The sequence below is a fragment of the Tauraco erythrolophus genome, chromosome 1 (genome assembly GCF_009769465.1).
Source record: "Tauraco erythrolophus isolate bTauEry1 chromosome 1, bTauEry1.pri, whole genome shotgun sequence".
NCBI lineage: Eukaryota > Metazoa > Chordata > Aves > Musophagiformes > Musophagidae > Tauraco > Tauraco erythrolophus.
This window is the reverse complement of record NC_141465.1, coordinates 104008448-104118374: the sequence shown is the minus strand read 5'-3', so window position 1 is coordinate 104118374 and position 109927 is coordinate 104008448. Positions and strand designations below refer to the sequence as shown.

Sequence of the window (109927 nt, the reverse complement as noted above, 5' to 3'; positions counted from 1 at the left end):
GGGTAGATTTAGATTGGATATAAGGAAGAAATTTTTCACTCTGAGAGTGGTGAGGCACTGGAACAGGTTGCCTAGAGAAGTTGTGGATGCCCCATCCCTGGAAGTGTTCAAGGCCAGGTTGGATGAGGCTTTGAGCAACCTGGTGTAGTGGAGGGTTTCCCTGCCCATGGCAGGGGGGGTTGGAACTAGATGATCTTTGAGGTCCCTTCCAACTCAAGCCATTCTATGATTCTATAATTCTGTGAGTCACTTGGACAACATATTGTTTGGGTAGGAGTTAATAACAGAACTTCAGGAAACAGAGTTCATGAGGAAAGTGTTTAACCAGTACACAAACCTTCTCAGCTCCCCAAAAACAGCACGTACACTACAGCATCTTTCTCTCTGCTGGCCCTGGCAAGCTTAGCAGCAAGAAGAGTAGAACAAAACACGAATGAAGTAGGTTGGCATAACTGAGCACTTGAAAAAGCAAAGTGAATATGTATTTTCAGCCTTTGCTCATACCTATCAGCCACGATTGAAACATACTGCCTGTACAGCACTCACCTGGGGATGAGAGGTCTCCCAGGTTAACCCATCATCTTCTAGCACAGGTAGCATCTGCTTTTTCTATTTGGGAATGACATGAGGGAGAAATGCCAGAACCACAGAACTTTAGACATAGCCCAGATTTTCCCCTCCTGGTGGTTTCGTGGGCTGCAAAATTGTTTCCAGAATGAAATGACAGAGGTTGGTGACATTGGCCATGTATGTATATGATCACAGTGTCCTACAGAGATTAATTGGTTCATGAATAAAGATGAGGTGCTGAGGTGTGCAGAGAGAAATCATTTATCAATTATATGTCTTGGAAAACTGAAAGATGATGTGGCCTTAACGGCTGAATGGGTTTGAAAGGGAGACTTGTAAATTGAGTTCTAATTCCGTTTTGCTGCATTCATAATAAAGAGCTGTTAAACTAATTGCATCCTTGTGTGGTTCATGAGCAGCAGCACTCAACTGCATCGCACAGCAAGCAACAGAGATCAGAGTTTAGTTAGATTTTAGCCATCCTTTGCCTCATGTAGGAAGGATGCTAACCGGTTACCTTTGGCCTCATCAGTAGTGGTAACGAGCAAGGAAAAAGGGCAAGAGCCTGTAGATATTTTTCAAGGGGCTAATTTTGCATTTGAATCTGAATCTAAAAAACCAAGACAGGACAGACTCACTTGTTTTTTGTGTTCTGCTTCAGTAGCCATCCCTGGAGGGACTCGTCGCTGATTAACTGGGAAAAAGAGGATCTTGTAGGATCAAAACAATAGCGGAATATGCTAATCCCAAACAGGGAAAAGGATCTGAGGGATGTGGCTGCTGATAACAGCCGACCTGCCCTCCTCCTGCCCCTTCTGTGTGCTTGTTAACAGCTTTACTGTACCAGCCTAGCATGGGCTCTGGCACATACTGAAACGTAGACTCAGATCTGAGAATCTCAATGCAGAGTGAGGCTTGTTATTTAAAATCTTGCTGCTGGGTACTGTGCAAGCCCCAGGGTCAAAGAGGACAGCCACACTTAGGTCCTGGTTTAGCTTAGAGGAAATATCGTTGACCCTTGGTTGCCGAAAGCTAAAGGTGCCACTAATGGGAGCTACTAGAGATTTCTCGGTGGCACTGCTGGAGACCATCTGGCTGCAGCAGTTCAAGCAGTTCCTCCTTTGACATGTTTTACCTGACCACTTTCTGTGGTCTGCCTCTCCTTCACCAGCAAGAGCAGCTGCAGGAGCCCAGCACAATGGCTGGGCACAGCTGAGCATCACCAGAGTACGCTGATGCAGAGGGTACTTGAGCAATGATACCTTGACTTAGCTTGGACAGGGGTGCCTGGCCTCTTCTGCTGTCACCTTTTTTGGCACTGACATCTTAAACCACCACACAAAGACGTGCCAGAGCTGGTCTGGGTGAGGTACAACACCTAAGCAACACCAGGAGGACATGGGTGTTACTACATGTCAATGTGGAGAGGGAGGGGAGAGACAGCAGGTTCAGATGAAAGAGTGGAAATATCTCTTTAGAATTGCCTTTAAAGTGCTATTATATGCTTTAAAACACAATGTAGTAATGGCTCCAGGAGGCTTTATACGCTGCCAGTTCTAATTCTGGCATGCGTAGTTTTCAACAAAGAGATCAAGAGACTACTATTTATCTGCTGTAAACACTAGGACCTGATCATCCCTTTTTAAATAAAAGCCCATGCATGTCTCAAAGCTACTGTGAAAGATAACAGAAACCAACACAGATCAAACTGTCCCCCATTACTGCAAGGCTTCTGGTCACATCTGCTATGTTAACACTTGCAGGCACCAGTTCAGCACAGGCCATCGTCTACCCAGTGTAGAAGTAATAATTAATCCAGGTGCAGCAAAACCTTTGAACTTAGCCAGAATTTTTGACCACACAGCTCTTTATCAGGGCATGCTGAGTCCTCAGAAGCAAAAAGGGTTGCTGAAAAAGATCAGTTTTGCTGAATTTCCTAAGTAGAGAAAAATAATATTTGTTCAAGAAAGGAAGCTTTCAAACAGCTGACATTTCACTAAGTTCCTAAATTCAATCTTATTTTCTCCAGATCTTCAGAAAAAGAGCAAAGAAATGAGAGTTCATTTTCAATAAAATTATGAAAAAGCCTTGAAACTGAGTAAAAATTCAAACAACAGTTGAAATTATAAAAATGAAATATTTTTATTAACTCAATTGTTTTTATAGTTGCCCTTCACAGTGTTTCCTAAGACTGCATTTTTCTCCCCAGCTTATCTGGGAAATGCGTCCCAGGTTCTCAGAAATTCTCGAAGGTTAATAAACAATTCACTATTGTAAGCAGAGCAAGAATATCATCTTAATTTGTGACTTTGTAGCCCGGAACACTGCATATTGCTTCTGACCATAACAAGGACCTCAAGCTGAGGGTGAGAGATAGAATTCATGGGATTAAAAGGAACAAATGCCACCTCCTACCTCCAAGTGAGTAACCCTTCTCTTGAACAGTGCCCACTTCTCTGCAGTGCCCATGCAAGTGGCACGAGACGGCTTGCTCAGGTCTGCACTGGGAAGGAGATGGTGTTAGAGGAGATGGTTCTCTCTTCCTAAGCAGATGAGACAAACGGATAGGGGGAATGTCAACATAAGTCAAAGGACAAATGACAACCTCTAACAGCTGGGTGGAAGCAGAGAAGTTAATGCTTAAGTTTGATGTCTAAATACATTCTCATTCCTTTCTATTATGTCGGTAGGTTTTTTTACTGATGTTTTTCCTGGGCATGGCTAGAGTGCTCCTCAGCAGCTCACACAGCTTTGAGGGTAACCAATGTATAGCCGGCTGCTCATTAGAACAAACTGCAGCAACACAGTATAAATAGATCATATTAGGAAAGGAAACCTGACCTGGTCAGGGACTGAACTGTCATAGAAATTGTCTTTGTGTGTGACGTGTGTCACAGCACAAATATCTTTGCAATGGCAACCTCCATGGTTTCGAAAATCAGCCCACTTTATGGAGGTGCTTACTGACCAGGAACCTCATTTTAGGCACGAGACTCAAACAGTTTGGCTGCTGCTGGTGAGGTGGTGGTGCTGGGATGGAGCTAGGGGCTGTAATGGGTGTGGAGCTGCCATTGGGAGTCATCCAAGGATAGAGATCAAAGATGGCAAGGAGGATGTTGTCTGCATTGTTCAAATACTAATAAAGGGGAAAAAAAAGCAGAAAGATGACTGATCCAAATAAGCAATGTCCAGCACATGCTTGAGAGGCAAGAGTTTGTGTCCTACCTTGAGTCGCGAGACCTCTCAGGCTTTCAAACAAGAAAGAGGCGTAGGGACATAAATTTTTGCCTCCCAGTCAGTCACATCTTCCATTTTATTTTTTATTTATTTTTTGATCTGTCATCCTACGTTTACTTTTCTATTTATTGTGTTTTAAACTGTGCAATTAGTTTAACTACCACAAGACTCTGGTTTGTCCTTCCCTCAGAGTTTCCTTTAGTGCCTTTAGTTTCCTCAAACACCCATTTTTTCCTTTTTTTCCTCTGTGAAATATTTCCAGTACATACGAGAAACCAAAAAGCAAGTAGGAAAAGAGCAGCTTTCAAGCAGCATGTGAACCATCTCTTTGCAACAAGCCAAAAAAAAAACCCACAGGAAAAGCAATCAACATACAAAAATGTCTAACACCTACCATTTGTCCAAAACTTTCTTCTTAGGTAGACAGCAGAAAGTGTTTCCTTTTTCCACTTAATTAACACTTTAAGACATAGAGAAAGATGATCCTTTTCTTTCCTTTGTTACCAGCAACCTCACTCCATTGGCTTTTCAGTCTTCTCTGTTACACCTATCTTGGTAGATCCAATTTTTCTTTAAATTCATATCTGTGCATCAGACATTTCCAGACAAAAGTGTGCCTGGATGACCAAGTTTCCTCTCCTGTATTTTATCCTCTGTTGGCCACTTCCTTTTGCCCATGTGATGGAAGAGCATCTGAGCCACTGCTTTAAAAACCAATCCCTGTGGCAGGGGGCTACCCACTGCCCACTGCCCTTGCAGGGAATGGCCTCTGTACTTTACCAGAACTTCCTATTTGTTTGAATAATATCTAGAGAAGATAAAATAGGAACTACAAAATCTATGTAAGATGTCAGTGGTTTAGCTTCCCGTGAGCCTTTTTTTTCTTTCCTTCTGGTGTATGATTTGTGCTCAACTCCAGTTTGGGGATGTTCAGTGTTGGTGTATTTTCACAGAGACGCTGATGTCAGGGTACTCACTGGGGAGTGCGACTCAACTCTGCTGACTTCAGCCATCTAAAACTTAGCTGTCTGGCTTCTTAGGGCAGGTGTGCCCTCCTAAATAAAAAAGAGCCAGGACTGAATTTGAGCTCTGAAGTCCCGACTGCCTGCCTAAATGGAGCACTGGCTCTGATCTAGACCACTCCAGAGTGGTTTTAGAGGAGGCTGGTGGATGCAATCTAGTTTATGTTTCCTAACCTTAACTCCAGGGTTTGCTCCCAGGCATCTTTCACCCAGTTGTATAGCTATAACCCTAAGCTATATCTACAGCATCAAATAATTTAGTTCTCCCATTCATGCCCAGGTCTTGGATCCCTGATGTTACCATTGCGCATGTAGGTTGATTCACCCCTCAGTCCTCTTCTGGAATGAATTCCATCTGGAAGAAAACCATGTTGTGTCTCTGGGGACCACTTACCTGAAAAACCTTTTATATCAGACAGTGGGTTTGATTCCCCCATTCTACACCTATACTACATGCTCAGCCAAGATCTAACATGAGAGTGAACCTGGTGCTGGACATCACAGAATCACAGAATGTTAGGGATTGGAAGGAACCTCAAAGGATCATCTAGTCCAATCCCCCTGCCTGAGCAGGACTACCTAGATAGATCACACAAGAACATGTCCAGGCAGGTTTTGAACATCTCCAGAGAAGGAGACTCCACAACCTCACTGGGCAGCCTGTTCCAGTGTTCTGTTACCCTTACTGGGAAGAAGTTCTTCCTCATGTTTAAGCGGAACCTCCTATGTTCCAGCTTACATCCATTTCCCCTTCTCCTATCCTTGGATGCCACTGAGAAGAGCCTGGCTCCATTCTCATGACAGTCACCCTTTACATATTTATAAACATTAATGAGGTCACCCCTCAGTCTCCTCTTCTCCAAGCTAAAGAGACCCAGCTCCCTCAGCCTTTCCTCATAAGGGAGATGCTCCACACCCTTAATCATCTTTGTGGCCCTGCGCTGGACTCTCTCAAGCAGTTCCTTGTCCTCTTGAACTGACAGGCCCAGAACTGGACGCAATATTCCAGATGCAGTCTCACCAGGGCAGAGTGGAGGGGGAGGAGAACCTCTCTCAACCTACTAACCACACCCCCTCTAATACACCCCAGGATGCCATTGGCCTTCGTGGCCACAAGGGCACATTGCTGGCTCATGGTCATCCTGCTGTCCACCAGGACGCCCAGGTCCCTCTCCTCTGTGCTGTTCCTCAACAGTTCAGTCTCCAACTTGTACTGGTACATGGGGTTGTTCTTACCCAGATGCAAGACTCTACGCTTGCCCTTGTATTTCATTAAATTTCTCCCCGCCCAACTCTCCAGCCTGTCCAGGTCTCTCTGAATGGCAGCACAGCCTTCACGTGTGTCAGCCACTCCTCCCAGTTTAGCGTCATCAGCAAACTTGCTGACCACGCACTCTATTCCCTCATCCAAGTCATTGATGAATATGTTGAACAGTACAGGTCCCAGTACCGACCCTTGAGGGACTCCACTGGATACAGGCCTCCAACTGGACTCTGTCCCATTGACCACTACTCTCTGGCTTCTATCCTTCAGCCAGTTCACAATCCACCTCACTACCCGATCATCCAGACCACACTTCCTTAGTTTAGCTGTGAGGATGATGAGATGTAAATGAGCAGTTCTCCTCTGCACAAGGCTGACATTGGGGTGTTCTCTAACTAGTGCCATGCCTGGAACTGTTATGTCGGTTCATGGAAGAAGAGGACTTGGACCATGATAATAAGCTGTGTCCTAGCCAAGCCGGATTTACTGTTCAAGAGGGGAACGTAGATGGAGATCACGTATTCTGGACATGTCAAATTCATTCAGCTTTTCGTCACGTCCTGTCTAGACAACTGTGGATAGAAATATGGGAGGCAAATCTTGGGGCATGCAAAAATTAATAATAATGAGACGAAGAGTCACTGGTACTTTTTCTTGAAAAGCTAACCCAGTATGACATATGGAAAATACATGGATGTCATAACATCACAGAAAAGAGGACATGGAGCAGCACAAGCAATCTGAAATCCTTGGATGGATGGGGTGTTAACCAAAGAGGTAGAGGCCAGCAGCGGAAGATGGAGACCCAGTTGATGTGCTCCATCGTGAACTAAACGAATGGCTCTCAATAGCAAGCAGGTATCATGTCCCATTTGCTCCTTGTTTTCTCTGCTAGTGAATGCCAGCAAAAGAAGCCTTCCTGCCCAGGATTTTTCCATTTGGACTTCATAACCTCACTCCCACTCTTCTCACCCAGCTTCATGCTTGGCTGTGATGTGCCATAGGAGTGCTGAATGCCGAACATGCTGCTGGACCTCTGTAAATATTAGAGAATCACAAAAACTTCACACTTGGTATTCTTTCTTATGTCTATGGCTCATAGCCGCAATGAAATGACACAAAGGCTGAGATGACAAAGTGCCTTGTCAATATGAAAATGTCCAAAATGTATTTTATCCTTTCCCAGATGGGCAACATCAATATGAGCAGGACCTCCCCAGGGAGCTCTGTCATATTGACTTAGCCACCAGAAACTTGGAGTTGACATGAGACACTATTAAAATTTAACCACTGTTTAAATAACATTTTTGGAATCAATAATGTGGGTCCTGAACCCTCGGCTTTCCAATTGCATTTGGTTTCATTGTGGATGCCATGAAGATGAAGTTTTACCTGCTCTTTTTTACCCTATTTATCTGGATTCAAGAGACACATGTCTTCGCTCTTCCAAGGTAAATATCTGATGGTGCTACTGGGCTTTTAGTGTGTGGTGAGTGGGACAGGGAAAGTATTGAGGCGAAATAACTCCATGTTGTATAAGAAAACATTTGGCAAAGGTTGACATTTATTTATTGCTCTTGTGATTGGATATGTGGTTCAATTTAACATATAGATGGTGGAGGAAATGAAATTATTCTAAGTCTTCTTTGCATCCATAAATCCTACGTTTTTAATCATATTAAAACTATTCTTTTCGGTCTAAGTGCAAATCAATTCTGTTCATTCAGTGCTTTTGAATGCCAATAAAGGGCATTCTGAAACTTAATGGGAAAAAATAATTTGCTTCATTTGCCTTAAAACAAGATCTTAAATGAATTACTTCTTGAGGTAGAAAGAGAAACCATTTCAGAAAGTGCTAACAATCTGTTTTCTTTCTAAAGCAGCTTTTATGATTGTTTTTCCAGTCATAAATCATTTTTGAATAACCATTTGGTATTTGTATAATGTTTCAGAAGCAGCTTTATTGTTACCTATCGATAAACTTCAGAAATGCCCTGAAACCAAATGCTTTCTTAAAATATGAGAACATGTGTCAGAGATGAAGACAGGCAGAGTGCTGTTATTTTCTACATGTACAGCTGGCTTAAAAACCTGAAATGTTTTAGTAGGTAGAACTAAAAGGATAAGCTGCTCATGTAGTGATACTAAGCAAGATGAACAACCTAGAGGAAGCACGATTAAACACAACCTACTCCCAGGACAGAAATATCTACACAAATAATAGTCAATTATGTCTCACAGCCCTTCTGTGACTCCGCACCACATGCCAGTGGCAGACCTGTGACAAGAGAACACCATTGAGTTCATGCCTTAAAAAGAGGATCTTCCATCTCTGTGTTGCAATTGTATTTTGTTGACGGAGGTTACAGTAGGAGGAGACTTAAAGAAATTTTTAGGTGAATTCAGTGGAGCAATATCGCTCTGTGCTACTGGAAGGTTTATTTATCTCATGTTTAAACAAAACACTGAATATCTGACCCTTAGAGAAAAATATGGCATTTCCCGTTGGAAAGCACAATTCTAACTCTCCCAGCCCCTGTTATGAGAATGGCTAAAATAATGAGATTTTAAAGGTGATATATTATATCTGACTTTTTATTTTTATTTGAGTGCTAGCATTGGAGGATTTAACGGTCACGTATTAAAGCTTCCCTTTGCAAGGTTACAGTGTGGTTACTGCATTTCGACTTCTAAGAAAAATACTAAACACTGTGAGACTTGTGAAAGAGCTGGTGGCACTAGAAAGACATCGAGCTCACTTGCAGGGAAAGGGCAAGGCTGGAGGCTGTTGGAGAGCCAGCAAGGTGGGAGAAAAGACAGCCCTCAGGCAGACATCTGTGCTCCAGGCAGATGAACAGTTTATGTGGTCCAGGAGGACACGAGAAGATGCTGGCAGCACTCTTCTAGTGACACTATCTATATCTCTCTCTATCTGTGAGGTGGTGGCCAGGGCCCCTGCATGGGATTCATCTGACTATACAGGCTTTCCATACAGTTCTGCATAGGAACAAGTCCCCTTCATCTTCTTGTACAGATAGTGGAGAAAAAGATGTGCATTTAGGCTATAATTTATCCCAGTTTAGCACACACATCTAAATTAGCTCCTGTTAACTGGACCCTGAAAGTGCCTGTTTCTTTATTGAGAGTGACTAGCTCAGATGAAGATATCGAAACCATCTAAAATGAACTGTAACACATCCCACCCACTCTGTCATAGCTACAGGATAAGACCTGAGCATTGTAGTGTGGGGATGGCAGCTGGACTTCCATTTATCCAGAAATAAAAGAGAGAGGAAAAACGGACGGGGAACAGCAACCCCGGCAGCAAATCAGAGGAGGGTAGTGAGAGGGATCCTCTTAAGGACAAACTTAAAGAGCAACCAGGGAAGCAGGGCATGAGGACAGAAAGTGAAAGAGAAGAGGTGTGTTCAAGATGAACATGTCCAGCCATAACAGGGCAGCAGGCAGTGCAAGGAACCTGGGGGTGGAGGTTTGTTTCTGAGATTGATATAAAGGCAATAATTAGAGCTTTCGTCTGGGTATTTTCTAACAGAAGAGGGGCAGAAGATAAATGAAAGAGGGTAAAACGTCAAATTGGAACAGAGGAACTGAGAAGCCCAATGACTACAATTTCAGCTGTTAATACCCATGTTAAACATGGCTGCAAGAGCAAGGGCAGAACTTGGATCAGCCTGTTCAGTGTTTTCAGGTCCTACCAATGAGAGCTATAGAGGAATTGCTGCTAGCTACAACCTGCCCAGTACTTACCACACTCAGCTGAAATATTTGTGCAGCAAATGGTGGGGTACAAGCACATACCAGCTTCCTCATTATGATGCTCTCAGGCTGTGGGAATCATAGGACAAAACCAGATGCAGATGCCCTTTTCTGGTCTCCCCTGTGAAAAGACTCCGTGAGATACAAGAAGATAAATTCCCTTTTGAAGTAGCCCCCAACACAAGCTTTGGAGTGCACTTGCCTAAAGAAATAGGCAAACTGGCAACCTTGCCTATGCCTGATTGCTTTTGGATGCTCTGCCAAATGATGGTGGGGGCAAAAATAGGGCTGGCACATTGTTGGCTCTTTAAGAGAAGCAACAGTGATTGCTTGGAGCTTGGCTAAAAGTGAAAAAGATGAATCACCTTTTTGCCAGATGCTGTCAGGTCTCTACTTGAAATCAGTCACAACAACGAGTTGTGACAATCATGTTAGGCAGCTTGAAAACACTAGTTTTGAGAGCCCTGACTGTTTTCTTTTCAGGACAGCCTTTGCAGACAGGGCTGGCAGGAACTTCCACAGTGCCTGGTTTACGCACTGCCACCAACTCCGCATGATTAGAGGGACAAGAGCCACCTCAGCGCAGAAAATGGAAATAGGGATCTGACATTCCCCTGAGCCTCCTTCTACACACACAAATCATTTTAATTATCTAGTCAATGCAATTTTGAACTACATGGCTTGCAGGGCATTGAAGATCAGGGCTGGATTTACAATGCAAGGTGGTATTTTTTCTTTCCAGAAAGTGAAGGGGCAATGGATTTAAACTGAAAGAGGGTAGATTTAGATTAGAGATAAGGAAGAAATTCTTCTCTATGAGGGTGGTGAAGCACTGGAACAGGTTCTCCAGAGAAGTTGTGGATGCCCCATCTCTGGAAGTCTTCAAGGCCAGGTTGGATGAGGCTTTGCGTAACCTGATCTGGTGGAAGGTGTCCCTGCCCATGGCAGGCAGTTTGGAACCAGATGATCTTTAAGGTCCCTTCCAACTCAAACCATTCTATGATTCTATGAATTTCACTTCGGTCACTGATGGTAGGGTCAGGCATGGAGTAGCTGGGAAGCACCATCTTGTGTACAGTGTGTTCATGTGGGAGACGGAATTCCCCTGAGACCGTGGGACACAAAAATAGTCTCCCATGAGACCGTGGGACACAAAAATAGAAGTGCGTGACAACTGTAAACAATGGATAACAAGAACAGATGTGCAGGACACGGGACTGAGACCAGTGACCTTGGAAAGAAGAACAGAAAAATATTCTTACAGTAAACAAGGACTGGGACCAAATGCAGGAGGGGGATTTGTCACATGTATATAAGATTGCCAGCTTGGCTCAATAAATGATTTCACCCATGCTTTCACCTGAAGCACTCAGCAGGGTCCGTGCCTTAATCCTCCACATGTTCAGACCATGGGTTTCAGGTAGAAGGGGAATATAAGTATCAGGCAAAGAGGAGAAGGACAGTGGTATAGACCAATTGAAACTATACCTGGCAGAGGGATAGAAATGAGGAGATAAAGAAAACTGGACTGGAGTGGGAATGATGATAGTAGTAGCCTCTGCACATCTGCAAAACATCATGTTTGGCTTTTGCAGGAGGCTAGGAGGGCTCATGCCTGTGCTGAACAGTGACTGAGACCAAGAAACTCAGGAGAGCTGTACTCTTGGTCCAGGCTGGTTTTTCAATGGTGCACACTGAATTAGCTGGGGCTGGCAGCTGTTGTGCTGGTGCCAACCCCCAGGAGCAATCTCAGTGTCCAGCAGTAGATATTGGCTGCCCAAGCCCTGCATCACCTCTTTCATGGATTTTACTGATTGGCAGAAGCAGAAGCTGGAACGGAGCTCAGCATCTTCCCTACTGAACCTTTTTTGAGTTCATAGCAGCCAAGCCAGGGAAGATGAGAAACACTGAGCCTGCTTCTCTACTTTTGCATGACTTAGATTAGTTCCAAGTACCTGTGCTTTATCTAAATACCTTTGTTTTTCAGGGATGAAGTTTTGTGGGCTCTCCCACAAACAGACAAACAGGTCGAAGCCCTTCAGGATTTACTGAACACCACTGAGGTAAACGGATCCCTCTGCCTTTCTGGTCTCTGGCCAAATTCTTTCCCCAAGTGCACTAATACTGCTTCTCCCCTTGGAGAAAGATTTAGCCCACTTTCAGTCATTTGGCCTAATACTGCAGCTCAGCAAATGCTTGGTTTTCATTGCTCTGCTACCTTCTGATTTACATGAGGTGACTTCTGCTTCATGATGTTATAGGAGTGCATTATAGCAGAGCTTAGATTTCTGCAACTGATTTTGTGTACCAATTCACTGCAAAATTGGCAAAGCACCAACATACAGTAAGTAAAAACACTTTTGCTGGGGAACCTCAGCACTTCAGAGCACTGCGATCTTGACGTATATATATGACTTGTACAGATTTGAAGATCATAACTGGATTTTCATGGTATTTTTCTTAAAGCAGCGTTTAGAAGATAAATATCTCTTAAGCAATACTTTTTTTTAATTACTTCTATCTGTCATTAAAAAAGAGAGTATTTAATTAAAATGAGGCATCCCTTCCTTTTTAAAAGCATTTGCCCAGTGACACCCTCACAGGGTGAAGCCAACATTCAGCAATAAAGGTGTAAACATTCTCTCAACCAATATAATTTACAGGATGATTGAGGATGTGTCTCAGATGACTGAAAGCTTTTAACAGTGCCTATGCCCAGTTTTTCTCTGTCTTTCTTGGCTCTTATTTATTTTACATCCATCACAAAATCTTACTAGTCTTCTGCTGTCCCTACCAGCATCTTCTTATCTTTCCCTTCAGTTCAAACAAACCTTGATAATCTTCCTTGCTCTTTTCCACCTCCACATGTCAGTTCACATATCCACCTCCTTTGCTGTACCAAAATAAACTTTCCCTCCTCCATCTTTTCTTCACCACTGTCCTTCCTCACTTTCTCGTGAAGCCAGGAGCCCCAGGAAGCCACGAAGAACAACTGCAACACATTCAGAGCAGAGAGAGTATGTGGTGCTTTCTGCCAAGTCACTTATGTGAATATGCAAACTCAATATTTTTCAAGGGTTATAAACTGGCCATTTTTTTTCCCATGGTTACAAATTGGTCAAGTTATAAGAAGAAAAGGGAAAGAGAATGGGAGAAGGAAAGGGAAAGGAAAAAGGAAAGAGAAAGGGAAAGGGAAAGGGAAAGGGAAAGGGAAAGGGAAAGGAAAAAAGGAAAAAAGGAAACGGAAACGGAAACGGAAAAGGAAAAGGAAAAGGAAAAGGAAGACACAAACAGTAGCTCCCAATGAATTTTAATGGTTACAATCTAGCAAAATAGAAGAAAATTAAAATTAGCATCTTACAAGAAGAATTATAGGTGCTACTCCTGCAAAAGTTGGAAAGCGAAAACCTAAACAAAGGAAATGCTTTGTTCTTAGAGCACATACATCGCATGTAGCATTCATCAGAAGACCCAGGTGCGGGAACACCTACAACAGAGTCTTTTGTAGCTGCCCCTGGGGCAGTATTGACCATTGCTGATGATGGGTAAAGAGACCAATAATCATATGCATTATCAAGGTTTCCCGTTCACCTCCATTCACTCCTCCTCTGCCACCTCAGCTGTGTCAATCCAGAGTTCTTTAGATTTCTTTATTCTCAATTCAAAGAATGCCTACACCAAAGAGAAACTAAATCTGAACCAGTGCACGCCAGTGCAGACAGCAGGTTAGCCAGGGCAACAGGGAAATCAGTGCTGTGGAGCCAAGCATCCAGCTTGCTTCTTGGATGGGTTTTCCAAACAATGCTGAGCCGTGTGATGCTGTTGCTACCCTGCTGATAATGTCTGAGATGGCTACACTGAGACTAGCTCAGCCATTTGTATAGCACATTGCAGTAATATATCCAGGGGCCAAATGTTTTACCATTTATTGTTTCAAAGTCTTGATTAAAAGCATGGATGAGTTTTCTGTATGAATTTTCAGGCACGTTCTCTCTGAGAAATGGGTGAGGTAAACAATTGACAGCTGATACATGCCTGGAAACATGATGCCCTAAGTTGAATATAATATTCCTGATGCAACCACACCAGAAAGGAAAAAATAAACCCTATTGTCTGCCGACTCCATGCTGTATCTCTTCAAAAATGCATCCAAGGACTATGTCGACATTTTTCACATTGTAAAACCAGGCCTAATTTTCTTCTTACTGTCACTTCTAGATCTTTTTGTACTATTGCTTCTAAAATTTCAGTCTTTTATGGAATATGTTGGCTTCTGATTTTATTATTGTAAAAGATTCAATTTTACCAAGAAGAATTCCATTTTCTTATTTTCCTTCCATTTCTAATCTCTGTGTTGCTGCTTCAACTTGACTTATATTCAAACCCCTTCTGGCATTTATTTCCTCCCTGATCAAAGTAATCAGCAAATACAATAACTAGAAAAACTGGTCTGATCTTCATTAATTCTCCAAACACCCTCAGGGAAAATAACTCTCAGCAGACTTGAAAACATGTAACATAATAACAGGCTAAACATATCTATTATACTAGAAATACTATCTCAGAAAAGGTTATGTTCCTGTCTTTGTTCTTGATTTATGAATTTATGTGCAGAAGTCATTATAAACATCTCTTAAATGCACACGTTTCAATTCCGGCAGTAGCAGAACGCTATAACACAACACAGGGAACATTAAGCTGCTTGTTACAAGTGGTCTCTTAAATTGAAAACATATGCTTTGATTATTTTCAAAATACTTATTAAATGTTTAGTAAGAATATTTTTTCTTTCCTCAGTAAAAAATTAAAATGTTTTTGGAAACTTTGCAGGTCATTCTCTGGCAACCTATTGTGGTTGAAAACATCCAGAAGGCCAGAGAAGTCCATTTCTATGTCGGGGCATCCAGCATAAATGGCATAAAAGCTCAGTTAAGGCAACTGACCATCCAACACAAGTATGTATTTTTCATTTGTTGTCACAAATGTTTCTGTAAAGTTGTTTGTCATTTATTTAACAAAAGATTATGCTCTTTGTTTTTCAGAGTCTTGATAGGAGATGTTCAAGGACTTATTGAAAAACAGACTATCAATGATACAGTCAACCCACGCAGATCTTCATCATATTATGAAAACTACCATTCGATGAAAGAAGTAAGACATTTTTGTTGCCATTCTCTATAGATTCAAGGGGTGAAAATTTGAGAAAGGAGACAGGAAAAGAAATCATCGACAGATAAATAATTTCCACTGTATTGCTCAACCACTGAAAATAGTATTTACCCATAGAGAAAGAACGAAGCACCAGTCAAAATCTCTCATACATGTATTGCCTCAAACTGCCATTCAAATGCAGCCAACAAAAAAGTGAACTGAAATTGCAAACAACATGCAAATATTTAAAACATTAAATTAACAATAATTTAACCAAATAGAAGTAAAGAGGAATTTCAGGGCTATACTTGGACTGTGTTGTGACTGTATTTTACTGTTTGTTTTAAGATAAATTAGAGTCAGGCAGCTGGTGAGTGGTCTGAATTGCTAGTTTTTCTTTCCCATCAGTTGAAGAGTCAGGATTTAAGGAAGAAGAATTAAATCTAGACAAGTCTAGAAAAAAATAAGGAGAAGATCTATTTACTAATTTCATCCTTGCAGATATATCACTGGATGGAAGAAATAGTGAAAGTCCATTCTGACCTCCTCCAGAAAATATATATTGGATCATCATATGAGAAACGACCACTTTATGTTCTGAAGGTACAACTGTGACTTACTGCAAAATCTTTCCAAGTACTAATTTAAGCAAGTGCTGAGGTTTGGCCAAAACACTTCCTTAAATCTACACTTATATGTATATTTTTGTGTCCTTTAGAAGTTTCCTAAGTTCTTCTAGTAAGGTGCATTACCTTTGCAAAGGCATTTGACCACTCTCGATTCCTTGCTGGGTCGCAAATCACATCTAGGCCATCATCCAAAGGCATGAAGTACTGGCATGGTGGATACCCTCCTCTGTTGGGTATGAAGCCAATCTAGTTTGTTGCCCTGCATAGTTGGGGATCTGCTCTCTTGACTTCAGGTCTTGCTGCAGTCCTGGTGCACCCTGGTACATGTCAGAGGCTTGCTGCAAGCAGACTGAATTCGGCACTCTGATTGTATGTGAACGTAACTGAGAGCAGAATCCTGGCCCAGGATAGAATCACAGAATCATAGAATGGTTTGGGTTGGAAGGGACATCAAAGATCATTTAGTTCCAACCCCCTGCCATGAGCAGGGACACCCTCCACTACACCACGTTGCTTAGACCAGGATCGGTCTAAGCTCTCCCTACAAGACAGATGCTTCTTCTTACATCTTGGTTATCCTTTTCACTTCCACTTTTATGTGGTACACTTTACCATGGTGACATTTTAATACAATTTATCTTTTGTCAGCTTTCTAAGGGCCAGGAAAAATCCAAAAGTGCCATATGGATTGACTGCGGTATCCACGCTAGAGAATGGATTTCTCCTGCTTTTTGCCTGTGGTTCATAGGCTATGTGAGTAGATAATCACATCTGATTACCGTTTTCAAAGCAAAGCAAAAAAAATTTGATGCCATTTACCTTCTTTGTCCAATTGCGCTCTAAGCTCCATAAAGTCTTAATCCATTTACTTCGACAACACCAACCTAAGCTGCATATGTAGCAGTGAGTGTGTGTGCATGTACGTGTGTGTCAGTAGATGAACGGGAGTGTGTGTGAGAGAGACAGAAAGTCATATAGGTTGAATGCAAAAGAGCTCAGATGTATTCTCAAGTATGAAAGAAACTTCAAAGTACGTGCAGCAAATTCATCAGAGATGTGTACAATTATGAATGGTCAAAGATGGAGGGGGCATGCCAGAAGAAGCAAGTATTTGGTAATTTACTAGGTCTATGTCTATACTGCCACATGCATCCAAGGAACGATCTTGGCTCTGAGTCACGGAGCACATGGTGGCTCATGCCCATCTTACTCCAGCTGTCACTGCCAGGAGTAGATCAGAGGACATCCAGAGTGAGCTCAAGCTGTCCTAAAACCCTTGGTTCTTCCCTATGTGTCTTCCTAGAGCAATAGGTACCCCACGCTTGCCTGCTCCAGGCATGGCATAGCTCCACACCAGCAACCTGTACTTAGCGCTTGCTGTGATGTGTCACCTGCTGCTGTGCCTGCTGCTACTGATCCTCCACCTCCTGTCTCTGCATTTTCTATTTGTGCTCCTGCTTTCTTCTGGATCTGCCTCAATCAGGAAATGAGGCCACACAAGCCGCCTTCTTCTGAAGGTACCATCCCTGCTAGAGACACCCTCATTTCAGATCACCAGAACATGATCAACAACTGCCAGCCATGCGCATAGTACCAGTTCATGGAAACTAGTGTATCACTGATGGGATGAGACTGTAGTTGGGCTTATCCTGACCAGCGCTGGTGTGCAGCCACAGACCGATAGTCACATTTGATCTTTAATAATATCTACACTGCTGAGGATAGCGAACAAAGGTATGCCAAAAGATACAACATAGAATCATAGAATAATAGAATTGTTTAGGTTGGAAGAGACCTTGAAGATCATTGAGTTCAACCATTAACCTAGCACTGCCAAGTCTGCCACTAAACCATGTCCTTAAGCACCGTATCTACAGGTCTTTTAATTACTTCCAGGGATGGCGACTCAACCACCACCCTGGGCAGCCTTTTTCAATGCTTGATAACCCTTTAGGTGAAGAAATTTTTCCTAATATCCAATCTAAACCTCCCCTGGTGCAACTTGAGGCCATTTCCTCTTGTCCTATCGCTTGTTACTTGGGAGAAGAGACCCACACCCACAACATCTATGGTTTGCACCTGGACCTTAACATACGTTGCTTTGGTCTTTTTGAATTTAAGGCATCTCTGCTCAACTCATCATGCTGAGCTGCTGGCCCAATTCCTAGTACAGACCAGGAAAAGGCTCCTAAGGCCTTTTTGGCCCAGACGAGGTTGACCAGCTTCCTCAGTTGGTGTCCGGAAGTATTATTTATTGTTATTTTTTCACAAAAGCAAAGTTCACAGTAAAAACAAGCTAGATGAGATTGAGACTTCACAATCACCAGTACTGTGGCCAGAGAAACAACATAGATGAGTCCTTGAAACATGAATGGCCATGATGGAACTAAATTATGATGATGATGATAATAATAATAAGAATAATAAATGTACTTATTTCTGTTCTCAGTCACAACTATAAAACATTAATGACTGTAGCAGTTGAAAGGAGATTGCAGGAGTTAGGGACAAATATAGCTGAATGTACCTTGTGACCCACAGATCATCTCAGTCTTCAAGGTTCCCTTGAGAGAAATGCATTTGCCCTTTTCATGCTGCCCCAAATAATTACCAGCTGTGCTGTCACTTTGCCAGTGACATGTCCCTGCAGCATTTTTCAGAAGTAACAAGTTGAACATTTAGGTTCTCCATCTCCTTGTTCTAATTTATGTGTTTTAAATTCAAATTTTATTTCTATATCACTTCATGAGGTAACATTTTAAAATCTGACATTAATACACATCTGCACAAACACACTAAAATCACTAGCTCTCTCTAGCAAATCCTAAGCATTCTTTATAATGGGTCCACTCTGTATCATTTAATTTTGTTGTTAAGATTGCAGAATGATTGACATTTCTCATTTAGTCAGAGAAAGTCCATTGCCTGAGGAAAACTAGAAAGGATTTAAAATGAAAGAAAGTGGTTTAAGTAAGACATAAAGAAAAAAAAAAAAGATATCATTAAGGTCTTAATCTATTCTAATATTAACAAAACCACTTATCTAGGTTAAAATTTATCTATGTGTTGTGGACACACAACTCGGTTAGGTATCACTAAAGCCTTCAAAACACGCTGTGAGGCAAAATTAGCAATGTAGATCTTACTGACTTGTGGCATAGAAGTGCATTGCACTCACAATGCAACCAGAAGAAATAATGTTATGTACAGCAGCCATTTGAAATGTTACTTGTTATATTTGAGCTTGCTTAATTTTATGCTACTTTTGCAGTGTTTTGTGTGCAAGGGAGGGTTCTTATCATTTATACACGCAGCAAAAGCTCTAATCTTCCTATTAACAGGTTTCAACTCTATCTCATGACCACTCATTAGCATTAAAGGACTGCAGTGTATCTGATTGACTGTATCAGTTTGATTCCTACCCTCTCTCCTGCACTTCTAACCAAAGAGCTACTTTGCTATTTAGCAATTTCTCTGATGTGATGCATCTCTATCAGGAGGTAGACTGGTCTGATAATTGCACAATTACTTTACGTATGCCACCAGGTGCCTTTCTAGGAAGGTAAGAAAAGCTCTAATACGAATGCTTTTAATAAGTTTCCCCTGTGCTTTATAGGCAACTCACATGCGTGAGAGGGATCAGATCATGACAACACTTCTGGAGCACTTTGATTTCTACGTCATGCCTGTGATGAATGTGGATGGCTACGAGTACACGTGGAGCCATACTTCTGTACGTAGAGCTTTTTCGATGGAGCGTGCAACTGATGTGCTGTTTATGGGAACTATCAGTGTGCATGCTTAGTGTGTAATTTCCATCCTGGAACTGCACGCCTCAAACTCTTGATCTCTGCTTGGAATTTCTGCATCTCTGCCCTATTTAAACCACAACAAACACTGCAGCTAATCGGCATTTGACCCACAGTACCCTTGTGTCTTCCAAGTTGCTGGAGATGCATTTGGAAATGACAGAATCTCATCTGGGGATATTAATACTTCCAGATTGTCAGGGAATGCTTGCGCCAGCCTTCAGCAGCAAGGTTACAAATACTGGCACAGTCCAGCACAACCTGAATAGCATGCTACATAGAATCATAGAATCATAGAATGGTTAGGGCTGGAAGGGACCTTCAAAGGTCATCTAGTCCAACCCCCCTGCAAGGAACAGGGATATCTCCAACTAGATCAGGTTGCTCAGGGCCTTGTCCAACCTGGCCTTGAACGTCTCCAGGGATGGAGCATCCACCACCTCTCTGGGCAACCTGTTCCAGTGTTCTACCACTCTCATAGTAAAAAAATTTTTCCTAATATCCAACCTGAACCTACCTCCCTCTATTTTAAAACCATTACCCCTTGTCCTATCATAACTGGCCCTCCTGAACAGCCTCTCCCCATCTTTCCTGTAGGCCCCCTTGAGGTACTGGAAGACCGCTATAAGGTCACCCCGGAGCCTCCTCTTCTCCAGGCTGAACAGCCCCAACTCTTTCAGCCTGTCCTCATAGGAAAGGTGCTCCAGCCCTCTTATCATCTTCGTGGCCCTCCTCTGGACCCTCTCCAACTGGTCCATGTCCTTCTTATGTTGGGGGCTCCAGAACTGGACGCAGTACTCCAAGTGAGGTCTCACAAGGGCAGAGTAGAGGGGGAGAATCACCTCCCTCGACCTGCTGGCCACACTCCTCTTGATGCAGCCCAGGACGCGGTTGGCCTTCTGGGCCGCAAGAGCACATTGCCGGCTCATATTGAGCTTCTCGTCCACCAGTACTCCCAAGTCCTTCTCCTCAGGGCTGCTCTCGATCCAATCACCACCCAGTCTGTATTTATGCCTGGGATTGCCACGACCCAGATGTAGGACCTTGCATTTGGCCTGGTTAAACTTCATGAGGTTGGTACGGGCCCACCTCTCCAGCCTGTCAAGGTCCCTCTGGATGGCATCCCTCCCTTCCAGCGTGTCAACGGCACCACACAGCTTGGTGTCATCGGCGAACTTGCTGAGGGTGCACTCCATGCCACTGTCCACGTCACCGACAAAGATGTTGAAGAGGGTCGGGCCCAACACGGACCCCTGAGGGACACCACTCGTGACCGGTCTCCACTTGGACATTGAGCCGTTTACCACTACTCTCTGAGTACGGCCATTGAGCCAATTCCTTATCCACCGAGTGGTCCATCCATCAAACCCATGACTCTCTAATTTAGAGAGAAGAATGTCGTGCGGGACAGTGTCAAAAGCTTTGCACAAGTCCAGGTAGATGACATCCATTGGTCGACCCTTGTCCACCGATGTTGTCACCCCATCGTAAAAGGCCACCAAGTTGGTCAGGCACGATCTGCCTTTGGTGAAGCCATGTTGGCTGTCACCCACCACCTCCTTGCTCTCCATGTGCCTTAGCATGGTTCCCAGGAGAATCTGCTCCATGACCTTGCCAGGCACAGAGGTGAGGCTGACCGGTCTGTAGTTGCCCGGGTCCTCCTTGTTCCCCTTTTTAAAAATGGGGGTTATGTTCCCTCTCTTCCAGTCATCGGGGACCTCGCCAGACCGCCACGACTTCTCGAATACAATAGCCAGTGGCTTGGCAACTTCATCCGCCAGTTCCTTCAGGACCCGCGGATGGATCTCATCAGGTCCCATGGACTTGTGCACCTTCAAGTTCCTCAGATGTTCTCGAACCTGGTCTTCAAGTACAGTGGGCGGTGGTTCATCCTCACAGTCCCTGCTAGTTCTTTCCACAGCTTGGGTGGTAAGACAAGAGGCTTTACCATTGAAGACTGAGGCAAAAAATTCATTAAGTACCTCAGCCTTCTCTATGTCCCGGGTAACCAGAGCACCAGTATCCTTCCGGAGGGGGCCTACATTCTCTTTGGACTTCCTTTTGTCCCCTACATACCTATAGAAGCATTTCTTGTTGCTTTTTATATCCCTTGCCAAATTCAATTCCTTCAGGGCTTTAGCCTTCCTCACTTGATCCCTGGTCACTCTTACAGCTTCTCTGTATTCCTCCCAGGCTATCTGTCTCCGCTTCCACCCTCTGTAGGCTAACCTCTTCATTTTCAGTTGGTCCAGGAGCTCCTTGCTCATCCACGCTGGCCTCCTGGTCTTTTTGCCCGACTTGTTCTTCGTCGGGATGCACCTCTGCTGAGCTTGGAGAAGGTGCTCCTTGAATGTAGACCAACTTTCCTGGGCCCCTTGTCCCTCCAGGGCCACCTCCCACGGCACTTTGCCCATCAGGTGCTTCAAGAGGCCGAAGTCCGCCTTCTTGAAGTCTAGGGTACAGAGCTTGCTGAATGGTTTCCTTGCTGCCCCATGGATCTTGAACTCCACTGTGTCGTGGTCACTGCAGCCAAGGCTGTCCTTAAGTTTCACCTCACCCACCAGTCCCTCCCTGTTGGTGAGCACAAGGTCGAGCATGGCACCCCTCCTTGTCGGCTCCTCTATCACCTGCAGGAGGAAGTTGTCATCCACGCATTCCAGGAACCTCCTGGACTGCCTGTGCCCTGCTGTATTGTCTCTCCAACAGATGTCAGGGTGGTTGAAGTCCCCCATGAGGACCAGGGCTTGTGACCGCGAGGCTGCTCCTATCTGGCTATAAAGCGCCTCATCTGCTCTGTCCTCCTGGCCAGGTGGCCTGTAACAGACCCCTACCGTAACATCCCCTATCCGTCTCCGTCCTCTAATCTTGACCCATAAGCTCTCTGTCAGCTCCTCCTCCGACCCCAGGCGAAGCTCCACGCATTCCAGCCGGTTGCTGACATAGAGAGCGACACCCCCTCCTCGTCTCCCCTTCCTGTCCTTTCTAAAAAGCTTATACCCCTCCATGTTGACACTCCAGTCATAGGAGTCGTCCCACCACGTCTCCGTGATGCCAGATAGACATCAGATAGAGCACAGTCAGTAACAGACTTCTTCCTCCTGCAAGGTAGCCCCGTTCTCCAAGTACTTTTTGTTTCAGATAAATGAAGGTACAATAGGTATCTTTTATCCAGGATTTTATTTGTTGGATGGAAATTCTGAGTTGTTGAGATAGTTCTTTGATTTTTAGACCCTTCGCTCAAGTTAAAAAAAAAAGTCTTCTCCACTCTTTTTACTCATTTGGTCTTCAATTCAGCTCAGCTCACATTGGGATTGTTACATGTACACATCTCAGCAGCTGCACACCAACTTTCCAACTTTCCACGTGCTGTCAGCAATGCCTACAGAAAGGTTGGACTTAAACTCCTAAAACTCACACACCTGGCCAAACAGCATGTCTTCTTCTCTCCTTCCACAGCCCAAATCTATAGAAATCTAATCATATGTGATGATCTCTTATCCTACCCAACATTTCCTTTTATCATCCAGCCTTGCTGGCAATTAGATTGTGGTTTTATAATCTTTCTTGGTCTTTTACCTCTTCATTAGCACATGATCTGTAGAGGCAAAAGTTGGAAGCCACATTTAACTAACAAGTGAAATGGGGCCATCATTTTTCTCAGCTTTTTCCCTGAACATGGTTTGTGTATCTTTCCATAGAACCGGCTGTGGAGAAAGAGCCGCTCATCACACGGTAACAGCAAATGCATCGGTACTGACATGAACAGGAACTTTGATGCCCGCTGGTGTGGTATGACATCATTTCCTTCCTATTGTACTCCTGCCTCCATTTTAGCCTTTAAAATTCTTAATTTTGAAAACATTTTCGTTTACCATTTCACAAAGTTGATAGAAATGTAGCTGAATAACTTTTATGAACCAGCAAACAGTTCCCCAACTTGAGACACTTTTCATTGGGACCCAGGTTTTTTCCTCCCCAGATGCCACACCAAGGACTAACCTCTTCCCAGCACGATGAGGAGAGGAGGACCAGGACCCTGGATCCTATCCCTTGCATCACACCATGACACACTGGGGCCAGGCTGTGGTGGGGCAAGGAGGAAAGAGGGCAGAGGTGGCACTTGCTATGTCACCCAATGCCTGTTGCACCACCTAGTTGAGCAGATGCTCCACTGTGTTGTATGAACTGATCATCTCAGTCATCCTTCAGTAACACCTGGCTGACCAAGATTTCTTGGCTCTCAGTGTTTGTTGTCAAGGCTATATCACGTTTACTTACCTGCAGGCACTTCAGTACTTGAGAGGTTTTTAATAGTCTGCAGAACAGCTGTCTTAAAATTTACGCTATAGATCAGATCCAGCTTCACTCAGTACTGACACTAACGTCTGGTATGACTTTCAGTCATTTTAGTCCATTGCTAAACTGGGAATAAAGGTGTTTGTTTACCATCCATGGCGATTATATGGAGAAAAACACACATTTTTTCAGGCACAAAATTATGGAGACCAAATACAAAGATTTAAAAGTGATACTCAGTAAAAATATGTCATGAAACCAGAACTTGGAGAAGTCTGAAGAAATAACAGCAAAAAACCTATGTGATACAGATACTAGGTTCAGGGAAATGTTATGTAATGTATCGCATTTAACTTGTCAAGCACTTTTGGCCAGCTTCTTACAGGGCAAAAGCAGAACATCTTTAGTAACTAGGGAAATATTAATGCCATTTTCAGCCATGCTATGCTCCCCTCTTAGACATGGATGAAAACATAGAAGAGAGAAGCCTCAACACCTTGCAGGGTCATTGGAGAGAAAAAACATTCTACAGATAAATTTAAGCACTAAAGTCAGATGCTTACAATAACTTAAGCAGATGATTGTAAGGATGTCCTCAGGTTTCTACTCCTTTTAGTTAAACAGTCAGTAAAATGCCAGAAAACAAAATTCTGTTTTTCTTAATTAGCATAAAAATATTGCTTCTACTGAATCAGATGGATCTTTGCTTAGTAACTGGTACCAATGGTTGAACAGATTTGATCCAGAACATATTAACTGTAGAACCTCGATTATCACTGTAGCTGCGCAAAACACCAGGAGTTCAATAGAAGGCTCAGAAGAACCAACCCAGAGTTTTATCACTTTATAATTACGTTTTAATTATTATTAGCTGTGCCAATGGAATACAATAACACAATTGTGCTAACAGGAAGTGACCATAAATTCACGGGAACCTGCAATTTACCCTTTGCTCACATACTGTCAAACACAGGAGTTCTTGTCAGGCGTGCCAAGTGTTCAAACTTCCATTGCCTTCAGATTTGCTTGTGAATACACTCTGTGCCAACGCAAAATTCCAGAGTTTCTATCTATGCATTTAATCAGAGCTATCCTGCCATGTTTATCTGTTCTTCCTCTTCAGCTGCTCCGATGACAACTTTATGAACAGACAGAAAGCCCTCACGATTTTTCTGAAGGGCAAAATATACTACATACACTGATACATCATGCTTTTCTACACTAAAAGCAAAATTACTCCACTGAAACCTATGCACTCGCTCTGGGGAACTAAATTTGTCTGGAAGCCAGTTTGAGCCATGTTTTCCATATTGTTTCCTTATCTGGCTGTTCTCAGTATGACCAAGGATTTTGGAGAGCAGATAGAACATTAATCCAAGACTGCCAGCAAACAGATCCTTCATTGCCTTTTCGCTCAAACAGTTACTCACTTCTGTGCAAAACAGAACAGTGTAAAACTTAACATTCTTATTTTACCACTTTTTCATGATTTCACATAGATGCTAGGAACTGTTTGTGTTTTCATGCACATGAATTTTCATGGACTGTCTGTGAAACCTCCCTTAAATCAGCAAAATTAAGAATAACACACACATCCCAGAGCATAAAATGTACCACAGCCATCTCTGCCCCAGTACCCTGGTTTCTGACCTCCCAGCCTGCATCTCCCAGACTTAGTGTCTCTGTTGGCACTTCTTCCCCACAGCCTGCTCTCTTCACTGTATTATTTCTGCTTCTGCTATGTCATAAAAGGGTGTAGGTAACCTGAGGATTTATTTTCAGCCATTGATATTACAAAGGGGCTTGGATGCATGAAAATACAGGTTTATTCTTAACATCGACAGCGACATACTGCTGTATCACCCAGTCTTTCTGCCTGTTACATTTCACCTAAATACAACCGTATGGAGCCTTGCAACTTTTAATTAAATAAAACATACATATGTCAAAATTGTTAAGTGTTTTTGGGGTCCAGATACGATCCCTGCTGATTTGTGACATGCTATAGATCTTCCCTATGTGTCACGGGCACCAGAAGACATTTACTTCTCTCCTGTATCACACGATAAGAGCTTATGTTGCTTCTACAGGGCTGCTATTCTGCAGATGTAACTGGCATTATTGATTTTTGGAAGATGGACATCTCTAAAAGTGTCCCAGTGCCCAGGGATGAAGAAAGTCTTCTGGGTGTTCAAGTACTCAGTGAGCTTTATTCCTGCATAAAATTTAAGGATAAAATGACCATTTAAACTACAGATAGTAGCAAAGGGGAAAACTTACAAAATTTATTAATAATGAAGAGCTGACATTTAACACTAAAGATCCTGGCTGCTTCCAGAAAGTTATTTGGTCTTATTCTGAAGACAGCAAAAATGGTGAATCCTAGTTGTCTTCTTGGTAACTTGTTCCATTGCCTAGTTTTCCTCATTCTTAAAAACCCTTATTTTGACTTGTGTTTCTTCAGCTTCCAATTTGCAGTTTGCTTTCCCCCAAGATTAAATAATCACTTAGAACAGCCTTTTTCCTGTAGCACTTCTAGATTTTAAGAAGGGATCTTACAATCTTGTTCTTGATGAGTTTAAATGGAGCATATTCATCCTCTCCTCTAAGATTTTTTATCCAGTCTTCGAATAATTTTTTTTTCATCATCTTCTCCAATTTTTTTCAAGAGTATAGTAGGTGAGAAATGCTAGGAAGCTCACACTGACTTCTGCAAGCATGGGAGTTCTTTCCATAGCACAGCAGAATCCACGATTTCTTGTGTACTAGCATCATGCTCTGCTCTTTCAGGAGACAAAGAAATGCAAAAAGGAAGAAGTTAAGGAGTAACGCTGTGCACTCTTCTGTCACAGGGGAAGGAGCATCTCCCTATGAATGTCACGAGATATACTGTGGACCCTATCCAGAGTCTGAGCCTGAAGTGAAAGCGGTGGCTCGCTTTGTCAGAGATCACAAAGACATCATTAAAGCATACATAACCATGCACTCTTATTCCCAGATGGTATTGTTTCCATATTCTTACACTATGGACAAAAGCAAGGACCATGATGAGCTGGTAAGCCTTCTTGTCTCTTTAAGTTTCACACTTATTTCAGAACTTCTTACCCTGCTTGGTTATGCTTGTAATGAGGGAGTCACAGTGCTCTCAAGCTCAAGAATTAGGAAATGAGATTTCTCCTGATGTTCTTAAGAACTTAGAGTAAGTCTGGGCTGGTCTAGCACAGCGAGCGTCTTCTGAAGACTATGGAAAACTGAAAGTTATTGCAGATTGCTAGCACATCATCAACCTCTGATACTTTGAAGCTGCTGCTAAAAGAGCAGAGTCTTGGTTTTTTGGACACCTTGAAAAGATATTTGTGCAAATTCCTGTTTATGTTGTATGGTTTACACAAACTCTGAAATTACTTGGGTGTGTAACTGAAAAATACCCTCCGCATACCTAAGCAATGAGGTATTCTGGTGGACGCTGGCTATTTTTATTGAAGTGTTTTGCTACAGATACTTATTTAAAAATGGTCCTAATGGTAGGATGGAAAGCATATCCTGCTTATGTAGAATTTTACATTCTTGAACCACTAAATGGCTTTGTAGAAACTCTCCTAGAAGACAGGTAGAGTTCAAACTGGAAAAAGTATCCGCTGCTTTTTCCTGCTAACTGGAAAACTCCAGATTTGCCTGGATCTGTAAAGAATATCCAGGCTACAATGGGATTTGGTAACAAAGAGTAATTAAGCCACAAGAGTAGGTGGGCAGCTTAGTAATATTTTTCTTACACAAAGACATCAAATCCCCTAGAGTAAGGAATTCTCTCTCCTGCACTTCCTAGCCCACTTTTGGTGTTTCCTAAACTCCAAGTGCTGAGGCAAAAAATTCTTTTGTTTGCAGCAAGGGCTCCTGCCTAGCAGTAAGAAAGGAGCAGAAATCATGTAAAGAGGACCAGAAAGCAGGTTTGCAGGCTTTGGGATTTGCCATATGGGAAGGCAGCACATGTCTGAGGTGGCCAGGCTATTTCATATGTTACAAGATATAGGGACAGACAGTAAGAGAATTTATGAAGACACAGGATTGACATTTGCACACACTGCTGTCATTTTTACTGTTTTTCAACCTCACGCATCTCTCCTGTCAATTAACACATATTATTTTTTTAAATGATATTAAAAACAACCACTTTATTTAAAAAAAATAAATGTTCTACAATTAAGACGACTGCAAAGGGTACACAATTAATGCATTGGAAGCATCCTACTTCATTAGACAAAAACCGAAACAGTTTGAGATAACATTTCCATTGGTACCTAGAGCCAATGTGTTCAAAAGAAGAAATGAAAACAATCCAGGGATGTAAATATGGAACAAGCTAACCCCAAACAATGTACATTCTTATGCTGTCTTGGTTACTGTTTAATTTTCTGAAATAAACTGTTTTATATACCGCATTAAAAAAATGCAGTTGTGAGTGAACAGTAGTAATGCATTTGTGACTCCTTCCCTGTAAAGCAGGAAGAGATGCACTAATTCTGGACATTTGAGTTTTCTTCATGGCTTAAGAGCAGAATTCCCTCAATGAAAATATTTTCCTCCTGTTTTTGTCCATATTACATAAATCAACATTGACATAAATACTGTGGTGGAAAAGGTAAAATACGAGACAAGTGGGAACAAATGGTTTGTTGCCTGAAGTGGGTGGTAAGGTCCCATATATATTTTTTTATCTAGCTACAGCAGAAAATGCAATCTCTAACATGGGCATATGCTGAAAATTTTAATCACATCCTGGGGGTTTTCCAGAGCCTTTTCTACATGTATTTAACTAATACAAGATCCAGAGCACAGTGTAAATAGAATCACAGAATGGTTTGGGTTGGAAGGGACCTCAAAGATCATCTAGTTCCAACCCCCCTGCCATGGGCAGGGAAACCCTCCACTACACCAGGTTGCTCAAAGCCTCATCCAACCTGGCCTTGAACACTCCCAGGGATGGGGCATCCACAACTTCTCTTGGTAACCTGTTCCAGTGCCTCATCACCCTCAGAGTGAAGAATTTCTTCCTTTTACGCAATCGAAATCTGCCCTCTTTCAGTTTAAAGCCATTACCCCTTGTCCTATCACTGCATGCCCTTGTAAAAAGTCCCTCTCCAGCTTTCCTGTAGGCCCTCTTTAAGTACTGGAAGGCTGCTAGAAGATCACCCCGGAGCCTTCTCTTCTCCAGGCTGAACAGCCCCAACTCTCTCAGCCTGTCTTCATAGCAGAGGTGCTCCAGCCCTCGGATCATCTTCGTGTCTCTCCTCTGGACTCGCTCCAGTAGCTCCATGTCCTTCTTGTGTTCAGGACTCCAGAGCTGAATGCAGTATTCCAGATGGGGTCTCATGAGAGCAGAGTAGAGGGGCAGAATCACCTCCCTTGACCTGCTGGCCACACTGCTTTTGATGCAGCCCAGGATACGGTTGGATCTCTGGGCTGCCAGCGTACATTGCCGGCTCATGTTGAGCTTCTCATCCACCAGCACTCCCAAGTCCTTTTCCTCAGGGCTGCTCTCAATCCAATCTCCACCCAGCCTGTACTTGTGCTTGGGATTGCCCCGACCCACGTGCAGGACCTTGCACTTGGCCTTGTTGAACTTCATTAGGTTCTCCTAAATAAATCCTAACTGAATACATATTGACTATTATCACAAGGCTATAAAGCTAATAATGTTTTATTTGATTTCAGGAAAGTCTAGCAAAGAAAGCAGCTACAGCTATAAAGAGGACAACAAGGAAAACTTACAGACTTGGTGCTGGTGCACAAACAATTTGTAAGTATGATTTTTGCTACAACAGGCATGATAGCGTATCCTTGCTAGCATCAGAAGACAGCTTTTGAACAGAAAACTGAAGTTCTGGTTTCAGGTAACTTATCTATTTTCCCGTTCTCATATAGATTTAGCTCCCGGAGGGTCAGATGACTGGGCTTACGATCTTGGCATTAAATATTCTTTTACCATTGAGCTTCGGGACACAGGAACTTACGGATTTTTGCTGCCTCCTAAAGAAATTAAACCAACTTGCCTAGAAGCACTTTCTGCTGTCAAAGAGATAGCTCAACATGTTCTTCAAAATTTGTGATGTTGAATATCATTTATTCCAGCATGACTGTATTTACTTGGCTCAAATAATAATAATAAAAAAGCTTGCTGCTTTATTAAAATTATTTATATGTAGGCAAAAAAAAAAAAATGACTGCACCCCCTATACTTCATTTTAGAATACATCAGTTTTTCTCAACCATATTTATATACCTATACCTACAACGGCAGTTCAGTGCACTACAAATTATATATATGGCGCACACTATAAGTGGAAAATAGAGTAGATAATGTTATGTTCCTCTAGATGGCAGGAACTCCAGGTGATGTAGCATCGAATGGGCCTCTGATTGACATGTGGCATGCTGGGCAGACTCCATCTGTAGAAGAGAATCCCTCGTTTTGGTCATACGAGCTACTGTAGGATTTTCTTACAGAACAAATGTATTCTTTGCTTCCACTGTCAAACAGAAAGGATGTTCACATCAGAACTTCTTGCTGTATGTTTAGACAAAAGTGAGGACACACAGGTGGCCAAACGACTGATACCAACTGGGAGCTGCCCACAGGCTCCTCCACTACAAATAGCTGGCTAAGTTTATTTATCCTGCAGCCAAGGGTTTGTGCAGCACACCATAGGTCCGAAGGCCAGGCTACACATATGGCACAGCGCAGGACCAGCCTGGGTCTACTCAGGTTCATCTGGATCACCAACTCCTCCACATACAGTCATCCCTTGGTCAGGGCCAATACAAGTATAAAGACAAGCTGTCATCACGTTGGTGCGCTGGTTAGATGTGAGAATGGTGCTGAAGATGAGACCCAGACAGACACCCTCACTAGAGGGAAAGGATGCCGTCCAGAGGGACCTTCACAGGCTTGAGGAGTGGGCCCTTGAGAAACTCATGAAGTTCAACAAGGCCAAGTGCAAGGTCCTACATGTGGATCGGGGCAACCTTCCGCATCAATACAGGCTGGTGGGTGAACAGATTGAGAGCAGCCCTGAGGAGAAAGACTGGGAGTGTTGGTTGATGAGAAGCTCAACATGAGCCAGCAACGTGCGCTTGCAGCCCAGAAAGCCAACCGTGTCCTGGGCTGCATCCAAAGTAGCATGGCCAGAAGGTCAAGGGAGGTGATTCTGCCCCTCTGCTCTTGTGAGACCCCACCTGGAATAGTGCATTCAGCTCTGGAGTCCTCAGTGCAGGAAAGACACAGACCTGTTGGAGTGGATCCAAAGGAGGGCCATGAAGATGATTCGAGGGTTCGAGCATCTCCTACAAAGACAGGCTGAGAGTGCTGGGGTTGTTCCGCCTGGAGAAGACAGCTTTCTTGTGGCCTGTCACTACTTACAGAGGGCTTGCAAGAAAGCTGAGGAGATACTTTGTACCAAGACATGTAGCGATGGGGCAACGGTTTTTGACTGAAAGAGGGGAGATTTAGGTTGGATAGAAAGAAGAAATTTGTTGCGATGAGAGTAGTGGTACACCGGAACAGGTTGCCCAGAGAGGTGGCAGATGCACCATCACCAGATGTGTCGGACGCGGCTTTGAGCCATCCGATGTAGCGGAAGGTGTCTCTGTCCGTGACAGGGCGGGGGGTTGGACCAGACGACCTTTAGAGGTCCCTTCCCAACTCGAACCGTTCTGTAGCTCTTTCTCGCGCCTCAGCCACACCGTCCATCACCGCCACAATCCCGACCCGCCCAGACTGACCAACTGGACTGGCCGAAGCACGGAGCCCGGGCAAACGCCGGCGGCACGCCCGCAGCTGCCGGGGAACGTCAGCCCAGCTCCCGGCCCGCCTCCGCCGCCCTCCTCCAACATGGCGGCACCGGCATTTCCGCCCGGCCCGCCGCCGCTGCCCCTCCAACGTCATCAGCAGTGGCAGCGCGAGGGCTGCCGGGACGGGTGCGCGCGGCGGTGGCGGCGGCGGTTACCCGGCGGCCCTGGCGCGCTGGGGCAGGGCGGGAGCCGTCGGGCTGCGGGAGCGGGTGTCGCTCCTCGTTTTCCTCTCCGTGTCGCTCCGCGCTCAGGCCCGGGAGGACGGACTCCCCCCTCGCCCCCTCCCACCCTCTCCGCCCCGGGCGGCGGCGGAGGAGGCGGCGGGGAGCGGCGCGGCAGCGGAAGGAGCAGGTGAGTGCGGCGCAGCGGCCGGGGGCGCAGAGGGTGGGGGAAGGGAGGGCTGGGCTGGGGCGGGCCGTGAGGGGAGGAGAAGCGGGAGGCGGCAGGGCAGGCCCCCGCGCCCCTTTTCCCCCGCCTCGCCCGGGCGCGGGGGCGCTCGGCCGCCGGAGCGGAGCCGCGGGGAAGGGCCGCTCTCCCCGCGCGGTGCGCGGCTGGAGGGCTCCTCTCGGAGCGGGGCCAGGGCGGGCCGCAGGTGTGTGCCCCGCGGTGCTGACCGTCCCCCCCCGTTTGCTCGGGTTGCAGTTCCATCAGTCACTGGCCGCTCTGGAGCCTGCCTCCCACATGCTTGGATCTTCCCCGTTCATGGGGTTTTTTCCACTGCAGTGAGGCTCTTCTCGCACTTTCTGGCAGTAAAATAGTTTCAGCTTTATGTACTTAGAGGAACTCCTAATTTCGCTCGTGTAGATTCACTCATCACCATTTCTTTAGATAGCTGCTCCAGCTAACTCGCATCCCTTCCAGAACCTGTAGTCTGGGCATGTCGGGTTAGGTCCTCACCTTTGACTTCTCTGCTGGATTCTCACTCCACCATTGATTTCTTATCGACCTTCTGCAAGACTGTTTGAAGAACAGATTATGAGAGATAGTGGGTTAGCTACCGGGACCTGACGGGATCTTGCTGTGGTGAAACACGGTGTGTCTGTGCAGACACGAGTGGACAGACTCAGCCCATGAACTGCCTGTATCGGAAAACTTAAAGAAGTGTGGCTATATGTGGCCGTGCCCAAGATAACACACCCTGCTTCTCAGCATGTTTGCTCAAGTGTGACAACATGCTAATGTGGTGGTCCAATTTACAGATTGGAGATAACGTGTATCCAACAAACTTGATACGAAGGCTTGGAGTGAGCTTGGATCTGTCCGCACCAGTCTGCACAGACTGCCCTTTAGTCTGGTAAAACACCTTCTTTGAGTATGAGGACTTTGTTAGACAAGATATGGAATACTGCATACTTTCTTTTGCCATACTAGTGCCTGATTTTTGAAATGTATTTATTTACATGTAGAAAGCCAACCATGTGAAAACATAATTAACAGTTGCTTATCACTACTAATGGAGAAATACCGTATGTTAAATTAAAGGGATGGGTTCAGGTTAATATGGTGATGGGTTAACAGCATAGAGTTGTTAAAGTAAACTTGGAATAATTTCTAGTTTTCTGTCAAACAGGCTTCTTTGTGTGAATTGAAGAGTGCTAGACTGGCATTTCATAAACGTGCAACCAGTATTTGACTACTTTTTTGAAAGTTGGTTAACAACGAATTTTACTATTTTTAGTGTTATTTTTAGGTACTAAACCTGTGGAGCTCCTCAGATATGACTTTATTTTATTAGTGTCGTGTCATGGAAAGGTTAACATTGCAATTAGAAACAAAACTGTTTCAGGTAAAAAAACATTTGGAAAAGTAAAAGGGAACACTGACATTTTCCTAGTTCTAAGCTGTTACTTAGTTGTCAACAGGTATTTATTTTGTCTTAGAGTGTTAAAATCACTTTGTATTTGAACTTCTGTAGGATTTTAAAATCAAAATTTTACTTGTTATTTTAAATGGCATATTATTTATTGCTTCACAGGTAGGATTTTCTTAAGTGACGTAATGTTGATCTGTGTGTGGTGTGCTCGTATGCACGCACAGACATTGACATACTTACTAGTGATGTTTTGGACCTTAGAGATTTTTATCTCCTTACAGTTTTTTGTGAACTTTGCTTTTGTTCTGTTACACCTCAGTTTCTACTTTTCCTGTAGAAGCAGGATTAATTTTTGCAGAGAACTGGATTAGATTTTTCTAACAGAAAAGCAGGCGTTTCAGATGTGTTGTTCTTAATTGTGGCTTAAGTAGTGTTGTACTTCTATTGAAGAAAAATGTTAAGCATGCTTGGCACCAAAATGTAGGAGTATTGATCATGAAAATACAGAATTTCACTGAATATTGTGTCAATCGTATCATACTTCATTTATTTCAGTTACTTGGTTAGTGCCCACTAGGTATACTCCTCTCAAGTCTGCCTACATTTTAGATTTATTCATGAAGTAACACTCTGAGGTATATTTTACTTCAAATGGTAGTATAATTAGTATCATTAACAGATTATCTCTCACCTTGCAAAAGTTACTCCATTGAAAGAATAACATAGATGCATCTGAGAGTAATTTATCGTAGTGTTAAATTATTTCTAATTTATTATTCAAGGTTCCCGCGGATCTTATTTATGTATGGAAAAGTGATACTTCACACTTAAAACTTTAGCTGTAGAATTTATTTTAGAAGTGTGAAGTTGATTTCACTTAGTTGTAGTAAGCTGTTTCAGAAGTTGCAGACACTTCAATGCCTTTAAGAAAATTTAGCAATGCGATGTTATGTACCTGAAACAGAGAAGTACATAATTTTCTACTTAGACACTTTAAAAAAAAAAAAATCATTATAGTAATTATTTGAAACATTGAAATATGAATGCTTAAGGGTCAGTCCACACTGATACTCAGTGCTATCTAATCCATGTGAGTGTTTGATAAGGAGATGGTAGTTCAGAGACACAGGAGTTTGGAAAGGAAAATCATTGTACTGGCCATCAGTGTGGGATTGATAGCAGGACTGTGATCATCAAGGGTAAAGCAACGTAAGGTGAAAATGTGGGGGAATTGAGCAAGTTATAGAAATTTTTATGAGATGTTCCATTTAAATAGTGCTTGATTATCTGTTAATTTGCAGTCTGGAGAATTTGGAAATGAAACACTTCACTTAAAGCTTGTCCCCTCACAGTACTTGTTTGTAAGCAAGGAAGCTTACCAGTAGTACAAAACTGCCATTTTGCATCTGATATTTCAACCTCAATATTGTTTTAATAGTCTCTTTATTTTTCCAATTTGCTTGGTCTTTGAAGAATGAAAGTGGGAGTGACTGCACTCTGTATTTTCACATACAGTCTCTCAATTGTAGTGTTTGACATAGTGAAAATTCCTCAGTTTGCCTCTGAATGTTTGTCTCCTCAGTTTGTCTGGACTCAAGTCCTGCAGCCCGTGTAACAGCTATATTCACTTCACAGTGAAATCTCGTGCAGTTCTGGTTGCAGGAGTGAGATCCTCATGTGATAACATATGCATACAGAAAGTCGTATGCTGTGCAGTCACAGCATGCTGGTTTTGTTTGCTTAGATTAGTATCTCATGAAATATTTCTTCTGTTAATAAAGCGTCTTTTCTTTTTTAATTGCAAATCAGTGGGTATGGGCTAGAATGTAAGGATAGAATTGACAGAATGCTATCTGAGATAGTACATTTTTTTCTTTTCACATTCCAAGTTTTCTTTTTTTTTTTTTTTTTTTAAATAGAGGTTTTTACAAATCCTTAGAAGATTCAGAGCTGGGTGGTGTTCTCTTAATTGCCTGGTAGGAAATTGTTGGCCAAAATATAGGGAAGTACGTAGTTGGAATGAAATGACCTATAGAAGTTAATTCCAAGAAGGTACTATTTGCTGGGTAAAAAGCAACATTTAAAAAAAGATGTTTTGCCTCTGTTTCTTTGAAAATAAAAGGATGTTCAAATTAGGAGACAAAATGAATGTAAATTTTTTGTATTTGTGTACTGCTATTGTGTCAGTGTGTGCTGTACTTATGTATTAGATGCACTCATTTTATCTGTCCTTCATGTGTTGAACCCTCTCCCTGTGCCATTGCCAGTGCCGTTCTTCTAACCTTTTTTATTTCAGATATGACTCTTTTTACTGTAAATATTTAAACCAAATTCAGCATTTGGTATATGATCGTCTTATTAAAAATGCTTTTGCATATGTCAGTCGATTTTTTGTATCCTCTATTAAAGGGTGTAGCTGCATGAAACCTTACAAATTCAGTGAGGTTTTTTTTATGAAATACAGTGGGAAACAATCCTGAAATGGAAGGGTGCTCAGCTAGGTGAGATGTGATATTGTTTTGCTTTCTAACTTTAATGGTTTATCCTGTCAGACTTTATAACTACTGCCGCACATTGAGCTGTCCACAATGACTCCTAATTATTTTTCTCAGAAGACTGGACTAATTTGAACTCATCAAGTATTTAGATAAAATCATTTCTCCTTGTGTGCATTACATTATATTTATTTGCATTTCATCTGCTGTTGTATTACTCAATTTTCTAACTCAATTAGATCTTTCTGGAAATCTTTATTCTCCACAGTTTTTACTAACCCAAATAATTTCCTACTACTCGTAAATTCTACTATTTCACTGTCTGCTTCCACTAATTGATGTTAACCATTGTTTTTAATGTCTGGTATACACCACATGGTTAACTTCTACCCTGTCTGAGCATATTGGTTAACGTCTCGGTTACCCGAACTTTACTTGAGAAATAAAATTCTTCAGACTCTCAAAGGCTTAGAGAAGTAGTCACTAGAGCTAAGCTGAGAAAACTCTCAAGTATATAGGGTAAGCTTGCTTTCTACTGTTGTTTTGTAGAGGAGCTAAAGTGCTTAGCAAGAGCTTCAGCACCGTTTCATTTGCAGAAGGTGCTCAGGTGTCAGACTTCTAGGTAGGTCTTGCCATTGAAATAACCATAGGGTTCAGTTAATGGAATTTCGCCAAGGTACAAGAGAGAAAACAAGTATTATGGAGAGGGACTTTTTACAAGGCGTGTAGTGATAGGATAAGGGGCAATGGATTTAAACTGAAAGAGGGCAGATTTAGGTTAGATATAAGAAAGAAATTCTTTACATTGAGGGTGGCGAGGTACTGGAACAGGTTGCCCAGAGAAGTTGTGGATGCCCCATCCCTGGAGGTGTTCAAGGCCAGGTTGGATGAGGCTTTGGGCAACCTGGTGTAGTGGAGGATTTCCCTGCCTATGGCAGGGGGGTTGGAACTAGATGGTCTTTGAGGTCCCTTCCAACCCTAACCATTCTGTGATTCTATGATTATTACAGTGTCAAGTGTAAAATACAGGTTCAGCAGTGTTTTATGTACGTTTGTCCACATTATGATTTTGTTTTTGCTGTAGAATGAAACCTTATAATCTGAATGCTATGAGAATCTGTTGCCTATCAGATCAGTGAAAACTTGTATTAATCCGGTCTGGTGGGGAGTTAGTTTAAATTTGTATTATTCTGACTGTGTGGATGAGCTTTGTCACTTGTAACTTGTTTGTGAATGAGAAATTAGCTTAAGTGTGTGCGTTCTAAACGCATTGACACCTGTATAGGAGCAGAAGAGTAGAAGATTAGCGTTTGGCTAATCATGTTATACTGACTAATGAGCTTTAGAATGATGGCACTTCGCAGTACAATAAAGAGGTATTTTTTGAGTTGTATGTAAACTGTCCATCAACTGGCAGATTTTCCCAAATTGATTTTATTTCTGTGTAGATCAAGAAACATGGAACGGACAATAGATTTTCGAGCCTATTTTTCCCTTTTTCTACAACCTGCCTCTATATATATATGTCCTATATATATATGTCTTCCTTTTTTTTTTTAAATATGTTTTTCTTTTTATATTCAATAACTCCTTCCTTTCTCAGGTAAGATAAGTTGTGGCTTCTTATTTACCAAACTTATGCTGTATTTGCTTCAAAATCTGGTTTTCTTAACGAAAGGGAGTTCTTGAGAAACAGTGTATCACTGTTGTGGGTTTTTTTTTTTTTTTTTTTTCTGAACTCGGGTGGTTCCAAGTAGTTGTCGAATACAAAGCAGTAACAAACACAGATGGTAGATGATATCAACGTGGTTTTCAGGAGGTTGTCACACACAACAAACTGGGGGGAAAAATGGACCTCTCATTCTTGGAGATTTGTTTCTGAAAATGGGAGCCATTTTTAGTGGTCAGAACTTGTTTCTGAGAGGTTGGTGAAGTAACACTAAAAATTCTTTTCACTTGAAGTCACTTGAGTTTATGCACAAAATATACATGACAAAGAAAAGGTTCTGTTCTGTGTGGTGTTTGCTACCTAAATGAATAACGTATCACATGATCTTTCCCAAAGAGAAGCTGAAGAATCCAAAGCAAGTCGTAAAATAAAATGAAAAATTATCATTACTGGTGTTCAACTGACTAGTTAAAATCAGAGACGTTCCTTGTTATTAGATACATTTCACTCATTTATGACTTTTTCTTTCTTCATCACCTCTGCAGCAACTCTTACAAAGTATATCGTACTATTTTATTCATGTGAGTTCAGTGTCAATAGCCCCAAACTGAAGGATTTTACAGTTTTGCTTTTTTTTTTGGTTGAAGTAGTACAAAATGTCAAAAATTAGAAGGAAGGTCACAGTGGAAAATACCAAGACCATATCCGATAGCACATCCCGAAGACCCAGTGTGTTTGAAAGGCTTGGACCCAGCACTGGAAGTACTGCAGAGGTGAGTTGTAAAAGTGTTCTTCTTTTCCTCCCCACCCCAGCATCTTCTTTTCCAGCATTTAGGTGGTGGGAAAGAGTAGCTCACAAGTACCAAATACTCAGATGTTACTGATGTTAGTAAAGGTGAAAAGAACTCTTTAACACTTGGATGTTCAACATACTAATACTAGAATTTCCAAATAACGTGTGTTGTCCCAGCTTCTGGAGAGGAGCAGTAGTACTGTACATATTAATAGTATTTCCACCAACCTAAATTTTTCTCTGCCAGATCTGATGCTAATTGTTGATTATTTTTTTTTTAATTAGTTATATTACTGGTGGACAGAAATTACAGATAAATGGGAGTTAATGTGGAGTCATTTGTTTGTTCTGCCACACTCACACCAATGGTATTTCCAGAAAGGAGTGTGAAATTCACCCAGTAATGTCTGTCTCTTAGACACAGTGCCGTAACTGGCTGAAGACTGGCAACTGCCTCTATGGGAACACATGTAGATTCGTACATGGCCCTTCACCACGAGGTAAAGGCTATAGCAGCAGTTATAGAAGGTAAATCAAGAACTCACTTTGAATTCTTCACATGCTGTAGGAAAAATAGCTCTTGCAACTGTCTTCTGTATTTGTTTTTTTTTTAAAAAAAAAAAATGAAATGCTGTGGTGTGCCTAATGGTATGTTTTATTGATAACCAATTGCATTATGAAGCTGCTCAAAACAATTAATTTGGCAACTTGCAGTGGGTTTTCCCAGGATTTTTGTTGTGTGTAGCTTTAAAAAATGAATGGAGTCCTTTGGATGCAGATTAACTTCTTACATTACTTGGAATGGGAAGTTCAAATACCTTAATATTGTTTTTTGGGGGGTGTGGTGTCACTGCAGCTTCTGATATGCCTTTCTGTCCTTTACTAAAATGCTGTTTTGCAACTACTTACAGCAGTACTCACATACTTTCGATCCTTCTACCTTAGCTATATTGTTTGATGAATAAGGTATCTGTCCTTTCTCTCCTGTTGTGAGAAAACACTTCTCTACAAAACATAGTTTTGTGACTATGTCAGATATAGAACAAATATCCTGTATCATAGCAGTTTTCAGAAGAGAATATTTTTTATTATCTACCTTTTTAAATGTTATTGTGACTTAAAATTTTTTTTTCACTGTCCTTTGTGTGGCATAACACCTTACTGCCACATTTGGCTTCAGTTAAGTTTGTAATATTCTTGCTATAAAGGACAAAAAGAACAGTTTTTGCATAGTTGCTCTTTGTATGATGGTTTCGCGTTTTTGCAAACAAGCGTGCTTTATGATGCTACAGTAATGTCAGTGTTACCTCTATGGTATGGATGGGCGTACTGAAGCATGAAAGTGTAAAGTAACAACAGGAAGATTGGCATAAGGTTAGGGTTCTCTTTCTGGTTCCTTTTCCTATTCCTGTGGCATACTTTCCGGATGATCTCGACTTTGCTTGTTTGATCTTCCATTGCTTCTAAGGTGGTAGCAGCTGGGATACAAAATATGTCATTGAGTTTAGTGTTTCTTTTGGTATGTAAAAGATTTTACTCTGTTCTTTACTGAATATTCCAAATGGGAAAAAGGAGTGATTTACTCGTAGAGATTAAATTTAAAAACTGTTAGAATGTTACTTTCTCCTTGATTTCAGTGTTTGGAACACTCAGTGTGTAGTTCTGCTTGGTCATTTGAAGAAAAGTCACGTTTCTTTTAATGATTAAAGCTTTGTTTCTACCTCACTGTTACCACTGACATTTAAGAATAATGTTGATTTGCTTCTTTTTATTGCTAACTCTTTAATTATAACTATGTGAGTCAAAGGACAGATCTTGCAGCTTTTTTGTCTGATACATTAAACATTTAATAAAGATGTTCTTAAAAATAAAAAGGGACAGGAAGTCCCTACTTACCCTTCCCCCCAAAAACAGACAAGTGAAAAAAGTGTGCTTGTCTTTGGAAGTTTTTACTGGTAGCTCTTGGCCAGGCACAGAAAAAGCTGGTTTATGTAAATAATAAAATGTTAGTGTTTTCATACCATTTAACATTACAGAGATTTTTACAAATGTTATCCAGGTATTTTGAATGCAATTTTATTGGCTTCTTGCAAGCCAAGCTAATGCTGCTTCCACATCAGTTCAGTTCAAGCAGTATTCTTGTTAAAGTGTCTGAGACGACGTTGACGGCAGCGTGTCTACATGTGTTCAGCCAGGCCTGCTGGTGAAGTCATCTGCTTTGCAAGCAGTTTGGTAGGACAGAGCACATATTACTGCCTTTCTGTTTCGCTCTTCCAATTTCATACCTGTCTGAAATCAATCTCACTGTTAATGGTTTCATGTGACCTCCCATAGTTCAGAACTTCACCAGACAGTAGGAAAATTCAACTCTAAAGTGTGAAAAAGACTCTTAAGTCTAGTTTCATTATAACTCCATGTTGGCATTAATGCTGCCTCTCACAGCATGAATTTTAATCTTGCTCTTATAAAAATAAACCCTAGCACATTTTTACCTATAAAGCTTTCCTGATGAGGCTGTTAAGAATTCAGTAATAGACCTGTCAGTCTTCCAAGTATCTGAAGTAAGGAGAAGCCAACAGGAAAGAGCTGTGTGTAAAGATGCCATCCCACAAGGAGTTTTGCTTTCCTGCTCCACTCCCAAGTTGTAGGTTAGTTACTTGGCAGCTTCCTACTGGTTCTCTTATGTTAGAATCTATGCCATTGTAGTATCCCTCTCTTAGCCTGTCTGATCCACTTCATTCTGGATCATTACACTGGATTTAAAAAAACAAACCAAACCAGCAGTAATATTAGGTAAAAATGTATGGATTTTGCAAAGTTCAGATATTGTTGTACGGGAAACTGAAAAACGGGACAATGTTTCATGAGCATTCAATTATAATATGTGCATTATGCACTAATAACTGTTGCCTGCCTATGCACACATGCCTGCACACAGGTATTCTCAGACAGGTGTGTTGTAATGTGTGCCTGTTGCTAGAGAGTTGTTCCTAATGCTGTAAGAGGTACAGAAGCAAATGTAGGTGCTGTTATGAATGTGCATTTTCTAACCAAGCTGCTGAATATGGAGAACTGAACTGTTGCAGGAAGTAATGCTGTTTAAAATCACTGCTTAAAATTTGAAAAAATGAAATTCTGCCTTTTAGACTTCATTTAAAGGATGTTATCATTAAAGAGAAATTTTTCATTGAGTAGTTTTCTTCTTTCGGTGTACAGGGATAATGCAGTGAATGGAGCCTTTTGTGTGAAAGGTCCTACCAGTTGCAATCTAGCCACATCAGCTTAACTACAATTTTACCTCTACAGTTTATCTGCCGAAATTCAACAGTGCATTACCTAGAATGACCAGAGGTCCCTTTTGGTTTGGAGAGATAGACGGGCAAAAACTTATGTAGAAAATAAGCCAGTGTTTAAAAATTAAAATCATGGTACACCTGAAAGAAGAATCAGCTTGTTTTTCTGTGCATTAAGCTAAAGTACCTGAAAACAGTCAACTTCCTGAGTAGTTATTTCTTAAAATTTGACAGATTTTCACTATTATTTTATTAGACTTTTTTCGGGGTTATGTTGTTATGATGCTTTTTGGAGAGGAGTAGGATGGCTGCCATCACTTCACTCCAGTGTTCTCCTAAAGCTGAAAAAAGGCCCAAACCAAACCAAAACCGAGCAAAAAAAACCACTAACAAACCCCAACCCTGATGCAATAGCTCTTTTTATTTCTGTGATTTCTTGATAACTTTCATAATCTTTTAAGTAGATTTAAATAGTGTTTTAACAAAATAAATTTTTTTTTCTTCCCTCTCACACTGAAAAAAATACCAATTGAGGGTGAAATGGTTTGGATGCTTTTTCTCTTGAGCATATTTTCTTTTTTTTTCCTAAAAAAAAAAAGAAAACCAAGAAAACCTCACATATTAAATATGAAATATCTCTCTAGAAAGTACATGGGTGGCATTCAGCGTAAGTTCTCTTGCTCTCTGCTTCAGCTACCAGGATTTTTTCTGAAATTACTCTTCTTGAGGAACAATGTTACTTGGAGGAACAATGTTCCTAGTACATCATCTATAACCTCTTTACTTTTTAAATTAATGTTCAGTTTCACAAATCCAAATCCTTTGTGCCATGGCTGAAATATTATTAAGAATTAAGATGTTTAATTGCCACTTCAATGTTAAAAGACAGTTGATTTGTTGAAGTACCTGGTGGTTGGAATGCTTCAAAATGTTTTGGTAATGTAAAGGAATTATCTTTCTAAGATGGGGAAAGGGGAGAAAAAAAAGATACCTTGAATCATAACCTTTGCAGACACTTTAAAGATGATATAATAACGCATGCAAAGAAGATAACTTGTGTATATTTGTATGCTGGATATTATTTGATCTCTTAGTGCTGAAAGAAGCAACATGCTACTGTTTTGTACCTTTCCTCTGATCTAGTGACCTGTATTTACAACTTTATGAAGAATTAAATGCATTTTAAAATGAGAGCAGTCACTGGTCTTTTTCTTCTTAGATCCTAAGACGTTTAACCTTGTGACACAGCTTAAAAAATTAAATATAGATAACATTGCAAATAAGGCAGTGGAAACCAATTACTGTTTTTTAAGTATGCCCAGGTTGAAAATGAAATCGTATTAATTTAGATTTTTGTATGCATAATTTGTGAATGTCAGACAGTTTACCCTTTGTGTATTATGTGACAGAGGAAAGGTGGGAGAAACAATACTTCCTAAATGGAAACCCTAATTCTGTCTGAAAAACAAAACAAATGCAATTTCATTATTAAAATATTATATATAACTCTTGTAATTAACTAAAGCTGCATGAGTATCTCTTTATGATTCTTTAGTGTAAACTGATAGATACAGATCCAGTACTTTCATACAACCATTTCACAGAAGTATCTGTAATTACAGCTGACAGCCATCACAGAAGTACCAAACTCAATATCAAGCTGGATTTATATGAAGAGAAAATTTGTTTTCTTGAACTGAAAGATAATTTGAAGCAGCTCCTACATCCCCTTTGCTTAAGACGCTGTTTATTTGCAAGGGTTATTCTCTTTTAACCTGTAAGGGATAATGAACTTGTGAGCCCATGCTAAGAGAAGACAAAGTTATACAGATGTCTTGTATAGCGTAGGATGTTCGCCTGCCCTTCTCACATCACAGTACTACCTTTTATAGAAAAATTATTTTAAATTTGCATGACTAGTAAAGTTCATGCAATATTTTTTAATAAAATAATGAAGTAATTATGTTACTGCAAGATGAAAAGTGGAGGAGGCCTCCAAGAGTGAATTTCTGGTGCATGGTCTTGCAACAGTGGGTTTTTGTGTGGCAGTCTCACAGGTCATGGCAGGATGCCAACTAGGTCAAGTTATCTCCACTTGTGGACTTCATCTGTATTCAGAGTTGTGCTTCTGTGTGACTATTGTTGCTAGTCTGCAGTAGTTTGACTCTGCATTATTTTATTTTTATATCTATATATAGAGATTAAAAATATATATTATATATATGTTAAAACTGTTGCAGCTTAGAATATGGAGAAGGCAAAAAATATCTTCAAAGACTTGGTAGTAGTGATTGTGAAGCATGTTTGCATGATGATCAGAAGAAGATTTGTTCTGGATAGGATCACCTGAAGCTGATCCAGAGTAGTAGCTGAGTCATGCCATATATACATGCAAGTAATTTTTCTTCTTAGAGTCAAGTCTTCCTTGATGTTCTGAAAGAGTTTTGTTTTTTTGTTTTTTATTTTTTTTTAGAATGCTTAAAAGCATTAGAACTGAATATATTTTATTCATCCACTTGGCTGCTGGGTGGGAGGCTTAGATATTTCTGTATATACTAACAGAAAAGCCCGCTGTATTCCTTTAAAAATAATCCCATAGAACTGGTTATATTATGTTTCTGTGTTATGCAGGTCACCAGAAAGACCCACTGGAGATCTTCGGGAAAGAATGAAGAATAAACGTCAAGACGTTGAGGCAGAGCCACAGAAACGAAGTACAGAGGAATCATCCTCTCCTGTTAGGGTAAGAATGGAGTTTGCAGAACTCCAGAATCCCTCAGTAGCAATTGGGCAGCGTGTCCTAGAAACCTGATCGTGGCGACTTGTAATATTTAAAATGCTTTAAGGAACTGATCATTTTGTACTTAGCATGTGGCATATTTATTATGAAGTGTCTTAACAATTGTATTATTTTACAACTTTGTAGCACTTTCTGGTCTTTTGGTTCCCAAAGATTTTATAAATCCTGCAGACTAAATACTGTATTTAACAACAGTGCAGACTCTTTGATTATTGGCAAGAAAGTGTATTAACTATTGTTCCAATCATCCACTATTTTTTTCCCTAACACTTGCTCCTATCCATTCCTTACATGCATCTTGACTCCAGTTGTTCATCTCAAATTTGCTTTTGATGAGACCATGCAGTTACTGTTGTACTGGTTCATTTCACGTTCCTCCTCACATACTCATCAGTCATCCCAACTGCTCACTTTTGGATTTTGCAACAAATTCATTCATTATCCTTCTCATTTTCTAATCATCTTTCTGCAATCCTATACCCCTCAAATACCAGAAGTTACTTATTTAAATTGTATTATCCGTTCCTGCACTGATATTACAAATAGGGGCAGGTAGTGTGGCCCTGCACCTGTGTAACAATAGCACCAGTGTATTCCTGTGTCATGTTTTTTAAGACCATCTTCGTATGAATAATGATTAAAAGTTTTTATTTGTGAAAAATCAGTTTTGCTTCTGGAGGTATTAACACCATTCTTTTTTTTTTTTCTCTTGATCTGTTCCTGCTTGCTGTGTAAAATGAATTTTTATGTCAGGTGTAAAGAAATCAACAGCAGCTGCTATCATTAAATTAACAGAATGGTTTACCTTCCAATCATGTTTTCAGTTGCTGTTAATTTGTGTAAGCTTTCAACCTTTTTACTCTTTTACTTAAATGTGTTTCTTTTATTTTCTAATAGTTTGAATAAACTGTTCAGTTATTGAGTACATGGTTGGTGGGAAAAGTGTTTTTTCCAACCGTTATTAAAAATTTACTGTAAATTCTTCTCTCCTGGTACAATTCTAATTTTGATGTAATTCTTACTTTTGGTTAGTTAACCCTGCTGTTTATAGTGTTCTATTAATGTAATAATGAAATACTCTGAAACAACTAAATAAAGGTGAACTGGAAGCAGGAATCAAAAGGAACTGGAGAATTAGTGGATCTATTAAAGTACCAAAGAATTATTTACAGGATAAGCATGCTGCAGAGAAAAAAAAATACTCTGCTTGAATCTCATAAAACAGAAGGCTGAGGAAACCACTGAGCTTTTGTACTAGTTGCATGGAGGCAACTCTCAAAATATGGGCTATCCGAAGAAAATATTCTGGAACAAATAGATGGACAGTCATCACGAGTTGCTTTGCAAAGAACCAGGATATCTAAAAGAACAGAAGACTGAAGTAACTGAACTGCTAACAAAAATCTTGCTCCATTGTTAGAGCTACTGTTATGGTGGAGATCTAATACCTGACATTTCCATCTCTTATTAAAGCTTTTGGGATAACAGACGAGCTGGATAAGAAGTCTTAACTTTGTTTTGAAATAACAAAAAGTAGCTTGTTCTATAAAAAGTTTCATAACTGTGTTTAAAAAAGGAAAAGAAAGAAAAACGAGTGAGCAGCACTGTTCCTACTGACAAAATTTGTGCTCCACCAGTCTGCTAGCCTGAAACTTTAACAGAGAGTAGTGGCTGAGAGAACTGTCTGATACGGTGAAACCTTAAATAACTTATTTTGAAATAAGGCTTTTAAAGCATGTCGATAGTAAAAAGAACAGCAGGTATAATATTGTCAGGTTTAGAAGCCAGCTAAGGGGAAAATTTTAGATTAATTTTAAATGATAAAGTTACATAGGATGCTATGGTGCTTCATCTAAAGAGCTATAACTTTTTTAAGAATGTGGAAAAAATGTTGGACATCCCAAATGTCAAACTTTGCAGAAGATAAGAAAACAGTAGTTGAGATTACCAAAGTCTGAGGAATGCCATAGGGATTGGGGAAAGATAGTTTTTGGTAGTACATCGGCAGATGAAACTTGGTGTTGGCAAGTGCAAGGTAATGCACAATGAAGAAAGTATTTAAAACAAAAAATCATGAATGAATATTTTAAAAGTAACTGAAACCATCCAGTAGAAAAAGAAGTTATTGTGGACAGCTCAATGAAACCGTCTGCTCAAAGTGCAGTCACAGTCGCAGAAGCAAACACTCAGTTATATAAAAATGGAATAGAAAATGATCAATGTTATGCTGTAGAAATTCATGGTCCAGTTTTATTTGAAATGCTGTTTGATTGTGGTCACTTGTATGAAAGAAAATACAGTCAAAGGTCTTTTTGAAGTGGGCAAGGAGGTGAGAAAGAGACTGGAGAGATGAAAGGACATGTGGCAAATGTGTGTAATGTATGGTTGAGAGAATGTAAATTAGGTGCGTCATCTTCATATTTTATCTCAATAGAAGGAGTGGCAAATGTGAAAATGGCAAGGGGAAATGCTATTTACATTATGTATGATAATTCTGCCTGATTGCCAGAAGACGCAGTCAAAAACCTGAGTATGTTCGACAAAAAGTTGCGACAGTATAACTAGTATGAAATCTTTTGAGAAGAGATTTCTTATTCTTCGGAGACATAAGATAACTAGTACAATCTGTGTGTGTTTAGGAATTAGTGTCCTATATGGACAACTTGTAGAATATATCCCTTAGTATTTCTTCATGTCTTGTACTATTATTTTCAGAGACAATATGCTGCGTTACGTGGAGACCTGCATTGAACTCAGTTGCTTGTGTTTCTCAGATTTATGTTTGGAATTACTTCAGCACTGTATGTTAGTGTATCAGTTACTATCCAAATAATTAGATAAGGTTCCTGCTGTTATTGTATTTAGTTGGAAATTTTTATGTGGAATTTTTCTCCGTATTATGAGAAGACAGTTACATTGGAGTATATGAAGTATAACCTAAAGTATAAGTTGGGAGGTGTGTGTGATTTGGAAGAAACAGTGGGAAGAACTTAATGTATGTTTAGGAAAGGTTTTTTGTAAGGAATGTGTATCACTTGTTTCATATCTGTGCTTTTTGTCACTATGACTTTTGGTTATCTCTGCTGGAAATGGAAGTCAGCATTGTCTTCTATCTCTGAAATGGAAACAATACCTGTTCATTTCAGGGAGAACTTCAGATTCATTTTCTTGTATGTTTGTGTAAGGTGGTAGAAATTTACACTATGAAGGTATTACGTAGAGCACAATAGTACTGTACTTGCCCAAAATACTCTGACTATAATACATGATAGAGTATTCTACATGTAAAGGAATCTCTGCTTGTGAATTAGTTCATGCTGCTGCTGCACATATATGCACTGAGAAGGCTGAAACTGAAGCTTCTGCCTTGTAAGAATTGTAGGTGTAAGAGTCTTACAACTGTTCCCTCCGTCAGTGCTGGCAAAATGACACTTCTTGGCTAGAAGCATGTTTTGCAGGCTGAATGAGTCCTTTTTGTGCTTGGCCAAACTCTTCTGGCTGTAGTGGGAAATTCATTCAAGTAGACACCAAGTCTTGTGCTGTAGAGTGCTGATCATATGTTACAGGGTGTGGAACTTCAACTTAAGTAGACATTAAGTAAAATCTCACAGAATTCAGCCATAATGTCGTGTGGGTTTTTTTTCCTTTCTTAAGTAGCATTCCTCCTGAACATCAACATTAAACCGTAATCATCTATCCCACACATGTAAATAGTTTGTGAGCATAGATCTGAAAACAGCATAGCAAATAATTATATTAGGCAAGTTTATTGTTTCTTGTCTAGTAAATGGCATTTTTTCAGGGTCTGCAGAGAAATATTTTACGTGTGGCTAAAGTGAATACAACATCTTCAAGTACAAGTAAAAGACATGCTATCGGCCTTGAGGAGCTTGGCTTGTTTTATTCTTGGCTTATTAAGGGAGAGATTAAAAAAACCTTTGTGAAGTACAGAAAGGTCTATAAGGATATGAAGGAAATATATACTCCCCATAGTATGAGCGAATTAAATGCATTGTGTAAGTGGAACAAGTATAATAGAAGGAATACATTGAAGACACTTTGATGAGAAAATTCAAATATGTTTTCTAAACCATTATAAGTTAAATTCTTCATTAGTGTGCCCCAGGAGGAGATACTCAATTTCTAAAATGATATTTGTTTTTCAAGATGCAACGTTACCAGAATCTTTCTTCTTGAGAACTAGACTGAAGTCATTTAGTGTGTGAACAGGCTTGGATCAAGTTGTCCTGACTTGTAAAATAGCATGCTTGCATAAAAATTGTCTAATCCCTTCCCCTATATTCAGCAATTCAATAAAAATCCATTCACAGATGCTTTTGTTCTTGGTTCTTCTGTAGAAGTATGATTGTGCCACTACTGAATCTTTCCACTGAAAGGCGAAAATACAGGCTGTTTCAAGATGCTTGTGTTTGGTACTAAGTTTGGAGATGTAGGTGTGTAGTATTTTTAAGATGGATTATTAAATTGTTCTTGAAACATTCTGACTTATTTGCATGTTCTTTGCTGATAAATTATTTGGGGAATTGGCTTTGAGAAGTATTTTGAAATTGGTATATAGAAGATGTCTTAGCATGCATATTTCAGTTTGATAGTAACAAATAGTGTTGAATTAACAGAAACTAGTATTTATATTTAAGAAATCATGTTTATTGTTTATATTGTAGGAATTAGTTGGAGTATATGGCAGAAGTACACTGTTTAATAGAACAGTTGCAGCTTTCAAGGAGGCCATTCTAGAAAAATTAAGATGCTCTAAGAAAAAAAAGAGTGATTGTGGGAGAGGCTTGTTGATAAAGTTACAGATTTTCAGATCTTATCAGAGTAATTTTCTTTTAAAGTAACTTATTTTGGAGTGTAGTATAATTTTTGCTCTGAGACTGAAATGCCTTTAGTACATGTTGTAATGATGGCTTCGTCGAAGTAGGCTTGTCTGCAGTTGATGCCAACCAACACAACTTGATAGGTTAGGATCTCGTGCATCATTTTACAGATCCTGTTATGAAATGGAGAAGAAACAACTTGTTTTCATTGTTCTGCAAGCTGCTTTAAATAAAACATGGCACAATTTAGTTCTTTAATGTGACGTTCCTTCATGTTATGTAGCAACTGGTCAGTTTTTTCCAAACCTTCTCAGGCTTTGAATATGATATACTGAATGAATCGAGATGAGAGGCTTGAAGATAACTGTGTATTGAAGCATCTATTTTAGTTCACTAGGTAAAAATAAACACAGTACTTGTTCTGTCATCATTTATGTCATTAAAGTAGAGATAAGGTTTTAACATTGTTAGTGAACAAAAAGCAATAGTTGAGTTTTACTCACTTGGGAGTGACTATCCCACACTTGGGAGTGACTATCCCGCACTTGGGAGTGACTATCCACGATGTTATATTCTTTCCTTACTGTGTTTCTAAGGTGATGTTAAAGATTTAAATTAAGTCAAGATCTAAGTCCCAATAAGGAATAGCTAGTGAAATTCTCAGGCATCTCCTTTTCTTGGCATAAAACCAAAGGTTCCTACATATCAACACTGAAGAATCCCCAAAAGACAAAAGAAGGCACTATGGGAGGTGAGAACAAAAGGGATATGGGACAGACTTTAATTATTTGCTGTTTCTTGTTTCCTGCTTAATTTATTAACCTGAGATACTTCTAAGCTTTAATGTTCTTTTTTTTTTCAAATAGTGAAAAAACTTTGTCCTGTACTCCACTTGAGCCCAAATAGATTATTTAGAGAATGTCAATTCAACAGAAGCAATGATGCAACTTTGCAGCTTTATTACTGGAATTTAGCAGGGGGAGAAGAGCAGCACAGCTTCTGCCTTTTGAAATTGTCTTCTTTCCTGTAAGAGTAGTCTCTGGCTTCCTTAGGTATCCGCAGGACTGTCTGCCACCTGCAAAATAGGTGCTACTGCAATAGTTAGGCTTGTCTAAGAACTCAGGGCCAGTGAAAGTTCAAATATAAAGCTGTCAAAACTTGATTCCAGTGTGTTGCTTTAGACTTCTTTTCCCCTTCCTTCTGCTAGCCAAGGATCTCATTATTATTATTATTATTATTATTATTATTATTATTATTATTATTATTATTATTATTATTATTATTATTATTATTATTATTATTATTATTTTATTATCCCTCCCCTACTCTTTATCCTCTGGAGAGTGAAATGGTTCAGCTTCTGAGGCTCTTCTGCCTTGCATATAAATATTCTTATTTACAGCTGAGAACTCTTACTCAAGCTGTTAAAATTATGCTCTTTAAATGTTCGTTAAGCTTCTGGTCTTAAGAACCTGATCTGTTCTTTTGGTTCCTGTTTTAAACTTAATTCTCAGATACGTGCTCAATTCTTGCTCTGCCTTTAAACCTTCGTATTTTATGAATCCTTTCTTCTCTTTCCCCATCTGCTATTTGCATACTGATTATATGAAATTGCATTAGAACATGTTGCCTGTGGAGTCTCTGCTTATTTAAGAAGGTATTTGCTCAACAGGCTAAAGGGGGAAAATGCTTTTTGTACTATAAAAAAGAAACAACCAAAATACCATGCAAAATATACCTGCTTCTTCAGGCTTCTTTTAAAATAAAGTTGTTTACTCTAATGCAGCATTTTTCCCTTTATAGAAAGAGTCTTCACGAGGAAGACATAGAGAAAAGGAGGATATCAAAATTACAAAGGAGAGAACACCAGAAAGTGAAGAGGAAAATGGGGATTGGGAAACAAATAGAGAAGGTAAGTATAATTAAACTAATGGTCCCCCTACAGCTCAAAGAATTGCAAGATTGCTGGGCTGTATGTAAAGCAGAACACTTAATGATTTGGTCTCTAAGCAGAATACTTTTATGCAGTAGCCATTAATGTTTATTTTTGGAGGAAAGCAAAGAAGCAATCTGAGTTGGACTGCTACAGTGGTAAACCCAACTTATTCTAAAGACATGTGCTTTTTTCTTTGCTTTTTTTTTTTTTAACTCCTCAGTCGAAGAACTTGGCCATAGGCTGCTCCGAGTAATTTTGAAACTGTTCAGTCTGAGGAGACAGTGTAGCTCCTTTGAATTTAAGTGTCAGCAGGTTTTTGTTGCATAGTTTGTAAAAGTGTGAACTGTCTCATTGACAAGGGCTCGATTAGAATAAGTATAACAACCTTCATACTAAAGGTAGCAGTCAGTGAACTATTTATATTCTGAAAACACTTGAAGAGTGGTAAGAGTCTTGCATTACCTTCTGTAGTCGTTTTTCTTTCAGTGAGGGTTTTTTGGGTTTGGTTCGTTTGGGTTTTTTAATGGTTAAAAGGTGATTTTCTTGTCCTTATTGATAATACTCATCCATTGAATATGGGGACGGTTGAGGAAAAGGCTGTTTTTGTTTCTTCCTCTCTTTTGAGTTTCACTTTTGTTGAAACAAAGTTCACTTGACAGTGAAATTATGGCAGCTTCTAATGAACTGTGGTGTTTATGTAGTTTTTTTAAGTGTCAGTGTTTCAGAAGTAGTTACAATATTGCAAGAGAAGATGAGAATCCTAATCCATTCTGTGTGAATTCAGATATAACAAATGTATTTGAAATAAAGTATACTACAAGTTGTTTGTGGGATGGAGCTCCACTGTAAATTTCATTAAGCAGGTAGCTTTTCTATGGTACCTGCTATAAATGTTGCAAATACTGTTCTTCTGTGCCTTAAGCACAATACATGAATAGAAAAGTAGGCATAATATATTTTCACTCATTTCTAAATTTTATTTTTGACATGATTTAAGAAACATTAACCTATGACATGTATGCATGGAAATAGAATCTAAGTCAAAAAGTTTGAAATATAAAAACCTGAAGTTTTATATAAATATATAGTAGGAATGTCTTAAGTCTTAGACACTGAGGCTTTCAGCTTGAGAATTATAATTTTTTTCAAAATAATGTTGACCATAATTATGTCTGTTAAGTTCTAGTGACTGGATAAGAACTTATGCTGTTAGGAACTGCACCTCTCTCTAAGCTGTTCCCATGCATTCATGACACAGGAAGGCAATTTGTAGATTGAATTTAGTCACTGCAAAACCTTTTATTTAGTTCCTGTGTGTAGGAAGAGGAGTGAAAGCTAATGACTTCGTAATGAAGTAATCTTTTCTGTAACGGTTGTTTTCCTAAAGTGCTTTTTGAGCATTAGACTTAAATAGCCGTAAACAAAATAAGAAATGTAAACAGAGTGAGTAAAACTGCTTTAATTTTCAGTAAGATTTCAGTTGCAAGGCTTGAAGCATATGATATTAATTAGCCTTGACTTAATGAAAGAGTGAGAGAAATAGCACCTTTTCTGATGTGAAAACCAAACAGTAATAATGTTTTAAAAACAGAAATAAACTCTTGACGTGTGCATTTATCCAGTGAAAGAGGTCATACAGACCTCTTCTTTTATTTTAAAATCAATCTGTAGATGTAATTAAGTAAGTGTATCAATTTATTTGTGGGATACTCTAAAAATCCTCTGATATCATGCATCACTATTTAAATCAGTTTCATGTAAGATTTCCCAATTAAGCATAGTGCTCTACATATTTTTATCTTCATGAAGACACACACTTTTAATTTTTTTTGTTGTTACTTAAATATAAATAAATTATTTACTGGGTTTCCCTTGCTACCTCAGCTTAATCATTGATGCGAGTCTCTGAAAGAAGTTAAGGTGGTTTTTAATGAAATTTAAGAGTTCAACTACAGGTTGTATGGAACTAACTAGAGTTATTTCAAGTTTACATACATAATTGGAGAAGAGATTTGGCTTAGCTTCATTGATCCATTCATGCAGTGCTTAAAAGTCACAGAAATATTTATGCTTGGCATCCAGTATGCTAAATATTATCATTTATTTCATATGTAATTGTTTGCTAATCTGTTTACTTTTTTTAAAATAAAGACTCTGATAATGGAGATGTTAACTATGATTATGATCATGAGCTGTCTTTGGAAATGAAGCGCCAAAAGATTCAGAGAGAACTCATGAAGCTGGAACAGGAAAACATGGAGAAACGAGAGGAAATAGTCATTAAAAAAGAGGTTTGTATTACATAAAAGTGAAATTAAAAAAACCAGATCATCAGCCACTTCATAGGCTTCTAAGTTTCTTGGAAGACTTGAGCTTCCTGGGCTACAAATGCACTATTGTGTTACGTAGTAGTAAATAACTAGCACATATGTAACTTAGTACGTGACTTGGATATTAGTTGTGAGTGTCTGGTCAATCATCCAGCACCATAACCAAGTTTTCTGCTTTATGAAGTCAGCTATTAAAAGTAGTAGGATTTAATGTGCTTTAATCATGTAAAACTAATAAGACTTTTAACAGAGAACACATGTAGAAGAAAACATAAGGCATTTGTCAAGCTCCTTTTCTAACATGTCTTGTAGTAACAAAGTAGAGTGACAGAGGCAAAGCTGTAAGTATTAGGAACCCTAAAATTTTGGGAAGTTTTGGAAAAAAAAAAGCCTATAAGGAAGTCTTTCTTTTTCAGACAAACTTGAGTGCTAACTGGGAACATACTGATTTAAAACTTTTAGTTACGTTTTTCGTAATGTATTACAGAGTGCATCACCTTCTCTTCCGCCACTCTTTTCCTGTCAGCTTTCTTTTATAGTGCTTTTGAAAACGATATGGTTACTTTATTTGAGGTAGAAATGTACATGGTTACGGTCTCAGATGTAGACTGTTACTGAATTTGCATATTTGACACTTAAATCAGCATACAGGTAAGCTTTTGAGCATCAGTATCTTATAAACTGTAATATATTATTTTCCTCAAGATTTCTCCAGAGCTGGTTAGATCTAAATTATCACCGTCGCCATCACCAAGAAAGTCTAGCAAATCTCCAAAACGAAGATCCAGTCCCAAATCATCATCTTTGGCTAGTAAGAAAGAAAAGAAAGCATCTACTGTATCTTCCCCACTTTTGGATCAGCAGAGGTCAGTATGTAGATGCATCTTGCAAGAAAATGAGAACACACAACCATGCAGATTTTTATTACTGAGGTTTTCATAATTAATACGTTTTGTAATCTTCCTTGCTTTTAAGACTGTTGATTGTATAACTTTAGGGGGACATCTCTAAATTGTGCACTGTGAATCATCTTGGGCAGAAAATGGTTATGTGCACATAGCTGTCAGTTGATTACTTTCATGTTTTACAAGCGGGTCTTTTCTCTTTGAATGTCCGTAGTCTCTAGGAGATGATGAGGAAATAAAAACCATTAGAAATTGGAAAGCAGTTTTATTTGAGATGCTGCAGCCTGTGAAGTAGCTTCTGTAGACTGAAGTGAAACATTTAAAATTTGACCAACCACACATTCTGTTGGTATTGCATGTCGCTGCTCAGGAAATAACGTTTGACTTTCAAGGCAGGGAATTTCTCAGAATTCAGGAGTGGAAAAGAAAGGGGGGATGTAGAGGGAAGGGAAAAAAGTAAGGACAAGATATGTGAAAATCGCAGGAAGTTCAAACTGGGCATTTTGCCACAAAAAGTCAATCTGTAAACCTGTTTTTAAGTTCTTGCTGGCTGCAGGACCTTTCGAATCACTATTGGCAGCTTTTGGGTGGAAAAGAAATTACTGCAGCAGTGTAAGCAGACATATCTGTATTTGCTAAGCAAAAGTCCTGTTTAAAATAGGGACAAAACAATGTTGTTTCTGCTATGAGAATGTACAGCATGGGCTAGTGTGTTACTGACATTCAGTATGCAGTGATACCTAGTTTATAAGGCTTATGTCAGTGGTAATTTATATGGAAAAATACATACTGTTTATATTGTGAGATGCATATTCAAAAAGATTTGGATGCTTTATATTGTGTCAACATTAAATCGAAGACATGAGTTGTTCAAGTGATCCTGTGTATGGGATTGGGGTATTACATTGCAGAAATGGGAATCTAAACAGACAAGATACTTTATAGAGTTCTAGTTGTCTGATGTGTGCAGTTCATGCAAAGGCATTTTAACTTCAGAAACGTTCTATCTGAACAGGAGCAATTCTTATTTTTTGTTCACTTGCTTCAGAAATAAAGGTTATAAATGGAAGAGCTCAATGTGAATTTTTACCATCTGCATTCAACCTTCAGTCAAGTACAGTTACTGAACGCTGCTTGCTAGTGGAGTGGTGAATCCCATCCGAAAAGCTTCAAGGGCCTTTATGTTATAACTTTCCTGCCAACATCTGAGAAATCATTATTTGAAATAGTTGGCAGTCCTTCATTTCCTCCCCCTCCTGTTAATTTTTCTCTAGGAGTTCTAAAAGCAACCAGAGTAAAAAGAAAGGTCCTCGTACCCCCAGTCCTCCTCCTCCAGTACAAGAGGAAACTCCCCTGGGGAAAAAACACAGAGAAAAACATAAAGCAAAGGAACGTTCAGAAGACAAGGCAAGGGAGGTGAAAGAGAGAGGGCGTGACTTTGAAAGGCACAAGGAGAAAAAAGAGAAGCAGAGGTAAGTTGGGTTGCATTACTGGCTTTTAACATTAATGTAACCATGCTTTTAAAGTTGTCTTTTATAGAACACTGAATAATAAGGGATTTACACCTGCTTTGCCAACAACCTTTTCAGTACTTATTAAATATTTTAAGTGCATGATATGGATGGATTGATAGACTTTATAACTAACAGATTGGCAGGTTTAATTACATAACCTAGTAAGTTTGTAAAATGCCCTTTGAAAGATTCATTACGTTTCAGGAAGTTGAACCTTCACAAATGGAGCAATTCATTTGCCGCAGTCTTTATCAAAGTCGTTCACTTGTACACTTGCCTGCTTTTCTGAAATCTTAGAAGACTAATATATTTCTAAATTGGCAATGGCACATTTAAACTCTCCCTAATATTCAGTAGTTGAAAAGTATTTTTTAAGTAGTCAAAGACTACTGTGATTTTAGAATAACTTCACTTTTGCATATATGTGTATATCTATCTCAAATGGTGGACTAATATGGCTATTCCTGATATTTTCTGAAGCATAGGTGTCCATTTAAGTTGAAAAATACATAGTCTGCATTTTTAAGTCCTGTATTCCCTTGAAGGCTACATGTTTGTGAGTGTTTACTTTGTAACTGGCATAGCAAAGACTAAGGAGTGGAAAACCATTGAATTGTGCATTTTCAATTGATTAAATAAATTACACTGTTTTTACTTTAAAATATATTATTTCCCTTGTGCTTGCACACTTCATTACTGGAAGGAGGTCATAAGCAGCAGCAAAGAACGTTCTAGGTGGTGCTGAAAGGTTCAAGAGAGTACTTGGCTTGTTGTTGTATTATAATCAGATATTGCTTTTATTTCAGTGTTGGATTTTTGTCTTTTTTTTTTCCTAAATAATAAAAATAAAGAAATCATGACGATTCGACATTATGTACAGTAAGTGAACTAGTTGAAGGTTCTGACAGATCTCTTTCATTTGCAACTGTGAGTAGTGTTTGAAAATGTCTGTGAGCTTGAGGCTTCTTAAATAAAGTTCCGACATTACAGAAATTTTTAAATAGGGTAGCAAGATAATTCTCCATTGGTAGGAATTCTGTTTCATCACCATATTAAATATTAGATAAATTACAATAATATATTTTGGGTTTTATCGTATTCTAGTTTTGTATTTTACAGTCCAGTGATCAGCAAGAAACTTAGTGCATATCTTGCATTCTTGAGTTTTGCTAGCTTTAGGTAATTTCATATATGAAATTATAGATGGAACAAATGATTCTGTAAGATAGTTCTTGATCTTTTAAGCACAGGTTCTGTCTTGGAGTTGTTTGTAATTTCTTAGAAATGTACTAATGCCATATTACGCCTGTTAAGCAAGCTGCTGTTTGTTTCCCAGGGATCCTTCTGAAAGCTCCCATAGGCAGAAGCGTTCTCCTAGTCCTGCAGATCATTCTGGCAGTAATTCTTCCCCTTCCAGGGAGTATTCACCACCTGCTGCAAGGCGAAGACAAACCTCCCGAGCTCCAGTCAAGTCAGCCACTCACAAACATAACTTCTCACCCTCTCGCAGGTGGGAGGTCAATTGCATGTGGTTTATTTCCATGAATAGTTCCAGTTTAGAGACTTCCTCTGTTGGTGTGACTACTTGTTTGTATGTGTCTGTTGTGAGTATGTGTGTGCCTCAAACACTCGAGCTCTGAGACTTTTTTCTTCGAAGTTACTACATTGAGAGTACTTGCCATGCCAAGAACACAAGTCATGGTGCAGGCTTCCATTTGTCAGTTCCTCTTAAATGTTTTGGCTTCACGTGGAACTGCAGAAGTCTGAAATGAGACATAGTCTGTGATCCTTTGAGAACTTTTTTTTTCCTTCCTCACCTTGCCCCTTTTTTAAAAATAGAAAACGTGAGAAGTCTTGGTTTTATTTATTTTCTGTCTCACCCCTTTATTTCTGCCACTTTTCTGGGTGTATTTTCTAGTAGAGATGAAATGATTCAGTTCAAGTATCATTTCAGCATATCCTGCAAAAATTTTGTTTGACTTCTCTCAATTGAGAAGTCTGAAGTGCCTCAACAATCAAGTCAAGACGCTTCCTTTAGTGAATATATCTGCTCCTGTAGTGAAATCTGGCTGTAAAAACCACCATCTTTGTGAGATTGGTCCTGTGGTAATCAGCGTACCACCCCATGGAGCTCTGAAGGCAATTTTCTTGAGTCACTGACGTTGACAAGAAGGAAGGATGAAATGCTCATATTAATAGAAGATTTCCACTGTGTTGCCTTTTGCCCAAAAAGGACTTCCTTACAGACTTTAGTTCCTACCTGAGGTTGCCAGGGATTTCACTGAGCATTCCATTCCCAAAGCTTTGGTCCTTGGAAGCTGAATCATTGCTCTGTGTTCTTGATGGGGGGAGAATCTTTTTACCTACAGAGTCTGGGTCTTTAAGAAGCTTTAGCCAGGACATCCACTGCTGAGTAGCATTTGCTGGGCATCTGTCAATTTGGCTCTTGGGTGGTGTAATGACATGCTGTAAGCTGGCTAACCTGAATTATTCCACAGCTCATTCTCTTCAGAGCCCAACTATCTCACTGAGGAGAGCAAGAGCTCTGTGTCTTTACTGACTGCTGGGCTGTTACTGGAGATAACAGGGAGGTACTACTGCCTTTGGTAAAGTAGTCCCTCCTTTCTGAATTGCCTGAAACTGAGAGCTTCAGCTGTGTGATCTGGATGTTTATTTGAAGTCACCAACGTTGTATATGGACATTCAAAAGCTGGAACTAAATTACTTAATTTTAAGTGGCGTTTTTTGAGATGCATTGTCCATGTGTGGTTTTTCTCACTCCTGCTCTTCTCTTTGGAGTCTCTGGAATTTTGTGAAGTGGAAGGGAGTTGGAAGTTAAGGCCAGTGCATGTTTTGTGAGGAAGAGATACTTGCAAGTTGCTTTGATGCTGATATGAGGAAAAAAACCAAACCCACTACAGAACTCAAAAGGCTTAAAGTGTGTGTTTGTCCATGTTGGACTGTGTATGAGATAACATTATGAGGAAATTTGTTTACTGTTGTGTAAATGATCTTTAGTTAAGTGATGGGATTTCCAAGATGAAAGACACTTCATATGCTTTTTTCATATTCTATTAGATAAGTTTTTCCTGCTTGTGTAAACATTCCTGTTTGCTAAACTTTTAAGTAGACAGGCATATGGGCTTTCAGGATCCAGGCCTAACTTGTTTAGAGATCAGTGCTTAAAAGGAAGAAGTCAAAAATGCAAAAGGAGGAGACACTGTTGCTTTCTAAAAAATTGAATGCTGTTGGAAACAAAAGAAAAAAATTCCCTTTGGGTATTACTGCATAAAAGTTATCTGCCTAATTTTACCATGAACTCCAAAAAGCATCTTATATTGAAGAAAACAATTGCTCTTGTTTTGGGGGTGGAGGAAAAGGTCATGGTTTTTTTCTGACTCCTCCCTCCACCCAGGAAAACATTCTGGTAGCTATGTAATATAATTTTGGTTGGACAACTTGTTCTTGGATATTAAATAAACTATAATCATTTAAAAACAAGTGTACTTTGAAAGGATACCCTTGGTATCCTTGAGGGAAGATGACTTTGATGTTTTGTAGAAGCAGCACTTGCTTTCAGCAGATGGGGTAGAGAATGCACAAATTATTTTTATCTTTTTTTTTGTAGGATACGATAACAACCTTTCACATAAAGTTATTACATGTGTGCCTGTTCTAACTCTTCCTTACAGGTCTGCTTCCCCATCAGGGCAGCATCATTCTCCCATATCCTCCAGACATCACTCCTCTTCATCACAGTCAGGCTCCTCTGTTCAAAGACATTCTCCTTCCCCACACCGCAAAAGAACTCCTTCTCCATCCTATCAAAGGACAACTTCGCCGCCTGCAAGGCGATCGTCTTCTCCCTATCCCCCACACTCTTCCTCTTCTCCTCAGAGGAAGCGAAGCCCTTCAAGACACCGATCTCCTGGAAGAGAAAAGGGAAGGCATGATCGTGATCGGACTTCACAGTCTCATGATAGGCGCCATGAGAGGCGGGATGGTATGAATAAAAATAGCACTTAAGATTAATTTGTATTTGCTTGGAAGTTGCATTTTGAAACCTAATTTGCAAGTTGTGTCATTTGCACCTATCCCAATGGCTATGGGGTGAAGAAAATACTGGCAGACATCTGTATTATCGTTCCTGTGTTAGTGGTGCTGTTTTCAGGGACTGTGGAATAACCTGTTCTTGATAGGACAGCTTATGTAGGCTCAGCTGAGAGTAGAGATCCTGTAGGCATCTGTCAGGTGTTTCTTTTGTAATGCAATGGTGGCATGATAGGTAAGTGATCTTCTCTTGTATCAGGCCTGTTCTAGTGGATCAACTGAGTTGACAGCAGGATACTTTTAAGTAACTATTGCTGTTTTCTGCAAGGTGCCCAAATGCTAATCCAGTCCTCACTGATTGCTCTCTCCATTGTCTTTTTAATTGACGTTAAGTAAGTGTGTGCAAAGAAACAGTCATTCCCTCTGGAAATCTGTAAAGCTGGTTGAGCAATTTGTGATGGGCAAACACTTTCTCTCCAGAGATAGATTACAAAGAGTGTGTATGTCAGCTTTTTTTTAGACTTACCTCTAAAAAACAAAAGGGAAAAAAAAAAGGAAAAAAAAAATAAAAGAAAAAGATTTTAGCAGGACATTTAGATCTTAAAAGCAAGTGGTCTCAATATAGCACCAATTTCCTGAAAATACATGTGTGAAGGAAAAACAGGAATCTAATTGGAGGTGAAATGATCCGACATTAAAATTGCAGTGTGCTTGCTCTCTAATAGGTTTGAAATTTATTTTTATTATACTTATTCTCTTTTAAGCAGGTAAATATTTCAAATTTGCAAAAAGATCTTCAAAGCTTACTGAATGTATAGGTAGATACCCAACATGATCTTCTCCTATTTACATATTAATTCAGATTTTCCGTGTGTATGTCAGAAGTATATTTTGACTGTATTATTTTAGTGTTATTTGTGTGCTAAAGTTTTGCTTGCTCTGATTAAGCTAGGTATATAACATTCTTTTCAACATTTTACAGAAACCAGAGGGAAAAGGGAAAAAGAAAGAGAAACAAGAGATGATCGTGATTATGACCAGGAGCAGAGTACCTCCAGGGATCACAGAGATGACAGAGAATCTCGTGATGGAAGAGATCGGAGGGAGACAAGAGACAACAGAGATCGGAGGGAGCCAAGGGAATCCAGAGACACTCGAGACTCCAGAGATACGAGGGATTATAGCAGAGATACCAAAGATAGTCGTGACCAGAGAGACTCACGTTCCACACGTGATTCCCATGACTACAGAGACAGGGAGAGTCGTGATGCCCATAAAAAGGATGACCAGTACCAGGAGGACTCGCGCAGCTATGGAAGATCCCATGGCAGAGAGGAGAGCTCTCGTGCTGAAACAAGGAATGACTCCAGAAGTGACTCCAGAAATGAGAGCAGAAGTGATAGAACTGGCAGAAGTCGAGGCAGAGGTCCAGAATTATCTGACAAGGGTATTGCTTGCTTTAAAAAATTAATAACTGTCCTTATCATTGGAGATTGAATATTGACATTCATATTATCTTGATATTTGATATGGAAGTGTTGTCAATAGTTCACGCTTTTAAAGCTATCTTCAATTCTACTGTCATTAAATTAGAACAGTTGCTTAAATTTATAGTGCTTCTGTGTTCTCCATTGTTTAAAGTGGCATAACGTTGGTATTCTACCATACCATATTAAAACAAACCCTAACCCTTGCACCGCTCTGTTAATGTTTCAGCAACCCTAGATTTTCCCATGGGCTACAAACACAAGTAAGAGCCTGATGTGTAGTGGAAGACTCATAGCGGGCAGTGTGTCTCAAAGTACTGGGCAGCAGGTTTTTGTGTTCTCTCAAAAGCAGCTGCATGTCTTGGGTACTTGAAAACCGTCTTTCACACACCCCCACCTCTCCCCACCCCTTCTTGATTGACCAAAAAAAAAAAAGTGGGATTTTAACCTTTGGCAGTATTTTTAAGTCAGATGCACTTTGTAGAACAGCTTCACTTATCACCTTTTGATCATCTGTCATAAATATGTTCTGGCTTTCTAAGGCTTATTGTGATGTTTTTATTAGGGAAATGCCATACAGTTTTTACAGGAAAAATGATCTCTATTTTCTCCGCTTAATCCTGCGGCACTGTCTACAGGCTTACATCCTTCTCAGAACAAATATGAACTGCCTTTTGGACTGGTTTATTTCTAGTCAGGAGACCTCATGCTCAGACTAGAATATGGTGATTTAGAAAATCTTGAGTTTGCAGTTCGAAAAGAATAACTTTATTTAACCAACATCTCAAATTTCACGTGTTTTAATTGTAGAGTTTGATGCTACAATTTCAATTTCCATGTACAGTTAGTTCAAGTTTACTAGAAGTTATTACTTTAGTTGGTATAAAATATCAGTGGATTTCCTTATGTGTGGAAACTCATCTTTTATGTTGATACACGTCTCTTAGGAAGTCGGGGGACTAGAGGATCCCAGGTTGATGGTCACAGCAGTAGTGGAAACTACCATGACAGCTGGGAATCAAGGAGTAGCTACCCTGATCGGGATCGCTATGATAGCCGCGAGCAAGCAAGGGATTCCTCCTTTGAAAGAAGACATAGTGAACGGGACAGGCGTGACAACAGAGACAGAGGTATTTTAATGTGTATTTTTAAACATATATATGTAGTCAAACGTATGTGTGTCGTGATTTAGCCCAGCAGGCAACTGAACACCACACAGCTGCTCGCTCCCCTCTGCCATGTTGGGTGCCACGTTTGTGGATGTGTGTGTTTCTCTCTCCTTCCTTTTTCTTCCTTGTTCCACCCCCACACCACTAATTCATAAATAACTCATGTGACATTGCACACTGGCACTTGTCCCTATCCTTAATCTAAGTTAACTTCCGTAGTAAAATCCCTCATTGGCTGTCTATGCATGAGTGCTGTGCCCTTTCCCTTCCTAGGACTAGATTTTGGCACCTTCTATTTTTATTCATCCAAGTAGTCTTTAAACAAACTAAACTTCTTCAAAAGATTTTATTATACAAATGAAATGTACAATGAATTTGTACAAATTTTTCCTTCTGTTTGTCTTCTCTTCCACTTCACGTGTGTAAGCTTAGTCATGATTGCATTTCATTACTGATTTGGTTTGTTTGTATAAAAACATAGTACTTTGGCACTTTACATTATTTGTGTGTTTGGGGAAGGCCTGACTACTTACTGACTACTTACTGACTACTTACTGACTACTTACTGACTACTTACTGACTACTTACTTACTGACAAAGTAAGTGACAGTTTAAATTTATGATTAATTAAAAAATGTATTGCCTGAGGAATTTAATGTTGATGAATGCTTTGTTGTGGTCAGTAATAATTGGCTAGTAAGCATTGGTACAGATACCAATGATCATGGAGAGAGTATGCAAGATGGTTCTTTTAGATATAGTACACAAGATATCACACTTCTACACCTGAAAAAATTTGGTACTGACTTTCACTTTGGAAAATATTTACATTGCTCACCAATGAAGAGAACAGGAGGAGTCAGACAAATGAAAATAGCATGGAAATGAAAGAAGAGCTGTGAAGAATAAATATAAAATTACAGTGGGGTTTTTTTCTATCGAGTTTTGATTTGTAAGTGACAGATATGTTCTAGCTGTTGTTTAACTTCAGCTTTCCAAAGGGATGTTTTGTATGCTACTTTGGGAGATACTTTTTGACCCATTGAAATGTATGTTACTGCTTTTTCTTGTGAAAAGTTCTGCTTTAGATTCTCTCTCATCTTCAAGGCAGGATTTCAACAAACCTAATCTCCAGACTTCCTTTTTCTTGTCAGTTGAAAAATGCTGCAGTCTGAATGTGCCCTGGGGGTTAGTTTTTGCAGACCAGCTTTAATCTATTCCACCTCTCCACCCCTAATAAATCCTAGATGTATTACAACCTAATTTGTGCTTTTCATACCATACTGAGTTGTTCTTGTATTAAGATAAAATTAAAAAACAAACAAAAAAACCCACAAGCAAACAGAAAACCAGGAAAAAAAACACTTAAAAGTAAAAACATATCATCATAACAAAACACTTTCTAGAAAGGAAGTTGCTTTGAATGGGTTGTGTTTCCCTTTTGGGGAAAACTGTAAAGAGCTTGAATGGAGATAAGATTTGGTGCTTTCTTATCTTCCTCTTTCTTAAATCTTCCTCAGCATTACAATTCAGGATGTAGTTTCCATAATTAGACCACAGTATTTAACATTTGTCATTCAGAGAAAAATCGAGGTAGATTATGGTTGTTAATTAGTTCTATGACGTGTAAGGAATCTTTTTAGAATGATTTTAAAATGCAAGCTTGCAAATTTGGGCTGCCTTTATTCAACCAAGGCAAATATGTAGGTGTTCCAAACAACCACTGGAGCAGTGCTTCAAATAATGAAGTCATGTAAGAAGTGCTGAGTATCCACATTTAATTGTCCAATACACTTCCAGTATCTTGATTCATGTAAGAATTTCATGTAGATGTTTTGTCACCAAAACTGACATAGCAAGCAGGAGTTACAGAACTTCTGTATAAAATCTAGTACTTAGTATGCACAGTAACTCATATTGTAATGTTATAGGTACCATTAAAAGCATGTGAAACCTGTTCATGAAACCAATTGCATAGACTGATGATTACCTTTTTTTTTAAAAAAAGTTACCTTCATGGCAGAAATGTCACTCAAGTTTGCTTTTAATTTTACCTGGTAACAGGGGAGCATTAAGTCGTTGTTCATTCACTCAGAGATGAAAATTGATTTAACTGATGGAAATGCGTGTTGTATTGATTTAGTCCTGTTCAAACTCTGCCTGCTCGCCCCTGGTGGGCGTTATCTCAATTTACAGGGAACTGCACTCGGCCTCAGAGTAATGGACCGAAAAATACCCACCTCTGTTCGTGCCTGTTTTTGCTCTTTTGTGTAGTGCTTTTTAATAGATATTGTGAAAAAAGTTTTATTGATTTGTTGTGGTTCAAATACTACTAACATCGGCATAGAAATTGTTATAAAGTGGTCAAAATCTATAGAAATTTTATTTTTTAAATCCAAAATATAACTAACAAAATGCAGCTAAAATTGTGGAGAGTAAATACCATTAGATAAATTAGGTTTCTCTCTTCTTTTGGATCAGTCATTTTCTATGCAAATTTTGGTTTTTCTGTGACTTGTCCACGGAAACATTGAGACACTGAGTTCAGTTGAATCCGCTGAACGTTGAGAAACATCTAAAAGCTGCTAAAACTGTAAGGCTCCACAGTGAATACATACGAAAACTTCTAGCAGTTCTGCTTCCCGTGTTGCGTGCTTGCCTCTCCCTTTCTCATGGATTTGGTTGTGTCTTTCTGTGCAGGGTTTTCTTCTTCTGTGATGAGACAGGCCAGTATTTCTTATTTTGCAGTAACTTTTACTATTTATTATAACTAGTGTAAGTTCTTGTAAAGCCAGAAGTCTTAATGTTTCATTTCCATGTTTATGTTATTCAGAGCTTTTCGAGACCTTATACCAGATTTTGAGTCATTGAGTAATGCAATAGTAATAGCTAGGCTGTGAGACGTATAATTATCTTTTGAAGCCATTCAGAAAAATCTGGTAGAAAATAAATTTTTTGTAGTAACTTTTGGCTAAAATAAGGAAGCCCACTCCCTAAATACTGAAAAACTATTTCAAAATTAGTACTGCTTTTTTGTCTTTTTTCCTCCCCAAAGAGAGTTTCCAAATTTCTGCAGGGGAGTCACTTTTCATTCAATGCAAACCAATATTTAGGTGGTCAAAACAAAAGCTCTTGGGTTTTTATTAGCGTAGCGGAAGCGGTGTGTGTCCCTTTAGCGCTTGGTAATCAAACCTGCTTCTCTTCACAGATCAGAGAGCAAGCTCGCCGGTACGGCACCAAGGACGAAGCGATGACCTCGAGCGGGATGAAAGAAGAGAAGAGCGAAGGGTAGATCGGTCTGATGATAGAAGAGATGAAAGGGCCCGAGAAAGGGAGAGAGAGAGGGAGAGAGACCGAGAAAGGGAGAGAGAAAGAGACCGGGAAAGAGAAAGGGAGAAGGAAAGAGAGTTGGAACGAGATCGTGCTCGGGAACGGGAGAGGGAGAGAGAGCGGGACAAAGACAGGGACCGTGAGCGGGACCGAGACAGGGACCATGACAGGGAAAGGGAACGAGAAAGGGAGAGGGAGAAGGAACGAGAGAGAGAGAGGGAGCGGGAGGAAAGAGAAAGGGAGCGGGAGCGAGAGCGCGAAAGAGATCGGGAGAGGGAACGAGAAAGAGAGAGAGGTCGAGACAGAGATAAAGAAAGAGACCGCCAAAGAGATTGGGATGACAAAGAAAAAGGAAGGGAAGACCGCAGGGATAAGAGAGAAGATATCCGAGAAGAAAGAAGTTCAAGAGATGTCCATGAGGAAAGAAAATCTAAGTGAGTGGATCTGAATGTTTCTGAGTGTTTCAGTCAAAACTGAAAAAATAATTTAAAAAAAAAAAAGGCAATCTTTTACAGATAATTTTGATAAGTTAGTAAGAGAGGAGTACGATAAGGATGAAAATACCCTGTTTATGCAGAGGCCCACTCTGGAGCCATGTCTCCACTGCATCCATGTGACACGTACTGGTGGCTCCAAAATGAGTACTATGCAATGAAGTTAATCTGATGCTTTGTTAGTGCAGAGTCGTGGAGCTACTCGGGAACTAACGATTGAGTCAGACCACGTCGTACTTGCATGGACTTACCTTTAATAGTGCAAGCATTCTTGGAAACGTAATAGCAGACTGGTACCTTTTGAAGCCTGGAAAGTCAGATGACAGCTAACTGGGTCAGGGTTCATGACTTTGTTCATTAAGTTTCTGTGAAACGTACATTACCCTTTGCACTACTAAATTCTCCATGCTGGAAGGCTACCAGTGAAGACGTGAACAATATCCTGAGTAAATGTGTGGTGCTTCCGTTTTTAAGTGCATGGCACTGATTTCCTTTTTTCTTTTTTTTTTTTTTTTAAAAATTTAGTACTACAAGATTCTTATTATTTCATCAACAATAAGCAAAACAGTGTTGCCCTGAATGGCTGCTTTGCTTGGAAATAATTAGTAGCTTTTGTGTGAGGGAATTGCGGATTCCTATAAATCACCTAGTACAGACTCTCCCCCATCCCACTGGGGGAAAAGTGAGCAAGCACTTAAGTGGGGGCTTAGCTACTAGGTGGGGTCATCTCACTGCAAGGATCATTGCCACAGAGAAAAATTGATCTTAATAGTCTTTCATAACTTTTTGCTAAAAAGATAGTTGTCTTAAGTGTTTGAATTTTAGTTTAGGGTATCTGACAGTATGATCAGAGAACTGATGGTACTTGAAGTTTTGGAATAACAACTTAGAAAACTACGAAACTTCCTGGCATCCTTAGATGCATTGTCTTCTGTGTGAGGTACTTAGACTTCAGGGATTGTATTGATGATAAACTCAATTAATGAATGTGTTCCTTAAAGGATCCTGAAGAAATCTGACTGTACGTGTTTGTTCCGCAGGAAGCGTCACAGAAATGAAAGCAGTCCAAGTCCTCGTCAGTCACCCAAACGTCGCCGTGAGCACTCTCCTGATAGTGATGCTTACAACAGTGGAGAGGATAAAAGTAAGTAGGAGTCAGCTATCTCTGCAGCTTACCCTTTGCCTATGGAAAATAACTTGCAATCTTAAATAGAAAAAACATGGGGAAAGCTTTTGTAAGTGTCCTCCTCCCCCTTTTTTACAAGCAGCACCGTTTTTCTTAGTCTATTTGTCTTTTTATCTTAATTTTGTCACTATGTGTCACATCTGCCAGGTGACAGTGACTTTTGCATCTGTTGCTTAAGATGCATGTTTGCCAAAAAGGAAATAGTCTGTTGCTGCAGCAGTGGGAAAATTTAAGAAATGTAACTGAATAATGGATTATATGTTTCAATTGACACTTTTTGGCATTCACAAAATATCAAGTGTTCACCTGTTCTCCTTCCTAAACAATACAAGTACATTCGATTAGATATGAGGAAGAAATTTTTTACATTGAGGGTGGTGAGGCACTGGAACAGGTTGCCCAGAGAAGTTGTGGATGCCCCATCCCTAGAAGTGTTTAAGGCCGGGTTGGATGAGGCTTTGGGCAACCTGGTGTAGTGGAGGATTTCTCTGCCCATAGCAGGGGGGTTGGAACTAGATGATCTTTGAGGTCTCTTCCAACCCTAACCATTCTATGATTCCTTTTTCCCGTTTTGTAGATGAAAAGCACAGACTTCTGAGCCAGGTTGTGCGGCCACAGGAATCCCGGTCACTGAGCCCCTCTCATGTTACAGAAGAGCGACAGAGTCGCTGGAAAGAAGAAGAACGAAAATCGGACAGAAAGGAAAGTTCCCGGCGTTATGAAGAACCAGAGTTTAAAGAGAGGATTTCTTCAGCAGATAAGCAAAGAGAGCAACCAGATGCTTCTGAAAACTCCCGGTCCAGGGTTCAGGAAAATCTTGGACACCGCCCCTCTGAAGAAAGAGATGCTTCTGATAGAATGCACGATGACAGCAAGAAGAAGTCTAAAGTACAGAAAAAGGCCACAAAGAAGAAGAAAGATGATGACAGTGGGGTGGAAAGGTACGCTAATGAATCAACGACTGAGGAAAGCCAAGTCTTTTCGCCCAAGAAAGGTCAAAAAAAGAAAAATGTAGAGAAAAAACGGAAGAGGTCCAAGGGTGATTCTGAAGTTTCTGATGAAGAAATTGTTCCACATCATAAAAAGAAGAAAGGCCCAAGAACCCCCCCTGTAACAAAAGAAGAATTGGTTGAAGCACCACCTGAGAAAGCTGTGGCAGAAGTCCCCCAAAAAAGAGAAGATACAACATTTAGTGACTGGTCAGATGAAGATGTTCCTGAACGCGGTGACATTGTTGTTCCAGAGAGAAGCACTGAGGACTCCCATAGAAAAAGTCATAGGATGAGGGGAGAAAAGGTGGAAGCCCCTCATGTTACTATAGATGATGGACCACACCGTAAACTGCTGGATCAGAAGCGCAGCAGCAGCCTTGGTAGCAATCGGAGCCATGCCTCAAGCAGGCTTAGATCCCCTTCCAATGAGTCAGCTCATCGCAGTGGAGATGACCAGACTGGACGGAAGAGGATTCTGCACAGTAGCTCTAGAGACAGGGAGAGGGAGAGGGAGAGAGAGAAGAAAAGCTTAGAAATCACTGGGGAACGAAAGTCCAGAATTGATCAGTTGAAACGAGGGGAACCCAGTCGCAGCACGTCTTCAGGTAATAAGATACGTGTTAATGACGTTGACCTATCATTCTGTATGAAAGTGCGAAGGTATGAATCCCAAATCATTCTTACCTGGCTGTATACTCTTTTCGTTTGGAATTGGTGTGAAAGGAGAGGGAAGTGCTCTCTGCCGTTCATAGTAAAACTAGGGCGAATTAAGATTCCTGCAAATGTTACTATTATTTTAAAACCCAATCCTTGCCGGATGGGGTTACCGCTTTGTTTGCATCAAAACATTCTGTCAGATCCAGCTCGGGAATAAAGTAATTTGTAGGACACAAAGAAAACTAGTAGAAAGAGAAAATGCTTTTGCTAACAGAACATTGAGATAGTTTTATCATCTAAATAATGTTCTTAAATTCATTATTAACATTATTTTTGATACAGAAATTCTGAAATCTCTGCAAAATGAAAATCTCCCTTCTCTCTGAGAGGGAGATCCATTATCATCTCAGGAGCTATTTTCGCTGAGGTAAATCTGGCAGAGTTCCTGTTAAGCATACTTTTAATACATATGGAAGTCATCTTTCTTGCAAATCAAAATAATCACAATTGACTTGTTTTATTTATATAGTTTCTGGGAGAAAAAAAAAAAGGATGGTAAAATGTCTTGAAATTTAAACAGCATCAATAGGAAAATATCTTCTTCCTAAGGCACTTTGGCTCTCTGTTCTCCTCATAGTTACATGCCTGAAATAATTTTAAGGTATTCCTAGATTTCTGAAGACATGTTTTGAAAATTTTTATTCTCTCCCCACCCCCTTGCCTAAATTTCTGAGTTAAAATGGTGTACCTTCATGTAGACTCCCGTCATAATAGGAAATAGCTACTAAAAATCTTTCTTGGGATTGGGAGAAATACCTTATCTTTTTAAGTAAGTTTAATATGTATGTAATCTGAAGCCATTATTATTTGAAGATGATGCTTGTGAGAAGTACCTTTTCATGCCTGGATCTTTAAAATGCTTTGGTTTAGTAAAATGGCATTCCATTTAAATGCTGTAGTCACACATATATCTAAAATATTTTATTCAGATCGTCAAGATTCAAGAAGCCACAGTTCAAGAAGAAGTTCTCCAGAATCAGATCGTCAGGTCCATTCCAGGTCTGGATCCTTTGATAGCAGGGAAAGGCTTCAGGAGCGAGATCGACATGAACATGATCGAGAGCGAGAGAGAGACAGGAGAGAGGGAAGACAGAGAGACTGGGACCGAGATGTTGACAAAGACTGGCCAAGGAGCAGGGAACGAGAGAGGCTCAGAGAACGAGAGAGGGAGAGGGAGAAAAGACGGGAACTGGACAGAGAGAGAGAGAGACAACTACCCGACGCTGCTGAAAGAGAGAGAGACAGAACTCTTGACATCTCCTCTCAGAAAGAATCAACAAAACACAGTGAAACAAAACTGGACAGAGATCATGAAAAGGAATTTGATGGTGTCTGTCGGGATTCAGCAGCTTCAGAGAAGGAAAGAACAGACAAAGATTTAGGACCTTTACAAGGTTTTGAAGACGGAAATGAGGCCGAAAAGGGAGAGAGTTTAGAAGGTGAGATACTCTGGAGAAGAACCTGGACTGACAAATTTTTTTTTTCCCCTTTTAGCATAGTGCTGAACTGAGCTGTATTAGAATAATTTTCTACTGAAAGGTGTATTGGCTCCAGCTTCTCTACTGTGGAAGCAGACACAATAAGAGAAATCTGATGAGCGTTTTCCTTAATGTTGATTGTGTTGGTGTTATTTGTTAATTTCTAAAGAAGGCAAAGAAACAGAAATGAGCTGAGGTACAATTTCACCAAGGTGTAACGTTTCTGAATAGGTAGTTTGCTAAAGAATAACACCAACATTCGATTGCCTTGTTACATCATTATAAGATCTGTTTCTTAGTTTGGAAGTGACCGGTAATGAGTGAAAGAAATGAGTGTTGGCTTGGAACTGTTCTTTGGGTTTTTTTTCTGCAGAGCTCAATTATCGTAGAAATGATTGTCTGATTAGTAAGTGAAACATATATATGACTTGGCACTACAGTCCAAAAGTGGCTTTCCTGAGGTAGTCTTACTAAATGTGGCTTCAATTTTCTGGTCCTAAACGTACTGAGGAAAACGTGCTTAGGATTAATAAATAAAGTAAGTAAAGGGCAAACGCTGACAAACTCTTAAGGGTTGCCTTGTGAATTAGACATCTTGAGCTTTGTGTGGATAGGGAGTTTGGGAAGTACTTTTAACCTATATCAACAACGTAAAAGAAGCAAGAGTCTAAATCCAGAGTAACTGGTGTCCATTACAGTTAGGTTCAGTAAGTTGGGGTTTTTTTTTGGTGACTGCAGGAGTTGTCTTTTCCAATATCTGTTGAGAGGAAAAAAGACCTTGTAGGATTTGGAATTTTTGGTATTTGGAATGGAAAACCTGAAGTCCATAGACTTCAGAAACAAAGAGAAACAAATGATTTAAGCTTTTGTAGCTTTTCACAAGGTAACAGGACATTGTCTCATCATATGTGAATGCTAAATAAGAATTATCAGTAGATGTTCATTGTTAATTTGGGCAGTTAAATTGAATGTTGTCTAGAGAGGATGATGAGGATTATTTATTACTTGTTGCATGTTCTACCTGATTTCTCTCAAAGTGATCATTAGAGTTGACAGGTACGATTGAGATTACATTTAAAGAGATTATCTGTGGAATGGAAGCACTTGTGGCAAATAGTATTTGGGGTAAGCATGGGGAAGACTGCTCTGCCTTGCTGTAATGGACAGAATGCAGCATTTTGTAAGATAGATGAAGGAATGGTGTAGGGAATTTGAGAGCACAATTTGTTAACTTCAAAAAACAGTTGTGAAAGGCTAGTCCCAGGTACCTTATCTGTTTCAGAGAAGGCACCTGTAGCTGAATGGGCTTCAAGCGTTAAAGGTGTTGTTAGGTCTAGCCTTTTGTCAGACTTCTTGTAAATGTCTTGATGTATATTCTTTCGTTGTGTTTTCCAAAGGTTGTGTTCTAAATTCTCTGAAAATTATAAACTGTAGGAAGTTATAGTATATTAATTTGGCATTTTTTTTAGAAAAATAAATGTCTTTTGTAAAATATTAGATGGCATTTAGTTTTATTAAAGCATACTATATATAACACTTTTTTGACTTTCTAAGGTTTAGTGTACTTTGTCTTTCATTGCTTCATTACTCCTGTTTACATTGCTCCTTTTAGCTGACTAATGTGTCATGTTTTTCATGCAGAATTAATATAAAACTACCTTTCTGAAAAAAAGCAGTAAAGGTAGCAATAGGACTATAATCTAGAAATTATAAAACTTTGATTTGAAATTCAAAATTGAGAAAGTAATCTTTTTTAATCCTGAATTGAGAAATACAGATTATTATTTTTAATTGCTTCACACGGTATTTTTCTAATGGTTCATCTGTGCTGTCTAAGCACGTAGTTATGGTGAGCGAGTGTATCTGGTAGATCAGTGTGGAGGTGGAAGATGGATCATACAGGCAGTGTATATTTAAAATCATGAGACATAAAATGAAACCTAGACAAGATCGCCTTATTTTCCTTTTAAAAAGGAAAAACTTTTTAGAAAACTAAATACTGTTTCCAAATCTGATGACGTTAAGGAGGTATCTGGTATTTAATTGGACAAATTACTGTAGTACATTGTCTAAAAAATGTGTGAGGATATAATTACTAAATTATTGTAGTGTCTTGAATCTTAACGTGTTTGCTCTAGGAGTGGGTTTAAATAATTCCCAAGGTGCTGTATGCTTCCTCCAAAGCACTGGCAGGTGGTCTGAGTAGTTAATTTACACTCTGCTAGTATGCCTTTTACTTGCTTTTTGCCATGACGATTTTTAGGTTAGTTGAGGTGATTATTATTTTTCTCCTTTCCTCTCTGTAATTTTTACAAAAGCAAGCAAAAAAAAAGTTGGGGGCAGCTTAAAAAGGAGGCAGTTTTCCTTCTGGATAAAGGAGCTGGAAGGTACTAGAATTATCATCATCCACAGGGGATGACCCCTGTAAATTCTGTCTCGTTTACACGGCAGAACTTACTGCTAATACTGTGGTGGAGAACCCTAAGATAACCTGAGTTTAGAACAATAGGATTTCCGAATGCTTGAACCAGATCTTTCAATCTTGGAGGTGAAAGGATGCCTTCAGGTGTTCCTTTCATGAACTGCAAAATGTAGCATTTGAGTGTCTTGTGTTTACTGGTTGTTTTAAGGAACATGTTGACACATACAGCACAGGTGTATTTGTATATGCATATAGTATGTGGATGGATAGGAGCATAACAACAACAGTAGAAGTTTGGGATGACTTTCCAAAAGCTCTTCTGGTGACTTCCACAAAGAGTCTAAAACTCTGAATAATTTCTTCATTCAGGATTTCTTGCACATTCTTGTATTTTGGGGCTTAGTTAGTTCTTTCTCTTGTAGAGCTTTTGGACTGAATCCTGAGTTTGGATTCACGTGCAAAAGCATCTGAAAGATTTTGTGGCGCTAACTTAGATTTGAATTATTAACTACATATCCAATATCAGATAATCAACATATGTTTCGTCTGAATGTGACCTTCTGTGTGCAGTTTTACTAATACTGCACCAAAAAAAATGACCGAGGTATGTAAAATTCAAACTGCCACATTGTGTATGGGAGAAATAACTTTTCTGTCTCCATGAGTTATTACCTGTTTTCATTTTGATTATACTTGTCCACAGAAACAGAAAGCCACACGAGGCTTGTTTTCTGAATCTCCTTGTTTTCAGCCTACTTAAAGCATGCTTAGAAAACAAGAATGATTGCTTTAAAGCTACAGTATGTATCTGTCTTTGTAGGAGGAGAAGACGAAGCAAAGATCGATGATGTACAGTCACTGGGGTCTGGTGCTGGAGAATATGAGCCCATCAGTGATGATGAACTGGATGAAATTCTGGCAGGTGATGCTGAAAAGCGGGAGGATCAACAAGAGGATGAGAAGATGCCTGGTAAAAGTATAGCAAAACCCCTTTATGGTTATTTGAATATAAAGATTAGATCAGTTTGCATGAAATGCTATTGTGATATAGAAAGTATTTCTGAATTAGGAGTGCACTTTGTATGCTTTTCAGTATTTCTTGTTTGTTCCATAATGGTCAGGTAAGGCTGAGAAGTGTAGAGGTAAGTAAAGAGTACCGGGAGCTGTATTGTGAAGTAATATTTATCTTGTTATTTGTAACTAGAAATGTAAGCTTTGTCTTTATAACCGTGTTTTCATTTATCACTTTTGGTGTTGATCGTTCTTTGGAACTTATACTTTTATGAACAGATTTTATCTGTGCTTTAATGCTTCCCACATGCACTGGGAAGCATGAAATCTTCTGCTTGTCAGAAGTTCAGTTGGATCATCATCTGAGCTTATATATTATCAGTGTTCCTGTTTTCTGTAATAAATGTACTAGACAAACGCAGTTGTATGGTTATTCAATAAATAATGTATATGTCCTTTGAAAAGAGCAGCATCCAGTGTTGACATACTAGGTTTTTAAGCTTGGATCTATCATAGCATGTTCAGTTGTACTGTGAGTTTTGTGAATGCGTTAAGTGATGTGTCCAAATCTGCTGGCTAAGCCGGGTCCGAGCAGCCTTTCACAAAGGGGTTGTGGTAAAAATGAAGAATATTAGGGTTGGGGGTTTTTTTTAGTCCAAGAAGCTTCGTATTTGTATGCGTCTCTTTCCTACCAATCTAAGTGAGTTTTGGTGTTCTTAACTGAAGTGTCTAAGGATCTGGCTTTGGTGAGAACTGCAAAACAATCTTCATCTAATATATATTGGGTTTTGTTGGTTTTTTTTCTTTTAGGATGTGGCATGTGAAATTAGTCAACTGTGGTATGGGATGATGTGATAACTCGTTCTCTGTCAATATCTTTGCAGATCCTGTGGATGTTATAGATGTGGATTGGTCCAGTCTTATGCCAAAGCAGCCGAAAGAACCACGGGAGCCTGGGGCTGCCCTCTTAAAATTCACACCAGGTGCCGTTATGTTGAGAGTTGGCATTTCCAAACGATTGGCAGGACCAGAACTCTTCACCAAAATTAAAGAGACTTGCCAGACAGTGTTAGAAAAACCTAAAGGTAATTGTTTCTGCAGGGATTAAACTGTCTTTTGTACTTAGTGAAAGTCCTTGTGAAATGTGCACTAGTTCATTATTTTAGGTTTCAAGACCATAGCAAGTGTATAAGGAGTTTTGTGTGGAAATTACAGGAATGTAATACGGCTGCATGTCAATCAAATCAGTATTTTAATTCCAGCAGTGGTGAGGAGGTCTTTAATAATAGCCTAAACAAAGCTTTTCAGCCTAGTGGAATATTCTTTTTGTGAGACTCTTCATGCTTTCCTGGCCTAAAGTGTGTCGGAAGTTTTTTGGAGAGCGAAATATTTTCTGCAGTGAATTTGCAGTAACAGTGCAAGAAAGCAGGAGGATTTCTTATTTTCTCTGAAGGTCCTCTGCATGTCCTCTTATTTTCCTTCTGAGGATCCTCTCCAGAATGTACAGATAGGAGTTTTTGGATCAGAATGAAGGAGCTCGGTTACGTTATGTCTCTGCTAAAAGTGGGAAATTAACTAAAATAGTACACAGGTCTGGCACTTGGACAAAGCACGTGGCATAAGACATGCGTGATAGATGGGATGGATATGAGCTATACCAGTGCTCTTTCCTACAGTGCTGTACTATAAGCAGGGCTTTTGCATATGAGAGAATACTGATATTTCTCTTTAGCATCCTAGGAACGAGTTGAGCTGCTTGCAACAACTTACATGGTAGAATTGGGGTTTTTAGGACTATGAAACATTTACTTTCTATAAGATCTCTACGCAAATTACTTCAGGATCTAAATGTGAGAAAATTTATGGCTTATAAATAATAGTATCTGCAGAGCCTCTGTTTTTAGGGTTTTTCTGATATTTTTTTTTACTTTTACCTGTAAATTCTAGTTCTTAATTTGAAACAATACTTTTTTAATTCTTTGCAACATTATTTTTCAGGCAGTTGTCTTGTTAACCTCGCAGTCTCAGATAAGCATAGAGGAAAAAAAATGCACTTGCTTCTCCCTGCCCTGTTAATCTCCATGAATGTCACTGCTTGCTTGTGCCATTTGAATTGTATAACTATTAATCATGGGCTGTTGCTACTGCTTCTGCTTTTTTTTTTTTGAGTCAAATTAATTGCAAACATTTTTAATACATCATAGGTAGTATAATTTGAGGTGTGTACTTAGTAAGTACTGTGTCTCACTGCAATATTTGCATCTCTTTCTATGCAGTATTAGCCTTTTCTGATTTAAAAAAAAAAAATCTCAGTTCTTATGCTTAACAATTCACATAACTGATGTAATTGATGAAATATCGTGTCTTCCTGAGTTTACAAACTGTCTAATATAGTAAAATTACAAACTGTATCTCTCTCCCTGTAAGCTTTAATTTTGCTGTATCGTTCAATGCTTCTTATCAGGGATTCCTTGCAACAGGAACTGCAGTGCAGAATGACACCACTTGGCTATTTAAAATGATACCCAAAGTAACCTGAGCAGTCCTTGCATGCTTCTTTAGAAATAAATAGAAAGTCCAGAGGAGTGATGATAATAGGAGACTCTCCAGCACTGTGTCTGGACTGTCTTAAGTGTACTCAGACTCAGCAGAACTTTGCTCTGGAGAGGAAAGGGGGTTGAAGTGCCTCCATTGATTTCCCTTTGGTGTGAGCAGCCTCTCGCACTCCAAAGTTACGACTTGTGGAACTGCCGGTGGGCTTTCAGGTGTATTCGTTTTCTGTGTAATCTCCTGCGGTGTGAATGTTCCTTGTACACTGATTACACAGCCACAGCTTGTGTAGTCTAAACTAAGGCACAAACATGGTGCTTTGCAAAGTGAGCTAGGTGTTCAGTGTGCATTACAGTGGAAATGTAGTGTTTTCACTTTGGCCTTCTTCATGGTGGTGTAATTTGTTTCCTTGTTTTATTCCTGACTTTGATGTTCCCTTCTTTTTTCTTATTTGTGGATGAAATGTTTCTGGTAATGAACTGAAAGGTAGAAAAAAAGGAAATGGTAGCTTGTTTCTGGGATTTTGGTTTGTATTCCTTAATTTTGGAAACAAACATCTGTAGTATGTGATGGAACTGAGATTTGTAGCTGACTTACCCTCTATTTTATGCCATTATTTCCACTAAGGATATGGACATGCTTAGTTGCCAGATATGCTCAGCATCTGCCACTTAGGCAGACTCTACAGAGCTTTGAAGTAGGGGTTTTGTGTCTTGTCACTTATTTGTGTTCTTGATTGTCCACTGAACTTGATGAGTTCAGTGCAGTTCTCTTTAACCTGCCCTTTATTTTATGTAACTTTTTTGTTTCTCTTCACCTTGTTTGAAAACTAGTCTTACTCAGCTTCATCATGAATTCATGGGGTGGTTTAAAAATCCATCTTTATTCTCTCCTGTGTGCTTTCCACCACACTGCTGTAGCAGTCATTGCTTTTAGCTACTAAATTTTCCCCAGGTTTGCTGGTGTCTGTAGTTAGGTGTTAGATTCTCTGCTAAACACAGTATGTTTTGTTATATAGAGGTGGCTGGATTGAACTCAGCTACATACCTTACCTTTTTTAAAAAAAAAAATATATCATAATCTTCCTATTTATTGCAAAAGGGTTATAAATCAATGAGCTACGGTCCAGCCATGTACACTCTTTTTGTCTTTGTCTGCATTTCGTAGAAAAAAGATGTCACAGAACCTCAGGACCTGTCTGTGGTTAAAGTGTTCAAGCTGCCTGCTGTTTCTTCTGATAAATGCATTAAAGGACTAGTACTGCCACTTTGAATACTATTAATAAATGCTTTACATGAGCTGGAGGGGGTAGTTCATTAGCATCTGTTGACTTGTTCTCCAGATTCATCCACCATGGATAAAAGAACTATTCTACGTATTCGTATTTCACTTCTGTGTCGCCATACGATCCCTGTCTTGACACCTAGTACAGTTATTCAATGTCTTACAGAGAAGTGAAACTTAGATCACTTTCTGATTAATGCTAGTAGTAAACACCTTTTGTCACACATGTCTGGTCATATATGATGATGTCCAAGTGGAGACTAGCGACAAGTGGTGTTCCTCAGGCGTCGGTTTGGGGCTGGTGCTGTTTAACATTTTTGTTGACAACGGAGACAGTGGAATCAAGTACACCCTCTGCAGATTTGAAGATGACACCAGGCTGTGTGGTGTGGTCGACACATTGAAGGGAAAGGATGCCATCCAGAGGGACCTTGACAGGCTTGAGGGGTGGGCCAGTGCAAACCTCATGAAGTTCAACAAGGCCAAGTGCAAGGTCCTGCACATGGGTCAGGGCAATCCCAAGCACAAGTACAGGCTGGGCGGAGAATGGATTAAGAGCAGCCTTGAGGAGAAAGACTGGAAGTCTTGGTTGATGAGAAGCTCAACATGTGCCAGCAGTGTGTGCTTGCATCCCAGAAAGCCAACCATATCCTGGGCTGCATCCAAAGCAGCGTGGCCAGCAGGTTGAGGGAGGTGATTCTGCCCCTCTACTCTGCTCTCTTGAGACCCCACCTGGAATACTGCGTCCAGCTCTGGAGTCCCCAACACAAGAAGGACATTCGGCTGTTGGAGTGGGTCCAGAGGAGGACCACGAAGATGATCAGAGGACTGGAGCACCTCTCCTATGAAGACAGGCTGAGAGAGTTGGGGCTGTTCAGCCTGGAGAGGAGAAGGCTTCAGGAAGATCTTACAGCAGCCTTCAAGGCTGCCCTTGAAGGGGGCTTACAAGAAAGCTGGAGAGGGACTTTTTGCAAAGACGTGTAGTGATAGGACAAGGGGCAATGGCGTCAAACTGAAAGAGGGCAGATTTAGATTAGATATAAGTAAGAAATTTTTTTACAATGAGTGTGGTGAAGCACTGGAACAGATTGCCCAGAGAAGTTGTGGCTGCCCCATCCCTGGAAGTGTTCAAGGCCAGGTTGGATGAGGCTTTGAGCAACCTGCTATAGGGGAAGGTGTCCCTGCCCATGGCAGGGGAGTTGGAACGAGATGATCTTTAAGGTCTCTTCCAACCCTAACCATTCTATGATATTCCCTCTCTGTCCGAGAGCTGTCACTTGATTTTTAGGCCTCTCAGTTATTGCTGACTCTGTATTGCTTTCCAGTCTTGAAGCTACATACAAGGGTCCTTGTCCTTCCCTTCAAATGGTGAAGTATTTATTTGTTGGTTTTTTTTCTATAAATTGCAATGTCTGTTTATTCCAAGCCTTGGTATTGTTTAGAAGGCAGCAATACAAATCGTGAAACTTTAATGGATTTCATATTACTGTATGTTGCTGTTCCAAAATACCATGTATGTGTTGATCTCTGCAAATATCAATTCTTTGTAGATGCAGAAAACCTTTTTGAACATGAGCTGGGGGCTTTGAACATGGCTGCACTTCTGCGAAAAGAAGAGCGAGCAGGTCTTCTCAGTAATCTGGGTCCTTGCTGTAAAGCCCTGTGCTTTCGAAGGGATTCTGCAATTCGGAAGCAGCTAATGAAGAATGAAAAGGCAAGTGGTTTGTTTACAGCGCTTGGTCAAAATTTGGAAACAAAAATTCCACTATGCAAAACGTTTCTGTAGGAAGATAATCCTTGTGTTTGTTGTTCTCCAGCAGACCTAGTCCTTTCAGTAACAGAGAACAGACTTTTACTGAAAGAGGATGTAGAGTGTTTATTTTTTCTTTAGGATGAGTGATTAATTTAAGATTGAGACTAGAGGTAGGTGCTGTTTCTTATTTTGAGGTTTAAATTCTGGAGATACACTTTCTACATTTAGAGAATACATGATAAAAAGAATTGGTTAAAATACAATTTCAAAGGCGGTTGTTGAGTAATTCTCCTTCTTAAGATTCCATGTACTTTTATAAGAATTGTTAAGGTTCTGTTCTTCCAAGTTGAAAGTGCCTAGATAATTTTCTTTTCTAAATTGAAAGAAAAAATACTTTTGCCATTTCTTGCACTACGTTAGGTTTTATGATCTTCTATGCTAATAGAAAAGTCATTGATTCTCAATCTTTAGTAGTGAATATGTATGATTAAACCTCTAATTATTGGGAGTAGTTGAGGTTAATTTCTCAGCTTGCATGTTAAAAGCCACTGGTTTCATTTCTCTTTGTTTTTTCTTTTTTCAATTTTTAACTTCATCAGGGTGCAACAAAACAAACTTATACAAATTCTGCAGCAATGGACAGCGACTTATTACGGTTGAGTCTACGGTTATTCAAACGAAAGACTGTGTGCCAGGTTCCTGGGCAGGAAAAGACAGAGGATAGTAAAATTCCACAACCGGCTATCCAGCAGGAAGTGTGTGTGTCTTGAGCAAATGACCGCGGTGGCACTTTCTAGTTGATTTCCCACTACCAGTGTTGGTATTGATGTTTAGAACTGGGTGGTTGGAAAGCAGCTGTAGAAGGTGGAAGAAAATACTCCGTTTGTACACAGATAATAATATTTGGGGTTGGATGTGAATAAAAGGGGTAAAAAGTAAAGACTTCTGTGTGAAGTTCTCTGCGAGTTTTCTAATATTGAATCTCACACTGTAACATAAACCTGTTTTATGGTGCATCAAGTGTAATAATGTGAAGATGTCTGGTTTTAGCAGTTTATAACACCACCTGGTATTAAACTGAATAAAACTGTCTGTGTATCTTTTTCCTCATTGTAAATGGGTTTTGCCACCACCCCCCTGGTCCCTCAATACCCGTCTGGGATTTCTTAAATAGCTTGCTTCCTGGGAGTCTGTCTACCTCTACTTTCCAAATCCCTTTCTTATCACAGCAGCCTCTGGTGTGGATCTGGATTTGGACAAGACTCTAGCTCTTTTAGATCTTTAATGTAGGCTTCCTCTGATAATTTCTGGACAGAAAAATCTAGTCTAGTCACTTAAAGCTTCTTGTTGATGAAAAGAAGTAAAAAAAACTTCCAGGAAGTGATTTATGACCTGTTACAGATGCCTGTCTTTATGAGACTTAACAGCATTTTGGAAATGCTGGCTGCTTACAAAGGGGAACTAGTGCGTGTGTTTTACATTCCATTAATATCAGGGCAGATCAGTCTCATGCAGCAACCTGAGGGTATTTCACACTTGATGAGTTTCAGGAGTTTTCAAATGTTGTCTGTAAAGGCAGTGAGCAGTGATGTTTTGCTGGGTGTTACAGATTTGAGGGGCCTGAGTAGAGACTTGTCAAGCCTGGGCTCAATTTTATAAGAATTGTTTTCAGTTTGAAGAGTTAATGTCATGTGTGGGATCTTCAGATTATACCAGTCAGGTATGTTTGGGTGGTCTGTGGAGGCCTCCATGTGAAACAGAGACTTCTAAAACTTCAGACTCAGTCTCTGTATGCACCTCTCTGCTTTTCCTGGGTTTAAACCTGAAATGTTGCTTTAATTCTGCTCATGGAGGGTGGGAAAGAAATCCATAGTTTAACCTTGATACTGGCTTGCTGCAAAGCAGCTTGTTTTCATTGTTGTTATTCAGGTTGAAAATGAGTTATGAACCACTAAATTTTTTGACAGTTGGTTTATATTAGTTTCTTGTCCCTTTTCTCTGCTTGGAAGCAGCACTCTGAGGTGGGATGTTACTGTGCCGTTTAACAACAGGCCTATCTCACATCTCTTGTGATTACTGACGGGTGCGTTGACTTTGAGCAAAAGTCGCAGTTCAGTTCAAATTCACTCTTAAAAACGCTAATACAAAGCTTTCTTACTGTAATGCTTTCCTGTAATGCCTGGTACGTAAGCATTCAGCAAAATGTTCTTATACTACGTTTCAAGAATTGTTGTTAAAGAATATGTGAGGGGGTTTTATTTATGTTTTTGTAAGTGCCCACACACTAGTGTGTGTGTATTTGTATCAAATATAAATGATGTGAGGAACTTCTGCCATTTGTTTGATTCTGATTAAACTATGTGATCCAGGCACATCTTTTTTTTTTCCTAAGTTTTTCACTTGTTGAACATTTTTAAAGGACTTAGTGGATGTTTTTGAAGTCATTGATGATTTTCTATACGCTTATAAAAAAATAATGTGTCTTTTAAACACACTAGTACCTTAACTTGAGCAAGAGTTAACAAACCTGTTCTATTCAGCATTTAAATGCGTTCTTACCTATTTTATAGCTACAATAATGCTGCCTTTAAGCTGAAAGCATTAGATCATTGCTTCCAATTATGTTAAAGCCTGTTTTAATCTCCATCTCTAAAAAGACATAAAAATGTTTGATAGCTAGAAACAGCCTTGTCTAAGACTGCAGTACACAAAATAGATTCATTATGTGACATTTAATTATGCTGTGCTTACTTTAAACACTCTTTCTCTAAAACAGTCAAGGTGTATATATGCACTTAGTGTGCAGAATATTTCACATTACCCTAGGAAATGCAAAATAAAATAGGCTTGATGGGCTACTGTGAGTATCTCGTGAACTGCTAGTGTCCCATTGAAGGTCAAATTCAGTGCAGACTTGTGCCATCATTTGTTGGAATTACACGAAAAAGGTGTTGAAATTGCATTTTTACACACCTTTGGTTTGATTTGATTTGCAGTGCTTATGAGTACAGAAGTACATTATGATACTGGCAAAAACCACACCTGTTCCTGTGGGAAGCACTAAGATTTTTTTTTTTTTTTTTTTTCCCCAAGCAATTCCTCTGGCAGGAGTTACTGCACAGGTAGACCCCAGCAAGTTTGATGTTCCCATGTATGAATATTTTTGGTCTCCATCATTTTAACATAAAGTAGTGTTCTGTTTGCAGGTATTCTCTCTGACAGGGAATGTAAGTTACAAAGCTGCTTTCAGGTAATTTTACAATAACTTAAGGAAAAAGAGATTTGCCCACGTACCAGTTTCAGAAAAAGACATGAAACTTGTCTGAATCGGCAAACTTGCTTTAGGACCTTCCATCTCCTTACCTGTGTTGGTCATTGCTTTTCTGATGTGATCTGTCGGCCCTTTTAACAGCTCTTCTTTTCTCCCCGTTTCTCTCCTAGCTTCATTTTGTATGGAAAAAGAATAGACAGAAGAATTTTAGTTTGGTTCTCATCTTGCAAGACTCAAGCAGTGAAACACAGGAGCCTGTAATGTTTTGGGTACCAGTGTGAGGGCAGAGCTGAACGTGTGCCTCAGGTGCCCTTGTGTGCTCCAGCTTGACGTTTGAAAACGTGGAGAAACCTCTGTCCCTACTGGATTTGTCCTTTCGAGCTGTGGCAGCAACTTTAAAGCAGTCCCTCTACCAAAGTAGAGATGTCAGCCCTTTCTGCTGCGAAGCCCCTGCTGTGCCTAGTTGGATGATAAATTAGTTTTAAGCATCCCTGAGGAGCTGCAGAAGAACAGGCTGCCACGTGTGCTGGTAGGCTGAGGCAGGTGAAACACTATGCCCAGCTCTCACAGCCGTGGTGATTTCACAGACACAGCAGATTTTCAAAGCCTCGAGACACAAATGGGGCTATGACCTGTATCTTGGGATATTGTCACGTTCATTATCTCAAATAGTACTTTCAGGCTATTACAGCTTCAGCTAGTGGAGTGAGATACAGATTTTGACAGTGGGCCATCTGCACAGTGTACTCAGAAGGCAGAGTTTAGACAATTTTACTAAATTAAGGCTTTTGTTTGAATTGCCTTGACGCAGTTGTGTTCTCCCTTTTCCGCTGTAGGGATGCCCTTCAGCAGAGAGCAGGCTGGCTGGAGCTGCTCTGCCCATATGAGGCAGGGCACGGGATTTGTGTGCGATTCAAATAGTTGCTGCCAGCTTAAAGAGTTCAGGAGCCTCCTTTGTTTTGCAGTCACGGCCAAAGTCTGCTTTTCAAAGGGTCTTTGTATAAACGGTTGTTTCTGCTGTGCAAGTATTTGCCTCAATGCTAAGGGGCGGCCCAAGGAGATGGTACCAAATGCTTGGTCTTGGTACACACGTTGTATAATAGATAAGGTTTTGTGGGCAGTGAGGGCGTCCAAGGTTTTTTGGATGCAATTTCAGGAGAAAGCTTGAGAAGGGCAAATATACTGTTAAAATAATGATAAAAAGCTCTAAACTGACCCCTAAACTCAGAAGTAAAGCAATGTGGCCGAGCATCAAGATGCAAGAAGTTTCTTAAACCAAACTGACCTCTTAAGAATTTGGAAATTTGTCCCATCAAAATCAATAAAGGATTCCAAATGTGTGGGAGAGAAGTACTAAAATAGTGTTCAAAAAACAAATAGCTATAAAGTTTTTTAGAGGAAGACAGTCTTTATAAAAGAACAGCCAGTTTTATAGCCTCTGCCCTATCAGTAGGGATCAATAGATGAAAGAGGGAAGATAAGTGCATTCTGGGAAAGCTTCATTTCTTGATATCGGCTTTCACTGTCAGGGATACACCTACCACAGGCTTGCTTTTTCCTTAGTAATGAAGTCGAGGTTTTATCTTTAAGGACTGAAGTGTCAGAAGACATGCTAGAACAAACTACTGGGTTGCAAAGCTGATGGGCTGCCGGAGTTTAAGTGTATGTTCATGTGTGAAAGGGTTTGTTTTGGTTGCAAACATGCGGTTCCTAAACAAGAGGGATTACTGAAGTAACAGGTAGATTTTAAGAAAGCCTTGGGGACAATGGAAAATGCTCTTTTCCATCTACTTCATGATTAAATTTGCTGTTTAAATATGTTATGCACACGAGGGGTGATTGGGGCACTGTGTGGAAAGTACCTGAGGAAGGGAGTAGTAGAAATGGGATAGAATTGAGTAGTTTAAGTTGGACTTCTCAGCCTGGAAGTGAGACTTCATACATCAGTGCTGGGTCCTGCACTTGGGCCACAACAACCCCCTGCAGCGTTACAGGCTTGGGGAAGTGTGGCTGGAAACCTGCACAGCAGAGAAGGACCTGGGGGTGCTGGTCGACAGCCGATTGAACATGAGCCAGCAGTGTGCCCAAGCAGCCAAGAAAGCCAACGGAATCCTGGCATGTATCAAAAACAGTGTGGCCAGCAGGAGCAGGGAAGTGATTGTCCCCCTGTACTCAGCACTGGTGAGGCCACACCTTGAGTACTGTGTCCAGTTTTGGGCCCCTCACTTCAAGAAGGACGTTGAGGTGCTGGAGCGGGTTCAGAGAAGGGCAGCAAAACTAGTGAAGGGTTTAGAGAACTTGTCCTATGAGGAGCAGCTGAGGGAGCTGGGACTGTTTAGTCTGGAGAAGAGGAGGCTCAGGGGGGACCTTATCGCTCTATACAATTACCTGAAAGGAAGTTGTAAGGAGATGGGGGTCAGTCTCATCTCCCATGTTATTAATGACAGGACGAGAGGGAATGGCCTCAAGTTGCACCAGGGGAAATTTAGGTTGGATATCAGGAAGAATTTCTTTCCAGAGAGGGTTGTGAAGTATTGGAACAGGCTGCCCAGGGAGGTGGTGGAGTCCCCATCCCTGGAGGTGTTTAAAAACCATGTAGATTTGGTGTTGAGCAATATGGTTTAGGGACCCTGACAGTGCAGGGTGAATGGTTGGACTCGATGATCTTGAAGGTCTCTTCCAACCAGACGATTCTATGATCTACTAGCCAGGAGCTCGCTCATCAGAATGATGGAAACAGGAAGGTCTAGGTGTCCTAACTGAGCATGCAATGCACTGGTGAAAGAGCTCTGGAAACAGGTGGTGTAGCCCTAACATGGCTCCAGACAGATGTTTCCAGCAGGGAGAGGAGTGGTTTTACTACTCTCTGTAGTACCTGTGAATTCTCACCTGGTCCCTCCCAATCTGCTCGCCTATGCTTGCAGAAGTCGGATTCAACCTACAGACACAGGGAACCCTGAAAGCAAGGAGAAGCATGGATTATGATTGCAGTCTCCTAAAAAAACCTGGGGAAGTAAGAAAAGGGAAGGGAAAAAAACTGAAGGTCAGAAAAAAAAGAGGTGAGGCTGAGCTACCCATATGTACCTTTAAGATGGATACTGGAAACCCCCTAAGGACCTGAATAGGTGCGCGCAAGATTTGCCTTCTCTGAGTTGCAAAGGTGCTTTGTGTCAGCCTGAAAGCTGCAGTTGCCTCTGTCTTAGACATCATTCCCGTGTCTGTTTTGCATGATCACAGAAAATGTGTTAGCAAGAGGTTTCACAGGACTGTTGAAGTGTCTCGCACAAGGTTATTAGAAAAAATTAAGCTGTAGCAAGTGAAGGATGAAGAAGTGACATGAATTAAAAATTAACTGGGAAACAGAAGGTAAAACAGAGGATGAAATGATCGCATCACAAACAGCTCACAGTGGGTGACCTCCCTGTACGTTTGTGATTTGGAAAGGTGTTGGCTGAGAGGGAAGATGGGAAAACTTGCAAATCACAGTTGAAACTAGAGAAGAACCCAAAGAGGTACAGTTGCTGTCATGTGGCCCCTTCATTTAGCTCATTTCAAGTCCTTTTGCTAGTTAGCATCAAGATGTCCAAACGGATGCATCACAGGAGGGGAACATTTAATCAACTTCTATATCTTACAGTGCCATAATTTAGCAATATCAGTGCCAGAAGTTCACGAAAAACTTCAATCTGACGTAAAGAGATCTACATAAAGCCAAAAATAGAAGAATAAACAGAGAAGATGATGTATGTAAAGGTAGAAACTGCTACGAGCAGGTTCCAAGTGCAAGAAAGCTTATTGCAAAACAGGTGAGAACTCAAGGAAGCCACAGAAGATCCCATATCAAAGTTACTAAAATTGCTTGGACCATATCCTTAGAAAGGAAAGGAGTAATAGTAGATACGATTAAAATATGTGGAACAGTGGTCCAGAAAAAAGAGGACAAAAGGTACTTTTTCCTTACTCCTTATGACGGAGCTATATTCAATAAAATTAAAGAGTGGCAGAGTTGAATAATAAAACAGAAATTCTTATTTTCCTTACAGTGCCTATTCAGGCTTAGAGTTCATGCTGTAGGATGTTGCAGAAGCCCAAACTTAGATTTTCAAAAGAATTGATGGTACTGTGAGTATATACAGTTGTTCCTGGGAGGTAAACTGAGGCTGTGGCTATAACTGCTCCTATTACATGAATTTATACACAATATACGGAAGGCTCTCGGGCATTGCAAGCGCCTGGTACCCAGCAGTTTGTTTCTGCATGAGCAAGCTGTCCTAGCTGATGAAATGGGGTGGCTGCCCATTAGGAAAAGCCCCTGACCCAGCTGCCAAATCACACGAGGGATTTTTGCACAGGGAGAATTTGGGTTGGGACGGGCCAGGTTCAGTCCTGCAATCGTTTAGGCTCAGGAATCCCATGCTGTGCTCGGGAACCGTCCTGGGCATGTTTGAATCTTGCAGGGTGTCCTGTGTGTAGGCTTAAACTGCTCACCTCTTGGAGGCTGTAAGACCTGCTGAGAAGGCTGTGTCAGCCTGGGTCTAACTGGTAGAAATTAGGCGACCCTATTTGATGGGTTTTGAATTTTCCTTTGAGGTGCCTGGTTAGGACCACTGTAAGGGTGAGATAAACTGGCAGATAACATGCCTGACTGTGGCATTTTTCTTGCACAATCTGAATTTTTAATCTTTTTTTTCTTTATGCAAAAGGCTTTCTTGCCAGCTTTTCAAAAAGCGAGTTGCCCAAATAATAAATGCACTGTTAAATTCACACTTAGCAGCAACTATTCTGTTCTCCGTTTCCCCTAAGAAGTGGTACCCCTCTTTGAAAATCTCATCTGATGCATGAACTGTCAAAACATAAATGGGCAACTGTGACTTCTCCACTGTCTGCTCTGGAATGATAGCATAATCTATTTGCTGTATTCATCCCTTTAATTTCCATTTTTATTGCTATAATCTAACACACTTTTTTTCTTTTTTTCTTTCTTGGTGCACAAATTATGAAGATGGCCTCGCCTATTCATCAGCAGACTCTAAAGCGTGCACAGTGTGTGATGCACCATTCTATCTTGTTGTTTGATCTAGTTAACGCCACATTCATAACTATACATAAAAAATGGGGGAGTGCTGTCTGATGACAGCTTAGCATAAATCACGGCTTCCTCTGACCCAGGTGGAAGCATGGAATCTTAGCAGATCCAAAGCTTGAGAAAAACAGACTGATAAATGCCGCTTTTAAAGTGTTTCCAAACCTGTGAAAAACACAACTGTTCCGTTCATTGTACATGTTTGCATAGGCACACGAGCGTTTTCCTGGAACGCAGGACCAATGGCATCACCATCTACATGGAAATGTCATCACAGGAGTGCTGCACAACCACAAGGTTCATTCAAAAGGAAATGCACAAATTAGGGTCCTGCTTCAGCACCGTTTTAGGAAAAGCAATTTAATACTGCTCAAATACCATGCGAGCATAAAATGGCCTGATTTTGAATTAAATTGCTGGAGCCTATAATAAAATATACTGGGTAGTTAATAAATAAGGCAACTGGATAGAGAATTTCAGAGCCAGACTTTTTTTTCTGGCAACAGGCATATATCTGTTCCAGCCTCAGCTCAGCCATGCACATCTGGATAAAAAGGAAAGATCGCGTTTATGTATGGGAGATTCAACTCTAATTTTCACCTGTATAAACCAATGTGAACTGTGAAGAGAATGACATGATTAAATTGATATACTACCGAAGTGATAAATCCAATATCTGGAAAGATGTTTTCCTTCCCTGCTTGCTTCTGAACCGTAGAAATTGGTTTTCAGCTCTTCACCCGAGAACTACTGAGGGAGATTTATAAGGTGGGTTGTTTTTTTTTCCTTAGAAATATTTTGTGTTGCTTTAAAAGTACCTAATCACTGTTGTATTGATTCGCGTATCAAAAAAGGAATATTAGGTAAACAGCAGGCTTTTGTCCCTGATTGTTACTAAAATGTTCTTGCCACGGTTTCCAGGGGGTAATTTGTCTGGTCAGGCTACAGGACAGAGCAGAAAGTGGGTAGCCACCTGCCTTAGACTTGCAGCAGAATTTCCGCTGTCACGCAGAAGCATGCCCGGAGCCAGGTGCTCCCATGGAGGTTTCTGTGCCATGGAGGGGTCTGTAGGCTCAGCAGGCTGCTCCCAGCCTGGTGAGGGGGCAGCTCTGATGAGGAACATCAACATGTTGGCCACTGCCCGGTAGAGCTGATCATGCCTCCGGCTGCCCATGGGCAGAGGTGTCCTAAATGTTTGCAATCTATGTCTTTAGGAGGATTTACATGATGTCACTGTTTTTAAGCACAAGATCCACAGCTCCAGAAGAGATATTTGGTCTGGAGATACAGTAACATACATTAAACTGATAAATACTGACACTGTCCCATAAAGGGATGGAGGAGAAATCAGTGTAACCTTAAACTAAATTGAATTATTGTTTTTTTCCTCTCTCTTCTGCAAGACTCAGGTAGCTTTGCAGTTCACCACACACTACTGATCAAGAGCTGGTAAAGTTTCTTTCCAGCCTTTTACGCCGCTTTTGACCTGGATTAATGGTGGGCAGAGCAATATGTAGCCAGATCCCAATTATTTCTTAGCTGTTTCCCCCGGCCCGCTCCGTTCCTCCACTGCTGGCACATGCTGCTGCTTGTGGGCTGGCAGATCATGGAATCATAGAATGGTTAGGGTTGGAAGGGACCTCAAAGATCATCTAGTTCCAACCCCCCTGCCATGGACAGGGAAATCCTCCACTACACCAGGTTGCCCTGGTGATCCATGTTTAGATCCATGAGGGCTTGCTGGAAAATGAATCGTGGAAGAGTTATTAGAAGGCAATAGAAAGCTGTTGTAAATAAAAACATTCAAAAAGCCAACAGAAGTCTCAGGCACATTTAAAAATACATCGTAAAGAATATCATAAAGACCATTGTAGAGATACAGTTATCTTCAGCACGGCCTTCTTTCTAATTGAGTTCTAGACCCCTGCTGGTTAAATGACTGGCATTCTATTGACATGGTTAAATCTGCTTTTTTTGCGGATAGCTCTTTATGAACTCTGCTCCTGTTACAAATCATGAAGTACAATTTGTATTGGCAATAAAACCTTTAACGATTACGAAAAACAGTTAACCAGCTCACTAGAACATTCCCCATCACAGATCTAGCCTTAGGAAGTTAACTAACACACATGTTATTAACCACTGATGAGGAGCTGTTTGGAAGAGATTATTGCTTAATTAATCTTTGTACTGAGCTAATAGGAGTGTTAAATGGGCCTCTTTGTTGAGTTGGGTGGTTAATACAGATTGCAAGTTCCTCAAGGGGAAATCTGAGACCAATATGACGTTAAAGTTGGCCATCCAACAAAGAAGATATTTTAGGCATTAAAAATAACAAATCCAAAGATCTTCATTAATAATGTCCTAAGATTCAGTGGCTCTGTGTGTATGAGTGAGTGTATATGCATGTATGAATTACTGTGCTCTTTCCTCTTGTGGTAAGAAGGCTATATCAAAAATCTTATTTAGATTCAGAGGTTTTCATCATGGTTCTGTTTCGTCGTAAATTAAACTTGTCACTCTTATCTGTAGTAAGCAGGTTACGCTGATCAGAGAGGCGGAATCTGAAGCAAACTCTAATGTCATCTGCTTGTCCTAAAAGGACAAACAAGATCAAAAATCTCTTCCTGTTAATGAGCTGAATAAACCTTGATACCGTTTGATGCAACAGTAAAAGGCAGTGACCAGATTGCCCTCGTGCTTCGTGGCATTTTTAGTAGTGAGCACTCAGGTTGTAGCAAGGTACCCGTACTAAATATGAAACTGTGTTGTAATTCCCTGCACGAGAAGTTTCCTACTGTCTTCAACTCTCTTTTGACATACGTGTTACATCTTTTGGGAGAAGAGAAAGATTCCATAAAAAGAGAGGTTGGAAAGAGGTAATTCGCCCTTGAACAACTGGTGTTAGTATCCTTATACCCAACTCAGAGGTGCTGACTCTGTGTATGCCTGCATGCCACCATCCGAATATTATACTGAAGGTGTGATTACATTTATGTTGTATGAAACTATCTCAAAAAGACTAAGCAAAGCATTTGTGACATGAAAGTAGCAATATGACAAAAATGCATTCATGCATACCCACATTTTTGATGTTAGGGTTTTATCTTGTCTGAATTCTTGCTGGCTTCAGGCTTAATATACTGCATCCCCCCCTGCCACCAAAAGCCTAGGCGTGTCTGGATGAAGTGAAGTCCTTGTTTGCCTGACTTCTCAGCGATTAGCCTTTGACATCTTGCAGGTTTATTTTATGGTCTTTTGCTACGCACACTTGAATATTGATGAGAGTCTTGCACTTAGGGGATGTGGTCATAGTACATATCATCGCTTAGTGGTCTGTTGACTGGTTTCTCTGTGTTGTCCGTGTTGTCTCTAATGCATCACATTGAAGCACCAAGGCAAAACCTTCTTGATTACCATACCCTTGGAGACCTCTATGTATTGCCGCACTTCATTACTACTGCAAAATGATCAATATGCCTCACCAAAATTAACTGTACTTTGGACATCTCCCTTGCCTGATTACTGTGCATTTTTTATTCCTCAAGGATAATGGAGGTTTGTTCCCAGCCAAGATTTTTATGGTGGTTGTAGGCACAGCTGCTTAGTTCCTCTGTGCCTGTGGCCTTTTCAGAGACAAGACTTAGCTACTAATCAAAAATAGTCTTTGTCAGTGTGTACGTGGTTTGTGTTTGGTGAGTACAAGTTGGAATTCACAAGTGGGAAGTGATTGATTAGAATAACATGCTCCTGTGCTTTTATAAACATCAGGATGAGGGCTGGAATACCTCACTCCTGACTGTCTACAACATACGTCCACAAATCAGAGATGTTGTTTTCCCAACCCTCATTTCCTGCTGACCTTTTAATGTACTAGCCGAAGCTAATCTTACGTGTACAACAGCATATTGACATGATGTATTTGTTACAGATAATTAGTATTGCTCTAGTCAGCCATCTTCTCAATAATTATTTCCAGTTGCTTCATAGTTATTAAACTGTCACATTTCAACCGTAGACAAGTGTCCGTGATGATATACGGAAGCCTGTTAAGTGGAAAACTTTTAGGTACCTTCTTGTTCCTCAGATCCCCAAGGAATACCACAGTGGTCATGCTGTCTTCAAATACATATTTGACCTGTGCTTCATATGCACAGTCAAAGGTTAGAATAAATATATATGTTTTCTCTGCTTGTTAAGTGAAACTCTAGACATTAAGAGAACACGAGAGGAGTTTCCACTGATGTCCCAACTAACACAGAACATTGCTCACGCTGGATGCACTTGCCTGCCTCAGATCCATCCCACTCATCCATGCTGCTGTTTTTCCATATATGCATTCACAGAAATCCATTTGCATGGAAATACAGCTCACTAGTTAAGCTTTTGCATTGTAAATCCAGCTTTAATATTATCGGCAGTGCTCCCCACTATGCATCAAGGTCCAGCCAACCACTCCTCTGTGCTGTGGGTTGGAGGATCAGGAGAAACACTCCCTGTTTCTTCTAGGCTCTTGCTTTCCATTACACCTTCTTCCATGAGCAATGCCAGGTCCCTTTTGCCACAGCGGACGCCAGCTCAGCTGCTGCAGTAAGTGCAAGAACATCCTAGGCGCGACACCGCTGACTTGTTCATGTGTTGTCCTCAGTAAAATCTCCTTATGAATGCTCTTCTTGCAAGATTCGTTCTCTACAGAAGGAATTAGATCTCAAGGGTGTGTGAGCTTCAGTGCCAGAGGTCTAAGTGACAAGATAGAGACTGCAAAACCTCACCCTTCCCCAGCTCACCACCACATCTGTGGTCCTGAGCACTGTCAGCTGGTGCTGAGCAGTGACAGTGGTTGGGAAGAGAGGGAAGGAAAGCTGAAATGGAAAAGCAGGGGGAGAGAGTTGGAATAAATGTTTGGAAAAAGAAGTGAGAGAGTGAGAAAATGAAAGAACAGATATTGTTAAATCTCTGTTCACCAGGTAGTAAAAATCTCCCCTCTACATAGAGAACTGTTTGCTCTCCAGGACAGACGCAAAGTCTTGTTGTATTCAGGGAATTGTTTTTCACAAGCTTCTTCCCAAGAAAAAAAGTATCCTGGCTTTTCACTGAGAAAAATCTGGACATAAAAGTGATCAGGAATCGAGCTAACAATAATCTTCAACTCCAGTAGTCCTGTTTGTCCAGGACAGGCTTCCCCCCTTCCCCTCTCTGCCGTCAGACCCTGTTACTTCATTCTCTCTCACAGTCTCTCAGGAGACCCTTTTGTTCCCAACCATGGCCCACCGGCTGCAACGATGACCCCCTGCCCCCTTTCCCCTCTCCTGTTTAGGTACGTTTCCACCACTTCTGTGACCTTCAGAGCTGATGTATGGAGCATCCCTGTAGGATTGTTCTCTCTGACATTGAGCGAGAGGCTGGGCAATAAAATGAGGAATTAGCAGGCATTTACATTCTGAAGTTAACGATGAGGAGTGTGAGCCTTCCGAACATCTGTTTCCCCTGTTTTCAAGGGGGCCTTCAATTTACACCTGGTTCTCATCCACGCTGTTATTACCATTAACCATCAGCCAGCAGAGTCCTAGGTCTAGGGAACAGAGGCTGGGTTGTGGAATAAAACCTCTATATCACAGTACATCTTGAATTTGGGAGGACAGTTTTAACAGCCACAGGTTTAGGAAACAGTTGGAGAACTTTGCGGGCAATGAAAGAAACAGGGGAAAGCTGTGCTGTCCTCAGGCCTGGAGCTGGGCTCAGGGCTATATAAATGAGGAAATTGTTCTGCAAACGACTGTGGTCTCTCCTCTGGGGCATCACTGGTCTGTGTCTTCTGCCAGCCTGCTAAGTCCTAGGCTGGTGACTGTCACCCAGGGAAAGAACAAAGCCCTGACCCTAAAGTAAGAGAAAGGCCAGAAAATCCAAAAATTGGCAACTTACAGGAGAAAAGAATGAGAGGGGGAAAAAAAGTAAGAAACTCCCCACCCAGGATTGAGTGTGCAAGGAAAAAGAAGTCGGGAGGGATGGATGAAGGGAAGCTCTGGGTAATGATCACTGTTTCAAGACGGACTTGGTGGACATAGGGGCAGAACACTGTTCTCCAGTAAAACATAGGCAAGGGTGAAGTTTCCAAAGAGCAGTCATCTCCTGATCCAGGGAATGAAGGGGACAAACTGGACACCCGGCACCTGGTCAGGGTGTCAGAGCAAAGGGTAGAAGGGACTTCTTATGGAAGAAAATGCCTGAGTGGATTATAAAGGCCAATATAACGAGAAATCTTCCCAGTGCCTCTGCCTTTGACTTTCAAAGCCTCGTAAGAGCACACATTGTTCAACTGCTACACCCCTCTCTGATTCAGTGACCCTGGAAGTAGCCTTCACCTCCCAGAGTCCTCTACTCCATTGCCTTTGGTAACCTCGTGAAGGGTAATGAAGCATTTCAGGTTTTGTGTCAAGCTGGCTGGTGTAGTGGGAGTGGGACACGAGGGCTTCGGGACATCTGGTCAAGGTTTCAAGATGCCTTTGAGAAGGGGCCTGGGGTGGGGATTAGACATCCCAAGGCCAGGCCCTGGGGCCAAGGTCCCACTGCTGAAGTGGTTTCATCTCAGAGCCTGGGGAGCTGCCTTCACGTTTGGTGTCATCTCCACGTCCTTTCCCAAATTCTCCCTGGTCCCTCCATTACTTTTGGGTAGAAATTTGGGGCTGAGACAGTACAAGGACGCAGGATGGAGAGTGGTCATCTGAGCCTCGCATCTGCTGCCCACTCGCAGGCAGAGCTGGCGATGGGTTTTAGCATTCCCCTTCCTCAAAATCTAAGCCAAATAGCAGCCAGGGGGGAGCTTTAAAAGCCTGACGCCGAAAGCGGCTTTCGTTACGCATCGCAGTCATCAAAATGCTGCGATGCCCGTGCGCACCTTAAATTACAGCTCTGTGAGAGCCGGAGGTGTGGGAAGCTTCTGTGGTTTACCAAATAACAGGGAGAGACAGGAAAATCAGCGTGTCACACCAGTGTCTGCCGGCGGTCCCACTGATTCAACCGGCTCCGTGCTTTTCAGCGTATGCGTGGGATTTGCTCGGCTGTTAAAAACAGACGGGCTTTCAGCCTTGCAGGCGTTTGCGGATGAAATGCTCCACACCACTCCTGTCCTCTTCTGAGATGCTTTTTGGCTGGCACAGATTGTCTGATGAGGATTTGGTTCCAAAACAGTGCATCCAAGGTTGCCATAGAGCCTTTCCTTTTTGGCCGTTTCCCTTTTAAACAAGGTAACCAAGAAACCTCGATTTGCACCCAGAAACACCGATTGCACTGAGTGGTTAAGTCCATCAAGTTCCCAGTGACACTTTCTGTCTGTGAGTTTCAGATAAAGACAGGGAGCTAAAGTAGCTTAATGGATTAAAGCAATTGCCTTCCCCACCTAGACACCTCAGCTGGAATCCGATTTCGGCGCTCAAGTGAAATTGCTCATTTGCTTCAGGAAAGGGAGGTAGAGATGGATCACCCGAATTACCTCAGCAGCCAAGAGCCCTCACTGGGCAGCCAAGGAGTGGCTGTCACCTGGACTGAGGCCATCGGTGCTGGAAAATGGGATAGATCACTGATGCACATAGCATCATAGAATCATAGAATGGTTAGGGTTGGAAGGGACCTCAAAGATCATCTAGTTCCAACCCCCCTGCCATGGGCAGAGAAATCCTCCACTACACCAGATTGCCCAAAGCCTCATCTAACCTGGCTTTGAACACTTCCAGGGATGGGGCATCCACAGATTCTCTGGACAACCTCTTCCACTGCCTCACCACCCTCAATGTAAAAAATTTCTTCCTTATATCTAAACCAAATCTCCCCTCTTTCAGTTTGAATCCATTGCCCATTGTCCTATCATTACACACCCTTAGAAGAAGTCCCTCTCCAGCTTTCCTGTAGGCCCACGTTAGGTACTGGAAAGCTGCTATAAGATCACCCCGGAGCCTCCTCTTCTCCAGACTGAACAGCCCCGACTCTCTCAGCCTGTCTCCATAGCAGAGGTGCTCCAGCCCTCGAATCATCTTCATGGCCCTCCTCTGGGCTCGTTCCAGTAGCTCCATGTCCTTCTTATGTTGGGGACTCCAGAGCTGAACACAGTATTCCAGGTGGGGTCTCACGAGAGCTGAGTAGAGGGGCAGAATCACTTCCCTCGACCTGCTGGCCACACTTCTTTTGATGCAGCCCAGGATATGATTTGCTTTCTGGGCTACCTGTGCACATTGTCGGTTCATGATGAGCTTCTCATCCACCAGCACTCCCAAGTCCTTTTCCTCCGTACTGCTCTCAATCCATTCTCCACCCAGCCTGTACTTGTGCTTGGGATTGCCCTGACCCACGTGCAGGACCTTGCACTTGGCCTTGTTGAACTTCATGAGGTTCACACAGGCCCACCTCTCCAGCCTGTCAAGGTCCCTCTGGATGGCATCCCTTCCCTCCAGTGTGTCCACAACACCACACAACTTGGTGTCATCTGCAAACTTGCTGAGGGTGCACTCGATCCCACTGTCCATGTCTCCAACCAAGATGTTAAAAAGCACTGGTCCCAGTACTGACCCCTGAGGAACACCACATGTCCCTGCAAGACGTTTCCCTGCCAGATGCTCTGCGCAGATGGGATTTCCCTACTGCTAAAAATTTAGCCCCCTTTGGCACGGAGTAAGCATCCCTGACAGCAGATGTGGAGAAGCTTGTCCTGCTATTGAATAGACCATGACGAATTCTGTCAAATTCTCATTCACTTGGCAAACTGAGTGTTCAGACTGAGGAGGTGCTAAATGGTTAACCTTTCCATCAGACCAGGGAGAGGCTCTGGTTGTGAAAGCACTGGTGATTTACCTTCCATTAAGATGCTGCAGCTCCTCATCTATTGGAAGCCTGATAGAAATTGTTTTCTAAATAATAAGGCTTTCCCTGTAAAAAATAGCATAGGTAATGGAAAGATTAGAACAGAAATTGAGACATCACCAATCTATATATTCAATCAATGCCAAACGCAGAATGCAGTCATTCTCTGCTTCCCGATACATGTTGCTAGGACCATACCAGAAAGCTCAGGGGAATTTCCAGGAATTGCTGCTATTTTAACTTGCTTTCTTTTTTTTTTTTTTAAAGTTCAGCTTTGAGGTCAAGAAGAGAATTATTGAAAGTTGTCTAAATGACCTGAGAGATCTTTGGTAAATCTTGCAGAGAACCTACAACTTCGCATTTACTGTCTTAGCATCACTTCCACAGGAGCAACACAGCTCTCAGGGTGGTTCCTTTGACTCTTCAGGGTGGCCATAGTAAAAGTGGACTTTCTTAAAGGATCTGTTTGTTTCCATGTGTAGCTGAGGCCCATCACTGCTTGTTTTCCAAGACATCCCAGAGCACCTGAGAAAATGTATCCCGGAGGGTCAACTCTTCATTACTGTCTTGTCCAAGGTGGAACATCACAATTTTGCCTGGTAATCGTACACTGCAGTTTTCACAAGGAGAACATTTCTTCAAGATAGCCAGATTTTGATTAGGAAAAAGAGAACCAGCCAAGCTGAATCTGAACAGTCAATGCAAACTTATTTTTTCCCATGTAGTATCTAGAAACACAGTCTATGAGAGCAGTAGGGTAGAGAAAACCACTTCTAACCTCTGCAAAGAGAGACTGATCCCACACTGCTTGTTGAAGCTCATGCGGTCAGCGCTTCGCAGGAATGATGCATCTGTGTGACAGAGGAGAGAGACAGAAATACCACTTAATGCCAGATTAATCCAACACGATTTAATAATAAAGAGCAAAGGAACAGAGTTGTCATTTACCATCAGCTTTAAAATGCTTTGTGTTAACTGCATTTACTTCTCAATCCCGTGTAAGCTGTCCATGTAAACCCTGTTGACACGCTTTCTCAGTTATCATTCCCTACAGATCCCTGTCTTACTGCCCCTCTCTTCTGGGTTTTTCTTGCCCCAACTTTCATCAAAGTGTGATTGGAAAACAAAAACGGCCCAAAAGTTGGTACAGCGGGGGTTCATTTCTCTCCTCTCACATTATTTTCCATTATGAGTCTAGAAGAATACTGACCCTGACATGGGACACCAAGTTGTTGCCCCTGCCCCATGCCACGTGGTGTAACCATTACTCCCTCTTGTGAGGATGTAGGAGGAAGCCTGCTCTGCAGCCCTGACCAAGAGGAAAGGTTTCCTTGTCAGAGAAATGAGCAAATATGATGGGAAATAGTTCCTGGGTCCAATCTGCAGGATTGTTTCTGGACTGCAGACAGAGCTGATGGGATTTTTTTTTCCCCCCATAGAATTAGGGACTTTTGTTGTCCATGCTGATGTTTTTTTCAAGCTTTCCCATGAGAAACCCAGACTTTGAACACTGGAAATGCTTGGGAATTTCTTGGCAATTAAAATTTTCAGATCATGAAAAATCACTGAAAGAAGCATGTTCTTGAAAATGCTTATTGAGTAGAAAGGCTGTTTTTCACTGGAAAACATCAGGGACAATTTTCTTCTTCTCTCTAGCAGATCCAGTCACACCTGAGCCTGAGCTCCTTTTTCACACTCTTTCACTTCTATTTATTTTGCCTCCATCCCTCCAAACACCCCTCTCCCTCTCTGCCACCCACAGTGGTGGTGCCGTGGTCGAAGGGGCAGCGCTCCCTGGCTCAGCCTCCTCAGAGGACTCACAGCATCATTTAAACGTCCCTGTGACCAGCGGACTTTTGTGATGCTCTGGATTTAGGGTGAAACCACCTGAATGATTCCCCACTGACTTCTGATTCCAGGAAGCAGGAGGAGACCGCAGCTGGAGAGGGAAGCAGAGCTCTGAGATCTGTGACATGTGGGCTTTCTTCCAGGCTCTCTTCCAGGCATTGCCCAGAATTTTTGTGCAGGTAGCAATGGGTCGTTCAACTCCAATGTCCGTCTGCAGACCGAGGCTCATGTACTCACTACCCACCCACCCCTATGTCCTTTCCGTCCCCTGCACTGTTACTTAAAGATCCCAGCAATCCTCAGCCAAAATATCACAGGCAATGACAGTATCACTAGGATATGGGTGGATGCCTTACTACTACCTGTATGGATCATCCAGCTCATAGATCCAAATCAAGTTTCTCGGCAATGCCCAGCACACAGGTGACACAGGGGAGGGTTGTAGAAGCAACCCAGCTTTGTATTGCCTTGAGGCAGAGACGACCCACGGGGAGCTGTGTAGATAGGTAGATCGCTCAGCCCTGAGTTGTCTGATGAGTCAGTGCTGCATTATTCAAAGCACCGAAACTTGATTTGAGCCTTGAAATCCTTCAACAAAGAATATGCCCTGAGTCTCAATCCAACCATTGTCCAGTTGCCTGAGATAAGGTAAAGGGAAGCTGGAAGGTTTCTGCTTCAGCCGACAACTTTATGTACTCAGACAACTTTGTGTATTCAGACAATCGATAAGGGGAAGCTCCCTGTCGCACCCCCAAAGACCCCCTCAGGCATGGTACCTGCACAGCGATGTAAATCAGGGGATAAAACCCCTATGATTTGGGTTGGGAATCCGGAGCTGCTTCTCCAACTACACAGCTGGTCTGTGAGGAGATTCTTCCTCCCTTGATCTGGATGCCGGACAAGGTAACTTCCCTGGGATTGAGAGCCCTTACCTGGAGGGATAAATGATTATTTAGCAGCTTTAAGTCTAGTGCTCTTGTGTGTTGTCTCTTTTGTGTGCTGCAATAGTGCATTCCGTGACTCTGGTGTGTTGTGATAGTGTGTTGTAATAGGGTATATTTTAGTTTTAAATTGTGATAGCGCATTCCTGCATTGTATCCTTAAAAACCTGCAATAGTGGCGTATTGAATCTGCAAGTGCAGTTCAAGTAAATTGTTATCTTGAACCTTACAGTTCAACCTGTAAGTGCAGTGCAAATAAACTGTTTGCTTGAACCTCGTAGCCGAGTCTCTTTTCTTCACACTACCTCATTAGTTTAGGATCCACGAGCTAAGGAAATTGTTATCTGCCCCAGTCAGCCACGGACTACTGTTTATTTAACTTACTAAACGCAAATATGCTGGCAGCCAGAGGGTTAAGAGAAAGCAGCGACTAAGTACTTGTAAATTGATGTAGCGCCCTGAGGGTACCTCTGCTGTTAATCAAGTGCATCCCATAAACAGATCTGACTGCTGCTACAGTCCAGCAAAGCAAAGTGGAGTGGATCCATCCCAAATTAACCCGTAAACGGGACTGACACTCTAATGCAAATCGAACACCCCTCAGGGCTGCACTTACATTAATTAAAAAGACTTGAAAGACGATCTAGAAGGGCTTTCACTTCTCCAGGAGAAGTTAATTGAAGGGATCTGCTAACAGTGGAAAAGGTGAATGTACAAGAAGCAAAAGTGGTTTAATTCCTCTTCTTTGCTGACAAGTTTTCGTGATGAAAACCAGTAATATTAGCAGTAACTGCTAAGTATGAATTCATCGGGGTGCTGTTTTCCTCCTCCACCACTCCGCTTGCCGTGACCTTCGAGGTGGAGAGGTCCATCTCATTCATGTTGTGGACACTTCCAGACACGCCACAGGAGACAAGAGATCGCTGTGCTGAGACTGGCCGTGGGAGGTGAATGGGGCTGCAAGACTGAAAACCAAGTTAGGAAAATGCATGGGCTGGGAAAGGCTGGACTCTCCAAGGGGTTTGAGGACACCCGTGAGGGCTGTGGATGCCCCTACAGCTGAGCTTCAGGTGTCATGGGTGGTCTCCACTCTGAAATGCCTAAACCCTCTCTGTGCCCGGTTCTGCTGTGTCATAGAATGGTTAGGGTTGGAAGGGACCTTAAAGATCATCTAGCTCCAAGCCCCTGCCTCGGGCAGGGACACCTTCCCCTAGATCAGGTTGCTCAAAGCCGCATCCAACCTGGCCTTGAACACTTCCAGGGACGGGGCATCCACAACTTCTCTGGGCAACCTGTGTCAGTGTTTCACCACCCTCGTTGCACCCTCCTTATGAGACGCTCCAGCTCAGCCACAGAACAAAGGGCCAAGAGACACAGGGGGGCCAAGCCTTCTCCAGTGGTGTTTCGGAGGAATAAAAATATGCCTTTTTTTTCCTTTAGAGGGAAATAGGTTTGGCACCCTAGAACACCAGGGGGGTCAGATTCTCCATCGTGACTATGTCCTGCTTGTGCTTGTGCTTTGGAGCATCTCAGCCTCAGCAGGAACGGCAGAAACGCAGATGAGGTGGCAACCACTGGGCTGCATACTGGTTGAATGATGCTCAGATTAAAAAAACATGCAACAAAATTCCTGATCTGGACTTTGGGACTGCAATTTGTCGCAGCTCCTCCTTTCTTGTGATGGGCTGTGGGGGCCAGGGCAGTGGTAGGTACTCTCTGAGGCAGAATGGTTCCTTTGATTCATGGAACCACCACACCTGCAGGCAGAGAGAGCGGTGAAGGTGCTGCTTCATGCCTGTTCTTCCAGCTCTGCCACTTTGCATTTCAGATGCAGGAGCACAGCTTTCTAATCTAATTCCAAAACAAAGGCTGGCATCTATTTTTTATGCTTTGTTATGTAGCCTGTTTGGGTTTTTATGATTCAACTAATATTTGTGGGGGTTTTATTGTGAGCAGCCATCCAATAGCAACATTAAATAAAAAGTGGAGTCTCTTTATTGATTTGCTTTTAGTTAAAAACAAACATGTCATATATAATCGAGATGTACACTGCTTGTAGATCCTAGGGAGCACATTTATAAAACCATCAAAAGAAATAATTAAATGGAATATATCACAGCCACCTTTCCGAATCATTCAAACAGGGATGTTACACACATAAAACGCTGATAGTCTTTCTGACAAACTTTTAGTACAATCATTTGGTTTGCTCTTTAAATGCCAGGCAGATTTTAACCCTGGAGATAAATTAATCTCAGTGGGATGGCTGAGTAATTAAGAAAAATATCTCTGATGAGCTTGCTTCATACAGAGAGGTGAAATAATACTAAAAGAGTCAGCTGATCATTTGGTATCTTTACATCAAAAAAAAAAAGGCAAACCTCAGGAAGTGCCACTGTCACACTGAGTGACAGGGATTGCTTTCAGACAAGTCAGATTTTTCAGTGTTAGCTGTATCATGGTTTTATAAATTGTCATTTAAAAGGTAAACCAGTGTACGTTGTGGAAGGAAGCCTCTTGAGACCCCTCAAGCGGAGCACGATGGCCTCAAGGCCACAGGTCAGGGCTCATCTGCTCAGTGGGGCTTTCCTTGATGGAGGGCCATAGCTGGGTTGGCAGGTGGCAGTGGTGGAAGGGCTTGGGGAGGAGCTGTTTGCTGCCCGCTAGCTAATTGCTGTCAGGAGTGGTTTGTTTTCTAATAATGGGTCAAGATATAGCCAGGATGTCCTCGATAACCTGCTTTTAGGTTTTGTGTCGAGCTTTCTGGGTGCTCGGTTTTACGAAGGCTCAGATTTTTTTGATAAGAACTGCCAAATAGAAATCAAAACTCTCAGCCCCCCCCAAAAAAAAGAAATCAAGACTTGAGTTACTGCCTGACTCCTTGATGTGCCATGATTAGCAACACGTGCAGCTTTAGTCCTGGTGGTGTTACACACAAATCACACTGGGAACTCTCCCTCAGCGATTACTGCCAGCAGAGGGATGTTTTCACATCGAGACGTTTAACTCAAAACAGTTGCTTTGCTGGAAAAAATCTTCTTGGAGAGCAGGCTCTGGGAGTTCTCCCTTCAGCGTAAAAGTAGCAGAGCTAAATCCCGGGCTGGCAGCTTCCAGCCTTAATCTCTGCTGGCTGCGCTGGGGTCGGACTCCGCTCGCCTCTCGGCAGTTCACTGTATCACAGTCAGAAACACAGGATTTTCTCCAACAGTATTGCTCTCCGTTTCAAAGCACATCCTCTGGCACGAAAAGCATTCCAGGAAGAAGGTGGTTGTATCCCCAGAGAGGATAACCGATCTCGTTACGAAAAGCATCAATTATTCTCTGGAAAGTAGACCTGGAATTAAGACGTTAGGTGGTTAAGACAGCTGCCCCTTTAAATGATTATTTTCAACTAAAAGACATGGTTATTATTGGTGGAGAGGTGGCTGCAGGAACAGTCCATTTGACAATTCTGTCTGAGAGCAGGGGACGGAAGTGCCTTTTTATTGACTATATAAATCAAATTAATTTAGTTAAATTTACAAAGGCAGGAAGAAAAGCAATAAGGTCTGTCCTGTGTCTGTGCCCCAAAACAGAGGCAACATTGTCAGTATTAAAACTGCTCTCCCCAGGGAAACCAAGAGAGCGACGTGGCCGCAGGTATTTGCTTGGTCGTTGACATTGCCAGTGCTGCATATTTCAAATTTATTTTAAGCACTATGGAAGATCTACACCGGTGAGAAACGACCTGCCCCGAGGGACCCAGTGGGGTGACATGCCCACCAGCGTGAAGGGGAGTTGTGCCATCTTGTGCCAAGGAAATAGTGAATAGAGGGTCTATAGCCAAGGTTAATAACTCCAGATATATCTCCTTTTACCACCCAAGGAGGATGGGTTATTTACAGGCAGATGTTCTGGCCCCCTAACTCTTACCTCCTGCCCCTCTCCCCCTGCCCCTATCCACTGCACTATCAACATCCTCTGCCCTGTCCAGCCATGATTCTGACCATGTCTGAAGCATGGCACAGCATCACTTTTCCACCTGTGATGCAGGAAGTAAAAAAAGGAAAGTAAAAAGAGGAAGTAAAAAGAGGTCATATTTTGACAACTCTCCTCAGCATTTCTCTCCTTGGTATTTGCCATGTAAGTCAAAGAAAGACAGATGTGATGTGGGTCCTGGATATCACAGCCTGTTTCTAGCTCACAAGACGCTACTCCAGATGTAGAGAAAGAAATAATGGCTGCAGGACGTAGCCTGAAAGAAACTAGGATGGTTTTCATGGCATTGGTTGGCTGGCGACGGCAGGCATTGGTCTGCTTCATCTCTGCTGACATCAGCATAACCACAAGGGTATATTCAGCTGAAGGACAGTCCAAAAATTCATCTCAGGGAGGACTAGTCACCTCTGGTTTTGCTCCTGAGAAGATCTTGAAGGTGAAATAAACTGGCCAAGAGTGGAATTCTGCTGTCAGATGCCTGTCTACAAATGCCACTGGTGTCATGGGAGCACCATGTGTGAACATGGGAAGATGATCTGGTGCTCCAGGTGTAGCCCTCTTGTTCAGCATCCTTTTTGTGCATACTTTCTGGGCAGACAGGAGACCCTGCGCTGTCTCTGACCTAGGCGGGCTCAACCTTAACTAGCTGTGGTCTGAAAAAATGCCACTGGTTGCCAGGGTGCCCTTGGTGCATGTATAAATGTGAAAGGACATGGCCCAGGCAAGCTGTTCCTGGGTGCAGCTCATGAGGGATGGATGCCTTTGGTGATAGACTGGGATGTGGTAATCATCTTAACAGCACTTGGCACAGACTGCTGCCTCCCATCCATGTTGCTTTCTGAATCTCTGTGCGATTAGCTAATTGAGCTTCACAGCAATACCTCAGCAACACGAGCATTGTCAGGCACGTTTTTCAAATGGGTAAATACAGATTTGGAAGGGCTACATGTGCTGCCTGGCCAGTGGTCATCAGTGAGTCCTGTGAGCCTTTAGAAGGCAGGAGGTGGTGAGACCTTCAGATAGGGGTGATGGCCCCTGGGCTCACCACAACCACATGGGAGGTTACTGCTGGGCTTTGTCCTGGAGGTCTTTCTCCCAGAGACTCTTGCAAAAAGGGTTTAGAAATTTAGAAAAAAGCTCTGAAATGTATACCTAGATGATGCTTATCCAACCATCCCTGTCCCATATATGTTTTGGCAAGGGGTCTCTGCCAGTGTACAGCTGGCAATGGGGAGCTCCACTGCCCAAAGTAGAATGGGGACCAGAGGGGACACAGAAAAATTGGCACTGGTGTGTGCCCAGACTAATTTGGGGTCAAGTGGGCTCTGGGACCTTGGCTGGCACCAGGCCAGGGGGATGCAGCAGCTGGGGAGAGCAATGTAGGCTGTGCATGTACCCCCATAGCAGGCAGAACCCCTTGCAGAGACTGCTTCCCCTGGTCATGGCCAGGACTGGGCGTCCTGCGGTGTTGGTTGAGCAGTGCTGATGACAAGCAGGACCTCCCTGAAGCAGCCCCTGCCATGGCACCCACTGTCCATGTGAGATGTGCAGAGGCTTGTGTGGGGTCTCAGGATGCCACATACTGGAGCCACTGCTTGTGTGGCAATGGCTGGCTTGCTGGGCTTGAGATTCATCTCATCTGGTTACAGAGGAGCATGGTTCTATGCCTGCAGGTGTACAGTCAGTGGAAACGATTTTGTACTTTTAGGTGATGAGTCATCTAACCCATTTTAGATATTTCCTTTAACCTAAGATGCCCCAAACCTGCTTGTTCCCACTGTCTCGAGAGGCATGGCTGGCTAACTCAGGCATCTGCCAGAGGAAGATGTGTGCCACCTCTGATGGCTGGAATATCCTCAATGAACTTCTCCTAAATCCGCCTTGACCAGATTTTGAAGACAAAAAAGTCCAAGACTAAGAAAACGTGGACATAGGATCCAAAGCTCTGAAGCAAGCCTGAATTATTTATCATTCTTCTGACATGGAAGACCAGGACATCTGTCTATCTTTCTGGGTCCTTTGGGTACAGCTCTCCACCTCTTCATTGCCCAGGCCCTCCTCCTCCATGGAGGAGGCAGGAGCAGCACGACCTGGTTCAGCTTGTCTACATGCCCAGAAACTGCTCACACTTTGATGTGAGCACGTGCCACGGCTTAACCCAAGCCAGCAACTAGGCACTACATGATCACCTGCTCACTTCCACTGGGTGAGATGGGGAGGGAATTGGAAGAGCAAAAGTGAGAAAACTTGTGGGTTGAGATAAAGACAGTTTGATAAATAAAGCAAAAGCCGTGCACATAAGCAAAACAAAACCAGGAATTCCTTCACCACTTCCCATTGGCAGGCAGGTGTTGAGCCATTCCCAGGAAAGCAGGGCTCCATCACAAGTAACAGCTACTTGGGAAGACAAATGTCATCACTCCAAATGTCCCCCTGTCCTACTTCTTCCTTCAGCTTTATATGCTGAGCATGACATCGCATGGTATGGAATATCCTTTTGCTCAGTTGGGGTCAGCTGTCCCGGCTGTGCCCCCTCCCAACTTCTTGTGTACCCCCAGCCCACTCGCTGGTGGGGTGGGCTGAGAAGCAGCAAAGACCTTGTCTCTGTGTAAGCACTGCTCAGCAGTAACAAAAACATCTCTGCATGATCAACACTGTTTTCAACACAAATCCAAAACACAGCCTCATCCCATACTAGCTACTAGGAAGAAAATTAACCCTATCCCAGCCAAACCAGAACAGCACAGCAAGTCTGCCTCCTCCCTGCTACCTGCCTGTCCTTTCCGTGTCTCCGTGCATGTGTCTCTGTGTCTGTCTGAAAGCAGTTGACGGAAGAAAAGTCCATCGTGACTCTGGCAGGCTTCCAGGGAGGCCCCCAGCATCCTGACGACAAACCAGCGCTGGAGCTGAGACCATACTAAGGAGATTAAAGGGTGACACCGGTGCTGCCACCGGTCTGCATTGCTGACTCTCTCTTCCAAGGACTGAGTGCAGCTCTGGGAGTGAAACGCCAGCCAGCGGAGTGTGACCTGAGACAGCCTCTCAGGCAGGCTCTTCAGCAAATGAGAAACTCTCTGGCCCTTAAAACCTGTGCAGAATCAGAGACTGCCTCTGAACAAGCCACTGCCTGGGCTCACAGCAGGAAAAGGAGCCTCCTGCATCCATCACTACTGGCTCCTGGTGTTTTTTTTCTCTGACACAAGGCAAAGGAGGTGGCTAAGGTCCATCCACCGCACCGTGCCGATATGGCCCGGGGCAGCAGGACTCTCTGCTGAGAGTTGTGTTAGGCTGGCAACTGAAAGCAATACATCTTTATGGTAATGTGGGCACCAGGCAGCCACTATGAATAGGAAAAAAAGGCAGCTACTTTATCTAGTAACAGCATGAAAATGTAAAGTGTCTTTATTGAGCTGCTGGCTTGCTGGTGAGAGTTAAAGGGGATGCTCTCTCGAGTATAACATTTGCAGAGAGAACTGGCATGAGATATTGCCAGAAACTGTCCTGTTAATAAACAAGGAGAGGAAGGGAGAGCATACCAAACACAGTGATGTGAAGGGATAAAATTAAGAAGGTGGAGGCAGCAACCTTTTCCCTAAGCAGTAGATGTCCCTCAAGGAGAAGTGAAGAATTCCTCTCTTGATCCAGCGACTAGAAAACTCATGTACTGCTAATAATAATGTAGTAAGGACGACTTTGAAAGGAATAAAAGAAAAAGCATCTCTGACCGTATTAGTGTCTTTCAGTACCAGAGGGAAATGTAAGTTTCTGCCAAAGGAACATTAGCAGGAAAATCCCAGCTCAGCAGCTGTGCACCGAGGATGCTCTACAGGTGGCCATGGGGTGCAGAACTGACTTCTGACTCTGACAGATGGGGGAGACATGGCCCAAGCATGCGAACAATGGCCACGTGCATCCCTAGTTATCCCAGAGGTGATGTTGGATGTGCAGCGTTGCAAAGTAGCTCTGAGGGCGATGAACGCGTGGCTGAAGGCGAGCCGCTCGGAGGGAGAAGGAAGGCAGGACAGGAAATGTCGGGAAGAACCTCAGAATTGTGAATTGGTTCCAGTTCAGTAAATTCCATTTTCTCCCTTGTTTTGTAAGATTATCTGTGGCATTTATCACTGATATCTTAATTGGCATGTTATTTAACTGCCTTAAAGACTGCTTTTGACCGTTCTTGCCCAATAAAAGCTGTCCTTTTGAGAAAGTGAAAATTGTTGAGACATTTAAGATCAGTTTCTGCTTAAAGCATCCGTACAACTCCAGTGCAGCTACTGCTTATATCTTTGCCTCGAGTCAAGATGGATTTTTGAAAACAGATTTGGCCATATGGGTCATTTTGCTTCTGCACTCATCAGCAGTGAGAAGCACATCAGGCTGAGAAAGAGATGAGTAGGAGATGGAGAAAATGCATAGAGAAGCTGCAAAAGTGACCTGATCTTGGGAAAGAATGGTACTTCGCAAAGGAAGCACTATCAGTCTATTGGGTTCACTTTCTATTTGGTTTAGGGAAAAACTGTGTCTTCACATGGAGAAGGTCTGTGATGGCAGAGGCTTCCCCAGCAAGGCAAAGCACAACTACTTTCTGCAGACAGGTAATTCAGACTGGAGATATGATAAAAACCACTAGTAGTGAAGATAACTTTTGGAAGAACTTACCAGGAGGTGCCACTTGTCTCTGTCACAGGAAACTTCAAACCCGGGCTTTTTGGAGAGGATGGGCTGCAACCAAAGCACAAAGCCGTCAGTGTGAAGTGACATGTGCTTTATAGGAGACAGGCTGGAGGGCTACAAATTGCCTCCCAGTTTTAAAAATTGCTGCCTCTGCTTCCCTAGGGATGTGCCCTCCAGTGCCCCAATATGACAGTTGTAGGTGCTGAGGGAATGTCGGGGGAAAAGGACAGCAGGTGGTGGCCCCTGCCTGTGAGCTGACTTAAAATGTCATCTCCTGAAGTCACTGCTGGGGACAGAGTGCTGGGCTGGAGGGACCATTGCACTGAGCCAGTGAGACGTTTCTTATGTTGTCACTTAAAAGGTCTAGTGAACAGCAGAGGAAAATGATAACTAACAGAGCAAACACCTCTCCTCAAAACCTGCTGTGAGACCCAGGAGAGCAGATAAAGCTTTGTACACTAAGTTTGCATCCAAAGGAGGTAGCAAACTGCCTGATGCCCCAGTCAGGTCAGGGGAAATGGATCCTCAATGCTCCCCATTTCTCCTAAGACTACGAAAGAGCTGAGCTGGTGCTCTCAGATGTAGGCACTCAGAGGAGAGGTGCCTAGTTGGCATGGATCCTGCTCCTCCAGCCCATTGCCAGGCAGAAAATGGACTCGCACCTTGGCTAGAAGGTGGTAGCGACATGTTTAAATAGCCAACTAGCATCCCTAGAAGGCAGGGCTGAGTGTGTAAAAGGGGTCCTTCCCTGCCCCAGAGCACAGGGATATACAAGTAGCAGAGGCAGAGTACATCCTGTGTCAGCCAGCACAGGCAGAAATCCTACCAGCAGTCTGCAATGGGGCTGGTAAGCTGCCTGAATGGACACTAATGACGTCCTGAACAGCATCTGCCTCTCCAGTCCTTGGGATAAAGACTAGCGCTGGTGTTGTCTGAGGCAGGTTAAGTTTCCCCTACAGCTGTTGGTAACGGAGGGCAGCCTGGTGCAATCTGCACAGGAATCATCCCATGGATGTCAGCAAGACGCATTCACCCAGGCTCACACAAGTAGGGATGAGAAGGGACTTGGATTCACTGTGGTGTCTGGTGGGGCAGGATAGGAGACAGCAGCATGTAGGAAGGTCACTCCCAAAAGTGCTCAGCCAGAAAGATGAAGAAATCTGATTGAAACCCAAGCTCTGCAACTTAAGCTAGGGTTTGGCCTGAGCGATGCACCCCTAGGCTATCATCCTGCCAAGTCGCACGGTGCCTGGACGCCTGTGGTTTCCATGAGTGTTTCCGTTTCACCTCAGCAACTCGGACCCAATGCAAAGCAGGCAAACTAGAAAGCTAGCACTGCTGCGGCCAGTTTTTGCCTCTAGCTGATC

General features: G+C 41.4%; 2 protein-coding genes across 7 annotated transcripts; both read left to right on the top strand.

The window, feature by feature from the left end:
• Window positions 1–7467: 7467 nt before the first annotated feature.
• On the top strand, window positions 7468–29862 carry CPB2 (carboxypeptidase B2). Its single transcript, XM_086612011.1, has 11 exons — window positions 7468–7544; window positions 11858–11933; window positions 14701–14825; window positions 14913–15021; window positions 15523–15624; window positions 16299–16403; window positions 19267–19383; window positions 23158–23248; window positions 26608–26810; window positions 29468–29552; window positions 29678–29862. The coding sequence occupies exons 1-11, from the start codon at window positions 7468–7470 to the stop codon at window positions 29860–29862; spliced, it is 1275 nt and encodes a 424-aa protein (XP_086468137.1).
• A 2064-nt stretch (window positions 29863–31926) lies between these two features.
• ZC3H13 (zinc finger CCCH-type containing 13) lies at window positions 31927–80987 on the top strand. 6 transcript variants are annotated; one of them, XM_086620474.1, is made up of 20 exons: window positions 31927–31954; window positions 38228–38353; window positions 38792–38901; window positions 44298–44409; window positions 51111–51219; window positions 53395–53534; window positions 54279–54439; window positions 55753–55950; window positions 57329–57502; window positions 59685–59995; window positions 61025–61489; window positions 62477–62659; window positions 65907–66462; window positions 67563–67666; window positions 68286–69305; window positions 70347–70856; window positions 74138–74287; window positions 75213–75413; window positions 79713–79876; window positions 80515–80987. In XM_086620474.1, the coding sequence occupies exons 2-20, from the start codon at window positions 38237–38239 to the stop codon at window positions 80683–80685; spliced, it is 4956 nt and encodes a 1651-aa protein (XP_086476600.1). In that variant the 5' UTR covers window positions 31927–31954; window positions 38228–38236; the 3' UTR covers window positions 80686–80987. The 6 variants fall into 6 exon arrangements, with proteins under 6 accessions (XP_086476600.1, XP_086476589.1, XP_086476595.1 ...); XM_086620463.1 differs by having other exon boundaries at window positions 74138–74293; XM_086620469.1 differs by having other exon boundaries at window positions 31931–31954; window positions 38231–38353; window positions 74138–74293.
• The last annotated feature ends 28940 nt before the right edge of the window (window positions 80988–109927 follow it).

Excerpts from the sequence above, each read along its gene's own strand:
- ZC3H13 (XM_086620463.1), top strand. The coding sequence starts at position 38,237 with ATGTCAAAAATTAGAAGGAAGGTCACAGTGGAAAATACCAAGACCATA. Across the intron at positions 38,902-44,297 it reads TATAGCAGCAGTTATAGAAG|GTCACCAGAAAGACCCACTG; the intron begins GTAAATCAAGAA and ends TGTGTTATGCAG. Across the intron at positions 51,220-53,394 it reads TTGGGAAACAAATAGAGAAG|ACTCTGATAATGGAGATGTT; the intron begins GTAAGTATAATT and ends TTTAAAATAAAG.
- CPB2 (XM_086612011.1), top strand. The coding sequence starts at position 7,468 with ATGAAGATGAAGTTTTACCTGCTCTTTTTTACCCTATTTATCTGGATT. Across the intron at positions 15,022-15,522 it reads ACTACCATTCGATGAAAGAA|ATATATCACTGGATGGAAGA; the intron begins GTAAGACATTTT and ends TCATCCTTGCAG. Across the intron at positions 16,404-19,266 it reads GCCTGTGGTTCATAGGCTAT|GCAACTCACATGCGTGAGAG; the intron begins GTGAGTAGATAA and ends TGTGCTTTATAG.